This window comes from Tursiops truncatus, chromosome 1, assembly GCF_011762595.2.
Source record: "Tursiops truncatus isolate mTurTru1 chromosome 1, mTurTru1.mat.Y, whole genome shotgun sequence".
Classification (NCBI taxonomy): Eukaryota; Metazoa; Chordata; class Mammalia; order Artiodactyla; family Delphinidae; genus Tursiops; species Tursiops truncatus.
The window spans coordinates 39538086-39681854 of NC_047034.1; the positions used below are offsets into that span (position 1 = coordinate 39538086).

The 143769-nt window shown below is 45.6% G+C and overlaps 2 protein-coding genes and 2 long non-coding RNA genes across 10 annotated transcripts; 2 read left to right on the forward strand and 2 right to left on the reverse strand.

Moving 5' to 3' along the window:
• The first annotated feature begins 6743 nt into the window (after nucleotides 1–6743).
• Nucleotides 6744–52888, forward strand: TRAF5 (TNF receptor associated factor 5). 5 transcript variants are annotated; one of them, XM_073802998.1, is made up of 13 exons: nucleotides 6744–6867; nucleotides 21346–21489; nucleotides 31439–31517; nucleotides 34884–35102; nucleotides 36087–36144; nucleotides 37809–37910; nucleotides 40278–40442; nucleotides 41074–41151; nucleotides 41470–41544; nucleotides 44083–44175; nucleotides 47792–47932; nucleotides 49310–49478; nucleotides 50110–52888. In XM_073802998.1, the coding sequence occupies exons 4-13, from the start codon at nucleotides 34885–34887 to the stop codon at nucleotides 50685–50687; spliced, it is 1677 nt and encodes a 558-aa protein (XP_073659099.1). In that variant the 5' UTR covers nucleotides 6744–6867; nucleotides 21346–21489; nucleotides 31439–31517; nucleotide 34884; the 3' UTR covers nucleotides 50688–52888. The 5 variants fall into 5 exon arrangements, with proteins under 5 accessions (XP_073659099.1, XP_073659089.1, XP_073659094.1 ...); XM_073802988.1 differs by having other exon boundaries at nucleotides 6769–7063; nucleotides 21343–21489; XM_073802993.1 differs by having other exon boundaries at nucleotides 6769–7063.
• Nucleotides 52465–59298, reverse strand: LOC109547141 (uncharacterized). The gene is made up of 3 exons (XR_004525839.2): nucleotides 59144–59298; nucleotides 57632–57700; nucleotides 52465–52568 (listed from the first exon to the last, which is right to left on the reverse strand). It is a non-coding gene; the product is annotated as an uncharacterized lncRNA (long non-coding RNA).
• Nucleotides 59299–59360: 62 nt separating this feature from the next.
• On the forward strand, nucleotides 59361–99987 carry LOC109547143 (uncharacterized). Of its 3 annotated transcripts, XR_012331046.1 has the most exons (4): nucleotides 59361–59537; nucleotides 59674–59839; nucleotides 68649–68748; nucleotides 85692–99987. It is a non-coding gene; the product is annotated as an uncharacterized lncRNA (long non-coding RNA). The 3 variants fall into 3 exon arrangements; XR_002172862.3 differs by lacking the exon at nucleotides 59674–59839 and having other exon boundaries at nucleotides 59385–59537; XR_012331045.1 differs by lacking the exon at nucleotides 59361–59537 and having other exon boundaries at nucleotides 59556–59839.
• Nucleotides 98524–111742, reverse strand: RD3 (RD3 regulator of GUCY2D). Its single transcript, XM_004329829.4, has 3 exons — nucleotides 111617–111742; nucleotides 100946–101255; nucleotides 98524–98815 (listed from the first exon to the last, which is right to left on the reverse strand). Exons 2-3 carry the CDS (start codon nucleotides 101239–101241, stop codon nucleotides 98524–98526), a joined length of 588 nt encoding a protein of 195 aa, XP_004329877.2. The 5' UTR covers nucleotides 101242–101255; nucleotides 111617–111742.
• Nucleotides 111743–143769: the final 32027 nt, after the last annotated feature.

Below are 143769 nucleotides of genomic sequence, written 5' to 3' on the forward strand. Positions count from 1 at the left end.
GGAAAAGGAAAATGATCATAACAATAGACACAGAAAAGACATTTGACAAAATCCAACACCTATTCCTGATAAAAACTCTCAAAAAACTAGAAATATAAGGGAACTTTCTCAACCTGATAAAAAAACATCCACAAGAAGCCTATAAGTAATATTACACTTAACTGAGTGCTTTCCCCTAGGATTGGAACCAAGCTAAGGATACCTGTTCTCATCACTTCTAGTCAACATTTTACTGGTGGTTCTAGCCAATTCAATACGGCAAGAAAAATAAAGGCTTACAGATGTGAAAGGCAGAACAAAAATTGTCTTTATTTGTAGATGACATGATCTTGCATGTAAAAAATACTAATAAACCTGCACACACTTATAGAATAATGAGTTCAAGAAGGTCACAGGATACAAGATCAATATAAAATCAGTTGTATTTTTATATACTAGCAATGAATGGTCTGAAAATAGAATCCAGAAAACAATTTTACTCACAGTAGTATCAAAAAGAATAAAATATTTAACAATATATTTTAACAAAAATGTGAAATAGCTGTTCACTGAAATACATAAAATACTGCTGAGACAAATTAAAGAAGACCTAAATAAATGGGGGGACATACCATATTCATGAATTGGAAAACAATATTGTTAAGATGGTAATTCCCCTCAAATTGCTTTATATATTAAACCCAATCCCTATCAAAATCTTAGCTTTGTTTTGTACAAATTGACAAGCTAATTCCAAAATTTATATGGTATTGCAAGGACCTAGGCCAGGAGCCAGGAAATTTTTTCTCTAAATGGCCAAGACAGTAAGTATTTTAGGCTTTTCAGTCTCCACAGTCCCTGTTGCAACTATTCATCTCTACCAATGTGGTTCAAAAACAGTCATAGAAAATACATAATGAACAGGCATGGCTATATGTCAATAAAACTTTATTTACAAAAACAAGTGGCAACCCGGAACTTAGATTAACCAAAACAATTTTGAAAAAGAACAAAATTGAGTGACTTACACTAAGTGATTTCCATACTTGTTATAAAGTTGCAGTAATGAAGACAGTGTGATATCGGTGTAAAGATAGACACATAGATCCATGGAAGAGAATAGAGTCCAGAAATACCCTCACAAATATATGGTCAATTGATTTTCCATGACAGTGCCAGGGTAATTCAATGGCAGAAAGGATAGAATATCTGTATGGGAAAAAAAAAAAAAAAGGATGATCTTTAATTCACACCCCCCACATGGACATATATACACTACCAAATGTAAAATAGATAGCTAGTGGGAAGCAGACACATAGCACAGGGAGATCAGCTCAGTGTTTTGTGACCACCTAGAGGTGTGGGATAGGGAAGGTGGGAGGGAGACGCAAGAGGGAGGAGATATGGGGATATATGTATATGTATAGCTGATTCACTTTGTTATAAAGCAGAAACCAATACACCATTGTAAAGCAATTATACTCCAATAAAGATGTCAAAAAAAAAATTCACACCGCCCACAAAAATTAACTTGTAATGGATTATAGGCCAAGATGTATGATCTAAAACTATAAAGTTTTAGAAGAAAATATAGGAGAAACAATGTAACCAATAGCATGATCTATAATAGAAACAAATTAATAAATTGGATTTCATCAAGACTTTAAAAGATCTTTTCAAAGCCAGAATGTATGTGAACTCTTAGAACTAAATAATAATAACTCTTACAAGTCAATAAAAAGAGAACAAAAAAAAATAAGCAGAAGATTTGAAGACATTTGTCAAAGAAGATATGCAAATGGAAAATGAGCACATGGAAAGATGTCACATCATTAATCATAAGGGAAATGCAAAGTAAAGCCACAACAAGGTGTGTATAACACCCACTAGAATGGCTAATATTAAAAAGACTGACGATATCAACCGTTGTCAAGGATGTGAAGAAACTGGAACCTTCTCATACAGCCGGTAGAAATGTAATATGCTACAGTGATAAGCCACTTTGCAAAGCTGTTTGGCAATCTCCAGCAGATTAAATGTACATGTACAACACAACCCAGTAATTTATTCCTAGGTCTACCTAAAGAGAAAGAAAATGTAGGTCCACACAAAAACTTGTATTCAAATATTCACAGCAGCATTCTTTCTTTTCCTTTTATTCATAGCAGCATTATTTATAATAGCCCAAAGCTGGAAATAATCCAAATATCTATCAGCTGGTGAATGGATAAACAAAATGTAGTGTATCTATACAACGGCATACTATGCAGCAATTAAAAGGAAGAAACTACTGATATGTGCAACAAAATGGTTGAACCTCAGAAACATTATGCCAATTGACACAAAGTGGTACATGATTATTTACATAAATTTTCCAGAAAATGCAAAACTATAGAAACAGGAAGCAGATCCGCTCTTGCCTGAGTCCAGGGCTGGGAGTGGGGATTGACCACAAAAGGACAAGAGGTGATGGATTTGTTCTAAAATTTCATTATGGCTATGGTTGAAAAACTGTATACATTTACTAAAATTCATTGATTGGATGAATGGTATTGAAAGTATAACAGTAAAGTTGTTTAAAAAAGGAAAAAGTATGAAACAAAAGTATGTGCAATAGGGACTCCAGTGTTTCCATAATTAGAGGCCCCCATTGTGCCCACAGAAGATCACATGGGATTTCTCAGGACAGAGGGGCAAGCTCATGGAATACTGAGGTGTGGTTGGAATCAAAGACATTTGAACTTTATTTGTCAATTTTTCCCAGGTTAACCCCTTCCTGAGCTTCTGCCTTTCCTTCTTAGTTCTTCTGTCTTGTTTTCTGTGAAACAGAAGATGTGGTTAACCAAGGTATAAGAGCGTTGTTTAAAATCTCTTCATACAGCGTAGCCACCATTCTCAAAAAGAAGAAATACCAAAAGAAAAAAAAGAAAGGTCTTCCTTGTTATCAACTTATTACAAAGTCTAACAAAGCCAAATCATGCCAATCAAACCATTGATCTTACTTCATGGTTCCTAAGGTTAAATAACAACCTTAAAATCTATAGTTTAATGTATTACAGTGAATTAATGTTACGCAGAATTAATGTTAAAATGTCTTTCCAAACACTGATGGGAATTTGCATGTGTGAATCTTATTAAAGGTACTGTCAAAATGGACAGAATCCACATTCAGCCAAGCATACAATGAAGACAGCAGGCCTCATTTTAAAATAATAAAAATCTCGTTTCTCCTACGAAAAGAGTGACTATCAGATAATCAGACCATGAACAGAGAACAGGATGGGTGAGTTGTGTGTACTGAGTGGGGGGCCCCCTGGAACAAATTACAGCATAAGTCTGTTTTCTTCAAATAGGCACTAAACCTAGATGAGAATAGAGTGAATCAAGTAGAACAAAAGAAACATGGGTTTTTTTGAGCTACTAAGCTAAAAGTGCAGCTGCTGGATGCATGTACATATGAGATGTGTGTTCATGCCAAAACCTGCACACAAATGTTTATAGTAGTTTTATTCATAATTGCCAAAACCTGGAAAAAACCAAGATGTCCTTCTGTAAGTGGATGAATAAACAAACTGTGATACATCCAGACAATGGATGTACCTTTTGAAAAAGTCTTTGGAAAAGTTTTTTTTTTAGTAAATCTATTTATTTACTTTTGGCTGCATTGGGTCTTCTTTGCTGTGTGCAGGCTTTCTCTAGTTGTGGCTAGCAGGGGCTACTCTTTGTTGCGGTGTGCGGGCTTCTCATTGCGGTGGCTTCTCTTGTGGAGCACAGGCTCTAGGCACACAGGCTTCAGTAGTTGCGGCACGCAGGCTCAGTAATTGTGGCTTGCGGGCTCTAGAGCTCAGGCACAGTAGTTTTGGCGCACGGGGCATGTGACGCATGCTCCGGGGTATGTGGGATCTTCCCACACTAGGGACCAGGGCTCGAATCCGTGTCCCCTGCATTGGCAGGTGGATTCTTAACCACTGCGCCCCCAGGGAAGTCCAGAAAAGGAGTTTTTTAAAAAAAATTACATCGGTCCTCGGAGAAGCCCCCTTTCCCCCAGCACTCCCTGCCTCTCTTCTGTGGTCGTCAGCATACTGACAAGCAGAGCTGAATAAAGGTTATTTGATGAAAGCAAAGGAGCCTCACATCACTGGATTAAGAAGTTAAATACAGAAAATCCACAGGCATTCATTCATTTATTGTCTCAAGGCAGGACCTACTTAATGAGAAAGTGCGCATTCTATGTGCTCAGTACCCTGAGGTTTCGCTTTTTGCCTGGGAGGGGTATGCTGCTGTTATCACACTTTCCATGTGTCGTTCCATTACAGGCAAGGACTTTCCATTTTAACTTGCAGCTGAAGTTAGAGGTGCAATGTAAGGCCCAAGGAGAGGATTTTTCCCCCTTATATGATCTCACTGATCTTTCCGTGATAGAAGATATGACCTTTTATCCTGCTCTAACTAACCCACAATATTGATCAGTCTTTGCACAAAAGGTCAGCCCAACGAAGATAATGCATCCATCTATTACTCCAGTAGGTGGCGCCCTCCCCACTCCATCAACACCATCATTCCATTGACAGCCAAGGCTGCCATCTTTTATTCTTATCAATTTATCCAGCAAATTAAACAGCTGAAAGCCATGTCTGAAGTCTGGGGGTAGTCTTAGGATGTTTAGAATAAACAGATTCAAAGTTTATCCCTTTTCTTCTGTGCAAAAATTTAGTGAATAGTCCAACCTGCCCTTACTTTTCTAGAGGAATTTAGCTTGAAAACTGGATTGTTTATAACATTGCAAGTATTTCGAGAACACTAAAACTGCTAAAATTCATCTCCTTCTCAAAGTTGTTTTGTCTGAAGTCACACCAACCATTTCTTTGAGGGGCAAGGTGGCGTAGTGACTAAGAGCCTGCAAGAACAAGACTCCCCAGGTTCGAATCCCACCTCTCCCAAACTAAGAATTTTGCAATTTGGGGCAAAGTGTTCAAGAGATGAATTTTCCAAACTATAAAATAGGGCTGATGATCAAATGGGTAAATATGGGTAAAGCACTGAGCACAGTACCTGGTGTATAATAAAACTTAATGTTAGCTATCATCTGCAAGTATTTTAACGTTTGTTTACATTATTTAATGTATATTTATGTTCTGTCCTTCCCATCCGTCTTCAAGTCCTTGAGGAAAGAGATAATGTCTCCTTCATCAGACTGGGCTAGGTCCCAGGGTTTGTTTTCTCTATTCTCCCAGACACCCTGCAGAGGATTCTGTGACCAACAAGGGGAACTAGCAACATGTCCTTGATTTCCAACTATCACCCATCTAAAATTCCTCTACCTTCCCACTTAGGCTCCTAGCCCTGGAGTTGTGCAGCCTCCCCTTCCCACTACTAAAAGATTCACTATCTATCCCAGCATGAGATTTCATCATATTTAAAGTTTGGATATCACTTTTGGGATAAACTGGCTGCTTTATTCAGTTGACGGGGAAGAGGTATCTGAAGAGACAATTGAAGCATAGTCAATGACAGTACCAGGGCCCCGAGCATACCCGCATATATGCATACAAGACATTGTGTTTCTAGCCAGTGAGAGGAAATATAACTCTACAAAACATGCTGTTTAGTGTTGGGCTGTATTTGCAGCATGCTGGGCAGCGTGGGGATGGAGGGGTAGATAATGAGAAAGGAGGTGAGTGCAGGCAACCATGCGAGAAGCTGCAGGCAACCATGCGAGAAGTTGCCCACGGGCCCCAAACCACCATGGGGTGGTTTGAATCTGGATTTGTGGCTGTCGCTGAAAAATAAGAGACCAGATAAGGACAGGCTGGCACGGAGCCTGGCTGCTACTCTAGACCCCCACACATGGTCTTTAGTGTGCCAGTGTCCCTCCCCGTCCCCGGGACGACAACTTTCACCTCTCTCCTGTGTGTTTCCTGCCTGGCTCCTGTGCCTATCTGAGTGGTGCCTGTTATTATTCTTCCCTTTTACGGATGAGTAATCGAAGCCCGGGCGGTTAAGTAACTTTCCCACGGTTGCCTAGCTGAAAGTGAAGGAGCTAGAATTGGAATTCTGGTCCCTTTCATTCTAAAGTCCATGATCCTTATAATCCATCAGTCTTCACAGAGGAGATTTATGTAGAGTACAAATATCATTTAGAACATATGCGCATGGAGAGCAGCAGTGTAAGAAAGAGCCCCGTATTGGGGAGCAGGGAGACCGGGACTCAAGGCGAAGCTATGGCACTTGCTGGGTGTCATCACTTCACGTCATTTCTCTGGACCTCAGATGGCTCATCTGTAGAATGGGGATGACCAGGCCTACTTCACAAGGTTTGGAAGCTCTAAGGAGATGTCTGGGGAGTCCTTGGAACGGCAAGTTCTACAACTCTAAGGGATTGCTGGGCCAGCAGCAAGGAGGAGGGCTGGCAAATTTGTGCTGCTGTGAAGGAAGGTCGGGAGGGACCGACCTGAGCCAGATCTCAGACCTTGGCTAATGGGTCAAAATATGAAAGGATTGGCTGAGCCTGGTTATCCCTGACTGAAGGGTAAGATGTGTACACTTCAAACGCCCCTGAGGGAAACCAGAGATGATTTTTATTTGTAGGTACTCACGATTCTAGCGAGGGTAGGTTAGGTCTCTTACGGGCTGGGTAACTGCCTCTCACCGTCCTGCCCGACACTTTCCTGCGCTTCCTCCCGACCCGGGAGCCTGCGCCCCTCACCGCCCCCGCTCCCGTGGCCCCGCCCCTTCAGGGCCCCAGGCCCGACCTCCTTCCGCGGGGGTGGGGCTCCGAGCGCCGGGCTCCGGGGCTGAGAGCCGAGCCCCCGCCTCGCCGCCGCAGCCCTGGAGTCCTCGCGCGCCTGCAGCCGGGAGCCGGCCGAACCCCCGCCCGCCGGCCCACACGTGAGTCCAGCCCGGTCGCCGCCCGGGGCGGCTGCGCCGCGGGGATTGAGCCCCAAGCTGTAGGACTGGAGTGAGGGGACCGAGGAGCGCTTTTCGGCTCATCCCATTTACTTTGAAACCGAAAGCGCCGCGGCGGCAGGAGCCCCCCGCCGGGCTGCGGGGACCCGGGCCTGGCTGCCCGTCCCACTCGAGCCCGGTGAGTCCCCGACGGCCGCCGGGAGGGCGCGGGGGGTGGGCGGAAGGAGGCGACGGGGCCCGGACCGGGGGTCGCGGGAAGCCGGAGGAGCAGGTGGTCCTTGATGCGCGCGAGTGGGTGCGGCGTGGGGGGCACCTGGGTTGCGGGAACCCGGAGCGGGTTTTCTTAGCAGAGGAGGGATGTGGCGAGGACGGAAACTGGGGGTCCCGAGCCGGGGAGCGGCTCCAGGGCGTGAGTGTGAACTGGAGGGGCCAGGTTCAGGTCGGGGTGCGCAGGTGGGGGAGGACCTTAAGGCGTGCCCCGCATACCCGCACTGCAAACCCCTGGTTCCCCCTCCATGCCCTTAGGTCCCCCCTCTTTCCACGTTTGCATGACTTTCCAGCCAAAGTATTCTAGAGTGAAACTTTAATGTTGGCATGAATGGAAACCTCCAAGAACTGTTCGATTGAGCGTGCTCATTTAGAACCACCCTCACCCCCAGCCAAGGGGAGCTCAGAGGGGTCTTGCAGGAAACCAAGACTCACAGAGGTTGAAATGAGTTACCCAGGGACACACAGAGAATTGGTGGAAACCAGATTGCCTCCCCTCGTTACTGCTCTGCAGGGTTTTGGCAGTTCTGAGAATTTTCAGTGAATACTGGGGCCACGCTGTTGCCACTAACCCCTCTGGCCGTCTCCTCCGACTCTTTCGGCTGGTTCTGCCTCCTCCTGCAGCGTTTCCATATTTGGCTATTTCAGATTTACTTTCATCAGAACTCAGTTACCTCGCTGTGGCAGGCAGGGTTGCTCAGGGCTCGCGGTGGGGTTGGTGAAATGAGGCGTGGCTCCCGCCCGGACTGCCCCCTGCGCACCCCACCTTCCACAGCGCCGGGCTCTGACCCGAGTCCCTTGAGGACAGGCCTCTAGTAAGCAATGGGATTAAGTAAATATTTATTGGACACAGGTGCTGGGTGAGAACTGTGGTCGGGTCAGTGGAATGCATTCCTCCTTTCAGAGATATTTGCATTTTAAAAGGAAGACACAAAATACAAAGAAATTGGTTGAAGTGCTTCTGGAAGTAGAGCCGTTCTGGGGGTGTGTGAGATAATTTTAGGCAGGGAAAGGCTGAGCTAGAACCTCTCAAATCCGGAGTGCTTTACACACAGACAGCTGAAGACGGGGCGTTAGCACAGTTGATGGTTTGGGTGAAAACCTTATCATCTAAACATTCCCACCTCCAACTCTAATTTGGACTGGAGAGACAGAAATTGCTGTAGAAAAGATGAATGTGAGGTGGAAGCAGAAAATGTCTAGCTTTACCAAGGTGCTTTTGTTTTGTTTTTGTTCTTGCTTTGAACTCAGTGGAATGGGTTGGTGCTCAGATGCTGGAACCTCTCTCGCTGGGTCCTGGACATAGGCAGGAGAAAGCCTCCCATCTGAGCCAAACTCTGGAAGTTCTGCCAGAGGGGCGGTGATGGAGGTAGTGACTTTTTCAGGTCCTCGGGGCAGAGGTCTGTGGCTGGCGTAAGGAGAAAGACGGGCAGTGTTTCCATCAGTCCGCAAGCATCACCTGAGTACCCGCTGGCTGTGGGTGGCAGAGTAGCGGAAACAATATGGAAAGGAGATGGAGTCGAGTCCGCTGGAAGTACCAACTGTAGGGACTGAGATATTTCAGTGGAGATGACTGCAGAGTGAGGGAGCTGGATGCCTCTGAGTCAGTGCCATTAGGCTAGCCATGGGAAAGGCTCGTCAGCATTTAGACAAACAGACCTCCTGTGATTATCTCAGCTTTACTGGAGAGGACCCTGAGGAAAAACTAATAGTGCCTTGTTTATAAAGCTCTTTCCTTTTCAAAGCATTTTGTCATTGCTCTTGTCATTTTGTTCTCATTTTGTTCTCCACGATACCCTTGAGATTCAAGCCAAAGCAGGATTATTCTCCACATGGCCCAGTTGGTGCGGGTGAAGCACTGAGAAGTGAAATAACCCTTTGGGCTCCACTGCTGGGCCAGGCCTGGGTCTCCAAGGACTCCGGTTCCTCTGCTCCAGGCCCTTCACCCTGGTTTCACAGAGAGCTACATCTGCCCAGCTCCCCCTCAAGAAGGGTTAACAAGGGGACCCAGACTCTAATAATGCGTGTGTGGTCTGTTCCCGGCAACACAGAGCAAGTTCTCCTCCAGACTCTGACCTGGCCACGGCATGAACAGACACCCGCTCTGTTAGTTCTACTTCGGTTAGTGAACTCAGGGCGAGACCTGTGTCTGGTCTTGTTTGTATTCTGGCATCTGGCACAGAGGAGGCCTAAACAAATGTTGGCCTTGAATTCATTTGAGCTGTGTCTCCCTTGGGCTCTGAGCTGCCAGGGCCTGATGGCTGGGGAACGTGTGCTGGGTGAGGCCCTGGAGAGACAGGTTGAGCTGCCAGCAGGACTGGCTTAAACCCCCGAAGTCAGAGTAGCACCATCCAGTTGAGAGATAGCCTGTCTCACCTGATGAACTTCTCACTGCCTCCCTGAGAGCAGGGAGAGATAGGTGCTGTTCCTTCCACTTTACCTGGCTGCAAGCCGGACCTCAGAAGTGACTTGAAAGATCTCACAGCACGTAGGGACCGGCCAGGACTCCAGCCCAAGTCTTCAGACTCCAATCCATGTGCTCTTCTCCTAGTTTTTTAGCTAGAGGAAGCCAGGATTCTGGGCAGGAGGGCGAGGAAACCAGAAAGGCATGCATCAAAGGCTGCCTGACACCTCTGTCACTGATCCGGGGTCTTTAATAAGAGCTGACAGACCAGGGGAAGGGGATCAGTGGCCGACTCTGCCTCTGAACAGCTCTTCCTGTCCAGGTGATGGCTTTTTCTGACGTTCCTCTGGGGCAGGAGCTATCACCCCAGCAGAGTGTAGTAGGTGGATGGGTGTGTGTGTGTGTGTGTGTGTGTGTGTGTGTGTGTGTGTGTGTGTGTGTGTGTGTGTGTGTGTGTGTGTGTGTGTGAGGGTTAGAGGGGAGCAAGCTGCAGGGCACAAGTCATCCCCAGGGCTGCTGAGGCCATGGTCGGGCCCCAGTGAGTTTGTTGCTTTGCGCAGAGCAAAGCTTTTTGGAGGGTTACACAGCGGTTTTTTCCCCCTAGAGTCCCCGGCAGGCCCTGTCTTGTGAGGAAGTGGGCTGGAGGGCCAGGGGAAAATAAAAGTGAAAATACTCAGTGGTCCTCATAGAAAAATTCGAAGTCCATTTGCAGTGACAGTGATGAGCACTCTCTGCATTTTGTTACCTGGAGGCAAGCGGTGGTACAGGCTTAGACGGCGCTGTAGCAAGAGCAGTGTGCACCCAAGTGTCCGTGCAGGTTCTGTGGCCCTGGGGTTACTGATGGAGCCCAGTGAGCGCCCCTCCCTGGGGGTGGGGAGATAGGTTCTTGTGGGAGGAGGTACCCATCTCACTTCCAGCAGATCCTCATGCCTCGTTTCTTGACACACACTCCATCAGCTTCCCTCCTTGCCAGTTCAGAACATCCCTGGAATTTCCCCTATAGCTTTTTTTTTCTCTCAAGGAAAAGGTGCTCTCCTGGCCAGCGGGAGGGCACCTTCTCCACCTACACCCCTGATACAGCTCTCTCCTCCCTCGGAGATGGAGATGGAGACGGAGACGATTCCCTTCATAACTCTCTGGTCACTGATTCCTTCCCCTCCACCACATGCTCAGTCTCTTAAACAAGAAGACCCCACGTTTCCTCTCCCTTTCACTGACCAGCTCCTAGAAAGAGCAGCCAGCACTTGCCCTTGCACTTGGTGCTCTCCTCCTCACTCGGCACCGTGCACCTGCCCTGCTGCTTACATTGCCCTTTGCAAGGCTTCCAGGGCTTGGTAATCCTCAGTCGCCAGCCTGCTCTGCAGCTGTTGCTCAGCTCCTTGGAGGGGGCCACACCGTCCCCACTGTCGTTTCCTTCCTTGACCTCGAGCTTCTCGTCCTCCTCCTGCCCTGTAAGTGTCAGAATGGGGCCAACACTGTGTCCTCGGGCTGGCTTGCCGTTCCTACGCTCCTCTCCCTGGAACCCTCCTGTGCACCCGAGGTTGACCAGCGCTCTTAAGGAAAGGCTGATCAAGTCTCCACCTCTCACCCAGCTCTCTTCTTGGCCAGTTTGATTTGTGATGGATACACAAAATCCTCACCGTGATGTTTCAGGGGCCCCTTAGATACCGTCCCAAGCTGCCTCTTCCTCCACGTTCTCCCTAACCCTTGCAGAGATCATTGCTGTCCCTTAGCCACCTCTGTCCTGTCTCTCCCCAGCCGGTCCTGATCTACTGTCTATTCCCAGGGCTGCAACCTGAGTTCCCGTCCGCCCCCCACTTTTTCCTGTACTAGCTGAACTGTCCATTCACTCGCTTTCCTTCCCTTCTGTTTTCTCTTCCACACTGTTGCAGAGGGGACTCCTTAATGCATAGTCTAATCAAGACCTACTGCTTCCACCAATGGCGTAGTGGGAATAGGATGGATTTCAGAATCTGGCAAGCTTGGGTTCCAGTCTGGATTTATGGCTTGCTGGTTGTAGTTGTATGATGTGGGCAAGTCGCCCAACTTCCATGAGCTTCTGTTTTCCCACCAGTAAACAGAGATAGTAATGTCACCCACTTGGGGTTGCTGGAAGGATTAAATAAGGCAAAATATACACAGAGCCTAGGGTATGGCGGGTTCAATAAAGCTGGTTTTCGTCTCCCGCATGTTTGACAGCATAGGGAGTTGTGGGGTCTCCGGGGAGGTGGAGAATATGCGTCTAGCCTAAAGGCATTCAGATTTAAATTAAAAACAGACAAGCACAAGAACTGCCACATACCAGGCTAGACCATCATTTAAACTAGCCTATTGCTGTCGCTTTGCAATCTCTAGACCAGGCCAACCTCAGGGACCAGAGTCGGTGAACTGGAATGGGGCAGGGCATGGTGGGGATAAGTTGGACCGAGCCCTTGGCAGGCAGAGGGCAGAGGAGGGGACTGGCAGCGTGAGATAGAGGAGGCTCAGCCCCAGGGGGTGGGTTTCAGGGGCAGGTTTCCAGTCCTTTAGAAGGACGTGTGGGCAGAGCAGTGCAGCCTTGGAGGAATCATAGTGCTGGGCAGGGAGGCAACACAGGGACCCCACAGAAGAAATAAAACGGATTTAGGAAGCAAAATACAGGTGCTGGCTTGTGTGGCTCACCAGGAGCAGAGCCATTACTTCAGTGGGATCCAGCTGTGAAGTGAGAGCAGGATGAGGAGTGAGGTTGACTTGGGACAAAGCTGCCAGCCAGAGCCCTCTCTGTGCTCCCTTCCTAAAGGGGATGGCTTGGAACAGCCAGGCTATGTTCTGAGCCTCTGTTAGAGGAGTCCTTGATGCTGGAGGATGGAGGCAGGGGGTGGGGTTAAGCTGAGCAGGTCACAGAGGTCCCTCATCTACCTTCAGGATGTTGGGATTCTGAGGAAGAGGCTGGGCAGATATCTGTGGTACAACCTAGGAGAATTTCCCATGCTTCCCTGGGTTCAAGGCAAACTAATGTACTATGAAGTGAAAGCTTGAGTGTTAAGTAGATGCAGAATAAATAAAAGAAGTGATTCAGCAACTGGATGGGATCATTCCAGGAAGCCCTCCTGAGGCGTGAGGAAGGTGGACAGACGGGAGGGAGAGGAGGGAATGTTGAACCACGGGCAGAGGCATTTCTGAGGGATAAAGGAAGGAAGGAATAGTTGTTCTTAATGTATGGGAAGTAGATTATTCTAGAGCAGATTGATGTTGAGGTGGTTTATATGAAAAAAACCTAATAATTTGGGATGTTGCTTGAACCTCTCCATAGCACTCCCATAGACTTCCTCAAAAATGCCCAGTGCCATGTATTTGCTTTGGACGGGCAGATGCTAAATTCTTTCAATCTTTCTGTGATGCTAATTCACTGACACTAGGTCTTTCTAACGAGTGTGACTGACTGCTGTAACCCCTGTCTCTTCCACCTCATAACTGTAATGCGGAATTTTCTCAGTGTCAGCTCTCTTTAGACCATGTGGAACAGCGGCAGGGCCTTCTACACCTGACTTATCTATTCCTAACTTTCTTCACATCGTTTCTCCTTCCTGGAATGCCTCCTGTTTTAATCTACTAATCCGTGCCCCTCTCACTCTTTTCAAAGAAAACTCAAAATTCGTTTCTCGTTAGGAAGGCTGGTCTCCAAGAACACGCCCAGGTTCAGTGATTTGCTAGGAGGACTCACGGGATTCAGCCTATAGTCATAGAGCTAAGATTTATCACGGTGAAAGGATACAAAGCAAAATCAGCAAAGGGAAAAGGCACATGGGACAAAGTCCAGAGGAAACCAGGCACCAGCTTCCAAGTGTCCTGCCCCAGTGAATTCACATAGGACGTGCTTAATTCGTCCAGCACTGAACTGTGACGACACATGTGAAATGTTGTCTATCGGGGAAGCTCATTAGAGACTCAGTGCCGAGTATTTTTATTGAGGATCGGGGAAGCTCATTAGAGACTCAGTGCCGAGTATTTTTATTGAGTATTTTTATTGAAGCTCATTAGAGACTCAGTGCCGAGTATTTTTATTGAGGACCGGTCATGTAGGCACCCTCTGCCTAGCATACAACCAAAATCTCAGACTTCCAGAAACAAAACAAAACAAAACAAAACAGATGTTCAGCCTAAATCCCATTGTTTGCACAGTTCAGGCACAATGAGCAACTCAGGGTGGTGAGAGCCCACCCCGAATCCACCTTTCCGGACATCAGCCGAGGCCCATCCTTGGAAGCAGACCTTTCTAGGGGTAGCAGGTGCAGGCCTGCTCTGTTAACGCTTTTCTGCACAGCTTCCCTGCATAATCCCACCTCAGTGCCTAACTATAGTTATGCTCTAGAGAGAACCACCCTAGATAAGGGGCCAGATTACCTGGGTTCTAGCCCGACACGGCCGCCTACCGCTGGGTGACACTTTGGATCCCTCAAACTCTATTTTCCTCATTTGGAAAAGGAGGGTTGTAATTCTCGTGTGTAGAGTTCAAGGGTGACTGCGATGATCAAGTGAGATGGCAGAGTGGGTGTCCATCCCCCTAGATTGATCACCCACTGTGTCTAGGGCCATGTGTGAGCACGGGGAGTACGGAGGGAAGCGTGGTGAAGTGGCTTTGATAGGAGACAAGCCCGAGGTTGAATCCCAACCAGGCAGTTGCCAGCTACGTCACCTTGAACACGCTCTTCAATCTCCCTGAGCTTCAGGACCCGACCTGTAAACTATGAACGTGAGTAATGAAACTAGTACCCATCCCTCATTGGGCTGCTGTGCAGAGTGAGTGCAACAGCCCATAGAAAGCATCTGGCCACGGTATCTAGCACACTGTAGGCACCCAGAGTGGCAGCTATTCATTTACTCAGGTATTTGAGCAGTTGCTCTGTGCCAGCACCTTGAAAAAGACACAGTCCCAGCCCAGCCTTCTATTTGCTCATGTAGACTAATACTGAACAGATAGTTACATTAGAAATGAATGTAATCATACGTGTTATGAAGGAGAAGTACAGAGTGATAATAGGGCGTGTACTGAGGAAGAAGGGGCTGATTAGCTGAATAATGATGCTTAAGCTGGGCTTGGGGAGACCAGCCTTAGGGCGAAGGCTGGAAGGAAGGAAGGTTCTCCTCTCCTGTGAGGAATGGCAAAAAGGCCAGAGAGGCTGGAGAGTAAGGGGTGGGGAGGGAGATAACCTGGAGAAGTGGGTGGGACCTCGGTAGCTCAGTTAAGGGTTTGGAACTGTGAGAGTAACGGGAGGCTGTGGAAAATCTGTGTGAGTGAGAACACCTTGGCTTTTTCAGAGGCTAATCAGGCTGCTGTGTGAGGGATGCTTTGGGGGAGTGAGTGGGTGAGGGGAGGCCAGCCACAGTAGGGGATGTGAGGGGAGACCAGCCACAGGAGGGGAGGGGAGGGGAGACCAGCCACAGGAGGGGAGGGGAGGGGAGACCAGCCACAGGAGGGGAGGGGAGACAAGTAATAGGAGGCTGGTGCAGAGGCCCAGGGGAGAGGGATGTGGCTTGAATCGGGGGTTGGTTGTGAGGGAGGAGAGAGGGCACTACCAGCAATGATACCAGTTGTCTGGTGACAACAGCAAGATAAAAAGCGGCCCTTCACCGAGAGGGACCACTGGAGAGAGGAAGCCACCACATTTTGGATGTGGTGGCTTTGGAGTGCCTGTGAGACATTGAAAAGGAAACACTAGGAAGGCAGTAACATGTGGGTCTAGATGCAGTGGAGAGAGACATTGGGGGTCGTTAGTTCGTATGTGGTCTTTGATGCCAGGACAGTGTGGTTTCAGGGAAGCTAAAGGGGAAAAAATATTTTAAAGTGTGTGTTTGGGTTTGGGATGGGGGTCGGGGTCCCTAACATCAGATGTTTCTGGGAAGCCACTTAAGATGAAGATGGAAAATTGACCATTGGCTTAAGTGACCCAGGAGTCCCTGGGTCCTGGGTGAGAGCAGTTTGGGGGGCTTGGTGGGGTGTGAGCCAGGCCGGAGTGGGCTGAGCGTTGAAGAGAGGCCGGTGGAGATAGTCACTCCGCTGTGAGAGGGGGAGGATGAGTCAGGAGGTTTGGCTGTGAGAGGAAGCAGAGCTCGAACCTTAGAGAAATATGAGAGTGAGAATTTGGGGGGTTGCTTGCATCTCGGGAGAGATTTGTGATTGTGTGAGCGCTGATAGAAGAAGCCAGCTGAAAGGGGGAGGCTGACGGAGAAGCAGCCTCTTCCCATCAGAAAACCCCTGAGGAGGCAGGAGGCTGGGACAGGTGGAGAGCTTGTCCTGGTGCAGAGGCCACCTCTGCGGGGGCCCTGGGGGGGGCAGAGGAAGGGCAGAGCAGGGTCCCCCTGCACAGAGGGCCGGATGTACAGTCCTGGTGGCAGGAAGTGGAGGTACCTCTGCTCTGAAAACTTCTATTTTCTGTGCAATAGGAAATGAGGTTTCCTGGGGAGACGGGGAGTGTGGTCAAGGTCTGTGCAGAAGAGAACGGTGTGAAACAGATGTTGAAAACAAGAGAGTGAGCTGAAAGGGAAACTGGCCCAGAACTCTGTTACCTGATGAAGTCTCTGGAAAAGGAATCCAGCAAATGTGATTTTAGATCTCTAGCACCTTGTGAGGCACCTCGCTGAGGGCCCCGTACCTGTTTTTTTTGTTGTTGTTGTTTGTTTGTTTTTTGCGGTACGCGGGCCTCTCATTGTTGTGGCCGCTCCCGTTGCGGAGCACAGGTTCCGGATGCGCAGGCCCAGTGGCCATGGCTCACGGGCCCAGCCGCTCCGCGGCATGTGGGATCTTCCCGGACTGGGGCACGAACCCGTGTCCCCTGCATCGGCAGGCGGACTCTCAACCACTGCGCCACCAGGGAAGACCCCCGTACCTGTTTTTTGAATAAAAAGTCCTTCTCAAGAATGAGGGGCTCAAGATCTCTATTTTCTTTCTAATCAGACAAATATTTTGCACTGCTCTGTCCCTTTGGTCTTTCCCCACATCTCGCCATGTTGATATTGTCTAGGATTTTAGTTCTATGATAATTATAGATTCAGTTCTATGATATTCTTTTTTATTGTCCTTAGTCCTTTAGACAATTGTTTCATGATTTTCATTTTCCATACCTCTTATCACATCTTCTTAGATTGAATTATTTGAACACTTCTTCCATGATTGTTTTCTAAGTAGAAGTTTTTGTGGCAAAAGAAGAAAGAAGTCCTTCTCAGCATTTTCTCTCTTTCGCAGGTACCTGGCTGCCCACTGGGACACCTCACCCAGGGGCTAGTTCACATTGGTGGGAGTAAGGAGCACTGTTCAGGCTCCACTCTTCCAGCCCCGGATAGCTAGACCCTCCCCCTCCTTACACTGACTACACCCCCCCCACCCAAGTCAGCCATCATTAGCCAGCTTTGCCTTCTCTAGCTGTGACTGGTAGAATTTCAGGACTCAGAATGGGTTGAGATGAAGTGTTAGGCCCTGGGGAGCATGTTCCGTGGGAGAGAGCCTGTCCTGCTTTCTGCAGAAACTGTAAGGCTGCTGTTCAGTCTTCCCATGAGTACTTACTGAGTGCCTATCATATGCCCAGTTGTAAGTACTGCTACCTCAGGAAGCAGAAGAAACATTCTTGCCCTCATGGAGCTTATATTCTGGCAGGAAGATAGTAAAGAAGCAAGCGTATACCAAGCTACATGGTAATAAGCGCTTTGGAGAAAAATGCAGCAGGTGATGACGGGGCTGCCGGGGATGTTGCTACTCTACGTGGGTCGGTGAAGCCCTCACTTGTGAAGTAACACCTGAGCAGGTACCAGAAGTGAGGAATAAGCTATTCAGGTGTCAGGCAGAAGAGCATTCCAGGCAGGGCGGCAGCACGCAGAAGGCTCTCCTACTAGTCAAGAAGAAGCGAGGCTGGTGTCACTGGAGTGTGTGAACAGAGGAAAGCGCTGGGAAATGGGGACAGAGAATGGAGGCCAGATCACAGGACTCTGAGGACACTGGCTTTTACCCTGAGTGAGATGGGGCCTTTGGAGCAGAGGAGTGACATATCTGACTTCTGTTTTTAAAAGGATCACTCTGACTGCTGGGTTGTGAATAGACTGTAAAGGGACAGGGGCAGAGGAAGAGACCAGCTAGGAGACGAGGGCTTTATCCAGTGGGGAGGTGACGGTGGCTTAGACTGGGATGGTTATGCTGACAGTAGAGAGAAGTAGGTAGATATGCTTGGAGGAAGAGCCAATAGGATTTGGTGTTGTGGGATGGAGAGTGAGAGGTGCCAAGGATGATTCCAGAATTCTTGGTCCAAGCAACAGGGTGACTGGCGGTACTGGTTTACTGAGGTGGGGGAAGGCGGTATAGGAGGAGCAGGCTGGGTGGGGCTGGATGTCTTACGTTTGAGGTGCTCAGTGAACAAACATGGAGCTATGGACTAGGCAGTCGGGATGACTCGAGTTCAGGATGGGGGTCCAGGCTGCAAATAGGAACCAGGGCATTGTCAGCCTTAGATGGCATCCAAGGCAGGAGCCGAGATGGGCTCACCAAGAGCACAAGTGTAGATGGAAGAGAGCAGAGGTCCAGCACCAGCCTAGGTGCCCGAGAGGTGGGGCAGTGAGGAGTGGCCAGCAAGGAGAAAGTGACCCGGAAGCCGGTACGGTGGTCTAGCTCGGCTTGTCTCACACTGTAACGGGCTGCAAAATCGAACCTGAGAACTCATTAAAAAAGCAGACTTCTAGCTACCACTGAGAGATCCTGATTCTGAAACATATTAATTAGGCCATGCTAAACTATTGTAACAAATAGTACCCCAAAGCAGAGGTCTGTTTCTCTGGGGTATGGTGTCCAAGCCAGCATTTTTATCATGTTCCAGGGCACATTCTTAGCAGAGCATCCAGGGACCCAACCACTTCGGAAACTGGTGCTGTGCTTTGTGCCTAGACATGCTCCCCACTGGACTGAAAACATCTTGGGAACAGGAACTTGGGGTCCTGTCCCACTTGCACCCCTTCCCACAATAGAATGAGGTTCAGACCTCTGCATGCAGCAGGCACTGAATAAATGCTGGCCAGGAGTGAAGAATGGACAAGCATGAGTATTAAGCACTTATTTTTGTGCCAGACACTGTGTGCTGGTAATTTATGTAGATTAATACGTTTAATATTAACTGAGCCTTAGAGGCAGGTGCTATTGTCCTATTTTGCAGATGAAGAGAGGTGACACAGGTAAGTGAATGGCAGAAAAGATTGAACCCCAGTGGTGAGGTTCCAGAGCTGGTCTCTAACCAGCAGGCTCTACTGCCTCTCATCAAGACCTCCCTTTCGGTACCAGTTGGGTTGTGGTACCTTTACTTCTGGACATGACATGGAGTAAAGAGTACTGGATTTGTAGTCAAAAAGCCTAGATTCAAGTTCCTGCTCCATCACATGTTAGCTGTGTAATTTGGGGCATAGGTGCTTCACAACTTGGGGCCTCAAGTACTTCATCAGAAATATGACCATGATATTCCTATGGGGTTAGTGTGAGGACTGGGTGTGACATTGTATGTGAAAGTACAAATTGCAAAGCACTAGTACATATTATTATTAACTTGAAAAAACCAAACTGTAGAACCCCTACAATTACCCAGAAGAGCTGCCAGAGGGGTGTAGATTGTAGGCAACCCAACAGGCCTTGCTTAACCAGACAGGTTCTCTGTACAAATCCTTTATTTATGGATTTGGTTTTTCTTGAGATTTGGTTTGATAAGTTTCACTGTTTTTAAAAACAACTGTGAAACTTCTGGCTAGCTGATCCCTTAAGTCCTTCCACAGCTGACTGGCTCAGTTGTTGGGGGAAGCCACTCCTCAGATTCTGTCTGCTTTTCTTGGGTCCCCTTCCTGGACTCCCCACCTGCTTTCCCTCTTCTGTCGTCCTGATCAAGCCCATCAGTCCCAATAGCCCAACATCAACCGTTGAACTGAGGGGACTCTAGGCTGCCTGCCCATGTGTGGGCTGGCCGTCTGGGGTGTGCCTGGGGTAACGGACCTCGGGAAGCTTCTCCCCCCAGGGCTGGGGGGAGAGGGCCGCCTTCGGTCCCGTGTGCTTCCTCCCCAGACCTGGGCCAGAGCTGGCCTCACAGCTGGTCAGGAGGGGATTGCCCATCTGCCTTTCCCAGGACATCGACTCATGCCCCAGCCACAGAGTCTTCCAGGGCTCTGGGGGCTGTTGGCAGTCGACAGTACTTCACACATCTGTGGTCAGCTTTGGAGGTACGAACCTAACGCAGTGGGAGGTGTGTGTGAGCCTTGTGGGAAGATGAGGCACAGCTCCAATGATGTTGGCCTTTGGTAGCTAAAAGTCACCAAAAGGTCAAGCCAAGGTTTCTGGATCCTCCTTAGCCCGTCTGTTCTGTAGCCTGCCTAGGGTGGTCTCCGGTCTCTCCCCTTTCCTTAGAGCACCCTTAGGCCATGGAGGGTGGGGCCTGGCTCAGTCCCTGCTTAAAAATGCTTCTGAGTGCCAAGCTAAATCTGAACTGTTGTCCGTTGGCTGTGTATTCCAGCTTCCATGTCACTCCACTTGCAGGGTCTGTGGAATCTCCATCACTTTCTGAGAGCCTCTTTGTGGGAGCAAAAGGCCCATCAGGAAGGGAGACGGGAGGGAGAACGGAGTCTGAGATGGTAGCCCCGTGCCTCGATGAAGCAGGGATGCTCACTCACACTGGGAAATGCAGTCTGGCTGAGGGTGAGGGAGCCTTTCAAATGAGGCGGGTGGGAGCTGTGGCAAGAGAGCTGACCCAGCCTCAGGGGAGCCCTGTGGGGGGAGCCGCCTGGAGGTGTGGTCTGGGCCTCAGGAGAACCAAAAGGTACGTGTCCCCCCCCACCCCCGGGGAGTTTTGAGAAGGACGTGTCAAATGCCACGTAAATGGCCAGAGGGCAACAGTTTAGGAGAGACTAATTGTCAAATCTGATTATGTGGTTACAGTTTAGATCATCAAATGAATATAACTGTGCTTTTCCAAACTACCTTCATGGGGCCTCACCTCCTACCCCAGCACCCAGATGATTTGGGCCTCCGGCTTGTTCAAGGGCAGAGTACAGGTGAACTTGGGAGATGTTTCATTCAGAAACTGGGGATGATAATAATAATGTGTACATCATAGGGTTGCTGTCAGGATGAAAATGAGACAATGTATATAAACTCGCTGGCTCTGAGCCTGCACGTCGCCTCAGTAAGTGTAATCGCGACCCATGTCCAGTTCCAGCCCTTAGGTTCCATTCACATCTTTTCATATCGCCCCCTTGCCGTCCGTCTGCTTCATTCCGATTTGTCCTAGGTTGTCTTCATGGCCCTCCTTCCAATAGCCCTTTTCCACTGAGGCCTTACATTGATCCCGAATTTCCCTTCTTCTGTACCAAATGTTGATGGAGTGATCTGTGCCGGGCCTCGGCTGGCTCTGAAGGTCTGAAGACTAATGAGGACAGCCCCACCCTCGAGCAGCTTGCTGAGCCAAACCCGGACAGCAGTGGGGACTGTGATGGGCGTGGAGCTGAGGCAGAGGGTCAAAGCTTTGACTTGAGTCAGAGCTTCTTATAGAGGAAGCTCTTGCATGGGAAGGTCAGCAGTCTTTATTATTTCCCTCTTGCTCTAACTTCCGAGAGCAAATCTCGGAGGTCTTCTGCAGCATCACCTGGAGCCAGGCGGACTCTGGTTGGTTCTAAGCAGGAGAGAGTTCCCTTCAAGGCTTCCCTGAGTGAGACTGATGTCAAAGCAGCAGCGGCCACAGAGTCAGGAGGGCCTCAGGAATGCCCTTCAGCCCCTGACCCCCCCTTCTCTCCACCAGCAGTGCTTTGCTGCACTCCCAGAGGAAATGAGGAACCAGAGGTCTCCTGACAACTTGGAGAGACATCACACTTCTCTTCAAAGGAATTAAAACCATACCCACATCATTCTCCATCCCGTGTCCAAGAAAACCCTCTTCTGCAAAAGTGTAAGGAAAAGAAAAGACACCCTCCTCTGCCTCTGCGACACCAAAGCCAGCCATCGTGTGGATGGGACAGTTGGGTTTGGGGGGCTGTTGTCACATGTCATCTGGCTGTGGTGGGATCACCTGCTCCCTGCATGGTCTCCCTGTCACGTTAGACCTGATGGGAAATGACCTCTTTACACCTGAGTTTCTCCAAGGCCCTTCCTCTTTGTCTAACCTGCATGGTTAAAGGTTGATGAAAATAAAACCAGTCTGTCCTGGAGGTCACACAGTGGTTGTGTTGTTGTGTTAGGCTGTAGGAACAGCGGAGAGGAAGAGAAGCATGAGCGGGGGCAGAGGCCAGCAGTTGTCTTGAGGGGTTTCACCTTCAGGAGCTTTCTGGGCCGTTGCAGACAGAGGCTTTGGTAACAACTTTGGGCCCATCTCCATTCTCTGTGCCAGTGGAGGCAACGTGCTAGATAAAGGGCTTTTCTTTTTCTTCTTCCTCTTTTGCTGCCTCCTCCTCCTCTTCTTCTTTCTTTTCTTTTCTTTTTTTTTTTTTTGTTGTTGTTGTTTTGTTTTTCATTTTTCTGGTAGTAACCATTCTTCCTGGAAGAGCAGCATCTCAGAATTCAAGGACCAGGTGTGACTTTGATAAAGGGAACTTCCTGTCCTTCAACAGGTGGGCATCTGGCCATACCAGCCAAGGCTGTTCTCTATTAGATCACTGCCCAGGGCACAGGTTCGGGCATCTCCCTGAGTCACAGCATCTTGGGATTTCACATTTTAACTTTTCCTCATCAATAACCAACATCTCCCCTCCTTTAATTTAAGCCCAGGACCTGTCACTGGGTCTCGGGTGGGTTTGGGGAATAACATATTTGCACCTGCCCCCTGTTAACGTGAACCTCGGGGAGTCGGCTTCTTAAGGTCCTGGCGAGGCCTGAGCAGAACTGAGAAATGGGTTGTTTGGCTCCTGGCAGCCCACCCTATAACTGGCAGCTTCATGGGCTGGTGTGTTGTTACCCATCTGTTGCCCTTGGCTCAAGGACCATCCTGGGGCACCTGGCCAGCCTTTGTGCCCCCATCTTATCACCCGGGTCTCACCTCCCAAAGGAAGCAATCTCTCTTGACTGTCAGTACCCTTTCTTACAAAGGGGCCTCTGGAAGGGCTACAGGCCTCTCCCACAGTCCTCAGACTCCCCCATCCAGGCACCGAGGTACATTTAACAACACCCCCTGGACCCTAAGAACTGCTGTCAAATCCAGTCATTAGCAGTAGGGATCTCAGACCTAGTAGTGGGTGCAAGGTCACACAGGCTGAATGGGAGTTAACTTTGGGAGAAGCAGCACTGATTAAATCCCAAATAGGGAGAAACACGGGGCTGTGCTGTAGCAGTGGGTGTGATGGGGAAGGACCAGACAGCAGACCCCAGTACTAGCTTCCAGGAGTTCATGCACTGCTGGCTCTCTGGGATGTCTTATCTCGCCAGACCTTACGTTCCTGACATAGATCTAAGCCTGTTATGTCAAATGTCATCACTAAAATGACAACCAAATTACTTGCAAAGTAAAAAATAAATAAATAAATAAAAATTAGCACCTTGGGCAGTGTTAAAACAATTATTGAGACCACAAAGAAAATGTGGCCATTCCTCAGAATCATATAATTTATTCTGGAAGAGATGTTAGATGTCGGCTGGTCTGAGTCACCCCCATTACTCTAAGATTGTCCCTAAGGCACCCCAACCTGGATATGTCTCCTCCCGGCATCCTTCACTTTCTTCTCTCCTTCATCCTCTCCCATTGGTGCCATGATTTACTCAGCCCTCCAAACTGGAACCTGGGGTCATCCTCCATGTCCTCTCACTTGGCCCTTCCATCAAACCCATTTCTGAATCTATGCATTTTCTCTCAAGAATGCCTCACGAACATAGCTTCTTTTTGCCCCTGCCTTAGATCAGGCTGTCGTCATCCTCTTTGGTCTGTTTTAGTAGCTTCTTCCCCTCAACTCCCCGCCTGGGCCTGTCCTTTATGTCTGTCGTCCCTAAAGAGATGAAAACCATGGAGTGAAAACTGGACTTCCTGACCAGCATACACTCAGGGCTCTTCACAACGTGCTCTTCCCCCCCTTCCACACACACATCTCACGGAGACCTTTCTAGGTGTTCCCAGCTGGGAATTTAGTGGCACAGGGGATAGCAAAACGGGGAAGCCAAACAGGACACTCGGAGTGAGGCAACTCCAAGATGACTCGTAGTGGGAAGCTGCCCACCCCCTCTAGAGCAGAAGGGACCAAGAGAGGAGATGGTGTTTCCAGAGCTTGGGAGCCAGGGACCTGCCTGGTGGAGCTAGTTCACAGAGAGAGGGGCCATTGGTGGGGATTAAAGCCGTGGAGGAGCCCAGTCACTGTTGAGATGCTGCCTGACACTGAGGGATGCAGGAGAAATGGTCTACTACTCCCTTCCTCTTACCCTGCAGTCTCCTGCCCGTGTCTCTCATTGGCTGAATGGAGCCAGAAGCCAGGGGACTATGGAAACACAGTTTTTGGGGGACCAGCCCCCTTGACGATGCAGACCAGGGCAGAGGCAGGGCAGAGGATGGATCTGAGAGCAAACAGGTGGATGACTGGCGTGTTCCCCTAATTTCACTTCAGCTACAGTTAATCATTAACTGTTCCTGAACTTTGTGATACCCTCTGGGAAATTGTTTTATCTCCTTCATTTAGAAAATGCCTCCTCCTTCTTCAAGACCAGCGGAGATGTTTTCTTCTCTCTGGAATCAGCACAGACACCTCAGAAAGCATTAGCTACCCCTCATCTGGGCTCCAGCAGCTTGTTTAAATCTCTCTTGGGGGGACTAGCCACGAGGGTATTGCCATATATCATTCCTGGGTCTGATTTCCTCTGCTCCCCTTGGAGACCCTCAGGGACAGATGTGTTGTCACAGGTCTCCGCATTCTCAGGACCCAACCCAGGACAAGTACATGCTGAGTGTGTGCAGGGATGTACAAACAAGGGATCTGTGGGAGTGTCTTCCCACGGGTCACAGCTGGTGAGTGGCAGAGCAGGAGCTGAGCCCAGGTCTCTGGCCCTGTACCCTGTTCACTCTGGGATTTGATCTTGAACTTTCAAGAATCAGAACTTGAAAACCCTGAAGACAGTTCCTGAGCTTATGTGCTATGAAGTAAAATATAATACATAAAAGCATTCCTGAGTTTTCCAAACCTTCATTAATCTATACAAGATGCTGGGGGACTGTGGACGTAGTGTGGACAGACAGACCTTCCTTTTTTGTGTGTTAAACCTGAGAGTGAATTCTGCTAGACATGTGTCCTTTTTATTGTAACGAAAAGCCAAACTCATGCTGCTTCAGAATGTTAGATTATGTATTATGTGTTCCCCAAAAATGAGTCAGAAGAAATATCTAAGTAAAGAGGGACAGTGGGGTCGGGTTGAGGGCCTAGATATACCAGATATTAAAGTACATGTCAAAGCTTCTCAAAAAAAGGAAGAAAGGAGGGAAGGAAGGAAGGAAGGAGGAAAGGAAGGAAGGAGGGAGGGAGGGAATATTTTAAATCGTGACATCCTAGCCTTTCTTTGGAATTTCTAGAAAATTCTCAGGGAAAAGGTGCATCAATTTATGAAGCTTAAAAATGGCATTTAAAATAAACTCAAAAAGAGTTCTTAGGTAGCAGATGGGATATGATTTTCTCTTGTCTTTCTTGGTTTGAGTTAATAACTCTTCAGCAGGAGGACCATTATAATTCCATCAATGGCAGGAATGGACACTGTTTACTGCAGTAAGGAGATATACACGCTCTAATAGTAATTTTGATGATTTTTTTTTCTTATTTATAAGAACCGAAATCTTTTGCTGTTCCTGTTACATAAGCTATTATACCCAGAGGGGAAAGATTTTAATAAAATGGAGCTCTTATTTCCACTAAATAGCAACCTGGGAATGACAGAGTACCAGCTGGAAATGTTGAATTGCTTAGAGAAATATATTTGTTAGACAAAGAAACGTCAACCTTTATAGTTCTATTATTGGGGCTGTCTAATGTCAGCCAGCGCAGTGCATTGATTCCATTTTTGGAGCTGAGTCACAGGCCTGAAGGAGCTTCAGAGGATGGAGACAGACCCTGCCCTGGGAAACTTCACTGCTCGGTTTCCGTATAAGAACATCCCCCTGACACTTCTCAAGTCCATATTGTAGAGCAAAACACAAGTGCTTATTTTTTTTTATCTAATGAGATAAAAACTCGATTGCATAGAAAACAAGTATTGGACAAGACGACACTGGAGAGTGAACAAGGTCAGCGGATGACTTAGGCCTGCTGACCAGGGCCGGGTAAGACACACAGTGGTAGGGAGAGTGTGGCCGGGCTGTCCTGTCCTCCACTGGCCATCCAGCAGGAGCAAGGAGACTGTCTGTGAGGGTCACATGCTGGGCCTGCCAGTACAAAGACTGACAAGGAGCAGGCCACCGGGCAGCCTGATAGACCAATGGTCCCAAAAGCGGGCTTCAGGGGCCCCGGGGTGCTGGAGTAGGTCTTACTGGGACATGGGTTTCCTATAGCTAATCGGCTCTTGCATCATTCAGGTATGTTCAGGCACAGAATTGACAACTTTGACTTGGAATTTTTCCCCAAGGAGAGCAGACTGTTAAGCATTTACCACCACACCACTGCCTGGGGCTCCCTGAGACCCTTTCAGGGGATCTGCATGGGCAAAACTATCTGCATAATAATACTAAGATGTCGCTTTCCATCTTTACTCTCCTTTAATGAGTATACAGTGGTGTTTTCCAGAAGCTACATGACATGTGTTAATGCAACAGACTGAATGCAGAGTAGATAAGAGAATCCAGCTATCTTCTCTTAAGCCCAAACTGATATGTGCAAAAACGTAAAAAAAAAAAAAAAAAAAGCCACTCTTCTCACTAATCTTTTTTCTTTCGGAAAATGATTATTTTTCATAAAAATATTATTTATGTTAACATATAATTGGCTCATTATTATCTTAAAGTGAATTAATAAAGAAATATTTTCTTTAATTCCTCAATTTTACTCTCAGGTATGGTAAATGTTAATAAATATAACTGACATAAGCAAAAACTCTTTGGGAGTCCTCAAATTATTTTTTAACATTTTTATTGGAGTATAATTGCTTTACAATGTTGTGTTAGTTTCTGTTGTATAATAAAGTGAATCAGCCATATGCACATGTATATCCCCATATCCCCTCCCTCTTGCATCTCCCTCCCACCCTCCTTATCCCACCCCTCTAAGTGGTCGCAAAGCACCGAGCTGATCTCCCTGTGCTATGCAGCTGCTTCCCACTAGCTATCTATTTTACACTTGGTAGTGTATATATGTCAATGTTACTCTCTCACTACGTCCCAGCTTACCCGTCCCCATCCCCGTGTCTTCAAGTCCATTGTCTATGTCTGCCTCTTTTTTCCTGTCCTGTCCCTAGGTTCTCCAGAACCGTTTTTTGTTGTTATTTGTTTGTTTGTTTTTAGACTCCATATATATGTGTTAGCATATGGTATTTGTTTTTCTCTTTCTGACTTACTACATTCTGTATGACAGACTCTAGGTCCATCCACCTCACTACAAATAACTCAATTTCGTTTCTTTTTATGGCTGAGTAATATTCCATTGTATATATGTGCCACATCTTCTTTATCCATTCATCTGTCGATGGATACTTAGGTTGCTTCCACGTCCTGGCTATTGTAAATAGTGCTGCAATGAACATTGGGGTGCATGTGTCTTTTGAATTATGGTTTTCTCCGGGCATATGCCCAGTAGTGAGATTGCTGGGTCATATGGTCGTTCTGATTTTAGATTTTTAAGGAACCTCCATACTATTCTCCATAGTGGCTGTATCAATTTACATTCCACCCTTTTTTCCACACCCTCTCCAGCATTTATTGTTTGTAGATTTTTTGATGATGGCCATTCTGACCGGTGTGAGGTGATACCTCATTGTAGTTTTGACTTGCGTTTCTCTAATGATTCGTGATGTTGAGCATCCTTTCATGTGTTTGTTGGAAATCTGTACATCTTCTTTGGAGAAATGTCTATTTAGATCTCTGCCCATTTTTGGATTGGGTTGTTTTGATATTGAGCTGCTTGTACATTTTGGAAATTAATCCTTTGTCAGTTGCTTAGTTTGCAAATATTTTTTCCCATTCTGAGGGTTGTCTTTTCGTCTTGTTTATGGTTTCCTTTGCTGTGCAAAAGCTTTTAAGTTTCATTAGCTCCCATTTGTTTATTTTTGTTTTTATTTCCATTTCTCTAGGAGGTGGGTCAAAAAGGATCTTGCTGTGATTTATGTCATAGAGTGTTCTGCCTATGTTTTCCTCTAAGAGTTTTATAGTGTCTGGCCTTACATTTAAGTCTTTAATCCATTTTGAGTTTATTTTTGTGTATGGTGTTAGGGAGTGTTCTAATTTCATTGTTTTACATATAGCTGTCCAATTTTCCCAGCACCACTTATTGAAGAGGCTGTCTTTTCTCCATTGTATATTCCTGCCTCCTTTATCAAAAATAAGGTGACCATATGTGTATGGGTTTATCTCTGGGCTCTCTATCCTGTTCCATTGATTTATATTTCTGTTTTTGTGCCAGTACCATACTGTCTGGATTACTGTAGCTTTGTAGTGTAGTCCAAAGTCAGGGAGCCTGATTCCTCCAGCTCCATTGTTCTTTCTCAAGATTGCTTTGGCTATTTGGAGTCTTTTGTGTTTCCATACATATTTTGAAATTTTTTGTTCTAGTTCTGTGAAAAATGCCATTGGTAGTTTGAGAGAGATTGCACTGAATCTGTAGATTGCTTTGGGTAGTATAGTCATTTTCACAATGTTGATTCTTCCAATCCAAGAACATGGTATATCTCTCCCTCTGTCTGTATCATCTTTGATTTCTTTCATCAGTGTCTTATAGTTTTCTGCATACAGGCATTTTGTCTCCTTAGGTAGGTTTATTACTAGCTATTTTATTCTTTTTGTTGCAGTGGTAAACGGGAGTGTTTCTTTAATTTCTCTTTCTGATTTTTCAACATTAGTGTATAGGATTGCAACAGATTTCTGTGCATTAATTTTGTATCCTGCTACCTTACCCAATTCATTGATTAGCTCTAGTAGTTTTCTGGTAGCATCTTTAGGATACTCTATGTATAGTATCATGTCATCTGCAAACAGTGACAGCTTTATTTCTTCTTTTCTGATTTGGATTCGTTTTATTTATTTTTCTTCTCTGATTGCTGTGGCTAAAACTTCCAAGACTATGTTGAATAATAGTGGTGAGTGGGCAACCTTGTCTTGTTCCTGATCTTAGAGCAAATGGTTTCAGTTTTCCACCATTGAGAATGATGCTGGCTGTGGGTTTGTCATATATGGCCTTTATTATGTTGACTTAGGTTCCCTCTGTGCCTACTTTCTGCAGAGTTTTTATCATAAGTGGGTGTTGAATTTTGTCAAAAGCTTTTTCTGCATCTATTGAGATTATCATATGGTTTTTATCCTTCAGTTTGTTAATACGGTGTATCACATTGATTGATTTGTGTATATTGAAGAATCCTTGCATTCCTGGGATAAAGCCCACTTGATCATGCTGTATGATCCTTTTGATGTGCTGTTGGATTCTGTTTGCTAGTATTTTGTTGAGGATTTTTGCAGCTATATTCATCAGTGATACTGGCCTGTAGCTTTCTTTTTTTGTGACATCTTTGTCTGGTTTTGGTATCCGGGTGATGGTGGCCTTGTAAAATGATTTTGGGAGTGTTCCTTCCTCTGCTATATTTTGGAAGAGTTTGAGAAGGATAGGTGTTAGCTCTTCTCTAAATGTTTGATAGAATTTGCCTGTGAAGCCATCTGGTCCTGGACTTTTGTTTGTTGGAAGATTTTTAATCACAGTTTCAATTTCAGTGCTTTTGATTGGTCTGTTTATATTTTCTGTTTCTTCCTGGCTCAGCCTTGGACGGTTGTGCTTTTCTAAGAATTTGTCCATTTCTTCCAGGTTGTCCATTTTTTTGGCCTATAGTTGCTTGTAGTAATCTCTCTTGATCCTTTGTATTTCTCCAGTGTCAGTTGTTACTTCTCCTTTTTCATTTCTACTTCTGTTGGTTTGAGTCTTCTCCCTTTTTCTCTTGATGAGTCTGCCTAATGGTTTATCAATTTTGTTTATCTTCTCAAAGAACCAGCTTTTAGTTTTATTGTTCCTTGCTATTGTTTCCTTCATTTCTTTTTCATTTATTTCTGATCTGATCTTTATGATTTCTTTCCTTCTGCTAACATTGGGGTTTTTTGTTCTTCTTTCTTTAATTGCTTTATGTGTAAGTTTAGGTTGTTTACTTGAGATTTTTCTTGTTTCTTGAGGTAGGATTGTATTGCTATAAACTTCCCTCTTAGAACTGCTTTTGCTGCCTTCCATAGGTTTTGCACCATTGTGTTTTCATTGTCATTTGTCTCTAGGTATTTTTTGATTTCCTCTTTGATTTCTTCAGCAATGTCTTGGTTATTTAGTAGTGTATTGTTTAGCCTCCATGTGTTTCTATTTTTTACAGTTTTTTTTCCTATAATTGATGCCTAGTCTCATAGCATTCTGGTTGGAAATGATACTTGATACGATTTCAATTTTTAAAAATTTACCAAGGTTTGATTTGTGACCCAAGATATGGTCTATCCTGGAGAATGTTCCATGCACACTTGAGAAGAAGGTGTATTCTGTTGTTTTTGGATGGAATAGCCTATAAATATCAATTAAGTTCACCTTGTTTAATGTGTCATTTAAACCTTGTGTTTCCTTATTTATTTTCATTTTGGATGATCTGTCCATTGGTGAAAGTGGGGTGTTAAAGTCCCCTACTATGATTGTGTTACTGTCTATTTCCCTTTTATGGCTGTTAGCATTTGCCTTATGTATTGAGATGCTCCTATGTTGGGTGAATAAATATTTACAATTGTTATATCTTCTACTTGGATTGATCCCTTGATCATTATGCATTGTCCTTCTTTATCTCTTTTAATAGTCTTTATTTTAGTCTATTTTGTCTGATATCAGAAATGCTACTCCAGCTTTCTTTTGATTTTCTTTTGCATGGAATATCTTTTTCCATCCCCTCACTTTCAGTCTGTATGTGTCCCTAGGTCTGAAGTGCGTTTCTTGTAGACAGCATATATAAGGGTCTTGTTTTTGTATCCATTCAGCCAGTCTGTGTCTTTTGGTTGGAGTGTTTAATCCATTTACATTTAAGGTAATTATCAATATGTATGTTCCTACTACCATTTTATTAATTGTTTTGGGTTTGTTTTTGTAGGTCTTTTCCTTCTCTTGTGTTTCCTGCCTAGAGAACTTCCTTTAGCATTTGTTGTAAAGCTGGTTTGGTGGTGCTGAATTCTCTTAACTTTTGCTTGTCTGTAAAGATTTTAATTTCTCCATCGAATCTGAATGAGGTCCTTGCTAGGTAGCGTAATCTTGGTTGTAGGTTTTTCCCTTTCATCACTTCAAATGTGTCCTGCCACCCACTTCTGGCTTTCAGAGTCTGAACGATTAGCTGTTAACCTTATGGGGATTCCCTTGTATGTTATTTGTTGCTTTTCCCTTGCTGCTTTTAATATTTTTCTTTGTATTTAATTTTTGAAAGTTTGGTTAATATGTCTCGGCCATGTTTCTCTTTGGGTGTATCCTTTATGGTACCCTCTGTGCTTCCTGGACTTGATTATTTCCTTTTTCATCTTAGGGAAGTTTTCAACTATAATCTCTTCAAATATTTCCTCAAACCCTTTCTTTCTCTCTTCTTCTTCTGGGACCCCTATAATTCGAACGTTGGTGTATTTAATGTTGTTCCAGAGGTCTCTGAGACTGTAGTCAATTCTTTTCATTCTTTTTTCTTTATTCTGCTCCCTGGCAGTATTTCCACCATTTTATCTTCCAGCTCACTTATCCGTTTTTCTGTTTCAGTTATGCTGCTACTGATTCCTTCTAGAGTATTTTAAATTTTGGATCATCTTTACGATCATTACCCTGAATTCGTTTTCAGGTAAGTTGCCTATTTCATCTTCATTTATTTGGTCTTGTAGGTTTTTACCTTTCTCCTTCGTCTGTAACATAGTTTTTGTCATTTCTTTTTTTTTTTTTTTGATGGGTGGTGCTGTATTCCTGTCTTACTAGTTGTTTGACCTGAGATGTCCAGCACTGGAGTTTGCAGGCAGTTGGATAGAGTCAGGTCTTGGTGCTGAGATGAGGACCTCTGGGAGGCCTCACTCTGATTAATATTCCCTGGGGTCTGAGGTTCTCTGTTAGTCCAGCGATTTGGACTTGGAGCTCCCACCACAGGAGCTCAGGCCTGACCTCCGGCCTGGGAACCAAGATCCCACAGCCTTTGTGGTGTGGTAAAAAAAAAAAAAAAAAGAAACAAAGAAACAAAGAAACAAAAGGAGCAGTAAAATATCAAAGAATAAAGAACAAAGTAAAATAAGAAATATAGGGCTTCCCTGGTGGCGCAGTGGTTGAGAGTCCGCCTGCCGATGCAGGGGACACGGGTTCGTGCCTCGGTCCGGGAAGATCCCACATGCCGCAGAGCGGCTGGGCCCGTGAGCCACAGCCGCTGAGCCTGCGCGTCCAGAGCCTGTGCTCCGCAACGGGAGAGGCCACAACAGTGAGAGCCCCTTGTACCGCAAAAAAATATAATAAAAATAAGAAAGATAAAAAAATATTAGGAAAAATAAAAGTATAATTGAAACAACTGGTTGCTGGGGGTTCCTCCTGTGCACTTAGGTGTCTGTGGTCCCTCACCAGTGCCTAGTAGGTGCCCTAGTTGTCCTCACATTTTTTAAGAGATTTTATTTTGTAGAGTGATTTTTGGTTCACAGCAAAATTGACTGGAAGGTAGAGAAAGACAGAGACACAGATGAGCACATTAAATTCTTGTGCTAGGAAATAGGATAGAATGTAGTGGAGGGGAACCCAAACTGAGTTTTGTACATCCTACTCCCTTGTTCTGGGGGCTCAACAGACCTGCTGCTTTAGAGTATATGTCTGAGGGTCCAAATTTAGATGCTCTGTGACATAGACACGAGTGTGATCTTGAGAGAGAATCCTACAGGGGCATAGGACGTGAATTGTTCTCCTCCCTTGGGACTAGAGGACACAGGACGGATTAGGGCAGTTTGGAATAGGTTCTCCCCCTTCTCTGAGAGAAAGGTGAGTCTTGGTTATTAGGTTGTTTGTGTACATCAAGTGCTGTGCCTCTTCATCATCATAATTAAAACTTTTTTGTTAAATCTCAAGAGTAAACAACGTCAAAGGGGGAACAATCACATCTTGTTCTGCTCACCTCCCACCCTTGAAATTCTGCAGGAAACATGCAGGGAGGAAAACGTGGGGCTTTGGTCTCAAACCCCAGGACAAAGAAGACAATCCCCTGGTCTGCTGGGCTTCTCCAGAGAGCAAGCTTTATTCGCTGAAAGAGGCCAGTTGCTTCCTCTGCTCCATTCATCCAGGCCACAGCCCGGACTCAGCAGCTGACCTGGGCAGAGCTTAGGGTTGAATGGGGCTGCCCATCTCTTGCCTACGTGGTCAGGCCACACAGCTGCTCCCAGGCCCAGCTGAACTGGTCAGCTCCAGGAGAATCATGAGGGATCCCAAGAACAAGCCATCCTGAAGGCCAAGCCTTCCTGTACCACAGCCACATGGAGGGATGTCACCCCCAAGGACCACCCATCCTTTCACTGTTTGCAGACACTGAAACCACGACTCCTGGCACTGTGCCAAAAGTAGCAGCATGCCTGCAGGGCAGACAGACTGTTGTTAACCTGGGGACCCCGGTGGGGGTCCCAAGGGTCCTTAAGGGTACACATGTAAGACGTGTGTGCTATTTTATAGGGAGAAGGTCTAGAGTTTTCATCAAATTTTCAAAGCCAGGGGAAGTCCTTGCTCAGAAAAGGTTAAGAATCACTATGTTATGACTCATTTATTTTGTAACTGGAAGCTTGCACCTCTTAATTTCCCTCACCTATTAGAAAAAAAAAAAGAATCACTATGTTAGAGGCCAGTACTACTTAGAGCTGCCCTGCTGAGGGTCTCACAAAAAGTCCATTGAATAACTTTAACTCAACAAATAGCTGAGTTGTTCTCCACACCTGGCTTAGTGCCAAGGGCTGGAAATACAACAGTGAGCAAGACCAGATGCTATCTGTGTATCACTGAGGAGCATAGATATAAATAAAATAATCACACAAGTGCGTGTCCAATCTCAAATCAAGCGTTGCTCTGAAGGAGTGGAACCTGGTTCTATGACAGATGTAACAGTGGATGAATGGGTTTTTGGTTTTGTATATTTTTAAAATATTTGGATGGATAATATATCCATATTCAAAAATTCAAAAGGATTATAAGCAAAAAATCCACCCCCCCCCCACACACACTTACCTTTATCCCCTAGCCACCCCCTGGAAGCCTTGCATGTTTTACAGACTGATGAGTAGACCTCCTGCTGTCAGACCAGGGGGAGAAGAAAAGGCTTACCTGAGAATATGAAGCTTGCAATGAAATTTGAAGCATGAATATGAGTTAACTAAATGAGGAGGCCTGGAAGGGGATAGTGGAAGCACGGAGGCAACAGCTCGTGCAAAGGCCCTGTGGCAGAAGACAGCATGATATATTGGAAGAACTAAAAGAAGGCCTGTGTAGTTGGAGTGCAGGAAGCAAGGGGAGGAGAGGTCCAGGATGCTACTGGTTGGGGAGGATGCATTCTTGTAGCCTGCTTAGCACCACGGGCTTTAACCTAAGAGCACTGGGAAGCCACTGAATGATGAGGGGAGATAATCTTCCATCATACTTGTATTTTGAAAATATCACCCTGGCTGTATGGAGAATGGATTGGAGGGGAAAGCAGTTAATGGGCTTTTATTTAGCTCAGGTGAGAAATGGTGTGGCTTAGTGGTGGTGGTGTATTTATATATTTTGCAAGGAATGTACTGGTATACAAAGTTCTTGCTTCTAAAAAATGTTAACAAAACGTTTGTTTCAATTTTCTCAAATGAGTGGAAGAAAAATCCATAACCAGAGTTTACTCAGAATGTAGTTAACACCTGGCTATATTTTGCCCAAGCATGTAGCCACACTGAAGGATAATAGCATCCTTTTGATGGACAGTGGGCTGAAATCTCACTGAATCGCGCTAGAAGTTATCTGGTCCAGCCTCCCGCTGAGCGCCCCAAAGCCACCTCCCCTCTGCAGGAGCCCTCCAGTGGCAGGAGATTGTTACTATGGTTACAAAGTCATAACAGAATGACCCTGTGGGTGATGTTCACTAATCAGGGAACAGATGATTCAAACACCTGATGGCTGTAGTTGCTGTGGTGTTCGCACACTGAATTTTCCTTCTTTTCTCCTGATCCCCCAGAATGGCTTGTTCTGAGGAGCAAGGAGGTGTCCCCTGTGGCTTCATCCGCCAGAATTCTGGTAACTCCACGTCTTTGGACTTTGAGCCAGATGCAGAGTACCAGTTTGTGGAGCAGCTGGAAGAGCGCTACAGATGTGCCTTCTGCCGCTCAGTGCTTCACAACCCCCACCAGACGGGCTGTGGGCACCGCTTCTGCCAGCACTGCATCCTGTCCCTGAGGTGAGCGCTCAGGGCCTGCGCTCCGGCCAGAAGTGGACAGGGCTGTTCCTGGGATCTACGTGTCATCTGTGGCCGCTCAACTGTAATCGTGGTTTCGGGAATTGCTGCGGTTGGCCACAGAACCACGACTATGAGGACGGGCCCTCCCAGCACCCTTCTCTGAGAGCCTGAGGAATAATCTTCATTTTTTTCCGTCTTATTGATAGTCACCTTTTCTGAAAATTCAGACCACACCTGTTTTGCACACGAAGGCAGACCTCAGTGCACAGTCCATGTGAGGAAGGACCTGTATCTCACGGGGGTCTTTCCTGTAGGCGCCCTGACCTTTCCTTGCCTTGAGGCAGAGGTGGTGTCGCATCTGGAAGGTTCCTTGCCGCCGTGGATACTCTGTCGACTCCCCGGCAGCTGTAAAACGTGGGTCGTGCCATTTTGAGGTGGAGACCAGGAGAGACATGGAAGCAGGCCTTGGGGGTTTATACAGGGATGCCACGGGAGTTGTACCCTCCCAAGCTTGCAAAGGGGGTTATTACAGCACCTTCTCATTCATTCCTGGGTTCGTTCATTCAGCACCTGTGTGTTCCAGACACCCTGCTAAACCAAGCTCTAGTGCACAGAGGTGAAGAGCTGGAGGTCCAGTGTGACAGAGGACCCTCTATGTTCTAGTGAAGGTGCAAGTTGGGGTGCAGTGTGGTAGCACAAGACTGCCGAGGGAATGTTGGCAGAGGACATTTGACCCTGTCTGCAGGACTCCCTCTTTGACTCACATCCTGGAGGATGAATGGGAGTTTCTCAGGCAGACTGAGGAGGTGCTGAAGTTGGGGTACTGGGGGGCCCCTTCTGGGAGGATGGAACAGCATGAATAAAGGCAGGGCCTGGCCTGCTCAGGGGGAACTGCAAGGGGGTGGCTGAAGCGCTGCGGCTGCTCTTGGATGGGCTGTTGAGGTCAGCCCTTAATTCTGGCTTCATTTTGATTTTTCTTTCCAGAGAATTAAACGCAGTCCCACTCTGCCCTGTAGATAAGGAGGTGATCAAATCTCAGGAGGTAAGACAGTTGTGCTTTGGGTTAGCAGTTCTCTGGGTGACGGAGCAGCCAGTGTCCTGGGTTGAATTGGACAGAGAAGTTGGAGCAGAAGAGTGGGAGGGGGACCTTCCTTGGAATCCATATTCCTCTACTGTGGGGTAAGGTGGGACCCCACTCCCACCCCTCTTTGAGAGAAGCTAGTTTGAGTCCTTACTGACCCCCCCCAGGATTCTTCTCCCACTTCTTCTTTACCCTCTTCCTGTACTAGCTCCAGTTACCATGAGTCACTTGCAGAAATGAAACACCCTGCTTCCTGGAATCACTTTCTCATCTGTTTAGTCTCTAAAACTTTCTTTTATTATTATTATGTCTAACAATAGCTTTATTGAGATACAATGCATTTACCATAAAATTTGCCTTTAAAGTGTACATGTTTCTGGGGTGTGTGCCTAGGAGTGGAATGACTGGGTCTCATGGTAACTCTGTGTTTAACGTTCTGAGGCACTGCCAGGCTATTTTCCAAAGCAGCTGCACCATTTTACATTCTTACCAGGAAGGTATGAGAGTCCTAACTTCTTCACATCCTTACCAAAATACGTTGTGGTCCATCTTTCTTATTATAGTCTTCCTAGTTGGTATGAAGAGGTATCTCGTGGTTTTGATTCTCTAATGATTAATGACGCTGAGCATTTTTTCATGTGCTTGGCCATTTGGATATCTTCTTTGTAGAGATTCCTATTCAAATCCTTTGCCCATTTTTTAAGTGAATTGTTTGTCTTTTTAGTACAATGTTCATGCTCCTTCTCTCTGCTCTTATGATGCCTTTTCCAAATGCTTAGTTGTACTTGTGTCTGCCTCACGCACTAGGCCAGGGGTTGGCATACTACAACATGGGATTTGTTGGGATAAATCCAGCCTACCACCTGTTTCTGTGTGGCCTGTGAGCTAAGAATGGTTTTATATTTTTAAATCATTGAAAAAAATCAAAAGAAGGCTACACAGGAACTTTGTACTATTTTTTACAACTTCTTGTGAGTCTTTATTTCAAAACAAAAATTTATTTTATGAATCAAAAGAAGGATAATGTTTTGTGACATGTGAAAATTATATGAAATTCACATTTCAGTGTCCATAAATGACGTTTTATTGGAACACAGGCATGCCCATTCATTTAAGTATCGGGTACAGTAGGGTTGAATAGTTGCAACAGAGAACATTGCAACGTGGTTGGCAAAGCTGAAAATATTTACTCTCTGATCCTTTAGGGAGAAAGTTTGCCAACCCCTGGCTTGTGCTGAAAAATAAGTCAGCACAGCTTCAGTGACACCACCTGAAGACTAATGCAAATGTTCACCCTGGGACAGGAAGCTGAAAGCATCACCCTCATCCACAGCCCCACCTCTTGACCTTTGAGCATGTGGGGTCAAGTTCACCACGAGATTCTCCTAGCTTCAGCCTACTGCACTAAGCATTAAATTACCTGGCTTGTATGTTTGGTGGCCTGTCAGATGTATCTGAGACAGCCTTTTCTTTTATGGTGGTGAATCTGGTATTTCCATTCCAACCACTGACTGGAAGTTTCCACCCAACTTTTGAGATGTACTTGAAGACCAAATTAATAATAGCTTCCTTCACGTTGCTCTAAAGCTTTGGAGTGTGTGAGACCTACTTTGTTTATCTTTTAGGTGTTTAAAGACAATTGCTGCAGAAGAGAAGTCCTCAATTTATATGTATTTTGCAAAAATGCTCCTGCATGTAATGCCAAGGTTATTCTGGGACGATACCAGGTTGGTATTACTGGTGAACAGTATTTGCCTTTGCTATTTTTCCAGTGACATGTACTGAACATTTTTATGTGACAGTTAGTGGGCTAAGCATGGTACGGAGATTCATTGGGTTGCCCTCAGAGAATTCTTGTCTAGAGGTACACTTGGCTACAGTGCAGCACACCGAGGGCTAAGATGTGACATTAATCTCACATGAAGAGATTCATTTTGTATGGAACACATGGAGGACATACCATGTGTGCTAGACCTTAACTTGTGGGTTAGGGTTATTGATCCAAAAGAGAAGATGTGAGACATGCTGGGCAAAAGAAATGGTCGAGCAAGGACACGCCATTTTCGGAAAACTGTGAAGGATTGGGGATTCCTAGGATGGGAGCCAGGGCATGACTGCAGAAAGACACAATTGTAAGGGTCCCTGCCTGGAAGCATTTGCAGGTGCTGGGGCGGGTGTCTCCTAGCCGCTGTGGGCCCTGCTGTCTTAGAGGTTGTGATCTAAGGCAGATGACACAGACCAGAACAGAGCTAGAATGTAGTGTAAAGGCGAAGCATTGGTATGAGATGCAAGCAAACGAGGTGTAGGGGAGGTGAAGGGTTGTCGAGTTCCTTTCAGATGAAGCTGTCCTACCTTGCTCTTGCATCCAGCGGTGGAAGGTTGTTAAATGGAAAGCAGGAAACGTGGCTCCGCCACAGCAAGCCCATGTCAGGTTCAATCACACTATGAATGAATACAAGGCAAGCATCTCTAGCTTCCAGGGAATTGCTAGGAGGATGCTACAAGTTTCCCTTCCCAGCCACACGTTTTGGAATGTATTTCAGGTGATTCAGTCTTTTCCCCATCGTGCCTCTACACCCCTAGGCACTGAGCTCATAAATGTGTAAATGATTCCCTTGTTAACCCAAGAATTTCTTTGGAAGTTCACAGAAGGTTTTTGTGTTTTCCTAAGACAGTCCCTCGCCACTTGTGTTGATAGTCAGGTCCTAGAGCAAGCAGGGCCTCTTTACCAACTTTGTTGTCACTAAGCCTGTACAGGAAATGAGGCTCATTGATCAGCTCTAGTGACCAGATCCTCAGCTTCTGGAGAACAGTGGCTGGTTTATTTTCACCTGTTTCTTTTGTATTTCCTCTCATTCCCTGTTCTCCTTCACCTTGCGAGTTAGGTGTAGGATCTCACAGGTAGCAGAGTCTTGATGAATGTTGATGGTTTTGGTGAGAGCTGAGGGGTAGCATCCATGGATTTTGGAGAAGATGTAGATGTCAGTTGTCACTGTCTCTCATTACTAGAGGCAAAGGAGAACAGCTATAATATTTATTTACATCCTATAGTAAAACTGTGTGTTCTCTTAAGGGGTCAGCAAACTGTTTCTGTCAGGAGCCAGACAGTAAATATTTTAAGCTTTGCCAGCCATACAGTGTCTGTCGCAGCTACTCAGAGGGAAAGCAGCCATAGCCATTATGTGAGACATAGGTGTGGCTGCTCTCCATAAAACTTTATTTACAGAAACAAGTAGCAGGCCAGATTTGGCCCAAGGGCCATAGCTTGCCAACCCTGTTTTAAAGGATCTTGTGGTGGGGAACAAACTCCTTAGGATTTTGATACCTTGTCAGCACCACAGTAACTTGCAGTGTTATCCACAGGTTCTGTTAAGACATGCCTGCTTTTAAAAATCTGTAACATGAAGAACACTGTCTGAGTCACCATTCTCTAATATTCTGGTCAAGAACATTTCCTGACTTGACAAGGATGACCCATCCCAGCTTCTCCTGGGCCTGTGATCCTGTATTCCTCTATCGTTTTCTTTACCGCTTCTGGAAGAGCTTCCTCTCCCTCCCTTTCTTTCCTTTAGTCCTTCCCCTTCCTTCACTTACTTAGGAGGTAGCCTTCTCTTCTTCCCTCTTTGCCCTCTGTTCCGGCTTTTACCATCTGCTGTGCAGAGATTAGTACTTGGTGCTGGAGGTGGGGATGGAGGGTGCACAAAAGAAATGTCCTTGAGGAGCTGGTAAATTAATTGGCGTGTCTAAGGAAAATATTCAAGAGCTAACCTGAGAATATGAGCAGGTTAATAGGTAATCAAAGATAAACCCGGCATGCTTTCTTCCTCACGCATCTTCCCCTGTCCTCCAAACAAGGCTGGCTGTCACAGCCTCCGTGCAAGCAGCCTTCTCCATGCCCTGTGCTCAGCAGAGGCAGCGGGTGGCCTCTGCAGAGAGCCTGTGACAGAGGTTGTGCCCCCTGCCCCCCACCCCCGCAGTCCTTTCTCCTGCTGCCCCAGGGTCCTCCCTCCCTCCCTCACTAGGCCTTGCACCAGGCTTCCCCTCCCACTGCCCTGCTCAGTGGGTCCCCACTGGCTTGTTGTTATCTGTCGCAGGACCACCTTCAGCACTGCTTATTCCAAGCTGTGCAGTGCTCTAATGAGAGCTGTCGGGAGCCAGTCCTTCGCAAAGATCTGAAAGAGCATTTGAGCGCAGACTGTCCGTTTCGAGAGGAAAAATGCCTTTATTGCAAAAAGGATGTGGCAGTCATCAATCTACAGGTAAAAAAAAAAAAGAATCATCTTTATGGGACTAAATTCTGCCTCAGTGGTCACAGTGAATCAGGTGGGATACCAGAAGCACTTTTCTGGATTTATTTTTATGCAGAAAGAGGTCTAAAGAATAACTTCATCTGAGGGTTCTATAAAAAGCTAAAAACCTTCTTGGTGGGACTCTATTCATGTATCATTGGCAAAAATGTTGTTTGAGCACCTGCTGAGTGTGAGTGGTCCAGGAGTGATGCTAGGCGCTGGGTCCCAAGGAGGTGACCACACTGTCTGTCCTCAGGATGCTCTGACCTAAGAGGCAGGATGCCGGCATAAGACAAGAGCATGGGGTACCCTTTACATGTACCAAAGGAGCCAAGCCAGTGACTCCCATAGTCTGTCCTCTGTCAGTCCCATGTCCTCTGACCTTCTTTAAAAGAATTGGAAAATTGAACTGAATTGAATTCACTTATACCAAGAAGGCAGCCATCTAGAACGCTTTTTGGAACTAGGCCATACCTTCCTACAGAGGGTAAGCCACATAGCATAGATCCCCAAAGGGACATATGTATACACACTCTGAGGCCATACAGGGAGCCTTTGGAAGCAAGGCTGGCTTTATTTCAGCACACTTTTTCTGTTTCAGAATCATGAGGAAAACTTGTGTCCTGAGTACCCAGTATCTTGTCCCAACAAGTGTTTGCAGATTATTCCAAGAACTGAGGTAACTGTAAATAATTCTCTTAGTAGATTTTATGTAAGATAGAGTTTCAGTAATCACTGTGGTGTGTGTTTGATCAAACTCCATAAGCAGGGGCCCAAGGCTTAAATTATCCTCACGATAACCATGGTTCTGTCTTCCCTCCCCTTCTCCCTGAGAATTCTTCTCTGTTTTCATCTTAGCTCTCCTTCCCCCAGGCTTCAGCATGGTGCTTCCTCCCTTCTTCCCAAGCCACCCTTGGCTCCCTGCTTGCTGCAGTTATACCAGGTAGCTGGAGAGTCGGGGATGCATTTCCCTAGCGTGAGGCTGTCTGTTTTGTAGGTGGATGAACACCTTGCTGTGTGTCCTGAAGCTGAACAAGACTGTCCTTTCAAGCACTATGGCTGTACTGTAAAGGTATGGAATAATTGTTTCTGTCTACCTTCTACTGTATAATTCATTTGTTGAGTTCATTTTATTCTTGATTCCATTCAAGATGCAGAAGGACATTCACTTCTGAGAAACTTTAAGACTGGTGCTTGTAACTAGTGGCTACCAGTAGGGTGAGGCAAGATGGTGGTAGGGAATTAACAGGTACAAACTACTATGTATAAAATAAATAAGCTATAAGTATATATAATACAACACAGGGAATATAGCCAATATTTTATAATAACTATAAACAGAATAGAAAAAAGAAAAAAAGACTTGTATACAATACATAATACTAATACTAATACTTGTATTAGGGTTCTCCAGAGAAACAGAACAAATAATTTATATATACATAAAATTTATAATACCTAATACCAACTATTTTGAGGTTTGGTTATATCTATGAAAATAAAATGTGACCCTCACATTGACCTTGCAATCCTACTGCTAGAAATTTATTTCACAGATATCCTTTCATAAGTATGCAATGATTACACACATATACAAACACACATGCAAACAAAGATATTTACAGTACTCCCCCCTTGTCCATGGGGGTAGATTCCAAGATCCTCCACGGATGCCTGAAACCATGGTTACTACCAAACCCTATATATACTATGTTTTTCTTTCCTATACATACATACCTGTGATAAAGTTCAATTTACAAATTAGGCACAGTAGGAGCATATCTGAATTGCCAGCATCATTTGGGGCCGTTATCGACTAAATAAGGGTTACTTGATGACAGCACTGCGATACTGCAACAGTTTATCTGATAACCAAGATGGCTAAGTGACTAATGGGTGGGTAGTATGTACGGCCTGGATACCTGGACTATGGGTTGACTCACCTCTGGGGCAGGATGGAGCAGGAAGGCACAAGATTTCACTACGCTACTCAGAACAGTTCACAATTTAAAGTATGAATTGTTTATTTCCGAAATTTTCTATTTAATATTTTTGGACCATGGTTGACCATGGGTAACTGAAACCACAGAAATTGAAACAGTGGCTAAATGGGGACTACTGTATATAGCCAAAAAAAAAAAAAAATCCAAAAACCCACAAAAAATGAAAAACAACCTATAAGTCCATCTCTGAAGTACTGAGTATATAAGTATATATATATATTTTTTCATATTTTGGAATACTATGCATCTGATAAAAAGAATGAGGTATATATTTTAAAAATTACATACAGTATGATCTCACTGTGTATGTATCTTCACTGACTCTGGTAGTGAGATTAGGGAATTGGGTGTGGAGACAGAGAGAAGGGGGCTTTTATTTTTCTTCTACATCTTGCTGTATTGTTTGAGATAAGCATATATTTCTCTTATTTTAAAAAACTCTTATGAGAAACCTTTTTTAAAAAATCAGTGAAGAGTCCATAAATGTGTCACATAGCAAACCAGTGATTATCCTGGCTGAAGAAAGGATAGGGTTTACTTTCCTTGTGCACAAAATACAGAATTGTTTTCCAGCTCTAAAAGGAATCTCCGTTTTTAAAAAATTTTATTTAAAATATTTATTTATTTATTGACTGCTTTGGGTCTTCGTTTCTGCATGTGCGCTTTCTCTAGTTGCGGTGAGCGGGGCTTCCTTGCAGTGCGCGGGCTTCTCATTGCGGTGGCTTCTCTTGTTGCGGAGCACGGGCTCTAGGCGTGCGGGCTTCAGTAGTTGTGGCTCACGAGCCTAGTTGCTCCACGGCATGTGGGATCTTCCTGGACCAGGGATCGAACCTGTGTCCCCTGCATTGGCAGGTGGATTCTTAACCATTGCGCCACCAGGGAAGTCCCTAAAAGGAATCTTCTTTACAGTTAGGCCCAAACTTCCATTTGGATTGTATTCTAGGACTTGCTGGGGATGGCTGGGGGAGTTCTCTGGAGGAGGGGCCAACCCTAAACTGAAGGGAAATTGATGATGAGTGTTTGCTTAGAGTCTATGGGCCACCCATACCATTTGCTTTTACTAGTAATGCAGGCAGTCTGCAATGGAATTTTAATAAGGGAAGAAGTTTGCATTTCTTCTTGCAAACATATAATTTGACTTTGAAGGCAACAAATTTGCATGGGCTGAAATTACAATTAGGTTGCATACCTTCTGCCCGATAAAAGGACAGTGATAGAAGGCGGTAGAGAAGTGTGCTTGGTAGGAGGGAGAACTAACGGAGGCTTAAAACTGATCTGGGAGATAACCCACCAAGGAGGTAAGTTTTACATGGGAATAGTTGAGAGGTGGTAATAACTACACTTAACCCTCAGTCATATACTCCCAGGGCAAGGAACGAAATTAGTGCTGAGAACTTTGATAGTGGCCTGACTCTCTGTAAGCGTGTCATGGGTACTGTAGAATCCTAAAGCTGGAAAAGGGACCTGGGAGGGGTTATTCTCTCTGCAACCCACCATGAGACAAGTAAGCAAAGTTGTTAAAGTTCTGCTTTAGCAGAATATCCCACCACCACCCTCATTTTGGGAGCCTTTCAACAACCTGACTTATTTTTCTCTTCATATTAAAGGATAAACGAGGAAACCTGCAGGAGCATGAGCATTCAGCCTTACGGGACCACATGCTTCTGGTTTTAGAAAAGAACTTCCAGTTAGAAGAACAGGTAAATATTCAAGGGTTCAAGTATAAAGGGAGGCAACAGAATCGCTAGGATTTGTACTTGTTGGTATTTTTATATTCCTCTCTGTTTCAGTATAAGTCAACTGGAGGTAGATGTTTTTCTACTAAGTGGCCAGACTCACAGGCTTGTAGTACATTAAACTGGAAAGTGCCTTTGAGATCTTAGGTGAAGTAACTAAGCTCAAAGAAATTTTGATGTGTTTGTGATATTAAGGGACAGAATTCAATCTCAAACCCATGTCCCTGATTCTCAGTCCAGTGCTCCCCGTGTTACACCACACTGCCTCTCTGCAGCCTATCCACACACCTTGTGGTTATTACCTGGCACCTAGCAGGAACCTAGTAGATGTCTGGCGTTTTTAAATGAAATCAGTATTACCATGAAACAACATTTGACTATCTGTTCTAGGCACCGTGGGTTTTATATATTTTGTAATAAGTCTTAACTTATTAACTTTGCAACCTACTCATACGTGCATATTTATTTCACTGGGTTGTGATTATCAAGTGAAATGATGTGTGCAAATGCCAGCCGTAGTCCCTGGAATATTCATAGTGGACCTCAATAAATGCTGATTCTATTGAGTAATTATTCTAAAAGTTCATTATTTTGTTAGGGCATCTCAGAGGATCAGACTTTTCAAGCCCAGGTAGGGAAGAAAACCATCCAGCTGCAGAGAGGGAGCTGAATTTTACGGCTGCAGATTATTTTATGGTGTCTGATTCCATATTAAAGTAGGTGTGTGAGTTTCAGGGTCAGATCGTGGAGAAAATTAGAAAGACTGATTAAACTGTAACTGGTGGAAGGCATGCTGCCTAGGAGCCATTCCCAAGTTCTTTCTGTAGGTGTTGCCTCATTCGTCTATCCACTGATCCAACAAACACATGCCATGTCAGGTACAATGCTAGTTGCTAGGGACACTGAGTCAAGGAAGACACAGCACGTACCCTTGAAGAGCTCACAAAAATGTAAACAGATAAGATGCTGTGCCTTGTGGGACGTGCAATGGGGGTGCCCTGTGTTGGGGTACAGAGGCTGCAGCAGTTTGCCCTGTGGGCGTTGCAGAAGGCTTTTCAAGGTAACACATCCGAGCTGCATCATCTTGAAGGAAGAGAAGGTCCGTCAGTTAAAATGTTGTGGAAAGAGGATATTCCAGAAAGGGAAAGTTTATGCTAAGGCAGAGAGGCACGAGAGAGACTGATGGTCCAAGAAAATGGGGTTTAGGGGTAGAGAGACATCCAGGTGTGAGACAGGGAAAGGCTGAAGACTGGTGTGTTGGGTCCAGACTGCATTGGCCTTCCATGTAAGCTAAGAAGTTTCAAACATTTTACATTCAGTGATTTTTTTTAATTTATTCATATTCTGCTCTATTTCAGAAAGGATTTAAGGGCGAAAGTTTGGACTAATGTTTGCCAGTAATAAGGATCTAAAAGACGTTTTTAAATAGGAAGATACTTGGTCAGCTAATTGTTTGGCTTTAAAAATATGACAGCTGGTGGTAGCATGGAAGATGGATAGAAGGAGAGAAGAGAATGAGGTCAGAGGGACCAGGCAGAAGGATGCTGCAGTAAACTAGCCAGTGTGGCAGTAGAGCCTGCCAATTGTTGGGTGAGGGTCCTGGAGCCAGAAAGGCCTGAGTTCAAGACCTGGCTCCGCACATCGGAGTTCGGGCAAGCTACTTAACCTCTGTCTTCCACAATTTTCTCATTTGTAAAATGGGGTCGTAGTGAGGGTCAAATTATATATGTGCGCTCTTAGCACAGTGCCTGGCTAACAATAAGCAGTTCAGTATTAGGGGAAGTGATACTGGAGGTGGTAGTGGCTGGTGGTGATGCCGAAGGTGAAGGCTTGACCAAGGCTGTGTCAGTGGGGATGGAGGGAGGGCATTGAGAGACTTTTGCAGGTTGGAGTCACATGCCGTAGTTAAGGCAGGGAACTTGGTAACGTTATTAACTGAGATGGGCACTGCACACAGGAACAGGTTAGACGTGAGGGGAGCGGGGCAAGAGGAGACACTGAGTTTGCTTTTGGTCAAGGATGTCTGGTGCACACACACATGGGAGTCAGCTCTTGGGGTATAAGTAGATTTGGGGGCCAGAGATCAGATGGTTATTGCAGCCACTTATGCATTCATTTATAAAACGTGTGTCAAATGCCCTCTGTGTGCCAGGCGCTGTGCTGGGCTTTGGGGATTGGGAAATAAGTGAAATGTAGCCTCAGCAATTTAGTGGAGAAAAAAATGACCAAATTAACCCCCCAAAAAGCAATGAGTCATGAAGGTAAGTTATGCTTCTAGAGTATGGTCAGAATGTCATGGAACTTAAGAGGTGGCCTAGGTAGGTGGTACTAGTGTGGAAGTATTTCTGGGAGGATATGCCCTTGAGTGAGGCTTAAAAAGTGGTTGCTTCTAGGTGAAGGAGGAAGTGACTGAGAGCAGGGCCTGAAACAGCAGGTGTGTAGTGTGCAAATGGGCATGAGGCTGAAAAGGTGGCCAGGGGCAGATTTTGTAGGGCCCTGTACAGCCTGTAAAAGAAGGCCACTAGAGATGGTTAAGTAGGAGAGGTGACCAGCCCAGATTTGTCACTTATTATTCTTCTGGTCACAGTATGGAGTATGATTTGGAGGAAAACAAGGCTAAAGACAGGGGGAGCATTCATTCATTCATCTATTTAACAAACATTTATCAAGCACCTACTGGTGCCAGGCACCAGCCCAGTTGTTGACGTTCCAGTGGACGGTGGGACTCATGCCAGTCCAGCTCCCATAGAGCTTCTTTTCGGGTATGTGTTTGTTAGGGACAGTGTACGATCTGTTAGGAAGCTATCGTAGCAGCCCAGGTGAGAAATAACGCAGGCTGAAACAAGATGAGATGCAATGAGAAATGGATGTAAGAGTTGTTTTGTTGTGTGTCAGGAGCTAAAGTTGGCAGGTATTGCTGATTAAGTGGGTGTAGGGATAAGAGAAGAGTTGTCGAGGATCACGCGAAGGTTTTTGGTTATTTTCCTCAAATTGATTATAAATTCTGAGAGGTGGTGTGTTTTGCCTACCACTTGCTAGCGGTATGCTGGGCAGGTTACTTAAACGCTCTGCCTCTGTTTCCTTATCTGTAAAGTGAAACTGATAGTCATACCCAACACATAGGATTCTTTGAGAATTAAAAGAGCTAAGGAATATAAGGGTTTGACAGACTCAGTAAATTGCAGCTATTACTATCGATGCTGTGCATACAGCATCTAATGTGGTATGGCGATCAGGACTCTGCGGTTGTTTAATAAGTGCACGCTGAATGAAAGAGGAGAACCAGTTCGGCAAATTTAGTCAAGTGGTGTCACTAGCATTAGATGAGCCATCAAAGTGGGTTACATATAGAAGAGGCTGATGAGGAATCTATGGATCTTTCTTTTCTTTATTTTTTTCGGAAGCACCTGCGAACATTTCTTAGAATTATATAGTAATCTACCTGTAAATATTTTCTATAAATATATGTGTGTATATCTTTCCTAGAAATACTTAACCTGCAATATTTTCCTAGAACTATATTTAAATTTTAACTTGTGTGCATACAGTTCAATGACCTCATTCATATTCCTGTTATTAGATTTCTGACTTATATAAGAGCCTAGAACAAAAAGAAAGTAAAATCCAGCAGCTAGCAGAAACCGTAAAGAAATTCGAAAAGGAGTTCAAGCAGTTTGCACAGTTGTTTGGCAAAAATGGAACTTTCCTCTCAAATATACAGGTGAGAAATGGCCTTTCTATTCATCATCAAGATTTAGCCTTCAACTAGCCGTGAGGGTTTTTCTTTTAATTTTTAAATGGAAATAATTTCAAATGTGCAAGAATAAGATAGTGCAAAGAACACCTGTATATTCTGCATCCAGATTCACTCATTGTCAGTATTTTGTCCCATTTGCTTCATTCATCCCCCCCTCCTCCTTCTTGTCCCAAACTCCCCCACCCTGTCCCTGTCACCCCCCCCGCCCCCCTTGGGTATTCTTTCTGAACCTTTGAGAGTAAGTTGTCTATCTTATGGCCCTTTCCCCCTACATACTTCAGTATGTGTTTCCTAAGAATAAAGGTCCTCTTTTACATAACCCAGTACATTTAGCAATGTTAGTACATGTTTACACTGGTACAGTACTTTTCTATAATTTATGGCAATTAGGGCTGTAATCAAGGTTGGGCTGATGTTAGTCACTTGATTTCAGATTCCCTGAGAGCGTCTGTAGTCCTGCATTTTGTAGTCAACAAAGTGAAACTATTAATTCCCCTGGGAAGAAAATGTTTTAAACATCACTAAAACATAGCAAAAATTACTTTGTGAATCATGAATGTTAAATAACCATAAACAAATTCCTAAAGAATAATGACTTTATTGTGATGATAAAATTTACAGTGGAAAATATTTCAAGATGTGATATGGGCAATCTTTTTGAAATCTGGATTATTCCAGAAAATGTAGGCCATATCATTTCCATATTTGTCAGCAACCATATGGATGTGTGTGTGAGTGTGTGTAGAAAAAAGGAAATCCACCATATGTTATTATCTCAATTCTGACCTCTTTCTAACACAAAAACCAGTCAAGAACGAAGGCACTAAGGGTAAGAGTGGAGGAGAAATATAGTTATAGTTTTATTTAGTCCCTTCCATCTAAGGAGAGCAACCAAATGTTCAGGCTTTAGCTCAGGCACTTCTGTACCACCTGTAGTGCTCAGGCCAGAACAGGTGGGCCTTCTTCCAGCGCATTCTCTGCCTTCTAGCAGAGTAGGAGTGAATCAGAAGAGTAGCATCTAAGAGAAGGAAGTGATAAGGCAAGGAGAGAACAGAAATATAAAGATAGGGTAGAGAACCAAGAGGAGAGACACCAAGGGAGGAGTAAAACTCAGATGAAGAACAGTTCAAAGATTTGAAACAGGAGCAGAGACGCTGTAGAGGGGGAGGAAGCTATTAGGTGATTCATCTCTCTGAGATCCTCATTGAATTTTCTCTTCTGGACTGTGCATTTTTCATTTCATTAATTGATTAATTAAAGGTGAAATGTTTGAGTTGAAAGATATAACCTTAACGAACTACTCAAATTTTTTTGACATGATGATCCACTTTGTACTGAAAGGTTCTTGCCAGTCACATTGACAAGTCTGCTTGGCTAGAAGTTCAGGTGCGTCAGTTATTACAAATGGCTAACCAGCAACAAAGTAAATTTGATCTGAGGCCTTTGGTGGAAGCGATTGATACAGTGAAACAGAAAATCACCCTGCTAGAAACCCATGATCAAAGATTAGGTATGTCGAATGTTTTATACTTATCTGTTGGTGATTCATTATTTCTACATGCATTCATGAAACAAGCAGCTGTCCAGGATCAATAATGGCTGAATCTGGTATTTGTGAAACAGAACAGCATGAGGTTCTGGCCACTCAGGCAAAAATGATGAAGGGCCATGAGCGGGAGCTGGAACAAGCAAGGGGTGGAAATGGGCCAGGAAATTCCAAGAACAGGGAGTGATGGTTTTTTAAGGAGAGTAGACAAAAATGAGAAGGGGAAAGATGTGGTGGGAACATTGTTTTAAGTATAGAAAAAGAGACAGGCTTGGCTGTTTCAAAGCCTTCCCATTAGAAAGCTGTGGGGCTTACCATGCAGATGCCCGCTAGCTCAGTACAGAGTGCATCTTCTCAACACTTTGGTGAGCCTCAGATCAAGAGGACGCATTTGGGTTTTCTTGGTGCCAATCTTGCCAAGACACAAGAATCACGGAGTTGATATTATTAATAGGAATTGTCCATTGGTGGACATTGAATTCAGTTCATCTTTGGGATGTCAGAATTTTCTTGGTTCTCTTCGGATAACAAAATTCCTCTTTGGGCAAATTTTAAAGACAACTTTAAGGCCTTCAGAGTCTTTTTTTCCTTGCAGTTGTTTTGGAAGGGGAGACTAACAAACATGATGCCCACATTAATATTCATAAAGCACAGCTGAATAAAAACGAAGAGCGATTTAAGCTGCTAGAAAGTGCCTGCTATAACGGAAAGCTCATCTGGAAGGTCACAGACTACAAGCTGAAGAAGAAGGAGGCGCTGGACGGACACACAGTATCCATCTTCAGCCAGCCCTTCTACACCAGCCGGTGTGGCTACAGGCTCTGCGCTAGAGCGTACCTGAATGGGGACGGGTCCGGGAAGGGGACGCATCTGTCGTTGTACTTTGTGGTGATGCGAGGGGAGTTTGACTCACTGTTGCAGTGGCCATTCAGGCAGAGGGTGACCCTGATGCTTTTGGACCAAAGTGGCAAAAGGAACCACATTATGGAGACCTTCAAGGCTGACCCCAATAGCAGCAGCTTTAAAAGACCCGATGGGGAAATGAACATTGCCTCTGGCTGTCCACGCTTCGTGGCTCATTCCACTTTGGAGAATGCCAAGAACACCTACATTAAAGATGACACCCTGTTCTTGAAAGTGGCTGTGGATCTAACTGACCTGGAGGATCTCTAATCACTGCTTCTGGGGTGATAAAAGGACTCCTTGAATCCAGAACCTTTGGTTAATGTAGTGACTGAATGTAGGCTCGACACACACTTGTATTTGGCTCTTTGCCCTTAATGTTTGAAGTCATTTTGAGATTTCTCAAGTGCTGTCTTCTTTTTACATTTTATTCTGTCCCAGTTTGAAACTGACAATGCTTAGAATATCTTCTCATTATTTATATTTTTATATCTCTTGAAAGATGTTAATTTTCTTAAAGGTAAGGTCTGGGGCATACCTCTTTTACTGGTGCTTAGTGTGGGGTCTCAGGGTGGGCCCTCTATAATATTAAATGTCATTGAGGACACAGAAGTAGAATTTCCAGTTGAAAATGCTTTGGGTTTTTTTTTTTTTTTTTTTTTTTTTTTTGGTATGTGGGCCTCTCACTGTTGTGGCCTCTCCCGTTGCAGAGCACAGGCTCCGGACACGCAGGCTCAGCAGCCATGGCTCACGGGCCCAGCCGCTCCGCAGCATGTGGGATCTTCCCGGACTGGGGCACAAACCCATGTCCCCTGCATCAGCAGGCGGACTCTCAACCACTGCGCCACCAGGGAAGCCCCATGCTTTGGTATTTTATATTTGACCTTTTGATTCTAGACCTGACCGTAAGCCTGCAAAAACTATCTTTTAGGATAGGCTATTCCAGTTAGGTAGATGGGTAATGTACTTCAATCTGCCCAGTTTGGACCAGACTTTTTCTGGTTATATACTGTATTTGTGGAAATTACTACACCTTTAATATTTTCATGAAGTTTACCAGGAGTCAGCAAGCACAGTTTTGCAAGGATGCATAAGAAGTGGTGAATAGAGTAAGCATTTTCATTCCCCCTGTTGAAGTAAAGCAGAAAGCACGGCATAGTTTATACATAAGGAGGTACAGCCATCCAGCTAAAGTTCAGATTTTATTAGGTTCAAGCACATGAAAAAAACATTTTCAAACAAAATGATCAAATGTTATGAGTTTCGTAAGATTCAACTTAATAAATATATGTACATGTATACAAATAGTTTAAAGGTATTTGGTAAGAATAGTAAATTAATATGAGGATGGGCAGAATTTAGTATATGATGGAGAAGAAAATGTCAAAAATGGATAAGAGGAATTTAAAACGAGAACACCATTACAATTTCCTATGGGTGTTCGTATTCCCATCCGAAATTGATGGCTAAAAGCAGTATCTCCTATTCTTTTTGAGAGGAATTTTGAATTCATAAATTGATATGAAAATGGGCATTTATGTAAACTTGTGATGTTTCTTGTCGAAGTCCTGAGTACTTTGTGAAGAACAGAAATGATCGTGTTCTTCTACATCTATCTGTATGGGTCTGGGAGTGTAAATACAAGTCTACCTGAGTCCTTCTGACTCTTGATAAGCCTGAGCTTAACAAGAAACTACCCAGTTTTCCTGAGCCCTAACTCTTGTTATGCCACCGAGCATGGCCGACACTCAGCTGGCTCCCTTGAGCGTGCAAGGGCAAGCTGCTCACTCGGGTGATGACCACACACCTTAAAACTCTTGATCAGTTGACCTCACAGAAGCATATGATTTACACCAGTGGCTTCTGGAATAAATGGAACTTTCTTCATCTCTCCTGTGAAATTTCCAAGATACCAAAGACTCATACTGCACAAATCTTCCCAAAGGGTTAAATTCAAAGACCTAGGTTCACAATAGAAATCTGCTAAAGAACTACCCTGAATCTGCTGGTGAACTGGGGTACAGCTGACGGTCAGCACATTCCCTCAGACAAACTCAGGAAGTGTTTCTCTAGACCCCAGAGCTGGACGCAGGTGGCGCTGTGTGCTTGTTTTCAATGTTTCTCATCAAGTCCAAAGTCATCCTTGTGTTCCTGAGGAACAGATCACACTGTTGTAACTAGTTTTAAGTCTTTGATGTGAAAAACAGTTTAAAAAGCAAATTTATCAAAATACTGATTTTGTGCTTTAACCAACTTCTCTACATAAAAAATGTAAGTCATGGCATGGTTTGCCTTATGAGTTCAGAGTCCCTTCATCATTGAAACAGTGAACACAAAACAAGGTATTCTGAAATAAAAAGCACTTCTTTCTCACAAAATAAGAGTTGTGAATTTTGTTTTAAGGAAGTCGAGCCATGGAAACTTATTTTTCCTTTTTAATGATCTGAACGGTTATTTTTATTCTGTATCTGTAAGATTTAAATTTGTATTTCCATTTTCGTCTGATTTCAGTTCCTGATGAAAAGAAAACAATACACTAGGCATAAAAGGGGAGTCAACAACCTTGAGAAAGGTATGTGCAGGATTCAAATAGGGTGGGGAGGTGGGGTACATACTAATGCACCTTAACAGATCTGAATTCTAACCTCTGGTCTCCAGATGTGATGATTTCAGAGAAACAAGAAATAGTCACAGGGTCAATTCCAAGTGCCAGTCTTGAGTGCACAGAAATGGGACACAGAGCCACGAACCCTTTGTGATGGCCCTTGGACAATCGGTCCACACTGCAACTACCTCTTTTCTCTTGAAAGTGGTTGCAGACATCGGTCTTAATCTTACATAAGAATTCTGGGCTGGAGATAAAGCTTTGATGGATGCACAATAGAGGACCTGGTGGTGGAATCCCCTGGGAACACCACACTTTAGGGAGGAGGAAGAGGAATCTGCAAAGCATTTGGAGAAGAGGTCAGAGGTTAAAGAAGTACCAAGGGAGGTGGGAAGGGAACTGAATGTCAGCAGGGCCAAATGCCACCCTGAGAATAGCAGTCGCTCCCAGGGCACCACCCCCAGCACTCCTGAACTCATTATCTCCCCCAGGCTGCTCCCTCCTCCGTCTGTATCTTTGACCCTGGCCTTTGCCTTAAGCTGCAGACCCCTATATCCAAGTACCTGCTGAACATCTAAGCATGGAAGTCCCACAGGTACTTTCAAGTACACTTCACCAAAACTGAACTGAAGATCTTCCCAGTCTCCCCACCACTCTCAGCCTGTGACTCCTCCCGTTTCTACCACCCCAGTTAGTGACGTCAGCATCCAAGCCAGAGTCCGGACACTATGAATCCCCCCTCACTTTCCCCATCCAGTCACCCACCCAGTATGCCAACGGGACCTCCAAATAATTTCTTAAAACTATTCCTACTACTCTTATCCCTACTGCCTACTACTGCCCTATTTGCTGGCCTACAGTTTTTGCTTCACAACTATTCTCCCTGTTTTCTTCTTTTGCCTCTTTCAGATCCAACCTCACACTGACACCCAGTAATGTCTACAAAGAAAATCTGAGGGTGACTCTCCACCTCACCCCACCCACTGTGGCTCCATCACCCACAGGACAAAGCCCAGCCTCCTTGGTGTGGTGGGCAAGGCCCTGCATGCCTGCTTCTGCCTCTCCAGCCTCACCTCCTGACAGTCCTACTTGGCTTTTAGCAATAGCATTCTAAGCCGTTCTGACATTAGTGCTTGTGGTACATTTTTACCTAGAATACTCTTCTCTATCCTCACCTCCTCCTTTGCCTGGTGAATTCTTGCCCTTTAAGATTCTTCTTTGGCCTCACCTCCTCCAGGATGCCTTCTCAAACTAGCCCCTGCACTCAACCCCTACCCTCCACTAGGCCAAGAGCCCCTGCTCGGGGCTGTATACTTGCTTGTCTATAACTCAGTTCCTGCACTGTTCTTTTTTCCAGAAAACAAATGTTAATTGACTATATTTGTATCAGATTTTACGTTAGGTACAAATAGAACAGATACTGTCCTTGTCCTCATAAAACATAATCTGGCGGTCACTACAGCGGTGAACCAAAACGCTCACTGTGCGCATGTTCCCAGCTGCCTCTGATAGACTTTGCCTCCTAACTTCTTTCTCCTGAGAAACATGTATGTCTCAGACCATTCTGAGTGTCTGTGATGCAAAGTAGAAGAATAGGCAAAAAACATTTGAAGGGAGAGCCCTAGGGGCAAAATTTATGAAGACAAGCTAAACCAATCCACATAAGGATTGGGGAGAATCAAAGAGAGAAAAGAGCAGTTCCTATGGGAACTGTTGGCAATTGTGACCTGGAGCCTGTTTGATGCTTTTATTCTTCCAAGAGACCCACGTTAAAGACTAAAATACATGTTTGTATTATTTTTGGCTGTTTGAGTTACACTTGCTAGAATACAGCTCCACGTGGACATTAGACTCTGGCTCCAGGATTACAAATAAGTATATAACAATATAAGTTGTGATCAATGCCTTGAAGAAAATGACAGACTCCAGTGAAAGAGTAATGGTGCCAGGTGGGGAGAACATGTACATACTTTGGGTTGTTGGGGAAGTCTTTATGCTGAGGTCACATGATATTCGGTGCTCATGTGACATGCTTCCTGGACGCTTGGCACTTTTGAACACCCTTATAAAATCTGAGCCATTTCCTGTGAGGAAACTTGCCTCCTTGCCCTCCTTTGCAGCACAGGAATGTGGCCCAGTCCCCACCAATCAGGCACAGTCATGCAGAACTTCAACTTGAAAGATGAAGTTGCAAAGATTCAACTTTTTGTTGGAAGAAGATTTGCAAGATGAAGAAAGAAATGTGCCAGACTCTGACTTCCCAGTGGTGAGTAGACCAGAGGCAGAGCTCCTGGAACCCAGTCCTTATTTCTGTAGGTTGTGTTTATAGAAGCTGCGGGTTTGGTGTCAAGTGGCCGCAGCGGTGGATTTTCACTAGTGCCTCTAGTGTGTTTGGGTATCATACCTGGCTTTGCTGTACCTGCATCTGGCCTCTGGTCTTCCTGGAGCTTCTGTGGGCGACATTATATTAATAAAGCCCCTGTAGCAGCTAGAGTGCACTGTGTTGTTTGTAACTAAGCCTGACTAAACCAAGCTGAGACCTGAAAGACGAGTGAGCCGTGGGAGGAGCAGGTGGGATGAGAATTCGGGGCAGAGTGCACTGAGGAATAAAAGAATTGGTTTAAGGAACTGAAGATAGGCCAGTGTGGTGGGAGTCCATTAGAAGAGGGGACAGTGGCACTAGATAAGGTTAGAAGAGGAGGCAGGGCCCAGAATCTAGTGCTGAAGTCATGCTGAGGAGTTTGTGATTTATGTGAAGTGCAATGAAAGTTGACCTGACGTGGGCAGGGGATCGCATGACCTGACTGACGTGTTCTAAAAAACTGCTCTATGTAGCGCATAGATAAGAAGGGGACAAGAGAGGACATGGGGAGAGTATTAAGTTTACACCATCCTGCAGTTGTTCACAGGTCTGTGTCCTTACTAGATCACAAACTCCTCGAAGCCAAAAAGCATGTCTAATTTAAAAGATGCTCAGTGTATTAAACTGAATTGTATATGAACACTAATGCACTGAATCTTTGTAACAAATCTGCTAGGCAGGTGTGATGCCCATTTCACAGATGGAAAAAAAACTGGTGATTGGAGAGAGCTGTGTGTTATGTGCTAGGCACTGTCCTAAGAATTCTACACACCCAATGTATATTAACACGCGAGGGCTTCCCTGGTGGCGCAGTGGTTAAGAATCCGCCTGCCAAGGCAGGGGATATGGGTTCGAGCCCTAGTCCAGGAAGATCCCACATGCCGCAGAGCAACTAAGCCCGTGCGCCACAACTACTGAGCCTGAGCTCTAGAGCCCGCGAGCCACAACTACTGAGCCCGTGTGCCACAACTACTGAAGCCTGTGTACCTAGAGCCTGTGCTCCACAACAAGAGAAGCCACCTCAGTGAGAAGCCTATGCACCACAACAAAGAGTAGCGCCTGCTCACCGCGACTAGAGAAAGCCCACATGCAGCAACGAAGACCCAACGCAGCCAAAAATAAAAATTAATTAATTTAAAAACAAACAAACATGCGAATCCTTGCAGCAATCTTCTGGGGTATATGCTGTTTTATCCATGTTTACAGAGAGGCAATGGACACAGAGAGGTTATGTAATAAGCTCTAGGTTACGCAGCTAATAAGTGGTAAAGCCAGGATCTGAATCCAGGTAGGCTCGCTTCAGAGGCTCCACTCTTACTATGCAAGACTGCCTCATAGGGGTACTGATTAACTCTACATGCTTCTATAAAAATATAATTTAAATGAGTTACTATATAATAAGAGTAACCACTTGAATAAAGACCGAATGTATAACTTCCAAACCACTCTAGAGAAAAAAAATTGGAAAAAGAAACTTTATCAAACCAAAGACAGAAAAGAGAAGACAACAACAGGAAGCATGATACATAGATAAAACAAGTTAGAATTAAACCCAAACCCAACTTTATTAAACATAAATAAGAATGACTGAAATTTTACTATTAAAAGAGGAAATGCCTCAAATATGGGGGACACATGTATATGCTTTTAAATATTAATCTAAAACAAAGCAGAGCTAACAACTCCTTTACTAGGTATATATTCAGAGACACTCTTGCACACTCGTACCAGAAAACACATACAAGAGAGTTTACCACCAGCACTGTCTGTAATAGTGAAAAACTTGGCGGGGGGAACCCCAAAGAAACAAGGCACAGCATGGATGTGGAGCAACGGAAACTCTCCCACCTTGCTGGTGGAAGGGTAAATTGGTACCAGCTCCGGAGAACAATTTGGCAATATCAAATAAAGCTGAGCTGTGCAAACCCTTCCACCTTGCAATTCCATTTCCAGACATATAACCGAAAATTCTTGCCATGTGCCCAATAAGATGTGTACAAGAATTAACTTGTACCATAATGGCAAAAATCAGTAATCATTAAATTACTAGCAAAAGGAGAATGGATAAATTGCTTTATAGTCATACAATGGAATACTATTCAGCACTTAAGATGAAAAAACTAGAACTACATGAATCAACATGGATAACTTTCACAAATATAATTTTGGTGACAAAACAAAGTTACACAATGCTATCATTTATGTTAGGTTTAAAAAGCACATGAGACAATACTATATGTTACTTACATAGCTATATATAGCATGTATAAAAGCTTTCATGAGAATGGCAGATACCACATCCAGGGAAGGAGTTACCTTTGGGGAAGAAGAAAGGGAGAATGAGATTGCAGAAGGGTTCACAGGGGGCTCTAACTGAATAGGTAATACTAAAATCTGAAGCAAATATGGGAAAAATGCTAAAACGCAATAGTTAGGTGGCTGGTATATAAGTGTTCTTTATATTATTCCCTGTAACTTTATACATGTTTGTTAATATTTCATATTAAACATTTTAAAGAAAATAAGCTTTCAACTCAAGATTCTACAGAAAGAACAGAATAAACCAGAGAAATAAGAAGGAAGAACTTAATGAAGGCATATATTAATGAAAGAGAAAAAACTTCTAAGACAGAAGTTATTAATAAAATCAAAAATTGGTTCAATAAATCTGAAGGAAAAAAAGACTCCAATAAAATATGTAGGAATGAATTAACAATATGAGATCAAAAAAATGTTAATAATACCACGGACAATTTTATACTAAATTTGAAAATGTAGATGTAACAGATACTTTTCCAGGAAAAAAAAAATTTATCCCTTAAAAGGCACCACTTCCAGATGGCTTTAAAGATGAGTTCTTCAAAATGTAAGTAACAAATCATTCACATGCTACGTCTATTCCAGGTCATATAAAAACTTAACCTGACTGATTCATTTTGAGACCTAGCAGAAACTGATATCAAAACTAGACAACTAAAGAAAACCAGAGGCCAATCTCACTTATGAATATAGAAAAAAAATCCTAAATTAAATACACAGCAAATTGCATCCAGCAATGTAATGGAAGAACTAGGATTGTAAGGATGGCTCAACATTAGAAAATCTATTACTGTAGTTCTGTTGTTGTAGAGTAATGGAGAAAAGCTGTATGATCATCTCTAAAACTAATACTGAAAGTACTTGGTAATTCTCAATACCCATTTCTGATTTTAAGAAACAAACAACTTGACAATCTAGGAAAAGAACCAAATGCCGTAATTTTTTAAAGAGGTATCTACCACAAACCTTTAGAAAACATTATGAACAAAACGTAGGATGCAATCCAAATAATTTCTGATAACAATAAAGTACACTTGAGGCTACTACAGCGCTGTACTGGATTCCAGGAAAAAGCCCAAATTGTTATTTACACATAAATGCTCACCTACAAAATCCAAGAGAATTCTTAAAAATACAAAGGTTCAGCGAGGTGAACACATAGATCAATATACCAAAAAAACAAATTATCCTGGGGTATAATAATAGTCCACTAGGAAGAGCAAACAAACTAGAACAGCATCCAAACCGCTAGGGAAAAACCTAAAAGGAAATGTTGCAAAACACCAAGAAAACTGCAAGCCTTCACCTGAATAACAAAGGAACACTTGAATCGACGGAGAAATAACCACCTTGCTCAATGGTAAGTCTCCATATTGCACAAGTATCAAATCTGGGCAAATTAGTCTACCGAAAACTTTGCCATTTGGCGACATCTATTACCGAATTTGAAATGGAATCTCAAACAAGTTGCGGGAAAACGCTGCCATTTGGTGACAATCTGTTACAGAATCTGGCCCTGCTTTGAGGTTCGTGACGTGTGTGAAAGCGCTCAGCGAAGAGTCAAACCGTGACTGAAAGCCACCCGGCTACCCGCATCCCCCGCGGAAAACCGCGCGGCCGGAAGAACCACGTCGGCTCCGCCCACCTCGTGTCGCGGCCCGGGCGTTTCCGGTCGGCTGACGCATCCGCGACCCGAGGCGTCGCAGGTCCCACCTGGCGTACCAGAGCGGGGACGGGCGTCTGGCTCCGAGGCGCTGGCTGACCTGGTTCCTCAGCACCTGCGGGCCGGGGCTGCTGAGGCAGCCCAGAAAGGTCGTTTCCCTCGCAGTTTCCAGTAAGTGACGGTCCCAGTCGGAGCTGCGGCTAGAAAGAGGCCGCGCCGGCATTTTCTTACCCTCCTCCCTTAACCCCCCTATGAAGTCCCTCCCTGGCGTCCGGGTGACTCCAGTTCTGTCCGCTACCACTCCCAGCGCTCGAGGTTTCCCGAGAAGATGTGTCCTTTCTCATGAACGCTTCGTTGATCTTAAACGGGCGCCGACCTCTCACCTGTACACTGGAGGGTGTGTTCTTGGTCTGACATTCGTCTCAGCCCTTCCTCGTCCTGCCATAGTGACGGCCCCGCAGTTACACACCATGGTAATGCGCCCACCATCACTTCTTCCCCACCTGCCTCGGGGATATACACTTACTTTCTGCTTCAAAATCTTTCATCTTCTAACGAAAATCGGTTACCAAGGACCAGCCCTCTCAGCGCGGCGCCCCTATTCCCCTCTAAAAACCCTTTTCTCATTAAATAATTGCAGCAGTTAAGGAAAGAATGCGTTAAGAGTAGGATCCTGACGTAAATGACACGCATTCTTTTATTTAATCATCGCAACAATCCTTAAGTAGATACAAATGAGGAAACTGAGGCACAGAAAAGTTAATTTGCTGGAGGTGACGTAGTTTGCGTGGGATGGAGTTGAAATTTGAATCCATTTTGTAGCTCGCTCCAAAGCTGGTGCAGTCACCCCTTCATCCTTCCCCAATCCTTTGCATCCCCCTTTTCGTTGCTTCTCCTGAGGAATTTTTTTTCTGAATGCTGTCTAGAACAGTGGTCCCCAACCTTTTTGGCACCAGGGACCGGTTTTGTGGAAGACAGTTTTTCCAAGGACGGGGGATGGGGTGGGGGATGGTTTCGGGATGATTCAAGTGCATTACATTTACTGTGCACTTTATTTTTATTATTATTATATTGTAATATATAATGAAATAATTGTACAACTCACCATAATGCAGAATCAGTGGGAGCCCTGAGCTTGTTTTCCTGCAACTAGAGGTCCCATCTGGGGGTGATGGGATGGCCTCAGCTCCACCTCAGCTCTTCAGGCATTAGATTCTCATAAAGAGCGTGCAACCTAGATTCCTCGCGTGCGCAGTTCACAGTAGGGTTCGCTCTCCTATGAGAATCTAACACCCTGCTGATCTGACAGGAGGCGGAGCTCAGGCGGTAATGCGAGCGATCGGGAGCGGCTGTAAATACAGATTAAGCTTCTTTGCCCTCTGCTGCTCACTTCCTGCTCTGCGGCCTGGTTCCTAACAGGCCAGGGACCAGTACTGGTTTGGGGACCCCTGGTCTAGAAGATCCCAATTTATGGAAATTTGACCTCTTAAGAACTTTTTCAGAGCTTCTCACTCAGACCCTTGAGTGTTCCATTTTATCAGGCATGTAAGCTCTGAGTTTACACATCCCCAGTGTGTGCTTATGCCTCCTTACTTAAAAATGTACTCTTAACCCAGTATGTACTCATTAATCAGCCTTTCTCCCCTGCCTCAGTGTGACTGTCATTATCATGACCACTGTTCTCAGCAAACATTTGAGCAGCTAGTTTTTGTAAGATAATAAAGATAATTGCAGTTTCAAAGAACTTTAGTTCCTGACCTCAAGGAGACATATGACATTTATTCATAAAAAGTCCAAGAAAATAGCAGATAAACACTAAATCATTTGCACAGAAAGCAAATTCTACAGAAGTAACTTTGGACAAAAGAGTTTAAGTGCTATACTTGTTTCCTTATCTGTAAAATGTTATTGTTAGGGGAGATTATTAAAAGTGTGTGAATCTAAATTCAGAAATGATTGTTCACTTTGTACTGAAGTGGGAACTGTTGGAGAGGCTGTATAGTGTGTTCTTGATACATTATAGTAGAGATGGAGATTAGTTTGAAGATTTCTCTTAGCACTCTGAACATCTGATAAGGGCTGTAGACCTTGCTCTGGAAATAAATTTCACATTTATACATCGTTTTATACTCAATTTTTAGGAGATTCATGACCCACCTCTTCCCTCCAAAGCCTATGGGTTAAAAAACCCTGATTTAGGGAGATAAAATGAACTGCAGTTCAAAAGGCAAGGCTAAGCCAGCTGTGGAGGGCGTTTATCTTATAGGCAGTGGGGAACCATTGGAGGTTTAAGAAGATAAGTCTGGCAGCAGTATGAAGGGTGAATTAAAGTGGAGAAAGGCAGTAAGACTAGTTAGGTGGCAGGTAGAATAATGTAGGTAATTCAGAAGTATTTAAGGACAGTGCCAAGCAGTAAGGGAATGGGGGAAATTGGCAAAGACAAATCAAGAGGAGTTGGTATCTGACTGGATATGGAATTGGGTAAAGACAGGAAAGAGTCAATGATAACAAGGTTTGAGGTCTGTACAGCTGCAGATACATCCATTCTCTACTTTGTCTTCAGTTTTTTATTAGGTCATTCCTATAACATACGTGCTCTAAGAGGAGATATCACTACTGATGATGGACACCAAAAAGCATAATAAGGGAATTCTACACACAACACTATACTCACAAATTCAACAACTCAGATGAAATGGACCACTATCAAAACTACCAAAACTCACTCAAGAAGAAATAGACAGGCTGAATAGCTTTATAACTATTAAAGAAACTGAATTGGTATTTAAAAACCTTAAAAAAAAAAAAAGGAAGCTCCAGATCCATATAGTTTCACTGGCAAGTTTTACCAAACATTTAAGAACAAAATAATAGCCATTTTACACAAGCATTTCCAGAAGATAGAAGAGGAAGGAAAACTTCCCCACTCATTTTATGAAGCCAGCATTACCTGATACCAAAACCAGATAAAAACAGCACAAAAAGAAAACCAAATCAATATCCCTCATGAGCAAAGATGCAAAAATCCTCAAAAAAAAATTAGCAAATTGAATTCAGCTACATATAAAAAGAAAAATACTTTTGACTGAGTGTCATTTATCCCAGGAGTTCAAGGCTTGCTCAACATTTGAAATCAATTAGTGTAATACACCATATTAACAGACTAAACAAGAAAAACTACTTGATCCTATTAATAGATGCAAGACAAAACAAAACAAAAAACCAACTGACAAAATTCGCCATGAACCTGACAGGTTCACCTGTATTCCTTAAGAAAAAAAAAAAACACATTTTTTTCTGTTCAACCAAGATGAGAAAAATCATACTTTGAGCCCCAGAGTCTTATCCAGATAGAGGTCATTGGTTCTTTAATAGCTGTAGAAACGTCCTCCATCTGTGACCCAGAGGACCAGCTGGTGTGACTTGCTTCATAAGAGGACTCAGTGACTGGAGCTTCTGACTAGTCGAGCTTTGCCTGGCCTGATTTGGACTTGGTGAGCAAGCAGTCTTGCTTGCTCCCCATCAGAGAAACTACATTGCTGAAATGGCAGAGAGATGGTGAAGCGTGAGGATGGACAGTACCATTTGATGTGGTCTTGGTAGTCTCTCCAAGAGATGGCACTATTTATCTATGCTTTTCTATCTTAAAAAATGTTGTACTTTTACAGACAGCGAACAAATGGAATGTGTACATTAAGTTTCAGAAAGGATGTAACTGTCTTCACATCAATGTTTAATACAAAACAAAACAACTCAGTGAACTAGGAGTAACAGGGAATCTGATAAAAGGCATCTACAAGACCTAGAACTAACATCATACTAAATGGTAAAAGACTGAATGTCTCCAACCCCCAAGATTAGGAACCACACAAAGATTATGTTTTCACTACTCCTATTTCATATTTCACTAGAAATCCTAGCAATTGCAGTAAGGAAGAAAAAGAAAGAAAAGGCATTTTGATTGGAAAGGAAGGAATAAAATTGTCCCTATTTTCAGGTGACATAATTGTCTAGTAAAACTCTTAGTGCTAATAAGTGAATTTAGGAGGTTGCAGGATAAAAGGTTAACATACAAAAATAAATCATATTTCTACACTAGCAGCGAACAACTGGAAACTGACCTGCTCCCGTCCCCCACAAGTGTAATACTTAGGTAATGTCTAAACCTAAAAAAACATGTGCAGGATCTATATGCTGAAAACTATGAAACACTGTTGAAAGAAATCAAAGAACGTTCATACTGTGTTCATGGATTAAAAGAATCAGTATAATTAAGATGTCAATTCTCCTTAAATTCATATATGCATTTAATGCAATTGTAATAATAAAACCCAGCAGAATTTTTGTAGATATAGTTGATTCTAAAGATATAAGGAGGGGACTTCCCTCGTGGTGCAGTGGTTAAGAATCTGCCTGCCAATGCAGGGAGCACCGGCTCGATCCCTGGTCTGGGAAAATCCCACATGCTGCAGAGCAGCTAAGCCTGTGTGTCACAACTACTGAGCCATGTGCCACAACTCCGAGCATCTGAAGCCCACGCTCCGCAACAAGAGAAGCCACTGCAATGAGAAGCCCATGCACTGCAACGCAGAGTAGACCCCGCTCTCTGCAACTAGAGAAAGCCGCTCACAGCAACGAAGACCCACCACAACCAAAAAATAAATAAAATTTTTTTAAATTAAAAAAAATAATGAAGTTATAAGGAAAGGTAAAAGAACCAGAATAGCAAAAATATTTTGCAAATGAATAGCAAAGTTGAAGAATTCAAACAATCTGATTTTAAGACTACTATAAAGCTACAGTAATGAAGACAGTGTGGTATTGGTGAAAGCATAGACACATAGACCAATGGAACAGAATAGAATCCAGAAATAGACCCACACAAATATGACCAGTTGATATTTTTCTTAAATAATAAACATTTATTTCTGACAGTGTAGGGGCTAGAAGTCTGAGAGCAGGGTGCCGTCATGGATGGATTATGGTAAGACCCTCTTCCTGGTTGCACATGACTGACAACTGATTTCTCACTGTGTTCCTTACTGGTGGAAGGGGCTAGGGAGATTTATGGGGTCTCTCTCTTTTTTTCTTCCAGTTGTACCGAGATATAATTGATATACAGCACTGTGTAAATTTAAGGTATACAGCATAATGATTTGGCTTACATACATCATGAAATGATTATCACAATAAGTTTAGTGAACATCCATCATTTCACATAGACACAAAATTTTAAAATATAGAAAAAAGTTTTTCTGTGATGAGAGTTTAGGATTTACTCTGGTAACAACTTTCGTGTATAACATACAGTGGTGTTAATTATATTTATCATGTTGTATATTATACCCTAGTACTTATTTATCTTATAATTGGAAGTTTGTACCTTCTGACCACCTTTATCAAATTCCCCCTCCCCCCACTCCCACCTCCGGTAACCAGAAATCAGATCTCTTTTTCTAAGAGTTTATTTGGTTTTGAAGAATAATTGACCTATAACACTACATTAGTTCCTGTTACACAACATAGTGATTTGGTATTTCTGTACATTTAAAAATGATCACCACAATAAGTCTAGTTATAATATGTCACCATACAGAAATATTGCATAGTTATTGACTATATTCCCCACAATTTACATAGCAATCGATCTCTGTCTACCCTATCTACCTACCTGTCATCTATCTGTCTATCATCTATGATTGTTTTAGATGGCTGACCTCCTAAGTTCAAATGAATTTTAACAACCCTACAATTTTACTCCCCCCACCCATGTGTACTGTTTTTGACATCATATTTTACATATTTTTGTTTTGTGTATCCCTTAACTACTTACTGCAAATGATTTTACTACTTTGTCTTTTAACCTTCCTATTAGTTTTATACATGGCTGATTTACTACCTTTACTAATGAGATCTTTACTTTTGTAATTGTCATGTTTCTAGGCCTTTTCTTTTTCACTTAAAAGAAGTCTCTTTAACGTTTCTTGTAAACCTGGTTTGGTGGTGCTGAACTCTTAGTTTTTGCATGTCTGTAAAGCTTTTGATCTCTCCATCAAATGTGAATGAAAGCCTACTGGTCAGAGTGTTCTTGGTTGTAGGCTTTTCCTTTCCATCAGTTTAAATGTATTGTGCCACTCCCTTCTGGCCTGCAGAGTTTCTGCTGAAAAGTCAACTGGTATCCTTATGGGATTTCCTTGTGTATAAGTTGTTACTTTTCCCATGCTGCTTTTATTCTCTCTTTGTATTTAGTTTTTGCCATTTTAATTACAGTGTGTCTTAGTGTGGTCCTGTTTGGGTTGATCGTCTTTGAGACTCTCTGTGCTTCCTGGACCTGGATGTCTGTTTCTTTTCTCAGATTAGGGGAGTTTTCAGCTATTATGTCTTCAAATATGTTCTCTGCCCCTTTCTCTCATCTTCTGGGATACTTATAATGCAAATGTTAGTACTCTTGATGTTGTCCCAGAGGTTTCTTAAACTGTCCTCACTTTTTTTTTTTTTCTTCTGTACGCAGGCCTCTCACTGTTGTGGCCTCTCCCGTTGCGGAGCACAAGCTCCGGACGCGCAGGCTCAGCGGCCATGGCTCACGGGCCCAGCCACTCTGCGGCATGTGGGATCTTCCCGGACCAGGGCACGAACCCATGTCCCCTGCATTGGCAGGCGGACTCTCAACCACTGCACCACCAGGGAAGCTGGCCACACTCTTTTTATTCCACTTTCCTGGGGTTATCCTTCTTAAACATTTGTTACATATCCTTAGGTTCTTTCTCGCAATTGCAGAGAATGAAATAAATGAAATCGATATGTATATATGAATGTATAAGACTACAGTTTTTTTTTTTGCGTTACGTGGGCCTCTCACTGTTGTGGCCTCTCCTGTTGTGGAGCACAGGCTCTGGACGTGCAGGCTCAGCGGCCATGGCTCACGGGCCCAGCCGCTCTGCGGCATGTGGGATCCTCCCGGACCGAGGCACGAATCCATGTCCCCTGCATCGGCAGGCGGACTCTCAACCACTGCGCCACCAGGGAAGCCCGAGACTACAGTCTTATGTTACAGAAATAGATCACCAACTTGCTTCTCTAAAGTTAATGCATTTAATATAATAACATGCATACAAAAGAATATGTATAGGGCTTCCCTAAACTTTGTCACCTCTTCCCGTACATTTTGATAGTAGCTTTTTTAAAAAAATATTTATTTATGTATTTGTTTACTTGGTTGCACCAGGTCTTAGTTGTAGCAGGCAGGCTCCTTAGTTGTGGCATGTGAGCCCCTAGCCGCAGCATGCATGTGGGATCTAGTTCCCTGCCCAGGGATCTAACCCGGGCCCCCTGCATTGAGAGTGTGGAGTTCCAACAACTGCGCCACCAGGAAAGTCCCTTGATAGTAGTTTTATTACAGATGTATGTATCTATAAACATTATTATGTTTAGTTTGCCTAGTTTTGAGCTTTATAAAAATAGTATTATATCATATATAGTTTTCTGTGTCTAGATTTTTCACAAAATATTTTGTTTCTATGATTTATCTTTTCATATAGCTGTATTTCATAAATTTATACTGCTGTATAATATTTCATTGTTTGAATAAAGCACAATTTATCCATTGTCCCATGAATGGACATTTAGGATGTCTCTGATTTTTTTTTATTACAAACAAATATGTTATACATTTTTCCTGGTGCTTATGTGTAAATTTCTTTAGATTACATATCTAAGAATGAAATTGCTAAATTGAAAGGTATGCACAATGTGATACGCACAGTGTTGTTTGTGAATACAATGTGTGTTCAAACTGCTGAGATTCTAGGGTTGTTGTTATTATACTTTAATATAACGTATCCTTGTCTAACACATTTAATTTGGTTGTTCAAATCATTTACTGTCTTACTGGTATTTCATCTGCTTTTTCTACCAATTACAAAAGGTGTTTTAAAATCTTTCATTATGATTGTGCATTTGTCTATTTCTTGTACTTTTTTTGCAATGTTTGCTTCTTATATTTTGAAGCTGTGTTATTAGGTATATTTAAATTTTGAATTACTAACTCTTCTGGTGAATTTTACCTTTTATTATTATGGATTTACTTTCTTTATCTCAAGTAATATTTGTTACCTTAAAGTCAGTTTTATCTGCTAATAATATAGCTACACCAGCTTTTGGGGGGGATTAGGGGTTCATGTTTGTTTGGTATTTTTTTTCATTCTTTTACTTTCAGCTTTTCTGTATTTTTAATTTTAGATGTCTCTTTTAAACAGCATATAGTTGGGTTTTATTTTCTCATCCAGTCTGACACTCTTCATTTTTAAAAAATCTGGCCATTAAGAATTAATATAATTACTGATATATTTCTGTTACACCTACCATTATACTATGTACTTTCTATTTCTCCCACTTTGTATTTTTTTCCTTTTTGCCTTCTTTTTAATATATTTTATATTTCATTTTTTCCTTTAATTTGGGTTTCTTTTAATATTGGTTATCCTATAAATGATAACATACATCCTTGATTTATCAAAGACTCATGTTAGTTGGCACTTTTAACTTCTACTTAGATGAGGGAAGGATCTTAGAACACTTTGACTCCTTTACTCTCCTCCTGACTTTCACACCATTGTATCATATATTTTAATTCTACATAACTTTCAAATTCCAGAAAACAGTATCCCCCTAAGTCAGAAGCTAATTCATTAGAGTAAATATTTTTATTTTAAAAATGAAAGAAATGAACTTTCAAGTCAAGAAATTAGAAAAAGAACAACTAAAACACAACTGAAAGGAATATAGGAGAAAAAAGTAAAGATAAAACCTTTAGCGACTTTTAAGAGACAGGAAAAATAGACTGTAGGTTAATCCAAGAGCTGAATTTTTGAAAAATGCCAATAAAATGGTCAAACCTTGACAAACCTACTAAAAAAAAAGAAAATAAAGAAAATACAAACAAAAGTAAAACAGGGATATATAGATCAATAGATACATAGCTCTAAATACTTAAAGAGAATAATATGAACAACACTATGCTAAGGTATGAGTATTGATCTGTCCACAACACAGTTACACAGGAAATGTAAGTTTATTTTTCTATAATTCATCTCATTTTCTTCTTGAAGCCCTAGCTTATTGGAGAGGATGGAAACCTGATCTCAGCCAGTTTGGAATTTCTTCCTTTGAGTCAAGGAAGGGGACAGGTAGAGGGGTGAGGAGGTGGGAGGTGGTCTTTGTGTTTCCGAGGAATGGGTGAGGGGAAGATACTCACCTGGTCCTCAATGTTATCTGTTCACACAGGTATCTTCTGAGATGTCCATCATTCAGTCTGGTCCTCAGTCATTGATCCATACTATCTGCGACTGAGATGTCTTCATTCCTGTCTGCCTAGTCCTTTCAGGTATGGTGGCTCTCTCCCTGTTACATCCACGTCACATGTAGGAGCATGGGCATAATTCTGCTCCTCACTGCCATGCAGGGGTACTAAATGCAAGCCTCTTTAAAGCTTGGTCAGCATAATCTCCCCTCCCAGTCATTTCTTCTCTGATATCATGTGACTACTGCAAGGCTCAGAGTACAGCTTCTCTTTTCCCCTGCCTTAGGTTACTCATATTTGTGTGGATTTTTACTACTTCCCTGGTACTCTGTGAATCAGGATACAGGGCCTGTCTTTTGGGGATTTATCAATGTCTATATTCTTATTACTTCCCCACAATATCCTCTTCTTCCTTAGTCTGGGGGAATTTCTTTCTAGTCTTGGTGTAGCTCAGGGTGGGGTTCTAGGGAGGTGAGATTGAGTCTAGTTCTTTCCAGTTATATTTCTCCCAAATATTTTATCTATATATGGAACCTTCTCTATTTCCATAATGGCTTACATTTTTAGAAATCAAGTTCAAGAAGACTTCTTTTTTTCTGTTTACTACCCCGGTTTATCCCTTCCCTAAAACAACAAGCTCGCAACTGCCTAGCTGCTTAAAAGGAGTATGGGAGGAGGGATAAGGAAAAAAATGAACTAACAGGTGAAAAAAACTTAATATTTCAAAAATACCCTGTCACATAAAAACTTGTTGAGATGACAAATTTGTGGAATAATACTTGCTAATATCAAACACTTACTATGTACCATTGTTTTAAGAACTTTACATCTGTCAATCTAATCATCACAATAATAATTAAATAGGTATCATTACTATTCTGATTTTACAGATAAAGAAACTGAGATACAGAGATGTCAAGTAACTTAATTAAGTTTTGTTCAGTAGTGTCAGAGCTTGTACTCAAACCCAAGAAGTCTGGCTCTGTAGTCCACTTTCTAAACTACTATGTCTTTGGTTCTCAAATGACTCCCCAAGGAACATACGGAAATGCATAGGGGGTGTGATTTAGTGTTTATAAAGACTGAGGAAAGTTACTGGCATTTAGTGAATAAAGACCCAAAATGTTAAATGTCCTGTAGTGTGAGGATGGTCCTGAACAATAAAGAATTGACCCATCCAAAATGTAGATAGAACTTCTATTGAGAAACACTACACTGTACTGTACTACCTCTAAATTGCCAAGATTGACTCAAGAAGTTAAGAAAAAACTCATATAGATGACTATTCATGATAGAAGTTATAAATGTTATTAAAAAGTTAATAGGCAGATTTTCTACTTAGTTTTTATTTAAGGTTTTCAGGGAATAAGTGAGTTTCATAATATATATAATAATCTCTTCTAGAATATGAAAGGATATAGAATGCCTCTTTTTAAAAAATTTTTTATTTCTTTTAACATCTTTTTTGGAGCATAATTGCTTTACAATGTTATGTTAGTTTCTGCTGTATAACAAAGTGAATCAGCTATATGTATACATATATCCCCATATCCCCTCCCTCTTGCGTCTCCCTCCCACGCTCCTTTATCCCATCCCTCTAGGTGGTCACAAAGCACCAAGCTGATCTCCTTGTGCTATGCGGCTGCTTCCCACTAGCTCTTTACATTTGGTAGTGTATATATGTCAATGTCACTTTCTCACTTCATCCCAGGTTACCCTTCGCCCACCCCGTGTCCTCAAGTCTATTCTCTGCGTTTGCATCTTTATTCCTGTCCTGCCCCTAAGTTCTTCAGAACCATTTTTTTTTTTAGATTCCATATATATGTGTTAGCATACAGTATTTGTTTTTCTCTTTCTGAATTACTTCACTCTGTATGACAGACTCTAGGTCCATCCACTTCACTACAAATAACTCAATTTCATTTCTTTTTATGGCTGAGTAATATTCCATTGTATATATGTGCCACATCTTCTTTATCCCTTCATCTGTCGATGGACACTTAGGTTGCTTCCATGTCCTGGCTATTGTAAATAGTGCTACAATATAATGCCTTTTAATTGATTTTATGAAGCTTATAAAACACAAATTAGATTTTTAGAAATATTGCTAGAGACAAAGGGGGACATTTCATTATGATAAAAGCATCAATATATATCTGAAAGATACAACAATTATAAATGTATTCATACTGAAGTGGGTTGAATAGTATCCTCCCCAAAATTCAGGTCCACCCAGAACCTCAGAATGTGACCTTACTTGGAAACAGAGTCTTTGCAGATGTAATTATTTAAGATCATACTGGAATGGGGTAGGGGGAGGGACCTAAATCCAATGACTGGTGGTGTTAGAAGAAGAGGAGAAGGAATACATAAATGAATAAGGAAGAAGGCCATGTGACTGCCAAGGCAGTGATACGAGTTATGCTGTGCCCAAGCTAAGAAACATGTGGGGGCACTAGAGGCTTGAAGAGGCAAGGTAGGGTTCATCCCTAGAGTCTGCAGTGGGAATATTGGCTCTGTCAAGTCTGATTTTGGACTTCTGGCTTCCAGAACTGTGAGAGAATAAATTTCTGTTGTTTTAAGCCACTTAGTTTTTGATAATTTGTTATGACAGCCCAGGAAACTAATACACCTAATAACAGAGCCCCAAGATACATGAAACAACAAGTTACAGAATTGAAAGGAGAAATAGACCATTCAAATTGTTGGGAAATATCAGTATCCTACTTTTAATAATTGATGGAAAAAATAGACAGAAAATCAGTAAGGATATAGAAGGCTTGAACAACACTATCAACCAGCTTGACATAAAAATATATCTATATAACACTTCACCCACAGCAACAGAATACAACAAGCTCATAAATTATTCTTCATAAATGTAAAAGGATTGAAACCACTCAAAGTATGTTTCTCTGATCACAATAGAATTAAATTAGAAAAATCAACAATAGAATTTAGGGGATCTCCAAATATTTGGAAATTTTAAAACACACTATAAAATAACCCATGGGTCAAAAATGAAATCACAAGGGAAATTAGAAATTATTTTAAGCTTAAAAGAATATAAAAATTTATGGACTGCAGCTAAAGCAATGCTAAGAGGGAAACTTATAGCTTTAAATGCCTATATTAGAAAAGCAACAGGTGTCAAGTCAACAATCTAAGCTTTTAACTAAGGAAACTAAAACAAAAAGCAAATAACCCTAGGCAAGCAGAAAGAAGAAAATGATAAGGATCAAAGCCAAACATTAATGAAATAAAAACCAAAAAAAGTATAGAAAATCAGTGAAACCAAAGGTCATTTCTTTGAAACAACAAACTGATTTCAAAAATCAGCAACAAAATTCATAAACCTTTAGCTATTCTGATCAAGAAAGAAAGGAGAGAAAAAACACAAAATAAGGAATGAAAGATAGGGCATGATTACTGACCATATAGAAACTAAAAGTATTATGAGAATATTATGAATGACTTTGTGCCAACAAATTAGACAGTTTAAATGGAGAAATTTTTATCAAGATGCAAATAACAAAACTAAGTCAAGAGAAAATAGAAAATCTGACTAGAACAATAGCAAGTAAAGAAAATGAATTGGTAATTAAAAATCTTCTCACAAGGAAAAGTGCAGGCCCAGATGGCTTCCCTGGTGAATTCTACCTAACATTTAATGAAGAAAGATTACCAGCCCTACGTTTTCAGAAAATAAAAGAGAAACAGTTCCCAATGCACTTATGAGACCACTATTACCCAGATATCAAAATCAGTCAAACACATCACAAGAAAATTGCAGAGCAATTATTCCTCATGAATGTATACACAAAATTTCTTAATGAAATACTAGGAAACTGAATCCAGCAGTATTTAAAAAGGATTATACACTGTGTTCCGGGAATGTAGGTTTAGTACCCTCAAATCAATTAATGCAATATACCATATTAATCAAATAAACAACAAAAACCAGATTATCATGCCAGTAGACACAGAAAAAGAATTTGATGAAATCCAACACCCATTATTGATAAACACTTTCAACACACTAGGGATAGAAGGGAACTGCCTCAACCTGATAAAAGGTATCTACATGCTTAATCATACTTTTTGAGGAAAGACAATGTTTCCCCCGCAAAAATGCTTTCTCCCCTAAGGTTGAGAAAAAAGCAAAGATATCTCACATTTCAATATGTGCTTGTGGTTCTAACTAGTGCAGTGAAGCAAGAAAATTAAGTCATGCATATTGGAAAGAAAGACCTAAAACTTTATTTGTGTACATGTTCCTGAATATAGACAATCCTAAGTAATCTAAAGAAATAAGTAAACTACTGGAATAAACAAGTTTAGCAAGATCAATATAAAAAAATCAATTGTATTTCTATATGTTAGCAGTGAATTGTACAACAATAAAATTTAAAAAACAATTCCATTCCCATTAGCATCAGAAAGAATAAAATATATAGGAATAAACTTAACAAAAGAAGTGTAAGACATGCATTTCTGAAAGAAATGAAAGAAGATCTAAATAAATTGAGATATTCTATGTTCATAGATTAGAAGGCTCAATATTGTTAAAATGGCCATTCTTCCCAATTTGATCTATAGATTCAATGCAATCCTTACTAAGGTTCCAGTAAGATTTTTTTGTATAAATTGACAAGCTGATCCTAAAATTTGTATGGAATTTCAAAGGACCTAGAATAGTTAAGATGACCTTGAAAAAGAACAAAGATTGAGGACTATTTGATTTTAAAACTTATGAAGCAACAGTAACCAAGATAGTGTGGTACTGGCATAAGGATAGACATATAGATCAATGAAACAGAATTGAGTCCAAGAATAAACCCTTACATTTATGGTCAGTTGATTTTTGACAAGCATGCCAAGGTAATTCAATGGGAGAAATGACATGTTTTCAACAGATGGTTCTGGGACAATATCCATGTGCAAACAAAACAAAACAAAGCTTAAATCCTTACCTCATGCCATATGCAAAATTTAACTGAAAATGGATTATAAGTTTAAATATAAGACCTAAAACTGTAAAACTTCTAGAAGATGACAAGGAATAAACTTTTGTGACTTTGAATTGGATAAATATTTGTTGGATATGACAAGAAAAACATGATACATAAAAGAAAAATGAATAAATTTGACTTCATAAAAATTAAAAACAACTGCTCTTTAAAAGACACCATTAAGGAAATGAAAAGACAAGCCACAGACTGGGAGAAAATATTTGTAAATCATATATCTGATAGAGGACTTATATCTGAATATATAAAGAACTCTTACAATTTGTTTTTTACAAATTTTATAATAAGAAAACAAATAATCCAGTTTTTTAAATGAATGAAATATTTGAATAGACCTTTAACCAAAGAAAACATACAGTGGCTAATATGTACATAAAAGATGCTTCACAACATTAGCTTTTAGTGAAATGCAAATGAAAACAACAATGAGATGTCACTACACAGCCACTAGAATGACTATCATAAAAAGGATTGATGATACCAAGGGTTGGCTGGTGAGGAAAGGGAGAAACTAGAACCCTCATATTTTACTGGTGGGAATATGAAATTGTGCAGCCACTTTAGAAAACAGTTCGGCATTTTCTTAAAAAATTAAACATAAACTTACCATTGGGCCCAGCAATTCTATTCCTATATACCCATCCAAGAAAAACATAAATATATGTATACACAAAGACTTATATGTGAATGTTCACAGCAGTGTTACTTATAATAGGCAGAGATTGGAAACAATCCAATTTCCCATCAGGGGACAATGAGGGAAAAACATTGTCCTTCCACATGCAAAAGACATTTTACCCCTCTCAGCTTTTGTTGTTTTCTTTTTTTTTTTACTCCTCTAAGTTTTAGTTTCTTCATCTGAAAAGTAATATTAGAAACTTCTGCCTGAGATCTAAAATATCTGAGTAGAATTTCTAATATTCCTGGATCCAAATACCCAGTTTTGGTGAAAGTAGAAACAAAACTCAAGTTCATAATATTTCCTTGTTAGCATAGGTACAAGTATGATGGTGACATTGATTAAAATACAAAATTAAGCTACTGTATTTTCCAACTAATGGGGCACAATATTCTTGTAAAAATGAAGCAAGCTTTGGGCAGTTCTGTTGTCCTAGGCTTTCTTACTTTTCTTTTTTAGCAATTGCTGACTAGGAAAGTAGAAACCAACATAGAGAGGGGAGAAAGAATATCTATAGAGTGTGAGTGTAAAGTATGATTGGGATTGTAGAGATACAGGGATAGAGAACAACGCATATGTCCAGCCCCTCTGTATTCCAGGGTGTTCACATACATGCCGTGAACTGGGAAACTGGCATATTCCATAAATTGAGGGGTTTATATTTTTATTCTCATTTTCTAAATTGAGTATGTTATAAATACGTTATAGAGGTGGTCATTTAAAAAAGCCATCCCATGGATTAGATTTTTAAATGCCTTGTATAGAATTAGCAGACCACTGTTTATGTCATTGATAACATTTGTTGATACCGTCATCTCCATTTTTCAGCTGAAGAAACAAATTCAAAATGGTTGTGAGTTCAGGACTGAGTGATTCACTCAGAGCTGGCAACGCTAGAAATAAAAACCCAGAGCACCTTTACTACTATCTGATTCTCTGCTGACACGCTTCTTAAATGAAATTCACAATTTCTAATAGGGAAAGCAGAGGCTGTAGGAGGAAGAAGGTGGACCAGATGGAGTCTTCTCTCTCTCTCTCTCGTTCTGTGATCTGGGCATTCTGTTCTGTTCCAGGATCATAATGACTCCTACAACAGTCCAGCCCCTCTGGGATTTGAGGGGACTACAGCTTTTAGGTCCCGATTTCTTGATCAGTGCTTGACTGAACATTAGAATCACCTGGGGAATATTTTAAAAATCATCCCCAACAGGCCACACCTGAAACCAATGAATTAAGCTAGGTTCTTCTGTAGTGGGACCCAGCCATCAATATATTTTAGAGCTCTCACGTGATTTCAATGTGCAGCCAAAGTTGAGAACCACTTCCTCTAAGTCAGTGCTTCTCAAACTTAAAATATTACTCATCTAGGGATCTTAAATGCAGGTCTCAAGATGGGGCTCAAGATTCTGCATATCTAGCAAGCTCTCAGATGATGTCTCTGATGGTGGTCTGACTACTGCACTTTAGGTAGCAAGAATCGAGACTACAGGGCTTCCCTGGTGGCACACTGGTTGAGAATCTGCCTGCCAATGCAGGGGACACGGGTTCAAGCCCTGGTATGGGAAGATCCCACATGCCGTGGAGCAGCTGGGCCCCTGAGTCACAATTACTGAGCCTGCGCGTCTGGAGCCTGTGCTCCGCAACAAGAGAGGCCACGATAGTGAGAGGCCCGCGCACCGCGATGAAGAGTGGCCCCTGCTTGCCACAACTAGAGAAAGCCCTCGCACAGAAACGAAGACCCAACACAGCCATAAATAAATTAATTAATTAATTTAAAAAAAAGAATCGAGACTACAGCAGTGATTCACAAGCCATCAAACCACTAGGAAAACTTGGAATAAACAGAGACATCAGTGCCTCACTCCAACCCATTAAAAACAACTTCCTCTGTTGGGTATAATTTTTGTTGTTTATGGACCTCTTGAGATGAACAAATGACCACCAACAAGTTCCAAGTAATCCAGGCAACCTGAGGATGGATGATACATGTGGCCCTACTGCCTCCTAAGATGTTTCAAGCCTGTTTACCCTGTGTGGTCATGACATCTAAGAAAGAGCACATACTTCCTTAGCTGAGGGTGATCCATAACCTGACCCACATAGGATGAAGACATCTCCTTCTGGACTTGGGAGACCTGAACTATGTAATTTTGGCCAGTACTCTTGAACTCTCCATGCTTTAGTTACCTTCTCTTTCTACCTCCCCCCAGCCCCTGTGTCTCATGGAGGTACTATGAGAGTAAATGACACAGGACAAGGAGATGGGGTGGGGGTGGAGGGCAGAAAGAGGAGAATCACATGACAAATGGTGTGATGAGAGTTCGTTGCCTGGACTGTCTGGCTGTGGTTTGGCAGTTCCATGCCAGCACAACTTCTGCACTGGATCCACTTTCCCGCCATCTGACCGTGCTCCTGGGAGAGGCCCCACCTCACTATGACTCTGAGTTTTTTGGGGGCCAGGTGTCCAAGAGGATTGAGGTTTGCTTGATATGTGGCCTGTGAGAGACTCCTGAGGATGACTGCAGAACCGTGGGCCTCTGGCATCCAGGTCATTGAGGGACTGGAAGACTGCAGACTACATTCCAAAATCCATTGCCAGCTGGTCTAAGTATGGGATTTATTAAGATATCTACCCAGGAGTGGAATTGCTGGATCAAACGTCCCCTCCACCAGGAAACCTACATAAGCCCCAGAACTAACCTTACCCACTGGGGGCAGACACCAAAAACAATGGGAACTATGAACCTGCACCCTGTGAAAAGGAGACCCCAAACACAGTAAGATAAGCAAAATGAGAAGACAGAGAAATAAGCAGCAGATGAAGGAGCAAGGTAAAAACCCACCAGACCAAAAAAATGAAGAAGAAATAGGCAGCCTACCTGAAAAAGAATTAAGAGTAATGATAGTAAAGATGATCCAAAATCTTGGAAATGGAATGGAGAAATTAAAAGAAATGTTTAACAAGGACCTACAAGAACTAAAGAGCAAACAAACAATGATGAACAATGCGATAAATGAAATTATAAATCCTCTAGAAGGAATCAATAGCAGAATAAATGAGGCAGAAGAACAGATAAGTGACCTGGAAGATAAAATAGTGGAAATAACTACCACAGAGCAGAATAAAGAAAAAAGAATGAAAAGAATTGAGGACAGTCTCAGAGACCTCCGGGACAACATTAAACATATCAACATTCGAATTATAGGGGTCCCAGAAGAAGAAGAGAAAAAGAAAGGGTCTGAGAAAATATTTTAAGAGATTATAGTTGAAAACTTCCCTAACATGGGAAAGGAAATAGTCAATCAAGTTCAGGAAGCGCAGAGAGTTACATACAGGATAAATCTAAGGAAAAACATGCCAAGACACACATTAATCAAACTATCAAAAATTAAATACAAAGAAAAAGATATTAAAAACACCATGGGGAAAGCAACAAATAACATACAAGGGCATCTCCATAAGGTTAACAGCTGATCTTTCAGCAGAAACTCTACAAGCCAGAAGGGAGTGGCAGGACATATTTAAAGTGATGAAAGGGAAAAACCTACAACCAAGATTACTCTACCCAGCAAGGATCTCATTCAGATTCAATGGAGAAATTGAAACCTTTATGGACAAGCAAGAGCTAAGAGAATTCAGCACCAACAAACCAGCTTTACAACAAATGCTAAAGGAACTTCTCTAGGCAAGAAACAAGAGAAGGAAAAGACCTACAATAACAAACCCAAAACAATTAAGAAAATGGTAATAGGAACATATATATTGATAATTATCTTAAATGTAAATGGATTAAATGCTCCAACCAAAAGACATAGACTGGCTAAATGGATACAAAAACAAGACCCATATATATGCTGTCTACAAGAGACCCACTTCAGACCTAGGCACACATGCAGACTGAAAGTGAGGGGATAGAAAAAGATATTCCATGCAAATGGAAATCAAAAGAAAGCTGGAGTAGCAATTCTCATATCAGACAAAATGGACTTTAAAATAAAGACTATTACAAGAGACAGAGAAGGACAGTACATAATGATCAAGGGATCAATCCAAGAAGAAGATATAACAATTATAAATATTTATGCACCCAACATAGGAGCACCTGAATACATAAGGCAAATGTTAACAGCCATAAAAGGGAAATCGACAGTAACACAATCACAGTAGGGGACTTTAACACCCCACTTTCACCAATGGACAGATCATCCAAAATGAAAATAAGTAAGGAAACATAAGCTTTAAATGACACATTAAGCAAGATGGACTTAATTGATATTTATAGGACATTCCATCGAAAAACAACAGAATACACTTTCTTCTCAAGTGCTCATGGAACATTCTCCAGGATAGATCATACCTTGGGACACAAATCAAGCCTTGGTAAATTTAAGAAAATTGAAGTCATATCAGGTATCTTTTCCGACCACAGCACCATGAGACTAGATATCAATTACAGGAAAAAAAAACTGTAAAAAATACACACACACAGAGGCTAAACAATACGCTACTAAATAACCAAGACATCGCTAAAGAAATCAAAGAGGAAATCAAAAAATACGTAGAAACAAATGACAGTGATTTGACCCAAAACCTATGGGATGCAGCAAAAGCAGTTCTAGGAGGGAAGTTTATAGCAATACAATCTTACCTCAAGAAACAAGAAAAATCTAAAGTAAACAACCTAACCTTACACATAAAGCAATTAGAAAAAGAAGAAGAAGAACAACAACAAAAAAAACCCCCAAAGTTAGCAGAAGGAAAGAAATCATAAAGATCAGATCAGAAATAAACGAAAATGAAATGAAGGAAACAATAGCAAACATCAATAAAACTAAAAGCTGGTTCTTTGAGAAGATAAACAAAATTGATAAACCATTAGCCAGACTCATCAAGAAAAAAAAAGGGAGAAGACTCAAATCAACAGAAGTAGAATGAAAAAGGAGAAGTAACAACTGACACTGCAGAAATACAAAGAATCTTGAGAGATTACTACAAGCAACTATATGCCAATAAAATGGGCAACCTGGAAGAAATGGACAAATTCTTAGAAAAGCACAACCTTCAGAGACTGAACTGGAAGAAATAGAAAATATAAACAGACCGATCACAAGCACTGAAATTGAAACTGTGATTAAAAATCTTCCAACAGGGCTTCCCTGGTGGCGCAGTGGTTGAGAGTCCGCCTGCCGATGCAGGGGACACGGGTTCATGCCCCGGTCCAGGAAGATCCCACATGCTACGGAGCGGCTGGGCCCGTGAGCCATGGCCGCTGAGCCTGCGCGTCCAGAGCCTGTGCTCCACAACGGGAGAAGCCACAACAGTGAGAGGCCCGCATACCGCAAAAAAAAAAAAAAAAAAAACTTCCAACAAACAAAAGCCCAGGATCAGATGGCTTCACAGGCGAATTCTATCAAATATTTAGAGAAGAGAAAACACCTATCCTTCTCAAACTCTTCCAAAATATAGCAGAGGGAGGAACAGTCCCAAACTCATTCTATGAGGCCACCATCACCCTGATACTAAAACCAAACAAAGATGTCACAAAAAAAGAAAACTACAGGACAATATCACTGATGAACATTGATGCAAAAATCCTCAACAACATACTAGCAAAAGGAACACAACAGCACATTAAAAGGCTCATACACCATGATCAAGTGGGGTTTATCCCAGGAACGCAAGGATTCTTCAATATACACAAGTCAGTCAATCAATGTGATACACCATATTAACAAACTGAAGGAGAAAAACCATATGATAATCTCAATAGATGCAGAAAAAGCTTTCGACACAATTCAACACCCATTTATGATAAAAATTCTCCAGAAAGTAGGCATAGAGGGAACTTACCTCAACATAATAAAGGCCATATATGACAGACCCACAGCCAACATCATTCTCAATGGTGAAAAGCTGAAACCATTTACACTAAGATCAAGAACAAGACAAGGTTGCCCACTCTCACCACTATTATTCAAAATAGTTTTGGAAGTTCTAGCCACAGCAGTCAGAGAAGAAAAAGAAATAAAAGGAATACAAATTGGAAAATAAGAAGTAAAACTGTCACTGTTTGCAAATGACATGATACTATACATAGAGAATCCTCAAGATGCCACCAGAAAACTACTAGAGCTAATCAATGAATTTGGTAGAGTAGCAGGATACAATATTAATGTACAGAAATCTCTTGCATTGCTATACACTAATGATGAAAAATCTGAAAGGGAAATTAAGGAAACACTCTCATTTACCATTGCAACAAAAAGAATAAAATACCTAGTAATAAACCTACCTAAGGAGACAAAACTATAAGACACTGATGAAAGAAACTAAGATGATACAAACAGATGGAGAGATATACCATGTTCTTGGATTGGAAGAATCAACATTGTGAAAACGATTATACTACCCAAAGCAATCTACAGATTCAATGCAATACCTATCAAACTACCAATGGCATTTTTCACAGAAATAGAACAAAAAATTGCACAATTTGTAAGGAAACACAAAAGACCCCAAATAGCCAAAGCAATCTTGAGAAAGAAAAACTGAGCTGGAGGAATCAGGCTCCTGGACTTCAGACTATACTACAAAGCTACAGTAATCAAGAAAATATGGTACTAGCACAGAAACAGAAATATAAATCAATGGAACAGGTTAGAAAGCCCAGAGAAAAACTCATGCATATAGGATCACCTTATCTTTAATAAAGGAGGCAAGAATATACAATGGAGAAAAAACAGCCTCTTCAATAAGTGATGCTGGGAAAACTGGACAGCTACATGTAAAAGAATGAAATTAGAATACTTCCTAACACCATACACAAAAATAAGCTCAAAATGGATTAAAGACCTAAATGTAAGGCCAGACACAATAAAACTCTTAGAGGAAAAATAGGAAGAACACTCTTTGACATAAGTCACAGTAAGATCCTTTTTGACCCACTTCCTAGAGAAATGGAAATAAAAACAAAAATAGACTAATGGGACCTAATGAAACTTAAAAGTTTTAGTACAGCAAAGGACACCATAAACAAGACAACCATCAGAATGGGAGAAAATATTTGCAAATGAATCAACAGACAAAGGATTAATCTCCAAAATATACAAGCAACTTATGCAGCTTAGTATCAGAAAGCAAAAACCCATTCCAAAAATGGGCAGAAGACCTAAATAGACATTTCTCCGAAGAAGATGTACAGATTGCTAAGAAACACATGAAAGGATGCTCAACATCACAAATCATTAGAGAAATGCAAATCAAAACTACAATGAGGTATCACCTCACACTGGGCAGAACGGCCATCATCAAAAAATCTGCAAACAATAAATGCTGGAGCGGGTGTGGAGAAAAGGGAAACCTCTTGCACTGTTGGTAGGAATATAAACTGATACAGCCACTATGTAGAACAGTATGGAGGTTCCTTAAAAAACTAAAAATAGAACTACCATAGGACTCAGCAATCCCACTACTGGGCATATACTCTGAGAAAACCATAATTCAAAAAGAGTCATGTACCACAATGTTCATTGCAGCACTATTTACAATAGTGAGGACATGGAAGCAACCTAAATGTCCATTGACAGGTGAATGGATAAAGAAGATGTGGCACATATATACAGTGGAATATTACTCAGCCATAAAAAGAAACGAAATTGAGTTATTTGTAGTGAGGTGGATGGACCTAGAGTCTGTCATACAGAGTGAAGTAAGTCAGAAAGAGAAAAACAAATACTGTATGCTAACACATATATATGGAATCTAAAAAAAAAAATTGGTTCTGAGGAACCCAGGGGCAGGACAGGAATAAAGACACAGACGTGGGGAATGGACTTGAGGACACGGGGAGAGGGAAGGGTAAGCTGGGACGAAGTGAGAGAGTGGCATGGACATATATACACTACCAAATGTAAAATAGATAGCTAGTGGGAAGCAGCTGCATAGCACAGGGAGATCAGCTCGGTGCTTTGTGACCACCTAGAGGGGTGGGATAGGGAGGGTGGGAGGGATACACAAGAGGGAGGAGATATGGGGATATATGTATATGTATAGATGGTTCACTTTGTTGTACAACAGAAACTAACACACCACTGTAAAGCAATCAGACTCCAACAAAGATGTAAAAAAAAAAAAAAAAATTGCTGTGATGAGCTCTGTGCTAGTACCAAGAATGGGAGCTCCAAAGTGCCAGGAAGTCCAGACACTGCTGGGGGGGCAAAGGACGAACAGTTGCCCAGGACAAAGCCGAGGAGTCTCTTTGTCTTTGAGCTCTGATGCCTCCCCTTATACTCAGTGCCCCTCATGCTCAGGCGCTTCTCCCCCATGATTCCCCAAGGACCAAAGTGACCTCTCTCATAGTCCTTCCAGAATCCCTTCACTTGATTTACTTTATGGAGGTGGATGCCTCCCAGCCTGTGCCAGCCATTTTACATTTGACAGACGTATATTAGTGGTACAGGATCGAGCTATGAAATGGGGCAGGTCTTTTATGTGGCTGCAGTCAGATTTCAGTTGGGGCTGTAGTCGTCTGAAAGCATGATTGGGCTGGACCACGAAGATGGCTCCCTCACATGGCTGACTGTTGAGGCTGGCTGTCATCTGGGAGCTCATCTGGGGCTGTCAACCAACATGTGGCCTGTCCATGAGACTTGAGATTTTCACAGCATAGTGGCTTATTTCTGGGGGAGAGAGAGTGTTCCAAGGTCAAGCATTCCAGGCAGAAGCTACAAGGCTTGTAATGACTACCTTCGGAAGTTCCAGGATGTCACTTTTGCTTTATTCTATTGATCGTCACTATAGTCAGCCTACTTCAAAGGGAGGGGAATTAGACGCTATTTCTTGATGGTGTGTGACGAGACCACTTTGTAATACAGCATGCTGGATGGGTGATGTGGTTGTGACCATCTTTGGAAAATGGATAAAACTCTATAGAACCCTACCTAAAAATGGCAGCTCCCTGTCCTGATGCTTCCCATGTCCCTTTCCTGCTTTATTTTTAAAATGTCTAAGAATACATAGCAAATAGTAGGCACTCAATATGACAACTAATTCCAAAATATGTTGAATGAATCATCAATCAAATAATATCTCAGGTGCTGTAGTCGGCACAGGGACTGTACACCTAGTACAGTGCTTTGCCCTTTTAGAGCCTCAATACATGTGTGATGGGTTACCAAACTTGAAAATGCATAGAAAATAAAAACATCTCACTGCCTAATAAAAACCAGTCACCGTCAAGAGCTTAGACTGTAGCAGCATTCAATTTTCCTACAGTCCAACATTTCATACATTATGCAGCCCTAAACCACTGTTTGTTTGAAGAACTTGGTCTTTCATACTTTAGCTGAGAGCCAGTGACTTCGATCTGTCATACAGCAGCAGAGCCACTGGGAAAAATGGCCTGCGCCCAGCCAAGGCCACAAAGCAGAGTGTTTGCGGACCAAGGTCTATGGCATCAAAGAAAGCTAGGTGGTCAGGTTGGGGTGCCCCCTCTTAGCTCAGTCCTCTTGGCCCTGAGGGATTTGGGATGGGTATTGGGAGGTAAAGCACCTCTTTGTGCCTCCCATTTCCTCACCGTTTTCTCAATGGACTTTGGTATGGCCTTTGGAAGCTAGGTCTTCCCATTGGATTCTGCTTTTGTATGTTTAAGTAGAAAAACTTTTCACATGTTGTGTTCAAAAACATATTATCTTTATTCTTAGTTTATGGTTTAATTTTTAATATTTAGATCAGTAATCAGTTTGGACTTATTTTGATATATACTGGACGAGAATTTAAAAAATCTTTCCGAAATGTTTACCCAAATGTCCTGACACCATTTATTTAATAATCTATCCTTTCCCATTGATTCATGATGCCATTTTTATCTTATACTTTTTAGTGGTTTTGAAGCAAGAGAACAACAAATCTATGTTTTAGAAAGAATACTGATTGCAAGAGATAGGAGCAGAATACTTGCTGCTAGAGCCACGTCAGATGTTAATTTGAGAAACACAAGGTGTTGGTCGGTTTGGAGCATTTCCTCTGGGGACGGGCACTGGTTCTAGGGTGGAGAAGCAGGGGAGGTTCAAGCAGAAAAGCTGAGCTCAAAGTGTGGACTGTGGACTTACAGAGTCCAAGGCGCTTTCAGGGGCTCTGAGAGATCAAACATTTTCATAAAAGTACTAAGAGGTTATTTTACATTTTCACTGTGTTAACATTTGCACCGATAGTACAAAAGCAGCGGTGGGTTTTTACTTACCAGCAGTTTTCTGCTGATAACTTAGCATGAATCAAGGCAGTGGTACCAAACTGTGCTAATAATAGTCATTGTGTTCTTCGCTGTCATGCGCTCACAGTAAAAGAAAGAAAAAGAAAGAAAGGAAGGAAGAAAGAAAGCCAGTTTCAAGAAGAATGCTCTTGATGAGGCAGTAAAAAGCATTAATTTTATTAAATCTCCATCCTTGTGTATTCATCTTTTTAATATTCTGTGTGACAAAATGGGAACTGCACATAAAGCACTTCTGTGGGCTGAAGGACAACGTTTTCTCAGGGAAAAGCACCGTGTGTTTGTTTGAGTTTCAAGCTGAAATAGCTGCTTTTTCACGGAACACCACACTTACTTCAGGGAAGGACTGACAAACATGGTTACCCAGCCTTGAGTATTTGGCAGATGTTTTCTCTTAAATGAATGAAGCGAGCTTGTCACTTCAAGGAAATAATCTGACTGTATTTGTTGCCACTGACAAAATATGAGTGCTCAAGAAAAAAATCAGAATTTTAGAAAACCTGTATCCACTACTCATTTTCCTCCTTTTTCTTACATCATGGGTTTGACAGTTTCCCCAAACTTAATAACTTTTCTGATGAGATTAATAGTGATATTAATGAATATGGATTTTTAAACATTGTATAATTAAGTGAGTTAACTTTTTGAAGATCTGTGTAATTCAGTAGACCAGTATTTTTCAGATAATTGGTGCATGATGTTACAAAGTCATGCATGGGTAAAAGAGCCATTTAAAGTGCAAGATAGGCTAATGGATTTTAGCATAACAGAGTATGAAAATTGATATTATTTCAGGTTCCACATTGCAGCTAACATTTTTGTTATCTGAATTGTGGGCAATTTATTTGTTTTTAACTGTAAAATATGCATAACAAAATATGCATAACATAAAATTTATTAACCATTATTAAATGTATAGTTGAGTGGCATTAAATACATTTACATTGTTATGCAATTATCACCACCCTCCATGTCCAGAACTTTTTCATCATCTCATACTGAAACTCCATTCCCATGAAACAATAACTCCCCATTCCCCTCTCCCACCAGGACCTGAAAAAGCTATTAAAATATTGTCCCCCTTTTCTGGGACTTCCCTGGTGGCGCAGCGGTTAAGAATCCGCCTGCCGATGCAGGGGACATGGGTTCGATCCCTGGTCCAGGAAGATCCCACATGCTGTGGAGCAACTAAGCCCGTGCGCCACAACTACAGAGCCTGTGCTGTAGAGCCCGCGAGCCACAACTACTGAGCCCGTGCGCCACAACTACTGAAGCCCGTGCGCCTAGAGCCCGTGCTCCGCAATGAGAAGCCATCACAATGAGAAGCCCACGCACTGCAATGAAGAGTAGCCCCCGCTTGCTGCAACTAGAGAAAGCCCTCGTGCAGCAATGAAGACCAGACACAGCCAAAAAAAAAGAAAAAAAAAGTTTCCCTTTTCTAATTATATGTCTGTGTGAGGTTGGGTTTTCTTCGTATACTTCAATTTAGACAACTTATCACAACAGATTGAATGCAGAAGCTGATATAAGGAGTGATCTGCATTAGTTTCCCATTACTGTGTAACAGATATCCACAACCATAGAAACTTAAAACAACACGCATTTATCAGTTTCCAGGAGTCAGGAGTCTGGGTTCAGGTGAGCTTCTCAGGGTCTTTGCTCAGGGTCTCACAAGGCTAAAATCAAGACATTACCCAGAGGTGCAATCTTACCTGAGGCTCAGGGATCCTCAGTCAAGTGCGTTGGTTACTGGCCGAATGCAGTTGGCAAAATTTGTAGCACCAAAGTCCCTGGCTCACTGTTGGCCAGGGACTGCTCTCAGCAACCAGAGGCTACCCACAAGTCCTTGGCACGTGACAGCATTGGTCCTTGCCTCTCACAACACTGCAGCTCACTTCTCCAAAGCCAGCAGGAAAATCTTACTCCAGGGATTTCCCTGGACGTCCAGTGGTTAAGAGTCTGCACTCCCAACGCAGGGGGCCCGGGGTCTAACCCTGGTCAGGGAACTAGATCCCGCATTCTGCAACTGCAGATCCCGCATGCCACAACTAAGACCTGGCACAGCCAAATAAATAAATAAATATTAAAAAAAAAAACCTTCAGTCTGCTATGATGGAGTCTTGTATAACAATGTAATCACGGGAGTGACTATATCCTCACCTTTGCCAGATTCTTTTGGCAAGAAGCAAGTAACAATAAATGGAGTATAACCTTTAAAACTTGTGAATCACTAGGTTGTACCCCTGAAACTTATGTCATATTGTACATCGACTATATACCTCAATAAAAAAGGAAGCAAGTAACAGTTTCTCCCTCATTCGCTTGACTCATTGGGGTCACCTTAGGGTGTGTCCATCATTCCAGACATTAAAGATACGTGCAAAAACGTAAAACAGTGTTACTCTTCTTCCTATTTAAAAAATGTGTAATTAAAAATATGTTATTCATGCTAATATGTAATGAGTTTCTAGTTGTTATTTTAAATCAATTAGTAAAGCATTATACTTCTCAATTTAGTGTCTAATAAAGTACATATTGATAGATATAATCCACGTAAACACAGCTGTTTGGGCTCTTTAATAGATTTTAAGAGTATAAAGTGTCCTGGGAGAACTGTTAATATAATTAATCCTAATGGCAAACAGATTATGAACACCAAATAGCTGGAGTTTTCCAAATGCTTTTGCTGAGCCACAGAAATACATGTTACGTTGTGACCCAGTATACATGTACGTATGCATATACATATATACACAGATGCATAACCAAGGCAAAAGTTTCATGAAGTAATACTTATTCTTACATGTAGTGCACATTTCTACTGATTGTTTGTCTTCTAAAAATTCCTGGTCACAGTCCAACACATTGATTTCATAAAACACTCAATAGGTCAGGACCTGAAGTCTGAAAATTCTGACTGATCATTAGAACCACTTGAAAAGCATTTAAAAATATAGATTTCCAGGGCTAATAACTATTTATATGAACAGGCAAGGTCAAGGAAAGAGTGAATCTATGTTTCTCCTCCCTTGAAACACTGCTGTGAGAACAAGTCTGGGTTGTTATTTTTCTGATGATTAACTGATTTTGACCACCAAAGGACTGAGTCATGAGAGTACATTCTATGTTATTCAGCATCAGACAATAAATTCTAAGCAGAAGTGTCTCCAGGCAAAGAGAAGAGGTTACTGAAGTGTCCAGGGCTGTGCTTCTGGCAGCTCTGAGCTTGCTGCATTGTTCCTGGTGGGTAGGATCCTGCTGGGAAAGAATCAGTTTTCCAGGAATCCAGAGAAGTAGATTAAAGTCACTGCCACAGAGGCGGGAGGCCTCTGCAGCCGATGAGAAAGGGGTTCACGTTCTGGTATGACCTTGGAAAAGTCATGAACGAATCTAAAACTCTGCCTCCTAATCCATAAAGTGGGAAGAAAGGTGCCTGTCTGGCTGTGTCATTTGTGAGGGTCAGTGAGGTGCTGGTGCCTGGCACACACTGTAAGTGTCCCAAGACGGCAGGCAGGTGGTTTCCTTGCTGCCCTTGGCGGTGGTTTGCCATTTGAAGTTGGCCAAGTCACTGAGGTCCCGGGGATACTGGAAACAGTGCTGCTGGCTTGTCTACCTCCCAGGGTTGGTGTCTGAAGGTCAAATGAGAAAGTGGACGGAAGGAAGAAAATGTGATGTGCTGTTAAGAGGAGGCTCCCAGAACAGAGCTGGAGAACAGAACCTATGCTGTGGCGACAGGCCCTGGGGACCCAGAGGTTAGGTGAGCAGGTGCAGAGCAAGAGCACACACGTGCCACATGTCCCAGCAAGGAGCCTCTGAACACGTGGGGTGGGATGCAGGGAATAACCCCCTTCTGGTTGCAGGCGCTTCGTGTGCCTTAATCTCAACTCATCCCACCACAACAACGTCATGGAAATATTACTACTCAAATGAGAAAACTGAGACTCAACCAGGGTGAATAACCGGCCAAGGTCACGCAGCTTGTAGATGACACGGTAGATGCCCCACTTGTGCAGCTGGGAGAGGATGGGATGCTGCAGCAGCTGCCCAAACTTGCCAATGGGGGTGCCCTGGCTGCTTGGGGCTGGGAGGACCAGTGCACTGCTCACCCGTGGGGACCCGGCAGCCAGCTGGATGGGCCTTCTAGCTGAGCCTCCCATGACCACCAGGGGGCATTCATGGGACCTTCTGCAGATGAGGAGCTCGGTTCCCAGGACTGGCTTGTGTCTGAAGACTGCCCAGTGGATCAGAGTGTGACACCAGTGACAGCAGCTCCACCCTCCCATTCACCTTTGCCAGCTGCCTCATGGTCATGACACTAGCCACAAGAAGAGAAGAAAGGGTCAGTAGCTCCCCTCCCCAGCCACTCCCTCCCGCCTACGAGATTCCAACTCTCTCTCTCTCTCTCTCTCTCTCTCTCTCTCATACAGCCACATGAATAGTTTCTACAACAGACACCAGATAATTGTCATCCTACACAATTGTATTCTTTCAGGTTTATAAGAAACAGTGCTGATTCCATCATCATCTCCATCTTTCCAGCTGCTATAAAATGGTATTTGCAGCACTCTTTACAAGATACATCTCATCTCATCTCCAAGCATCTCCTGATGCTGCTAAGCAAAGATGATAAACATCTATGGATAAGCAACCTTGCAACCATCTGTCTCTAACATAAGATAACATAGGTCATGGTAATTTCTCCAAAGTGCATCCATCTTCTATTGAGATGAAACCATTCAGGCATGTGGTAAATTCAGATAGATTCAAGATGTGACAACAGAGAATTTCCTGAGTCCCCCAGAAAGAGTAACCTAAAACAGTGGTTCTCAGCCTTGGCTGCACAATGGACTCACCCGGAGAGCTTTAGAAAAACTGATGCCTGGGTCCCATCCCGAGTTTCTGATTTACTTGCTCTCGAGTGCAGCTGGGTGCCAGAGTATTTAAAAGCTTCCTGGGTGATCTGATGTGCAGCCAAGCTTGAGAACCACAGATCTAAAAGAGTAGGGAAATTGGGCTCAAGAACAATGATTAAAGGACCGGATCTGGTTATTCCAGAGGCAGGAAGGTGACAACTGCTCTTCGGTGTCTCCCATCGACTTTCTGGTATTTGTGCTAATTGAAGGGAAGACTGTCATGAACACCTGTCAGATCTTACATTTGAAAGTTCTTTTATAGTTTGCAAAGCATTTGATCTTATTTTAACCTCTCCACAATCCTGGGAGGTAGGCAGGGTAACCATGCTTACAGGAGAAACAGGAGCCTCAGAGAGCTGAGTGATTTGCAAAGACATAAGTGGGAGAACCATTTTGGGAGAACCATTATCCAGAATTTCTGGCAGCCCAAAAGTCCAAACAGTTTTATTTGCACTATTAAACTCCTTTGTCCTCCCTGAGGCAGAACAAAATCTGTTCATGGGTAAAAGATAGGAAACCTTTTAAGAGAAGATGAAGTGACAGAGAAAAAAACCAACCAAAATGAAAAGTTCCTCAGAAAGCAGATAACAGGGAGCTGTCTTCATATGAGTGACAAAGAGCAGTGGTTATTGCTTTATTTTTTCCTGTGTACATAGGGCAGAAGATTACTATGTCAACAGAAGGTTAGATAAGCGAAGGAACTTTCTAGCTTTCTCATCCATGAGCCCTTCAGCTGGAACCTTATATGTGGCCCTTGAAACAAGAATAAAGTGGGAGGGGGGACTCTGAATTGCCTCAGTATGGGATTGAAGGTAATATTAAGTTCTTTGAAAGAACTAAAATGATTTTACAAGAGTCAGTAACAAGGAAAACCGTTTTAATATTAAGCTATTCAAATTTGCAAAGAAAGGTCTCTGAGATATTAGGTTGCTGTCATTCACAGCTAGAGTAAGCTTTGGAAGCTTTTTTTTTTTTTTTTTTTGCAGTACGCGGGCCTCTCACTGTTGTGGATTCTCCCGTTGCGGAGCACAGGCTCTGGACGCGCAGGCTCAGCGGCCATGGCTCACAGGCCAGCCGCCCCGCGGCATGTGGGATCTTCCCGGACCGGGGCACGAACCCGTGTCCCCTGCATTGGCAGGCGGACTCTCAACCACTGCACCACCAGGGAAGCCCTGGAAGCTGTTTTTTTTGCAAGAACATCTTATGTGTTTTCCCATCCACTTTCTTTTAGCAACAGCAGCCCCCCTTTTCACTTCATGTGATCCTAGTGGAGCTGCATTCTTGTGCTCCAGGCCCTCAGGTGGGCTCATGAATCACCAGCAATGGTAACTGGTCCAGGGGTGGCATGCATCCCAAGCAGGTGCTATCACAGTGTGTGTTGGTCACAGATCAGTAACCCTAGCGTCCGCAAAGAAAACCCCCAAATCTCAGTGGTTTAACAAATAAATGTGTATTTGTAATTCACATAAGTCCAATGTGGCCTTCCATGTGGTCATTCAGGGACCCAGGCTCCTTTCGTCCTGTGGCTCTCCTCTCTTTGGGAGCCTCAGAACCCTCTCTGTTCAGCTAGAAAATGGGAAAAGAGGACAGAGAATCACTTTGCGGAGGTTTTTATGGACCAAATGAGAAGTGGAGCCTTCCACATCTGCTCACATTCCATTGGCCAGACTCACTCACATGGCGGGGGAGGCTGAATGCCATCTAGTTGTGATCCCAAGAGAAGGAAGAAGCAGGCTTGGTGACCAGTTAGCCAGGCTCTGCCACAGGGCCTTTCTCTGGGATTGGTATGTGGAGGTTGAGGTGCTAAACTGGGGTCATGTCAGCCTGGAGCACCAGCAGCCATCTTTCCTGGATGCAGAGGGGAAGTGTGACCTCCTAGAAGAAAAGTAAACCACCACACAGAGGGAGGCAGAGCCAGGAGAGGGAGAGCAAGAAAGGAAGCAGAAAGGGGTCAGGCAGGAGGAGGGGAGGGGAGGAGAGAGAATACATTCTGCTGCATGAACTCCTCTGGTCACTAACAACCCTGGAATTCTCAATTATGGATGCCATCAGGACCAGCTACACAATTTGCAGCTACATAAGTGCAAAATTAACCTAGTAGGAGCCCCTATTAAAAAATTATGAATTTCAAGACAGTGACAGCAACGCATTAAACCAAATAAGGGGCCTTTCTGCGTGCAGGGACCTGTATGACTGCACAGGTCACACACCCACAGTGCTGGCCCTGGGGGTTACAGATGCCCTTTGGTGCTTCTGCCAGTTTGATCTGGGTTTCTCTCACCATCAACTAAAACTCCTGATCGCTAGACTCTGTTGCCAAGAGGCTGTAAGCTCTCCAGTTTTGTAAATGATAAGAACTCTGCAGTGTGTTCATGAGCCCTAGGGTGGAGCTCTGTATACAGTGGATGTCGCTAGATGCTGATTGCCTGGAGGCAGTCAGTAGGCAGGGCCCGGCTGAGCTCTGGAGCTTTCTCTGGGTTCTAGGATTCTGTGAATCTACCTAGAGATGTATATGTCTTTTGGCAAGAGATATGTTTCCCAAGTTTGTGTATACTTTAGTTCTTTGTAAATTAGATCCTATTTTCAGTACTTACTCTTTAAGGAACTCCATGGGGAATCGTTTTGTCAGGCCAAGAACCATTCCTTTCAAAAGCACAGATTCTCCTAAATCGAGTTTGCCTAAAGTGGGGCACACGCATGCTGTCACCTAACCCCCTCCTCTCAGTTCCACAACCAATGCCTGCTCCAGAGCCGTCTCCAAAGGCTCCAGCCCTGCCCCAATATCTCTGCATACGATCCAGCCCTCACCTCCAGACAAAATCAAGGTTTCACCAAAGAGGTTGAATCACACATGTACGCCTCTCTCCCACCCCTAATGGAGGTGACTGGATTACATGGCACTCTGTGGCTTCCCTTAGGGAAATGTTCCTGGTCATTTCTGTGTCATCTTCTGGCTCCCAGAAAGAATTAATGTAAGCATTTATCTGGTCAACCTGACTAGAGCTGATCTAGGCCTGAGCACAGGGAAAGGACAGTATTTCTAGAGTCCTTCCCTGATCCTCTCTCTCCACAGAGAATCTCTTTCTAGGAAGGTCCAAATGTTTAGTAGAAGTGTCTCTCTCAAGACCCACATTGAGCAAGGAAGGGCATTGGCAAAATAAGGGATTACAGTCGTCCCTCAGTTTCCCCAGGGGTTGGTTCCAGGACCCCCAGGGATACCCAAATCTGTGGATGCTGAAGTCTCTCATACAAAATGGCATAGTATTCGCATAAAATGTAACACACTTTAAATCATCTCTGGATTACTTATAATACCTAATACATTGTAAGTGCTATGTAACTGCTATGTAAATAGTTGTAAATGAAAGGTAAATGCTGCATAAATAGTTACCAGTGCGTGGCAAATTCAAGTTTCGCTTTTTGGAAATTTCTGGAATTTTTTTCCCCCAGATCCATGGTTGGTTGAACCAGGGGATGTGAAGCCCATGGATCCAGAGGGCCGTCTTTATAGCACTCTGGATTCATTTCAAGACCACACACACCTAGGTCATTTTGATCAAAAGTGCCCTTGGGAAATCTCACCTCCTCTAGGAAGCCTTCCAGAGTAATTCAGAGAAGAGTCAAAAGCTGTTTTGTCTTGTCTGTCTGGAACACCTACAGGTAACCACACCCCTGCCCCATCTCCTTTATGGTGACTACACACAGAGGCTCTCAGTAAATATTTGATGAATGAATGAATGGATTCTTAAGAAGTGTATTGACCACTTTCTATGTGCCTGGCATATCTTGGGAGATACAAACTCAAGTCAGACATGGACCCTGGCCTCACAGAACAAACAATCTAATGAATGATGTCGATACATCATAAACCCCTCAATTCTCACTCACAGCTTCACTCAGCCCCTGTCCTGTGTGAGCTCCAAGTTGGTGTTCACATGCACCCATGCATTAAGGCACATTTTAAAGTACGTACTCTGTGCCCAGAAGGTGGTAGAGACCCAGAGATGAAAGACCTGGTTCCTGCACTTAAGGATTTCACAAACTACTGGAGGCAGTGGCCTGGCAGGGAAGGGGAGGAATGAACCACATACACTTCCATCACTGTGTGGTAAGTACAGTGATGAGGATTTTGGGGGCTGTTCTGAGTGCACGTAGGATCTATAACGCTGAGAAGCAGTGAGGCATGTGGAAGGAAGCCTGGTTTCCAGTCCACGTGGGCCACTTGCTTGTAACCTAAGATAAAACATAATGCACCTCACCACAGGGTCACGAACAAATGAGATAAGGTGGGTAAACTGTAAAGGACCATTCAAATGTTAATTATTAAAGGAATTTTCTTGCTGACAAAGCCATTTCTGTCCATAGCAATATTGTTGGACTGGCTCACTTGAATAAAAGATGTATTTCTCCCATCCCTGAAGCTGCACTTTGGAGCAGCTTAATTTCCTACTGGCTTGATTTTTTTTCTACTAAAGGAGAGGCTAACCTCAATCCACTCTGCCCTGTGTTCCAGAGCCTGGATACTTAGTGAGAGCCTCGAAGAGGCCCACAGCCCCAAGCAAGGGCCAGAAGTAGTTCTAAGCAGTTAGCTTCAGGACTTGGCTACACGGAGAGGAATGACTTGTTCCTGGAACGGAATTCTCCCCACACACCAAATGCTAGCTGGGAGGGGAGACCAGGCTAGAGAACTTCCAAGCTTGACTGCAGGGCTTTGGAAATGTTTCATTTGTTCCAGCAAGGGATTTGTAACTGGAACGCAACACAATCAAGTGTGCTAGAAAACACTCCAACTTCTCTTAGCTTTTGAATGCCTTTCTCTGTAATACAAACACTCTTGGACATCTTTAGAAACTTTAAAAAATCATTTTGCTGTTTTTGCCTTGATTATGATAAAGTCATGATTTGTAGTCAGTGTTTTTATTTTTAGATTAGCATCTTACGAAATACAATAATGCTAATTTAATACAATAGGTAGTAATATTCATAAGGAAACAGATGCCAATCTCTCTAACAAATGAAGCAACATGTTAAACTGATTTAAAATAACTGTCTAAAAATGATTTGTTGTTGAATAAATTTTCAAATAACCTATTGTGTTTCGTTGGGGAACCACATGAATATTAAGACAGACTGAAATTTCACTACGTGTTGAATGATGGCATCAAAAACAGATAAAGTTTTTTCACTACCTACTATATAGAATTCTTGAGATTTCCCTCGAGTTATTTTGATAAATTTTAGTGTTTTGTTTCTAAATGGCAAGAAAAGAGGAGAAGGTTTTCAGTTGCTGTTTGCATGCGTGTCTCAAAAAATAAGACACATAGGGCTTCCCTGGTGGTGCAGTGGTTAAGAATCTGCCTGCCAATGCAGGGGACATGGGTTCGAGCCCTGGGCCAGGAAGATCCCACATGTCACGGAGCAACTAAGCCCATGCGCCACAACTACTGAGCCTGCGCTCTAGAACCCGTGAGCCACAACTACTGAGCCCGTGTGCTACAACTACTGAAGCCCACATGCCTAGAGCCCGTGCTCTGCAACAAGAGAAGCCACCGTGATGAGAAGACCACGCACCGCAACGAAGAGTAGCCTCGACTCGCCGCAACTAGAGAAAGCCTGCACACAGCAACGAAGACCCAACACAGCCAAAAATAAATAAATAAATTAAAAAAAAAATAAGATACATAGATGTGAAGAGTATTTTCACCAAATGAAAAGTCAAATTAGATATACTGTCTATATTGATTTTTTTTTTTTTGCGGTACACGGGACTCTCACTGTTGTGGCCTCTCCCATTGCAGAGCACAGGCTCCGGACACGCAGGTTCAGCGGCCATGGCTCACGGGCCTAGCCGCTCCGCGGCACGTGGGATCTTCCCGGACCGGGGCACGAACCCGTGTCCCCTGCATCAGCAGGCAGACTCTCAACCACTGCGCCACCAGGGAAGCCCTATATTGATTTTTGATGTTACTTTTCAGGGTATTAGAGAATTTTGCTTGCTCTGGAAGAAGTTTAATCAAATGAAAAAACCAAGGGTCTGAGTAAAGAGCATCCTTAGGCTAATTTGCAGAATTGTTATCATTTATGTGCAGCCATTAACTTATTGCATACTAACACTCATGTTTCATAAGCCCTCTTTTAAAACAACATTTCATTGTGGAATTAAACACTATATGACCAAGAATAAAACAAACTACAACTTTCTTGTCAATATGTGGGGCTTGATTAGCTCCTCATTCAAAGAAATAAACTGCAAAGATCATTGGTTGGGAATAGGGAAATTTGAATATGGTTTGAGTATTAGATGATACTAAGGAATTACTGTTAATTTTGGGGGGAGTGATAGTATTGTATTGTAGTTACACAGGAAATTTTTCTTATTCTTTTGCAGTGTATCCTGAAGTATTCAGGGGTAAAGTATTATGATGTCTAGGATTTATTTTAAAATACTTCACCAAAAAATAGAAAAGCAAATACGGCAACATGTTAATAACTTTTAAACCTTGGTGATGGGCATATGGAAACTCCCTACACTTTCCCCTCTACTTTTCTGTGTCTGAAAATGTTCATAAGGTGAAACAAGTGAATAAAAAAGAAACCACAAAGCAAAAGAAAATGTAATCATAGAGTGGTCCCACACCCACTGGCTCCCTCTAGTGGCCAGTGGTGTTGAGCTGAGAGCAAACAGACTACCCAGTTTGGCGCGCTCAACACATCCCCTCCAACTGCCACCAGCCACTCTCACACTGACAAGGAGGCTCTCAAACTGTTTTGTTCTTTCATTTGTTGTTATTGGGCTTGTAAGACTAGAAATTGAGGCCTCATTACTCCCTTTAATGACCTGAATCCAGAGGAGTAACCTCATGGGTTTGAGTGCCACCAGCTGGGATTCCCTGCAGTAGGATGACTGGAGTCTGAAGCTGGTGGGGGTCTGTCTGAGTTGACTGAGGTGGGCAGGAAAGGCTTTCATGGGAGGCCAAAATTTGTTTATACCAGTTGTTCTTGTTGTTACAGTTAAAGTACACACCAGCCAATAAAACTTAAGTGCAGAGCTCCTGTCAGACAACCCACACATGTCACCAAAAAAGTGAACACAGCTTGCACCTACATTAAAAGTTTGGCAGTTGAATGAACTTATTTGTGTCTTAGAATATATGAGATGTTTAAGGTGTGTATGTTTATTTAAGTGATTCTCGACTTTCACCAATCATGTTAATGAGCCAATCAACTCCTTCATCATGATGGCGTTGGATGAGAGGTTGTCCACCATCCTATGATTCTCTGTCCAGATATGAGTGAAAATATCCAAAACAAGATCATTAAAAAAAATTTTTTTCCTACTAAGCTTTGTCAGGGAATATATAGATTTTCCCCCTGTTGATTTGTCTCCTCCTGGCATTTTATTTAGACTAACATTAAGACTCACTTGCATTTTCTGAGCATGCACTGAGAGTTGGGGGCAGACATGCCTGCACCCATCCCCCCACACCCAGCTTCAGCCCAGAGTGTGTGGGGATGCCGCCTGGTCTTCTAGATTTGCCATTGTTGATCCACACATTGGATAATCCACATGCCCATCATCAAGATCTAACTTGTTAGGGGTTCCCTGGTGGCTCAGTGGTTAAGAATCCATCTGCCAATGCAGGGGACACGGGTTCGAGCCCTGGTCCAGGAAGATCCCACATGCCATCAAGCAACTAAGCCCGTGTGCCACAACTACTGAGTCTGCACTCTAGAGCCCACGAGCCACAACTACTGAGCCCATGTGCCACAACTACTGAAACCCACGTGCCTAGAGCCCATGATCTGCAACAGGAGAAGCCACCACAAAGAGAAGCCACCGCAGTGAGAAGCCTGCTCACCGCAACGAAGTGTAGCCCCCACTCGCTGCGAAAAAAGATCTAACCAGTTAGAAATGGAAGGACAGTGAAGCCTGTAAGGAGGTTCCAGACATTTCACTTCTGTGCCTTGAGGTCATTAGAGCTTTGGGCATCACTTTCTCTGAAGAAAGTCAAAGAGCAGGCACAACCAGATAGAGAAGGGACCCTGGAGTCAAAGACCTGGCTCTCTGGAGGAGTGAGTCAGAAGGCCTTGAAGCTTAGCTTCTGGAAGCAGCTGCTGGGGACTGGCCACCTCCCATGTGATGACACTGTGGAGTGGGGTAATGGCAACCCCCTCTGTCCCCAGCTACTGCAGACCTCCACACCAGTGCCAAGGAGAGAGACGGGTCAGACCACAGGCAGGTGGAGATTAGCCACTGGACCTGTCCCATCACAGCCCAGGACTCAAGGACTCAGGAGCAGAGACTTACATGTATGGGAACAGTCTCACCACCCGTGGGATCTGGCTGCAGTTAATGGTGGCAGAAGCCTGACCCTCTCTGAGCCTCAGTTTCCTCATTCACGAGTTGAGGAGAGTGGACCTGTGATCCCTTTCAGCTCTGCCCATCCACCAGGCTGTGACCCACCTGCGGCGGTGAGACAGACCAGTCACCAGCAGAGAATGGACACCAGCCAACAGGTCCCCTCATCGTTACCCAGGGAGAGGGGGTGAATGGGACATCCCTAAGTTGGGGTAAGAGCTCATGACTTGGCAAAAGGCAGGGCAACTCTTCCCATTCCAGACAGAAGCTGAAGATGGGGAGCAGGTGGTGGTCTGTCTGCCCAGACCCTGAATCTCTGTGGGGCGGGGAAGGGTCCGCTCCAGCCGACTGGTGCAGGGGAGCAGGAGATTGTTGCTGCAGCTCCAAGCCCTGACTCTAGGCCTCGTGGTCCGTGGGAGAGGGCGGGCGGGGAGGGGTTGCTCCATCTTGAGGGAGTGTCCGGGGACGGGGCGGTCTCTTTGGCCCCGCGTCAGGGGCAGGGCGATGGGGAGGTTGCAGGACCCGGGATGACCCCGGCTTATCATGCCCCGCCCGCCCCCCCCCCGCCCCCCCCCAGAGGTGGCTCTGCTCCCGGGCAGGAGAGGCGGGGTCAGTCCTCTTTTTGTGCCCGGAACTCGGGCATGCTCCAGGTCCGGTGCAGCGGCGGCGCGTCTCGCTCCACGTCCTGGGAGATGGTGCGGATGTCGCTGGCGAAGGGGGTGATGCGCGCGCGGCTCCTGAAGGTGGCCAGGCTGCTGCGGGGCCGCAGGCTCCACTGACGGGTCAGCTTGTGCGCCTCCTCCTCCTGCTTCATCCTCTCCAGGACTTCCTGCAGCACCGAGCGGAAGAGCCGGGACACCTCCTGCACCTCAGGCTCCTGCTCTGCCATCAGCTGCCGAAACCTGGGTGCGGAGGCGGGGAGAAGAAGAGGGGAAGCGGCGGGGCTATCGCCCAGGCGTGGTACGTGGCCGGTGTCTCACCCCACGGGCGTCCCTGGACACCCCCGTGGACAATTCCTGTTCCCTCCGCTTCCCCACTTCCTGTGAAGTGGATCAGAACCCACCCCACCTCCGTCGTGCTCCAGCCCATCCTGAGTTCCAGCTCTTCCACTTCTGGCCTCCATGAGACTCCTTGAGACTCAGCTTCCTCATTTGTAAACTGGGGTCATCATAGCCACCTTTCTGTGAGGTTTAATGCGCTAACGTCTGTAAAGATCCTGGCACTCACCTCGGGTTATCGATGCAGTAGTAGCGACTGACGCCCACTGCTCTCTGGGACTTTTCTGGCTAACACTCTCCCACCCTTCTGCCCTCACTGGCCAGCATGATCTCTCTGAAATGTATGTCCGATTATGTGATATTCCTTCTATAGCTTCCCGCCACCTCCTGGGTGAGGGTGAGCTGTTTGGCCAAGCACACCGGGCTCCCTGCTACTTCCCTTGTCTGTGTTGCAGCCAGGAGTGTGGCCCCAGGTTCTCCTGGATGCCAAGCTGTTTCCTTTGCCAAAAATGTCTCTGGCTTGGAGCTCCAGAATGAAGGATAGCTAGCAAGTCCGTGTGATACCTAATTTCCTCCACCATATTAAGAGTCAGGACTTCTCAGACCTCTCAGCAGTGAGACAGGAAATGTGATGGGACAATCATCATATGAGCTTCCCCAGCCTCCCCCTCATGTATGAGGTTTGGTTGCTTTGCCAGCCTAGATTCTCGCAGCACCACTCCCATGACCATCCCCACCTCTGTCCCCAGGGTGCTTCTGGAACTGTATACATTTGGGGGGCTTCCATGGTGCAGAATAAGAAAAATGGGGGAGGGTAAGATTCCCAGCCTGGAGGAAGAAGCGGGGGGTGGTATAAGACTACAAAACCCAAAGGAGTATGAATAGGACTGAAGAAGGAGGAGATTTTAGGGAAATTTTGAAGAAGAAGGTGTACAATAGATGCATCTGTTGGTTAAAGAGATGAGTGAGGGAAGATTTGGGGATACTAAGGGGGACTTTAAGATGTTTTACTGTGGATCTGTATTCCTTTACTAGTGTTCGAGAAATGCAGGTAAAGAACTTTAGTTTTGAAATTACTTTTGGCTCTTGGACTCTGCTTCCTTGATTTCAACACGCATCCAACTGAGACTGGACCGTGTAGGTCACAGCTTTACTAAGGTTACACTGATATGCAGCAACATGATTGTACTCAAGCTCTAAATGTCCAGTGCCCTAGGGCTCTGAAACCTTCACACACAAGCGCACGCACACAGGCACACACACACACACACATCCCTTAGACGAGCTAGTGTGAAGTAAGATAATTGAGAAACCAATTTTGGAGAGCTTATATGGGGAAACCTCTCTCAGAAGGTAACATGGAAGATGAACTGTTGAAAGAGGGGGAGCCAGCCACATTACAACCAGGATGATAACAGTCCAGGGAGGGAGAACAGAAAGCTAGAAGGCCTGGGGTTCTCTCCTATCAAAACTCACGTGTTGTTTTTGTTTGGGAAACATATTGGTTTGGTTATTTTTTGCACTGCTGGAAGCGGGAGGGGAGGCGGGCTGGGCGCAGGCTGGGATGTGGGTGTTTTGGCAGGAGATGGGACACCGTCTAGCAAGGCTTCGGACCTGGGGCCTGAGATTAGCTGTGAACGCTTGGGGGCCCGACTCATGTAGGTCAGGGATCTGGGGGTTCTGCAGCTAGTGGTGACCCCAAACAGAACACAGACTGTACATTTACCAGTAGGTTTGTTTTTTAGACCACGGTCTCTACTGCAAATAAACCTGAGTTCTTTTCTGCAAAAACAAAAACAAAAACCTCACGTGCCTCCGGGAGCTGCCTCCCACCTCCCTCTGAGCCCTGAGTCCTGGCCTGGCCTTCCATGGCCTCTTTCAGATTCTTCCCCCTGTCTTGCTCCTTTTAACAGATACCTGTCCCATCCAGGCCCCAGGCTCCAGTCCTGGTAGCCTCAGGCCCCTGTCACTGCTGCCACCCTCCCTGGAGCCTGCAGCCCAACCGCTGGTCCCTGTCCCAGTGCCAGGAGTTACCTGAGGATGGCAGGCCCACAGTAGGATGGGTGGATCTTGGCGCAGACGTCCTCTAGTTGCAGCCTCTCCCCGGGGCTGAGGTCGTAGGTGGGCCGGGGCGCGCTGGCCAGCCAGCTGTAGTCCACTCCGGTGCAGATCTTCCTGACGGCATTGCTGCGCTCCCACTGCTGCCTCTCAGCCTCTCGCATCTGCCCCTCCAGCTCCACCATGAGTGTCTCCAGCACCATCTGAGCTGGACTCCGAGATGACAGCCGTGGCGGAGACTCGTTCCACCGGAGCCATGGGATGAGGGACATGGCCCCCCCAGGCCCTGCCGAGACAGGGCAGGAGTGTGTCTTCCTTGGGCCCCTCTGTCACTTAGGGTGGCGAGAACAAGGGGGAGGGAGCTGAGACCCGAGTGAGAAGACTGCTGCCCCCTCACAGCTGGGTGGCCTCAAGTAAGTCATTTAACCTCTCTGAGCAGTCATTTCTAATTCTGTAAGACAAGGTAATCTTGCTGTGAGAAGCAGTTGTGAATAAACTTGGGAAGTTCCAAGCACCACATAAAAGTAAGATAATTTCATGGTTATAAAAATCCATAAAGCATCCAGATGATTGAGACTCCTGAATCCTCGCTAACTCCAAACAAAGACGGAAACAAACTGTTAAAAACAACAGGTCCAAAATGGAGTCACTTATGCTAAGCCCCACATCACCAAACCAAGACTTAGTTACAGTTGCAGCTCTTCCAGAAATGGAATCTTAAACCAGTCAAGTAATCTGCCTGATAGACCTCTGCCATCCCCTAAAGGAAAGCAAAAACCAACCTGCAATTTTTTTTTTTTTTTTTGCGGTACGCGGGTTTCTCACTGTTGTGGCCTCTTCCGCTGCGGAGCACAGGCTCCAGACGCGCAGGCTCAGTGGCCATGGCTCACGGGCCCAGCCTCTCTGCGGCATGTGGGATCTTCGTGGACCGGGGCACGAACCCGTGTCCCCTGCATCGGCAGGCAGACTCTCAACCACTGCACCGCCAGGGAAGCCCCAACCTGCTTTTTTTGCCTAGTATAATGTCCTTGTTCTCACTGCCTTCTGCCTATACAACTCTCATTTTGTACAGCTCCTCAGAGCTCCTTGATATATGCTAGATTGGATGCTGCCCAATTCAAATCGATTTTTTGCTCAAATAAACTCTTAAGAAAATTTTAATATGCCTCAGTTTACCTTTTAACAATAGTGTATGGCTGAGCATAATCTTATCTCTATGATTTAAGGGGAAATACATACGCGCACGCGCGCGCACACACACACACACACACACGCACACACACACTCAGAACATATGCCTACATCCTGTATCAACGTAACAGGAAAACACCCTAAGTTTCTAAATGTCCCCAACCTGTTGCTGAAGGAAGCTTAGGATATTATCCTGTAAATGATACAACTTAGCCACCATTCGTTCATTCATTTATTCATCATACATCAATCAGAAGCATGAATTAAGCACAGTGTACATATCTGTGGAGGAACACAAACGTGAAATCATGTCTGGACCCTGCTCTACAGCAGACACGAGACTTGATGTGTAGAAACCAAAACATCAGTGGAAAGAAATAAATGTGACTGGCGAGGCATAGAGTCAGTATTGCTGGGGTGGGGGAGGGGAAGGAGTGACTCTGGATGATGAAAGGGTCCTAGAAGGCTTTGTGGTTGAGAGAAGGCTGATGGGTAAGTGCAGGCTTCAGATGCACACACTGATGGAGATGTCCCAGGTGGAGGATCCAGCCGTGGTGCAAGGTGAGACGTGCGCAAGAAGCATCAGGTGTGACTGCGGGGACCCTAACTCATCATAGTATTCCCACAGGGTCTTGCTCAGTACAGGTTTGGTGAATGACTGATTGACTAGATGCATGAATGAGTGAATGAATGGATGGATGGATGGATGGACAGGTGAGCGAGTGAATGGACTGCCATCTCAGGCATGCCCTGCTGCCTGCCGGAAGTGGGTTTGTGCCTCTGACAACAGTGAAGGCAAGCTCCATTCCTGGGCTAAAACCTGAAGTGGGTCTTTGAGGTGATCGCCCTCCCCCTCCTATACCCTTCCCCCCTTCAAGCAGCTCCCCCTTCCATGAGCCAATGGTCCTCTTCCTGCCTAGACCCTCCAGTTGCAGAGAATAGAGATTCAATGAACTCAGTCTCAACAACATGGCCATGAGGCATGTGTCACCTCCTAGGGACATATGCATTTTTAGGCAGCTCTCCCACCACCCTGCACCCATGATGCTTAGCCCAGAGAAATGAACTGTTAATGCTGGAGAATCAGACACAAATGGGAAAATTATTATGAGGTAGCAGTAGCTTTCTGGAGTGGCACAAATCAAGCTTCTGACTTACACATGGAGACTTGAAAACAACCAGTTTCCTTAGCAACCATGGTACTTAGAAAATCTAATAAGGTTCATCCTCCACTTAGTCTGAGCATATCACCAATGGAGGCCTCAGATTATACCCCGACTCCTTTCTGCGAGGTTGGGAGGGAAGGACAGACCATCAGACCCTGCTATTGGGGTCAGGGGCAATTAGGACCTTTTCTTCTCAGCCTTCACTGCTTCATGTGTCCAGAATAATGTATTTGGGCAATAGTGTGGGGAAGGGGCTGGGAGATGGAGGTGGGCTCTGTCTCGTCCTGAGAGCCGTGAACCCCAGGAACCTCTGCCTAAGACCAAGGGATCCGATCAATCAGGCAGAGAGATGTTGTAACTGAATATGTTGTTTTTCCCGGACCGTTTGTGTTTTTAAAAGAATACAGGTCAAGTGGATGCTTGACACCAAAAGAGTGAATGGTGTCATTTCAGGTGTTCATTCAGCTCCACCGACGGCATCTCAAAATATGGCTCATGGTCTCAGCAGGGGCTCCTGACTATGCTGGGCCATTTCATAGCTCCATGCCTTGGTCAGTGCCCCTCCTTAGCATAGACATTCAGTTTTAGGGTCAACTCCCCTCTGAAGCCTTTGCTGATACTCCCACCTCACAGGTAGACGTGACTACTCTCTACCTTGCGCCCTGACTGAGCTCGGCATAGACATTTTTCATAGCCCCAGGAACACTTTATGGAGTGTGACTATCTACCTCCCCTGACACTGTGTGTCCTATGTAGGCAGGGACTGTGCTCCATTCACCCTTCCATCCCTGGTGCTGGGTACATAGGGCAGTAGGTTCTTAATAAATGCCAAATGAATGAGTGAATGAATGCATGATCAAAGAGCAAGCCCCATGGCTCTGACCTACCCCAAATAAGAGAGCATTTGTCAGGGGTCAAGGGAAAGACGATCTCTCCTCTGGCCCTCATGGCTCCACATTCTCCCCGACACCTGGAGATTCCACCAAGATCTTGTGAATACCTGATGGGGGCCTTGGGCAGCCCTGTGACTTAGCTATGGGGTCACACTCCTTGGTCTACCGGCCACCTGTCTCACTTCCTGGAGACACCGTCTCGGAACTCGTGTGGGTGCCCTACCCTAGCCTTCCTTGAGTTGTGGCTGTTCGCTGGGGCTCTGTCAGAGGTGGTCTCCTCATTTTAATGACCCTCATCCTTTCACATGTTTCCGATTACTACCTGAATGTTGAGAGTCCCCAAATCAAAATCCATAACCCAGTTGTCCTCCAAGCTCCAGGTCAGGGTCTCCACATGCCTCCTGGACACCTCCCCTTGTAGCTTCCACTTGCATTTCAACTCAAGCTCCCCATCTCCCTCCCCACTGACTGCTGCTTCTCCCAGGTTGCCAGCTTGGTGGGGGGTATAGCTTCGTTGCCCAACCTGATGCACCATCCCTGTCATGTCCCTTTGCCTCATCTGTCAAGTCCTCTATGCAATTCCTATTGATTCTCCCAAATCTGTTCACTCTTTCTCCCTTCATTATTTCAAGCCTTGACCATCTGCCAGATATATTACAGCTGCCTCCTAGCTGGAAACCCAGGGCTGATCCTCCTAATCCAATCTCCACTCTATTTTCTTTCCACTATGGTGAAAAAAAAAAACCACCATAAAATTTAGCAGCAGAAGCATTTTTAAGTGTGCAGTACAGTCGTGTTAACAATGTGTTAGTTGTTGTGCAGTAGAACTTTGGAACTTTGTCACCTTGCAAAACTGAAATCCTATACCCATTAAACAGCAATTTCCACTCTATTTTCTGAAGTGTGATCTTTCTAATTCATAAAACTGATCATGTCACTATCTTGTTTTCATTTGATACCATAACACAGTGCACGGGATCTGTGAGCTGTATAAGGGCCCCCTATACAGCTGCCCCCTACCCCCCAAAAGTGTCATTGGCTTCAAAATAGAAATAGAAATCTACTTGAAATTAATAAATTAATAGTAATTCCAAATCCGAGTTATAAAACTCCTTTCAACATTTTTGTTAAAAAATAACTGTAATGTGGGTTCATTTGATGATGTTTGATGCGATGTGAAGCAAGGCCTTCAATAGTAAAGGCGTCTATGGCCTGTGAACATCTTCACATCATCCTATATTTAAGCCCTGGGCTGCTTAAAGGCTTTCAATGATTCCCGATTATCCTCAAGATTAGACTCAGACCCCTTAAGTGGCTTCAAGGCCCTTTACCATGTGGCTCCTGTTTACGTCTTCAGTTTCACCTCTCAGCAAACTTCCCCTCCCCCAGTCCTCCCCCAACACGCTCTCGCACCCCACCCTCCATTCCCCTAATGCATCCGGCTCTCCCTCGCTTTCAGGCCTTTGCACATTGCTAGAACACTTTCGGTCTCCTCAATTAGTGAATAAATCCTAGCTCAGCTCTTAGCTCCTACTCTGCTTCCTTTAGGAGACTTCCCAATCCTCCCTGACCAAGCTCCCAGGTTGCTCTGTGCTCACCCCGTCACGGCACAGTCACAGTGAACCATGATTGCCTGTGTGTCCATCTCCCTCTCCAGCCGGAGCAAGGAACCAGGTCTTGAGCAGCATCCTACCCAGGCCCCAGCACCAGGCACAGGGTCTGGCCTATAGCAGGTGCTCAATGGACATCCATAAATAAACAGAGTGATACTATTTTCTAACTTGTTTGGATAAATACCAGAGTGATGGATAACGTTGCCATGTGGTGCTTTAGTCCTTGCTCTGTGTGTGTGTGTGTGTGTGTGTGTGTGTGTGTGTGTGTGTGCACAGCTGGGCCAGAAATCTACCTAGGCAATCCCTTCCCATTCCAAAATTTCTCACCCTTTCTTAGCCCATTTTGAGGGATTCATCTTTGGGTCAAGTGCTGCCCTCCTTAAGGACCTTTATTTCTTCTTAGTCTGGAATTGTATTTAAGCTGAAAGGAGGCAGCAAGAGAATGGTTTGGTGTTGGAGGGTCTTCCTGCAGCTGGGAGAAATATAGAAGAAAGAGGAAGTGGGAGGCCTGAAGACAACTTTTGTCTCTAGGGAACCCGGCGTCCTAACATCCACTCCAGGCCTGGTGGGGGGCACTGGGCTTGAGTAGCTGGCCCACGGCTCACATGTGCAAGGGACCTGGAACAGTGCTGTAGATGGAGGCTCACGTACCATATATTTAAATATTCACAAGTTACAAATTAAGCTAACAAACTATTCAATAAAATACCTTCTGCTTCCTTCCTTGTTAAATACACCTTTGTAACAACTGGGAGGGTCTGATTCAAGCTGAGAATTCTTGGATGCCAAAGGGTTCTCCACACCTCATACATGGAGGTGTGTGTTGAGCCGGCTGCTGGCCCTCAGCCTGTCCCCTCTCTCTAGTCACACCATGAGGGGCCTTGCAAATACGCAGAGGGTGCCCCAGCTTCACGTCCAGGGCCCACCCACACCCCTACCAATGGTGTCTCTTTGGCCCCCTAGCCCTAGCGTTGCTCGCACGGTGATGTCATCCACCCTCAGAAGACTGGGCCCAGGGAGGTGGCCTGCTCTGGCTCTGGAAGTGGACGGGCGACCGTCTGGGCGAGGAGTTCTGGATCTCAGCACCTAAGACCTGACCTGGAGGGCAAGTGACCTCAGGGTGGGCACCTCTCTGTAATACCCCAGACTCCTCATCCCTGCAGGTGGGGGAAGCCAGAGCGCAGCCGGGGGTCGGAGGCGGCCTCTTCCCAGGTGGAAGGCTGTGCTCTTCACCCGAGCCAGACTCTGAGATGGGTGCCCAGCCCACGACAGATGGCAGAGCCTGGGGCGGTGATCCCACCTGAATCCTGGGCTCTGTAGGCTCTGAGCTTCTCTGGCCCGGGGAGGAGGGCTCTCATAGGGGCCGGACGGGGGTGTGGTGTTTGAAATGTCTCCTTCCCCCAATCCCTGCCTCCCAGCCCGGGCTGGAGGCTTTGACAGAGATGAGGTTTCTGCCCGAGCTATTTCTGTCTCTGGTGCCAGCTGTTCTCACGGAGGCTCTTCAGCAGGTCTGATTAAGTTCTTAAGGGCCAAGGAGGGAGGGAGAGATGAAGGGAGGGAGAGAAGGAGGGAGGGAGAGGTGGAGGGAGGGACACAGGGACAGAGAGGCAGGTGGGCCAGAGGATGCCAGAGGTGGTTGGCTTATCCCAGGGCCTCCTCAGGACCTAAGTGAGGCCGTGTGAGTCTGTGTTGGGAAGCACCTGATGTGGGGGGGAGGGGGGGGTCTGATTAAGACTCAAGACGCCCAGAAGGCTCATCAAAACTGCTGTTGGTTGGTCTCCTCTGGGTGCTTCGCACAGTTGGATTCTGCCTTTCCCTTGCATTGGATTAACCCTTGCGGCAGAGCCAAGCTCCTCAGTTTAGCTAAGGCCCCTCACTCCTGCTCACCTCCTGGCCATGGTGACTCCAGGACCTTCCCATTCGGGCAACAGCACCTACAATCTGCCTCCAATACATGAACATTGATTGAATCCTTATTTTTAAAAAAGTAGGACATTTGGGGAAATATGAATATGAGCTGTATGTTAGGGAATGAGTGTTGATTTTCTTGGGTATAAAAATGGTATTATGGTGATAGGGGAATCTTGACAAATAGCCCAATCTTGGGAGGCGATGCTGACGTCTTCCTGGCTAAAGTATCACGATGTCTTCAAAGTCTTACATCTGAATCATTCAGAAAATGTTGTGTGGGGCTTCCCTGGTGGCACAGTGGTTGAGAGTCCACCTGCCGATGCAGGGGACACGGGTTCGTGCCCCGGTCTGGGAGGATCCCACGTGCCACGGAGCGGCTGGGCCCATGGGCCGTGGCTGCTGGGTCTGCGCATCCGGGGCCTGTGCTCTGCAGCGGGAGAGGCCACAGCAGTGGGAGGCCCACGTACCGCAAAAAAAAAAAAAAAAAGAAAATGTTGTGTGTATATACATACACATGCATCTAGATGGGGCAAAAATGGCAAAATATTAACAATCATTTTGTCCGGGGGTATTTATGGCTGTTTATTGCACATTTCTTCCAACTTTATTGCATGTTTGAGCAATTCGTAATTTAAAAGTTGGAACAAAGCTAGCTCAGAACTCATTTTCTGCAGGAAGCCTTCACGATTCACTCTACCTGGTAGGCTTGACTTGCCCCTCAGCACCTCTGCACATGGTTTATATTGTACTCGTGGGTAGTGCCGTGGCATTTCTCCACAGGTGGGTTTGGTGTTGAGGTAGCAAACAGTGGCGTGTGCTGGGTGGGTCTGGGGTGGAGAGGCTGAAGCCCAGGCCCAGTTCTGACACATTCACAACTCAGCAAACACAGTGGGGAGTGTGTGCAGTTTACCTGTCACTCTGCAGGTCTGGGGCTCCCTCTAGGAGCATGCACTCGAGACAGGGATGGACACAATGAGATAAGCGATCTCAGGGCTGCAGTGGTGCCGTTCCACTGTCTGGAAGGGCGCTGACACCCAGTACAGCAAACAGCAGGCCACTGCTCTTTGGTTCCTCGTCAGTTCAGAGGAGGAAGGCCCATGTCGGTTGGGCGGGTGGGGTAGTGGAGAGCCAAGGTTTTAGCAGAGAAAACCTAAGTTCAACTCCTATGCCCTTCCCTTCCTGCCCAATGCTGCCTGTCCAAGTCACCTTCATTACTCCAAGCCTCAGTTTCCCTATCTGTAAGATGGGGTAATAAGGTACCTACTACAAGTTACTGTGAAGATTGAATAAGGTAACGTCCCTGTACGTGCTTTATAAACTAACAAGAAGTGGGTTCATCTAGGTCTGTGACTCTCTGTCCCTTAGGGCAGGGATTTGTACCCTGGGACCCATAGGGAGAATTCAGAGGTTTATAAACTCGGATAGGAAAAAAAAATCTTTATTTCCACTACCTTTAACTGAAATGAAGTATTTCTGTCAGTTATGAATGCAGGCCCCCGACCACGACAGTATCAGTGCACCTGTGGCTTTATCTCCCACAGAGGTCCCGGATCTTTTCATAACACTCTGAAATTGTTATTCTTGAAATATCGTTTGTGCTCGTCACTACTACGAAATCATGGTAGTTATTAGCCCCGCCACAGATTTTATTATTTTACATGTGAATACAGAGGCACGTATATTACTATATCTGAAATTGTTTTTTGATAGGGGTCTGGTTTCAGAAAAAACAAATTGATAGCTGCATTTCAATATAGTGATTTCTTCTGTAATCATATGAACTTAATTGTATGCGTTTAGAAACATTTTGCCGAGAATGTGTCCACAGGCTTTACACACGTCTAAAGGGTCAAGGACCCCTTGGCTTGGTGTAAGCCTGACCCCAGCCCTGCTCCTGGCCTTGCTGGGCCCTCGGGTCCCAGCGACCTTAGGAAAGCCTTCACATGTTCTATTGCTGCCCTGTGGCGGCCCTCATCAAGTCCTTTCTCCTCCATCCTTTGCTTTTCTTTCTCCTTCCTTTCCCCTTCATTACCCTCCCACCCGCACATGCTCTGAGCCTTCCCTGCAGCCTATTTTTGAACATCTCTGGATGTCTTTTCCTGGCTCCCTGGGTGACACTGTCACCAGCTGTGGCTCGTTAGATGCGCTAAAGAGAAACCAACCCCATCCCTCAAGGGCAGGAGGAGTCTGGTTCAGGCAGTTAGCACTGGAGGGGACCAGGGGCATCTCAGCAGTGAGAACAATGCGGGGGTGGGGTGGGGGGCGGGTGCCTGCGGAGTAGGTAGCAGGGCTCTGAACCCCGCCGGAGGCATGAGAGGTTCATCTGCCTCTGGTGGGTACCGAGGCCACCAGTCTCCCGCCATCGAGGGAAGGACGGTGCAGTCCCTGCGAGGAGGCTGTTTTCTCTGTACAAAGCAGCCCCACCCAGGATCCACCTCTGAAGCTGGGCCTTAGCAGCTGAGCTGGGCGTCTGCAGGTCAGGGCAGGGGCTGCCCTGTGTGCCCGCCAAAACCCAGGTGCCCAGAGCAGCACCTCCATGGGGCTGTCCCAGAGTGCAGGCAGTGTGGCTCTGCAGAAGCCAGACCCTGGGTGGGGGTCGGGGCCAGGGGGCCGGGGCCGGGCCGGGGGAGGGGCTGGGGCGGGGCAGAGGCCTCGAAGCAGGTGCAGAGAGTCAGTGCTCCCCACCCCACCCCCACCCCCACCCCACCTCCCGCCACCTACTGACCTTCCTCCCAGCCCTGTTTTTGCCAAGACCAGCTTTACAGATTACAAACTGACCTATTCCTCTTTGGCATCATAGAAAAATAACCTGTCATCCACGAAGCCAAGCGGGACTCAGCCTGACTTGTGGGCCTCCGCCCACCTGAAAACATCTACTCATCTTTTAAGACCCACCTCAAGGGTCAGCTCCCCCTGCAGCCTGCCCCTCACTGCCCTGCTGAGGTAGAAGGGCTCTCATCACAGTATCTGTAACACACACGTTTCTCCCTTTAGGGGTTATATTTCTCTTTCTCCGACTCGGCTCTGAGCTCTGTGAGGGGAGATGCCCTGGTCCTTGTCTGAAGGGAGACACCCTGGTCTTCTTCTGAGAGAAGCCACAGTGGTCCTTGTCTGAAGGGAGACACCCTTGTCTCTGTCTCAGGGGACGCTCCCAGGACTCTGTCAGAGGGGAGAGCCCTGGCCTTCAGATGATAGAAATCCCCCTCCAGCTGACCAGTAGGAGGGGGCTGATCCCACGGTGGCCACCAGACGCTCCTTCCCAAGCCTGATCCTCTCCCTGAAGCCCCTCCCCGCTCCATCTAGACCTGCTTTTCCGGGCGTGTTATGGGGACTCACAGACGGCTCTGTGGCCAGAGGGACTGAGGCCCACACATCACCCACGTGTCCTGGTCACTGTTGTGACCCGCGAGCCTGCTCTGAGCCTCGCACTTCATGGTGCTCGAGTCACAGTGCTCAGATCAATGAGAAAATCTCCGATTTGCGTTTGCCCTTGCTTTCCCCTGCTTGGGTCCTCCCCGTAAAAGCAGAGGGGAAAAGGCGCAGGCTGGGTCCTCCCAGACGGGCTTGCTGCCTCCAGAGCCGACAGAAGCTGTGGCTTCCCGTGAGTTTATAAAGCAGGGACCAGGCCACGGCCCCGAGGACGCTGGAGAGTCCGCCGCCTCTTGGGGGACCAATGGGGACAGGTGGGGCCTCCCTGTGGCCATCTGGGCCCTGTACTTGGCCGGCTCAGTGAGCCGTCCCCATCTGCCCCAGCCCCGAGGCCGCCGGGCCCAGCGCAGTCTCTCCCGGCCTCTGCTCTAACCTCTAAGGGCGCGACTGCTCTTGGGATGCCGGTGGGGTAGCTGCTGTCCCCTGGGGAGGCGACCCTCTTACCTGGTTTTCTGAGGTCCGGCTCTGTGCAGGTGAAAGGTCCCACGGGGGTCCTGCTTTCTGCTTCCCGGTCTGGGAGGAAAGAGTGTCTGGATCTCCAGGGAAACGCAGAAATTTCGGCAGCCACAGGAGGACAGGGTAGAGGGAAGACTGAATCTAAACGCCTCCTTCCTTTTTCTCTTGTGTTGCCGGTTGCTGCCTCATGCTTTTTCCTCTTTCTATCTCTCAGAAGTTGTGCTGAGAGAAAAAACACGGGCCAGAGAAGGGATGCACCCTGGACTGGTGTTTGTGGTGTGTCGTGTGCGTGTGCGTGTGCGTGTGCGTGTGCGTGCGTGTGTGTGTGTGTGTGTGTGTGTGTGTGTGTGTGTGTGTGTGTGTGTGTGTCCCTAGAGGCTGGAACCACACAGTTCCTCTGATAACCCTGGAGGCGGCCTAGGTCCTGATTGGCGGTTGCCATGGAGACCCACCTAAGCCTCTTTCACCTGAGCTGTATTATCTGAAGAGGGAGCCTCTCTGACCTGACAGTCACCTGAGAAGACCCAGGGGGTGAGAGCAGGCCTGTGTCCAGACAGCATTCTCCACCCCATCCTCCCCCAGTGGGCAGCTGGGGTGGCACAAACTGGGGGAGCCAAACCTCGCTCGCTGCACCCTCTGTAGAGCCCTAGGTGGACCTGCTCGGGGCAGATGTTTCCAGCTACTTGGTGAACGGTTCCTGGCCGGAACCCACTCTTTCCACCCACTCCCTCCACCAGGAGAGGAGTGATTCAGGAACCGAGGGGAGGGGCCTTCACCTTTAATCACCGCATCCTCACCTGTCTTCCTCTTTGCTAATCGAAACTCTCTCCTTCCCTCAAGTCAAGCTCAAGTGCAGAAAGTTCTCCTGACGTTCTGGAGGAGGGGCGAGGCTGAGGAAATAATCCAGGGACAGGAGGAAAGATGGACTGTGAGTATTGAGTCTGAGGTATTTGAGCTAACACGAGGGGCTGGCGGGAGCCCTCCCGTTCCTGTTCTCCCGAATCCCACATTCACCTCTGGGCCTCCTGCCTGCCTGTGCCCTGGACACTCTCACTTGCAGGCTATTCTGGCTACGGGCCCACGTGGGCCAGACTGCCCCCAACAGACATCAGAAACCCATGCATGCTGCCCTGTAGGGGGCCTCGGGGGTGCTCGAGTGGGTGCTAAGCTGCATGGCAATAGACGCAAGTGATGCTGTACCAGGTACCAGGTGGGAGGGTGACTGCTGGATACATCTTGTCCTGATTGTATTGAAAGTAGAGCAGAAGACATCGCCAAGAAGAAATTAAACCACGCCTGATGAGCTGCCTCACACTGCGCACCCGCCCACCTGCAGCTCTGACTGTGTTCCTGGGTGAAACGCCACTTCGCGCTTCCTCTGTGGCTGGTTCCATTAGGCTTATCTGCCCTCCCTCCTCATCCAGCCACTCACGCAGGGGTCTTGAGTCAGGAGCTGGGCCATATACCTCTCTTGACCAGTTCACAGCCCAACTGTCCCAAAGACTGGGAAGGTCTCTTGGGGACGGGAGACTCCCATGTTTTGAGGAGCTGAAGTTGACCTCTTTGCACTCACAGTTCCCTGGTGGCCTCCACCCCAGGACCAGCTAAGGCCAGAGCAGCCTGGGTCAGGTAGCCAGGAGTCCCCACCTCTGAGCATCCCGCCGCTATCCTGACATCCTGACGCAAGGGCAGCAATTCCAAGGCATTTCCATGCTGGGGAGAAGGGAAGAGCGGGATTTTGGGAAAGTTGCTAAAAAGTGGTGAGAAGAGGTCAGTGACTAAGTCACCAATTCATTCATGAAGGACATATGTCTAGAGCACTGTTGTGTGCAGTCATACCAGTTGCTGGCTGAGGGCGTGTGATCCCATTCCCCTCCCCCTCGCTCCACGCTTCCCAGCCAAGCCCCCATGAGGCTGGGTCGGATGAGTAGAAGGTGGAATTCTTGCAGGAGAGTGGGGAGCAGAGACAGTATTAGGGTTAAGAGCTAAATGCCTTTATCTTCCTGCTCTATAATCTTGGGTCCACCACAGACCATTCTATTTGCATGAAAAAATTTATCCCGTGGATTAGTCTTAAAACCTCACCCTCGGATTGGGAGGGAGACGCAAGAGGGAGGAGATATGGGGATATATGTATATGTATAGCTGATTCACTTTGTTATAAAGCAGAAACTAACACACCACTGTAAAGCAATTATACGCCAATAAAGATGTTAAAAAAAAAAACCTCACCCTCAAATACACACACACACACACACACACAATTAATGTAAAAGAGATCATGCCGGTTCTGAGCCATCAAAGGAAGCTCCCTTCGCAGCAGTGTGCGAAGGACTCCTGACCTGTGACTCTGGGGAACATGCACGTAGATGACCAGGTTCTTAGCATCCTCCCTCTCGACACAGCTGGCCCCTTCCCTGTACTTTTTTTTTTTTTCCTTCCCTGTACTTTTCAGTGACGCCTTCAACCAGGAGAGGGGGGGTCCTCGCCTCCCTCCTCCCTCCCCCACCTGCTGCCTCGACACCACAAAGAGGGCTCAGTGTTTGTGTTGACTGCTCATTTCTTTTCATCTGTTAGCCTGTGGAGGCTCTGTGATTATCCACGCTGAGTGTGAGTTTGTACTGGGGAGAGAAGGCGGTTGTAGTTTTTTTTCTCTCATTTGGCATCAGTGGAGGTTGTCAAAGCATAGGTAAATATTCAGCAACCATTCCATTCAAATGGAGAAACACCAGTGGGGCCCGTGACATGGCCTCACAGGTGGCGTTGGATGAATAAATTGGAGATGTGGAGCTACTAAGCCATGGGGTGCAGGGCTGGATTAAAAACTGTGAGGAAATTGGAGGAGAGCCCTGATGCCAGATGTCAGGCTGCTCTTGTCGGGTGCTTTTCCTGTTCCCTCCTCCTTGGCTTCCTTCCAGGCTGTGGGAACCAGTCCAAACCATTCCTAAGCACTCGGTCATTCATTGGGTTTTCAGAGCCCTGTGGAAGATTTGTGTAGCCTGACTGAGAGTGAATGAAACTGACACAGTAGTCATAGGTACAGACCAGACTTGCATTTACCCATGCTCTTCTCTCCAGGCAGCCCTCCTTCCACTCCTGTGGCCACATTTCCTTCTCCAGCCAGAGGAAGCATTGCAGCTGACTACAGGAAAATGAGAACCTCACCATCTCCCAGCTGGCTTGCTTAAGCCCCTGCTGCTTCTCTCTCTCTTTCTTTTCCCTTTCCCCTCTCTTCCATTTAGCCTCATTCTGTTTTATATATATATATACTCTGTTATATATATATAATTCATTTATTCACTAGGTGTTTATTGACCATCTATTCTGTGCTAGACGGCACCTTCATGCCCCATTTCTGTAGAATTCACTCACCACTGACTTCTTTTAAGTTCTGCCCTATGGTTTGACTGATCTGAGAGCCTGGGCAAAACCGGCCAGCTGTCCATCAGAGAGTCCTGACATGTCTTCCGGACATGTCCCCTCTGGTTTTTCCATCTTCATCCCAAGGAAATAATTACTCCACCCCATCTTGTTTGATGCCTTTGTGCACGATGCATGCTTTGCCCCAAATGCCCTCTACCTGGGTGGCGGGGGGGCGGGGAGATGGGTCTTACTTATCTCTGGAAATCTACTCTAGCGATAAACCTCAGTGAGCTATCTGCCCAGCTGTTCCCTCCTCTCCACTCTCTGAAGCTTCATTCTTCTCTCTCTATATACAAGCCATCCTCATTACTCACCGTTGCAAAGCTGTCTATTCACTGAAATGTATTTGTAGTCCCCAGACCAATGCTCGTGGCAGTTTTGCGGTCATTCTGGACATGTACAAAGTGTTAAAAAATTCGACATTCCCAGCCGAAGTGGAACGAGGCAGTCCTCTGCCTTCCTGTTTCGACTCTCAGACTGTAAACAAATGTCCTTCTCCTGGTCTATTTAGTGTCCCACTTTTCCCACTTTGTGCTTTTTGCTGGTGATTTCACTGTCTAAAATGGTCCCCAGGTGTAGTGCTGAAGTTCTATCTACTGTTCCTAAGCGCAAGAAGGCTGTGATGTGCCTTATGGAGAAAACATGTGGGTGGGTTAGATGAACTTCATTCAGGCATGAGTTTTACTGCCGTTGGCTGTGAGTTCAATGTTTACGAAACAACAGTACATATGAATAAGGTGTCTTTGAACAGAAACACACATAAAACAAGGTTGTGTATTGACTGGTTGACAAAAATGTCCTGACCAGGGGCTAACCTGGAACCTAACTGTGTATTTCCCCCAGGAACAGTGGTTCAGTTCTGGCAGTGACATTCAGAACATGACAACTGCAGATAATGGGAATCAGTGGAGCTTTGCCCGGTCGGCTGAGTCTCCAGGCAGAATAAGGACGCTTCAAGGGCTAGGAGCCCAAGCCCCGGCACGTGGTGAAAGGTCGCTGCGCTTAGAGAAGGCAACAGCCAGGGCACCCCGAGCCTGCTGTCTGTGCTCAGCGGAGGTCCTGGACCCGCCCCTGCCCTCCTGAGCCTGCAGGAGCCTGAGGTGAGCTGTCACAAGCTCGAGGACCCACAGACCACAGACAAAAGCCAGACAGGAGTGGACTGTGAGGGGCTGAGGTCACCCACGGGCGACGGTGTGCACAGGCCAGCAGGAGCGGGTGACGGGAGGGCTGTGGGAGGGTGGCCCAGGAGCCCGGACACTCTACAGTGTAGGATGCCAGTGTGGGTCCAGGGGGTAGGAAAGCAGGGGAGCCCCTTCTGCTCAACCTGGAAATGCTTCTGGGAGGAGGCCAAGTACCGGCAAATCAACGGGAAGAGGGGGCCGTGATGTGGCCCGACACTAGAAGAACAAAACCTGAAGTGATACAAGCTGCTGCGGGCCCTCTGGCTGGGTACTGACATGGGGCCACAGAGGGGATGCCCTGGGCCTGGGAAAGAGAAGAGGTGGTATTAGTGAAAGACGCAGGAGCAGGTGTGATGTGCCGGATGAAACAAATTGTCACACGTGGACCTGAATGTCCCACGTGAATCTTAATAGATTCTGAAATCAGTTTCCAAAGAAGAATGCTGGTGAGTCCAGGGCAATGGTAGCAGCTTGGTAGTTAGTAGGCTGCCTGGCTCCTGGGGGAGTGCTCGGACTGGGCACGGGGAATGAGGGGGAGGGTGGAATTGTCTGGGATTTCTGACTTGGTGGTGGTGAGACACGACACCCGGGGGGAGGAGCAGACTGGAGGGGAAGCTGGGCTTGGCTTTGACAGTGTGGACGGGGAGGGGCAGACGTCTTTGTGACTCCCAGGAGGACAGGCCCAGTGACCAGCCCCACACTCAGAGGATGGGTTTGGCTAAAGACAAAGATCTGGGGGTCGTCAGGGTCAAGGTAGATGTTCAACCTTGGACACAGGTGAGCAACTCAGATCACACAGGGCCGGAAGAGAAGAGAGCCCGGGACTGACCCACAGGGCCAGCAGGGAAGCAGGCGGAGAAAGGGCGAGGGAACCTCGTACCGTGTGCTTGTTTTAGCTGCATTCCCGCCAAAGTCCGTACTAAGGAACAAAGAAGAGTTAGATAAGCATTGTTTGGTAATGTGCCTCCCTAGTATCCAGACATGATCCTGGGGCCCAGGCAACATTCTAGACTGGATTAAACAGGCATATGTGAACAGTTAGAAAAGGAAGTGCAGGTCATGCAGAGTTAGCCGATGCCTGCTGACAGCAGGTCAGGGGAAAGACCCCAGAGAGACTGAAGTAGGGACGTCAGGGTCAGCGGTGGTGCCTCTGCTGTCCCCATCCCCAGCGCATCCCCGTGGTCCTCATCTGCATCGAGGGCAGCTCTGGCAGGCAGTTCTATTTGAACTCAGAGGCTTCTTTAATTGACAGCGTCCCAGCCCAGGCTCCCAATCCCCTGAGGCCCAGAAAACACACTGGGCCCACCTGCAAGTGTTGTCCCCAAGTGTGAGGCAGTATCACTGGGGACAATCTTCAACCAGTGGGGGCTGGGAGCTGGCAAATCAATGCTCCAGACTCCCACCCATCAGGTGAATGGTTCTTGAAGGCATGCCATCCCAATTCCCCGGGGGTTCCCAGGGGATCTTACCCTGTTGCCCTCAGCAGTGGCCTTGACAACACACCCTTAGGCTGGTTTTCCCTCCTTCCTATCTGACTCTCCTTGTGCCCTCACTCCTGTTTCCCAGATCACCTCCCAAGTCCTGGGATCTGCACCCAAGTCCTCATCTCAGGCTCTGCTTTGGGGATGGCCAGAGAGGAAAAGCCAGGAATGTAGGTGTGGTCTGTGATGTTCAATACTACCAAGATTTCAAGTAGAATGATGTCCAGGAAGAACCGTTAGCAGCAGGGAGGTGGCGCAGGTCACTGGGGGACACTGCCATTGGAGCATGGGGGTGGGACAAGTACCCCGGGGGCTGCCACCCCAGCGTGCAGAGTCTGTTCTTGCTCTGTGTGGGCTTTAACACAGGGCTTAGTGCCTCCGTCCATCTCCAGGAAGAAGCATTCCCTAAACCAGTGTTTACTGAAGACTCTATAGACAAGATGAATAAAGGGGTTTTCACTGCGCCCTGCACTGCAAAGTCTGTCAATTTCCTTTGGACAACTGACTCTGCTCAGCCCCTCTCACCAGCCACCACCAGCTCCCCCCTTTCTGTTGGCTCCTGTCTCCCAGTCCTGGACACCCCTCCTCCACACAGCCCGGCTGCCTCTCTCTGGGCTCATACGTTCAGTGATGCTGGGAGGTGAGCCCAGCGTGAGGCCTGAGGTGCTGAGTGTCCCTGTCCCCCCGGGGTTCCCACAGCAGTAATGTGTCTCCTCCCACAGTGGCCTTTTATAGAGAAGACATGCCAAGGACAAGAGTACGGCTGATCTAACGCAATCTTCCCCACCCTTCAGAGTGGATGCCTTGCTGTTGCTTTCGAAGGGCTGAGAACAATTCTTTCTGGAAGTCCTTCCCCCAGGATGTTCTCTGATAGACTCATAAGTGGCTAGAATTCCCTCTAGGAACTCCAAGTGCTCGGTTTTTCCTTCACCACATCCTCTCTTCCCTTCACATCCCAGCCCTCATCCATTTCCCCAACAAAGAATTACTAAGCATGCGTGTTGTGTCAGCCCCAGGGCTGGGTGCCAAGGCGGGAGGTGCAGAAGGCAGGTTGTCTGTGGTCTGTGTCCTCGGGGGCTCCTGGCCACAGGAGAGGAACCAGGATGCAGAGATCCAGAGAGGCACACCCCACCCAGAGCAGTCCCTGGCTTCCCGCCTCCCACTCCTCTCCCATATCATCCACACCTCTTTCTTGACCCTGGGCTGCTCTATGGAGAATCCCAGAGCAGCAGGGGGCTTGACTGCCCTTTACTCCTGCACCTGCTGAGATGAGTTCAGAAAGGGCAAGCAACTGGCTCATACAGCACAGCAAGTGAATAACAAAGCAAATCCAGGAAAAACCATTCTCTTTTCTTCCAAACCACTGCCCCGCCCACTGTTGCATCCACAAACCAGACAGAAGCCCCTAGACACGTATCTTCTAAGCCTTAGTTATGACCACCGAATACATCTCATTTTTTGTGTGTAACAAGCGTGTTTATCTGGAGGGGCTAAGGAGGTGATGATGGTGGTGGTGGTGGTGGTGGTGGTGGTGGTGATGTGTGTGTGTGTGTGTGTGTGTTGAGCGGAATTCCATGTTACTTACTCTTCTCATAATCCTGGAAGGCTGCTTGGAAGAGGAGGTATTTCAGCCATCTTCAGAGACAGAAGGGTGGGGGATTGGACCTGAAATCTGGGGCTGATGAAGGAGTCAGGATATGTGGTATCACTGCAAGCCGAGGCTGAGCACCTGTCCTGTGTTGGACCCTTTGTTGGCTGCTGGAAATTGCCAGAAGGCAGCAGCAGGCTCTTCAGAGTTTCTTCACCAGTGCCCTTGGTTCTTTTCCCAGAAGATAAACCAAAAGCACTTTAACCTCCTGCTGCTAAACAACCAATCAGGAAAGAAGAAAGACCAGAGCCATCCAAGCAACCTCAAGAGAAGCAAAGCTGGCTGCAACCCAGTGTCAAAGCACCAGCATGTGCCTCGCTGGGCCAAGAGGCCCCTTTCATTTCTCGGGGGAAGCCAAGTGCCTTGTTAGAGCTGCCAGAAGCCTAGAATCTCTGGAAACTTCACGGAGAGGAAACTGGAAACAAGAATTGAAAAAGTTAAGATTTAGAAACGTGCACTGACCCATACCGGAAGCAATCTAGCTGTCCAATAGTTGTGGGGGATGAGGGTGGGGGAGGGGTACTTACAAATTATGGTACCTCGGTGTCCCAGACTTTAACAAGCCATGAGACAATAATGATGACAAAACTTGCTTCTAGCTTCCCACCCTGTGAGAAACGGTAGGCTCCACCATGGTGGTCGGGCCCGGGGATGAAGCAGGGAGGTTAAGAGCATGGGAGAAAACACCTGGGTTGAGGTGGAATTACCTTATTAGCTGAGTGAAGACTATGATTGTACATCTGCTGGGATTCTTTCCAAAATGTTCAAATTGCGGTCTCGTTAGCCTTTTTTTTTTCTTTTTTAATTTATTTTTTGTTGTTGGGTCTTCGTTGCTGTGTGCAGGCTTTCTCTAGTTGTGGCAAGCGGGGGCTACTCTTCATTATGGTGTGCGGGCTTCTCACCACGGTGGCTTCTCTTGTTGTGGAGCACGGGCTCTAGGCGTGCGGGCTTCAGTAGTTGTGACACGGGCTCAGGAGTTGTGGCTCACGGGCTCTAGAGCGCAGGCTCAGTAGCTGTGGCGCATGGGCTTAGTTGCTCCGCGGCATGTGGGATCTTCCCGGACCAGGGCTGGAACCCGTGTCCCCTGCATTGGCAGGCGGATTCTTAACCACTGTGCCACCAGGGAAGTCCCCCACTGCCTTTTAAAAACCAGAGTATAATATAGAAAAAGGACTCTTGAAGGAAAAGAGAAGCTTATCCACTTATTTCCTATCTGGCAGCTTCTCCGATTCCATTAAGTTCACATGTTTTCTTGATATACATGAAGCTCAGAGAAAACTGTAGAGCTTCTTTTGAGCCTGCACATTTCTTCAAAGGGTGGTTGAATTCAGACTCCCTGCCTTTCTTTGTTTTCTCAGCAGGCTAAAAAAGGACATGCACATAATCGTTCAATCCGTAGGAACAAAAGCCTCTTCTTGGATCTGAAGTTGGGAAATATCTCTTGGGGAGCATGTACTGCTAACTCTTTGGCCTACGCTATGCAAGGGTGAAAAGTTGTACAAGACCATGATTCTGGGAATTGACTAATCTGTTTTGTGACTTCACCAAAGAAGGACAAAACATAGAAATCCAACCTCCGAATTCAGTGGTAGAGTCATTATGCCCATGAGGGAAAATAAGTTGCAGTCAACTTGCATTTGCATTGCCCCTGGAAATTTACAAAACATTTTCACATCCCCTGTCTCATTAACAAGTACCGCTCCTCCCCTCACGTGAGCCTGATGAGGAGGGCCCGTAGAGTCCTGTGTGCTGGGGCTGTGAGGAACCCTCAGGGCTCACCCTCTGATTTCTGGAAGTCTCAGTAGCCATTTGCTCCCTGGTGTCTGTGATGAGTTACCCAGATCCATGCTGATCCTCCGGGGAGTGCAGCCTAGAGGCAGAGGGCCTCATGGGTGAGAAGTGGGGGGCTCTTTAAAGTTTCTTCTCTCTAGTTTCAAATCTAGGCTGAGTGCTTGTTTGCTGTGTGACCCTAGCTTTGTGTCCCAAGTTCTCTGAGCCCAGCTATAATTTAGAGCTAATAATACCTTCCTTGTAGGGTTGCTGTGAGGATTAAAGGAGAGATATATGGAAAGCATCTTGTGCAGTGCCCAGCTCAGAACAGCCCTTCAGTAAACACCAGCTAGTCCCAGATTGGCCACCCCCAGGCTCAGTTTCTCTGTATCACTGCACTGGCACATTCAGGGGCAGAGTCCTTGGCCCCAGTCTCCTTAATTCTCTCTAACGAAAGACACCCCAACAGTGCAGACCTTAGTTCTGGGGGAGACAGCAAGGAGGTGAACCAGCTTCCTCATTCCCATGCCCCTCCCCAGATGCTGCTGGAGTCACTCAATGAGGTGCTGCTGGAGGGGAACTCAGCTCTGTCTCCAGGGGCAGCTTCTGGCTATGGTGAAAGACTAAGTCAGGGTCCCACTGCTTCCCACTGACATGCTAGGCCAACCCCTGAGACCCCAGACGGTGTATCTGGAGAGAAGCTTTGCTCCCTGGGCTGCTTTCAGGGCCAGACCTAGGGGCTCTGTGAGACTCGGGGCAGGGAGGCTCGGACGACCCTCAGAGTCCTCCCTGAATCTTGGGGAGACCCTCACTCTGGCCCTTGTTTGTCTGTGCAAACCCAGCTATGACAGGGTGAGGCTGGCAGCCACGTCTTGAATGCCCTTAGGCCCACTCCCTCTGCTTTGTCCCCTCCTATCTTCTTATAGCTGCTGCTTCACACACATCCAGTATTTGCCTGGCTTCCGGAGGTGTCTGACTTTACAATTCCTGCACAGAGCCCCACGGCCGCTTACCTAGGTGCTCAGTCTCTCTAATATGATAACAGGAGGAAGAGCCTGGCCCTTTTTGAAACCCATCTCACTCTCACAGTAGCCCCCTAACGAACACTAAGTAACGGTGTTCTTACTACCCCCATTTTGCCAATGAAAAAACTGAGGCTCAGGGAGTAATTGTTGAAAGTTTCAGAGCTGAAATTGGCAAACTCTAAAGGCCAGGCCCTTTGTGTTACACCAGGGACCCGAGCTATCACCCGTGGTTCTAGTGGTGGCTGCAGTGAGTCAGAGGCCCCCTCAGGCTGATGGAACAGGGAAGGAGCCTGGTTCTTATGGAGCCTGGACCTGTGGCCAGGGCCTTATTCCCATGGCTTTCGAGAAGTGGAGCCAACCCTAGGCACGCACTGCCACCCCATGCACCCTGACCCAGAGCCCTGTTGTCCACAGAACTGCCCAGAGAGCTGCCCTCAGGCACCCTGTTAGGGCTTCACCTCCTACCTCTATGCCTCTTCTTCAATCCTTATTCACTGGGGCAAACTCAACCATCCCCAGCTCCCTTGTCTGAGGGACGGGAGCAGAGCAGGGTCAACTGCAGCGCTCAGAATTCTCTGTCGGCCCCTGAGGCGCCTACCTGTTTATGCAGAAGTCGGGCGCCACACCTGAGAGGCTGCTCAGAGAGCTCAGCTGGGCTCCCCCTGCCCGCCTCAGTCCCCGGGGCACCTGAGCCGGCAAACATGGCAGCGAGAATCACCCGCCCTCGTTACCTGGCACCATCCTGCACTCAAACTTCCCTTCCTCACAGCCAAGTAGACACGGAGACACTCAAGCCTGGGCTCCAGCCAGGAGACCAGGCTGTTCTACTAACATGCAGAGTCATTCTGTCCCCGAGAGTTCATTGAAGCCTCACTTCCCAAATGTTCTAGCATGGCTTCCTCCACCTTGGGGTCCTGAAATTTGGTGCTATCAAATGATGCTTTTTTTTTTTATTGGAATATAGTTGCTTTAAAATGTGTTAATTTCTGCTGTACAGCACAGTGAATCAGCCATGCATATAAATATATCCACTCTCTTCTAGACTCCATTCCCATATAGGTCATTACAGAGCACCGAATAGAGTTCCCTGTGCTCTACAGTAGGTTCTTGTTAGCTATCTTTTATATATAGTAGTGTGTATATGTCAATCACAATCTCCCAGTTTACCCCCCCCAATCCCCCGTGGTAACCATAAGTTTGTTTTCTACATCCATGAATCAATTTCTGTTTTGTAAATAGGTTCATTTGTACCATTTTTTAGATTCCACGTATAAAATGATGCTTGTTTATAATCCACCTTCTTCCAGAGACTGCGTTATACATAGTAGGCACTATAATACATTGGTTAATGGAGAAAAAATATATTTATATTTAATTATATGCAATACAAGATCAAATTAAAATTTTTTAAATAGATACTAAGACCCAGGCTGTGGTCTTGAAATTCCATTTATCCCTGAAACTAATGACAGTTTCTTAGAGAAGAGGCTGATTCCAGGTCCAGGCAGGAAACGTACAGATGAACATGGAACTTTGTATAGTATTGGCTTAGCCAAAAATTTCGTTCGGGTTTTTCTGAAACATCCTATAAAATGAACTTTTTGGCCAACCCCATACATAGCAAGGAAACGATCAAAGATGGCTAGGGTCTACAGACTGGATGGTAGTTGGACCAAAGCTGGTTTTATGAAGTACCCAGCCATGTTGGGGAGATGCACATAGCAAGGAGCTGTGGGCAGCCTCTCAAAAATGTGGGCCACCCCTCAGAGCTGATGGGAGCTTCCAGCCAGCAAGAAGCCAGGGCCCTCAGTTCTAGAACCTCAGAGAAATCTGTCAGCACCTTGACTGAGCCTGGAATCAGAGTCTTCCCCAGTCAAGTTTCCAGATGAGAACACATCCTAGCTGACACCTGGATGGCAGCCTGGAGATTCTAAGCAGGGGACTCAGCTAAGCTGTGTCCAGACTCCAGGCCTGCAGAAACTATGAGATAATGTTATAAATATGTATTGGTGTTTTGAAAATTTTATTTATTTATTTATGGCTGTGTTGGGTCTTCGTTGCTGCGTGTGGGCTTCCTCTAGTTGCGGTGAGTGGGGGTTACTCTTCGTTGTGGTGCGCGGGCTTCTCATCGCGGTGGCTTCTCTTGTTGCGGAGTACGGGCTCTAGGCACGTGGGCTTCAGTAGTTGTGGCTCGCGGGCTCTAGAGAGCAGGCTCAGTAGTTGTGGCGCACGGGCTTAGTTGCTCCGCGGCATGTGGGACCTTCCCGAACCAGGGATCAAACCCATGTCCCCTACATTGGCAGGCAGATTCTTAACCACTGCACCACCAGGGAAGTCCTAACTGTGTATTGTTTTAAGTTGCTAAGTTTGTGGTCCTATTTTTACATAGCAAAGGAATACTAGTTGGAGACTTTCATTTCCGTCACAGGCCATGGGTAAGGAAAGCCACACACCCTTTCCCCCATCTACCCTTGTCCCAGGATACGTATTCCCAGCTGAGCAGACACTGAGGACCATGGCGGCTTGGACCCAGCAACTGCGGGAGGAGATGAGAGGGGGCTCCTGTCTCCTCAAGCCCCCTGCCCCCGGGAGGCTGCACCACTTGCCATAGCCTCTCTAGACAAAAAGACAGCAGAATTATTCCTCACTGCACAGGAAGAAGCCAGGGGCTGCCTGGGGATTAGCAGTAGGGCCAGACCAGGGCAGACAGTACATCTGTGACATAGGTCAGCTCATCCCCCTCCTCCAATGCAAAACTGACCAGGCCCCTCACTTGTAACTTTTCCGGACAAACTGGGGCTATGGAGTTGGAATCACAAAATGTAGAGAATCCCGAAATCAGCAGGAGGAGGTGAGGAATGAGGAGGCTGAGGGAGGAGTTTATTTTATTTCTGTAGAGACGAAGGGACCACTGAGATGCCCTTGGATGCTTTCTTGCGCCTGGCTCCTCCCAGCCTCCTCCTGCCCCTGGCATTTGTTAACTGTGATCCCACTCAGGGTCTCCACCCTTGTTGTTCCTGTAGCCTAGATCACAGGCTTGTCCTGTCTGTCTGCTCAAAAAGAAAAAAAAAAGTCACTTCCTCCCTGACAGTCTCTAACACAGGTACCCACCCGCTGCACCCCTCCAAGATATCTCTATTACCATGTTTTTATTTTCTTCACAATACTACCATCTGAAGTTGCTATTTATCCTTTTCTTCATTATTTGTCCCACTAGAATGCAAACTCAAGCCTTGTCTGTCTCATTCATGGTTGTTTCCCTGAGTACCCAGCACAGTGCAAGCCTCCAAGAACTTTTTGTGGAATGAATGAGTTCTTAGTCAACGCAGTCACCATTCTAGGTGGTTCTGTATCACAGTGATGCTTGCAGGGCCGCTTCTCAGCCCTGCCTGCTGGCTTTGGGGTAATTTCACAGGCTCTGAGCCTAACTGTTGAGCTTTGAAGCCCTGGTCTGCCTCTTCCTGTGTGACCTCAGAAAAGTAACTTAACCTCTCTAAACCTTCATTTCTTCATCTGTAAAACACGATCATAATAAAACTACCTACCTTGTAGGTTACTATGAGAATTAAAGGAGATTAGCACAAAGAGCCTGGCACAGAACAAACAATAAATCTGAGCTTTTCTAACCTCAAATCAACAGCACACCAACTTGTAACAACAGATGACAGTTTCTTGTCCTGCTGGCTACCCTCTCTCTTGGCTTTATCTTTTGCTTTATGTTCACCCTACTTTTATTTCTCCTTTGTCCTGCTGTTCTGCCCTATCTATTTAGAAACATTTTTATTGTGATTTAGAATATATAAGACAAGGGCATAAAGCCGAACTATGCCATTTAACAAATAATTAACAGTCTCATGATCTTTCTGTGTTGAGCTTCATCTGTAGGGATGAGCTTTTTCATTCTTGATACTGGCTGTCAGTCTGATGTTGGATTTTTTTTTTTTCTTGATCAGTATCAACAGAGGTTTGTCATTTTTACTGGTCTTTTCAAGGACCAATTTCTAGGTTTGCTTATTCTCTCTCTCATGTATATATTTTCCCTACATCCTTTTTAATCAAAGCATAATTTACACATAATAAAGTGCACAGACTTTAAGGATACTGTTCTCTGACTTTTAATGATTGTATTTACACTGTATAACCACATCCGAGTCAATATATAGAAACATTTATCACCCCAGAAAATTCCCTCTTGCCTCTAGTTAATTCCCCACCCTCCCCAAAGGCAACAACTGTTTTGATTTCTATCTCCATAGATTTGTTTTGCCTGTTCTAAAAATTCATATAAATGAAATTTCTTTTGCTCAATAAATTGGTTTTCAAAAAATAATTTCAAATTTAAAGAAAAGTTCCAAGAATAGTAAAAGAACTCCATATCCTTCCTTCTCACCCAGATTCCCCAACTGCTAACATTTCATCTGCTCACTCCCTTAATCTTTCTAGTTTTGTATATAAAATCCATTATCATTTGTCTCTTTCCTGTGTCATTTGAGAACAAACTTCAGACAAAAATGCCCCATTAAAGTGAGAGAGTAGCATGGACATATACACACTACCAAATGTAAAACTGATAGCTAGTGGGAAGGAGCCACATAACACAGGGAGATCAACTCAGTGCTTTGTGACCACCTAGAGGGGTGGGATAGGGAGGGTGGGAGGGAGATGCAAGAGGGAGGAGATATGGGGACATATGTATATGTATAACTGATTCACTTTGTTATACAGCAGAAACTAACACACCATTGTAAGGCAATTATACTCCAATAAAGATGTTTAAAAAAAAAAAGTCCCTTTACCCCTAAGTACTCCAGTGTGGGCATCCCCCAAAACAAGACCCCTCGCCCCCAGGCTCCAGGTATGAACACGAGGACGTGGGGACAAAGTTGGGGGAGGGGGCCACCTGGCATCTGTCACACCAACCAGAGCTTGGAGTTCATGAATAAATATAATTGCCCTCGCCGTCCATGATGTGCTTTTTTTTTATTACTTGGGATTTATTTTGGGTTGGAGAATGACCTCTTTCCCCTGTGTATACAGTCTTGATTATTGACAATAGTCAGTGAGGTGTCCTGGTCTTCTCCAGCCAAGGCTGTCCTGATACCACAGCTGGACAACTGAACACACACTCTCCAGGGACTTTGAACCTGGACAGAGTGATGCAAGGGATGGAAAACTGCATCGTTGGTACAGGGGTGAGCATACTGACTTTGTCTCTTTGGGGGAGTCAGGGCATGTCAGTAACTCACACACCTCTACAGGGGGTTGCAAGGAAATGCATAGGGGGCTCTCTATGTAAACAGAGGCTTCAGGTCAGAGCTGAATTAGAACCAAAGAAAGAGCCCAAATTGGGCTGGATGGGGGATGGGGGGGGGGGGGGGGGGGGGGGGGGGGGGGGGGGAATGGCAGGCAGAGGGGCAAGACCTTAGGGGCCTGCAGGGCGACCTATATCAACAGTTCTCAAACTTGAGCATGCCTCAGAATCCCCCAGAGGGCTTGTTAAAAACACAGAGGGCTGGGCCCACCCCCAGGGTGTCTGTCATTGGGACCGGGCGTTGGTCCAGCCCAGTGCCCTCTAATTGTGAGCAGCAGCGACATCTTGTGGTGAGGAGGGGAACGAACCTTGCGTTCCCTGAGAACCTCAGCCCCGGCGGTGCCCTTGGGTCCAGGACGGTAAGGGCCAGGGCAGCACGGCCCAGATAGAAGCCAGTAGGCCCAGATAGAAGCCAGTAGGCCCAGTCCTTGCCCCAGAGCGTGCGGGCACCTGAATGCCTCATTTTACTCTAGAGATGGGGAAACCTACTCTTGTTTCCTGGAACTTTCAGCTTCATTTCAGAATACTTCCATCTTGATCTTTGTAAATAACTTCTTTCCCTGGTCTTTTCACCCCCAAAAGGCCAAGGCCTGTGAACCAACACCTTGAAGTCTCAGCCACACATGGGGTGGTTCCCGAGTCAGGAGACTGACTTTCTGAACAAAGTCCCTCACTGAACAATTGTTTTCAGCCCAAAAGAGCATAGGACGACATGAGCTATTATTATCCCTGGTAGCTTGACATCAATCTTTGGCAGAATTTTCTAACTGATTAAGGTTGTAGTAATGATGTGTGAGTGGGTGGAGAAGGGAGCCTGTAGGCCTGGGCAGTGCCAACCTCTGTTTCCTCTGCTCATGTAGGTGGTAACCTGGTAGACTGGGGCGTCAAAATTTCTGGAGTTGGGCAGACGCTGGGGAAGTGAAGCAATGCTGGGCTTGTGTCTGAAAGAGCTGGGTTTGATTCCCGGCTCTGCCTCTGTGCTGTGAATCCTGGAGCACCTGTCCTCTGACCAGCTGAGTTTGTTCATCCGGAAAATGGGGGGCATGACATCAGTCGCTCATGCGAAAGTGCCCTTTGTGGCACTGGATGGACTCTGGGTAAGAGAAGGTCAGCGTGTGTCATCTGGAGGCGGCGTGAGGGGTCCAGGAGGGGAAAGAAGTGAATGGTTCCCTCCTCCACGCCCACCCCCATGCCCCCACCAGGCCCAGGCAGGCATCTCTGACCTCCAGCCTGGCCTGGGCCTCGGCTTCCCAGGCAGAAGGAGCAGTTGGATGAGCCTCGGAGCTGCCTCCCCGTCTGCGTCCTGTGGAACTTTCGCTTTGTGACAGGAGGAGAAATTAATCATTAACCGGCAGGTTAAGCCAGGTTAACAGGGCAGCCGGGGCGTGGAGCTGTGAGGTGCCGCCCCCAGTCCGGGTGGCCCCGGAGGGAAGAGGGGCACGGGCTGCACGCACAGCTCCCCACTCTGCGCTGCGCCGGCCGGGCGCCGGGTGCTGAGTCCCTGTGGCTTCACCAGCTCCCCCCAGTCTGACCTCCCCCTGACTGGCTCACTCATCTCAGTCCGCCAGCATCCTTTGCACCCCTCACGCCCACCTGCCTCCCGTGGGCCTGCCCTGGGGCTCCTTGGCGCCCTGGCTGCAGAGCCTGGGGGGTGTGAGGGGTGAGAGTGAGGGAGGAGGGGTGCCTTCCCCCGAACCATAGCCCTCCCAGCTGAGAGGACTGGGCCACCTCTGCCTCAGCCCCCAACACCCCCGCCGTGCCCTGGACTTGCTATTTCAGAAAGTGAGGGAGCGGAGGTCAGGAGGTGGGGAAAGTCAGCCTCTTGCCCAACCCTGTCCTGTGGAACTTTCTGAGACGCTGGAAATGTCCCATATCTGCAGGTCCAGTACGGTAGCTAGGGAGCACTCCAAATGCTTAACCTGTGCAGCTGAGTTTTTTTATTTCATCTCATTTTTATGAACTTAAATTTATTTAGTTGGCTGAGCCACCTGCTTGCGGGATCTTAGTTCCCTGACGCCTGACAGTGGGAGCGCTGAGTCCTAACCACTGGGCCGCCAGAGAATTCCCTGAACTTACATTTAAATAGCTGCATGTGGCCAGTAGCTCCAGGCATGCCCCATCACTCCTCCATCAGCCCCTCCCCCCAAAAAAATTGTTCTGGAAAAGGTCAGTGAAATTAATGACGACAAGAAGCGTGTAACTGGGACTTCCCTGGTGGCACAGTGGCTAAGAATCCACCTGCCAATGCAGAGACATGGGTTCGAGCCCTGGTCCGGGAAGATCCCACATGCTGCGGAGCAACTAAGCCCATGCACCGCAGCTACTGAACCTGCGTGCTGCAACTACTGAAGCCCACGCGCCTAGAGCCCCTGCTCCGCAACAAGAGAAGACAACGCATAGCCACAACTAGAGAAGAGTAGCCCCTGCTCGCCACAACTAGAGGAAAGCCCGTGCACAGCAATGAAGACCCAACCCAGCCAAAAAAAAAAAAAAAAAGCATGTAACTAACACAATGTAAAACATCATTACCCTTCTTCCACGGAGTCGGGAGCTCATGCCAAAGGAACAGCTGCCCCGGGGCTGGTAGTAGGGTTTGGAGGGGCAGGACGCTCTGCCAGCGCCTCCAGGCTGTCTTCTGTGAAGGCCACTCCTGAGGTTAAAGCCTTCTTGGGTGCCAGGAGATCTGTAAGACCACCAGTGGAGATGCTCCAGAATTCCAGGGCCTCCCACCTCCAAATCCCAGGGAATTCTCCTTTCCTGAATTGCCCAGTCATGAGGTTGAGGAGGTCACTTAACATTTAATCTGGCACCAACCTGCCAGCAGGTTAGGGGTCACTGCTCCAGCCAAGTTTCACTTTAACTGCAGTGGAGGCTCTGAAGCGACTACACTGGGCAGGCTGACCCCAGGTGCTGTCCGCACTGAGTGGAGTGGAGTGAAATGGGAGAGGCCCCGCAGGAGGCTGTGGTCCCGGGGATGAGGCCACAACAGAAACCAGAGAGAGCAGCCCAGATGGACTGTCCCCACAGCCCAGAGCCTGTCGGGTGTAAATCTGCCCACATAATCCCCATACCTTCCTCCAGTCTGACCCTCTGAACCCCAAGGGATAGCTGAGAGCGTGCAAGTGGGTGCAAGGGACAGGCAGTGGGCATTAGTGCAAAACTGGGGTCGTGGGTGCTGAGGGGACAGGGTTCTGACCCTTGCTGGTCACTGCAAACCTATGTGATGACACATAATTTCTCTGTGTCTCAGTTTCCCCAGCTGTAAATGTCACTAATCATAACCATCTGGGTTGCTTCCAAGGGCTGCGCTAGGGTTGAAATCAGATAACAGATGTCATTCATTAATCTATTCATTCACTAAGTGTTTATTAAGGACTTGCCTGGAATATGGCAATCTATCTTCTCAGTGGCAACAGAAAGATCCAGAGCTCCTGCCTACAGCACTGTAAACACCAAAGCCAGGCAATCGTGCACACAGGCTCAGCACAAGCCTTCCTCAACCTGTGCGAGACAAGGCCTGCTTAGCGAAGAGGAGGAGGGATGAAACTGGAGGGAGCAGGGAGGGCTGTCTGCAGGGGTGGAGGGAGGCAGAGGAAGGGGGATGGGAGGACGCTGCGAGCTCACCAATCCCAGCAAAGCAGCCCAGTTGCTCCCGGCAGGTCCCGGGGAATAGTTGAGCTGGGTGTGACCTGAGAGCCCACGTCTGCCCAGCCCGTGCACGGGCCTCTCAGCCCTGTCTTCTCTGGTCCTTGCCTCCATCTCCACTCTCTTCCTCAGCCCCAGCCTCACTGTCACTTTCTCCCCTACCTGCCCCTCCCAGCCTCAGCGAGGTGGGTTTGGAAATGGAGAAGCCTGCGGGCAACCCACCTAAAGGGCCCCAGCAAGAAGCAGCCTTACTCCACATTTCCAGCCCAGGCTTCCTGGGGCCTCTCCCTCTGGCAGAGACTCCACCACGAGCGCCTGGACCAGCCTTGCCTGATGGCCGGTCCTTGCATGAGACGCTGGGCCAGTGGGGTCCTCTCATAAGAGGCAGGTGCTAGGCCGGGACTCCTGGGCGCAGTGGGTGGTGGACCAGGCTATGTGGTCAAAATGGGCTGGGACCAGGAAGAGGTAATGGGATGGTCAGGGGAGGCCAGCCTCATCTCTGGTACTAGGTGGTTAGCAGGTGTCCTCTGACAGAGGCTGGCACACCAGCCTGATGCCCCAGAGCCCAGACTCAACCTGTCTTGTTACATTTCTCCCATCAGGCTGGGAACTTCCCAAACACACAGCCATGTTCCTTCTTCATCTCACACCTCCCACGTGAAAAGTTTATCCCTTAGAGTTCGATCAGCACTCACTGAGCACCTGCCAGCCTGCAGGCCAGGCCTGCTGGGAGGGGAGCAAGGCGTCAGGTGCCCCCTGGCATCCTGAGCAGCTGGCCGAGCCACCCTGGGCCCCAGTCGTACCAGTTATCAAGCACGGCCTTCTGGGCACACAGTGTTGGGAGAACCTCATGGGCAATCTTCCATGCAGTTCTCCAGACATCACTGTCCACCCCGCCATCACCTTCTGGGACATACGTGGACCCAGAGTCCCTCTCTCTGGATGTTCAGATGAGCCTGTTGGCATAGATGGAAACTGATGGTGGTCCTGCAGCTGATGTGGGACCTAGAAAGGTCCTGCTGCCCAAAGCTTCCCTCTGCCTGCTCCCCAGATGGTTCCAGCCAGAGGTCAGCCAGTCAGCTCTGGGGGTTGAACACCTACTGTGTGCAGAGCGACTGTGTGCTCAGTGCGTGGTGGTCACCTTTCGTGTTGCTGCCCATCATCCCTTCCCCCTTATTCTGGCAAAAGCCTTCCAATTCTGAACCACCCCCCTGTAGTCTGTAGGATTCCTGTAAGTCCCATTGCCAGGAGGGAGCATGTAGTCCACGCCTGGCTAGTAAGAGATTTCACCACACCCTCACCTGGCCACAGCAACTGGTGCGGAGATCAGCATCAAAACGTTTGCTGTGGAGCTAGTGGGGGAAAAACTCTCTCTGCTGGTAGAACATGTGAACCGGGGACGGCTGGTGAGGATCTGGCCACCGTGCGAGGAGAGCGAAGGAACAAAAAAGACCAATTCCCAAGGACATCCCCTGAGGTCCTAAAGCGACCTGGAACCGTCAAGCATCTACATTTCCTTTTTAACTTAACTTAACTCAAGTTGGATTTTCTGTCACTTGGAACTAAAAGAGAGGAGGGTGCAGGGAGAAATAGAGGAAGTGAAGTGGTTTCTACCTTCAGAAAGGCCCCAGGCTGAGAGGAAATATGGTTTCCTTTCTAGGGTCTCTGAACACATGATCTTTCATTTTTAAACCTGTGTGTGTGTGTGTGTGTGTGTGTGTGTGTGTGTGTGTGTGTGTGAAATATACATTCAGATAAGTTCTTGTACTTTTAATTTCTCTACCAAGTAATACATATTCATAATGAAACATATACCAAAAAAGAAAAAAAAAAAAAAAGGAAGGAAGGTCAGTTGTAGGCCACTGTTATTTTTTCTAAGTGTTTAAAAATGACAGTAGCTTTGGGTACTGTGGTCCAGCGGTTAAGACTCCCTGCTTCCACTGCAGGGAGCATGGGATCGATCCCCGGTTGGGGAGCTAAGATCCCTCATGCTTCAGTGCAGCCAAAAAAAAAAAAAAAAAAAGACGGTAGGTCATACGGTACATATCACTTTAGTCTATTTTCCTCCCCACCTACCAGGACATGGTGATCTTTAGGAACACGAAAAGGAAAACATTAGAAGATAAGTTTCACAGCGCGACTGAATTCACATGCATCTCACCACCTAGCCTCCCACGTTGTTGCAGGAAGAGACACAGGAGACCCTCTCTGGACAAGAAGTGGTGATTTTTCTCCACTGTGTCACCTTCAGAGGAAGTCTTAAAAACAGAATATTCATTAATTCACTCATTCAAAGAGTAAATATTTCAGTGCCTCCCATGTGCCAGGCACTGAAATATTTACGTGTTCAGGGTATGATGAGCAAAACCAGATATGGTCTCTCCTCTCATGGAGCTTACAAGATGGTGAGGAAAAGTCATTCATCAAATACTAACCAAACAAATGTAACACATGAGCTGGGACAGCTGCTCTAAGAGCATCACAGAGGAGGATTGACCCCCTCAGGAAGGCTTTCCTGAGGAAGTGGGGTTTGGGCTGGGATCAAAGGGATGAAAGGTGTGTCAGCCAGGCCACGGAAGGGAAGTGAGCATCTCGTTCAGAGGAGCAGCACGGGGAGGGTGCTGTAGCTGGAGAGAGTGTGGCGAATGTGTGTGAAGGTCAATGTGGCTGGAGTGGAGGAAGGGAGAGCGTGTGTCATGTGACAACAGAGCCGGTAGCAGAGAGAAGTAGGAGCCAGAGGATGTGGGACCTTGGAACTCACATTAATAAGTTTTGTCTTTATCCTAAGAACCAAGGGAAGCTACTGAAGTCTCCTCTAGCAGGTGTGTGTGACAGGAGTAGGTCTGTGTTCCGTTAATGTCATGTGACTGCATTGTGAGGAATGGATTGGGTAGGTCCAAAATGGGCTCAGGGGTAGCAGGTAGACGGCTGTTGCAGTAGTTGAGATGTGAAAGGTCAGGGTACCTTGCACTAAGGTAATGACACAGAAAGTGAGAAAAGAGGGGAGATTGGAGAAGTATTTAGGAAATAAAATCAGCAGAACTTGGTAACTGGATATGGAGGGTGAGAGAGAGTGTGCGTGTCAAGGGAGAGTCCTGGGTTTCTTCCTGGCTGGCTCAGCTGGGCAGGTGGGGCTACCAGCCAGCAAGCCAGGAGACGCTATAAGAGAACCAGGCTGGGAAGAAGATTAAGTGTTCCGTCTTAGCCACCTTGAGTTGGAGGAACCTTTGACACATCCCAAAAGAGATGTCAAGTAGGCAGCTGGATATCTCAGTCAGGAGCTCGGAGATAATACGTGTGTCATTTGCAAACTGTGTGCACCGACCCATCGAAACAACCAGCTGGGGTGGGTTCTCATCCCACTCACCATGCTTCAGGGATCAAATCACTGACTCCTCTGGGACCCAGTGTCCTCAAGTATTTGGTAACCTGAACCTGTGAGCATATGGGGATGATGCATTGCCCAGATGTCCCGGAATCCCCGCACCAAAACCAGAGAAAGAAGTTTCCCAGTTTGGGGAGTGTTCCTGGCTCTGTTAGATTGGCCATTGGGATGTTCTTGTTGTGACCCTGGCTGTCCCTTCCCTGGTCAGATCATAGACCATCCTAAGCACCTCAGATTCCTATTCTTGGAATAGGAAACCCCTGGCCCCTCATCCTTGTTAGAATGGAAGAGTGAATTGGATGAGCTGCCTTGGCCCATGGTGAGGCAGATTCTCTGAGGAACGTTAAGGTCAAAGGGTGTAAACTGTGAACAAGGATGATTCTTACCACAGAACATCCAGGGCACTTTCCCCAAGATTTTGTTTTCCTTCCTTGCCCCCGGCCTACTCTCGTCTGAACTTTCTTCTCTCTGTACTTTTCCCAAAAATGTGTTTCTGGGTCTCCACGCTGTTTGCTTATTTCACAAACAACCCAGTTCTTGATGACGTCCCAGGGTCTGAGGACCTTGCTTGGCCAGAGTAGCCCATGGAATAATGCCTTCCTGGAAGGGTGTCACTCTTTGACACCCAACCCCCTCCCCTGGGTCCTGGACAAGGGCTAAGAACCAGTCAGGGCTCATTATTAATGTCTATTGTGTGCTTAGGCACTGGAGAGATAAAATGAACAAAACCCAATTCTGGCTCTGGAGAAACCTCCCTCCCAATGGTTTTGAAGTGTGATCTGGGCTATTTTTCCCTAAATTCATTACCAGCCTTTTCACCATATTAAAGTCTCCCTTCCATTCACTCACTTAGCTTTTGAGTTTGTCCCCCCAAATCACTGATACACTGGTTACCATTTATGAAGGCTTATTATGTACCAATCTTCGTGCCAAGCTCTTCACATCCCTTTATTTCATTTAATCTTCAAAACAACCTGTGAAGTAGGTTCTGTGTCTCCTACTTTTCCCTCGATGGCCTGAAAGAGGTGAAGTTGCTTTTCTGAGTTCAAACAGCTGGGGTTCAAACCCAGGTCAAACCCAGGTGTGGTCTGACTTGACAGTGCCCATCTCTCATTACTCGGCCACCTTTGTCTGGATGGCTGAGTGTTTCCCGCCTGAAAACTTGGTGTTAGCCATGAAGTGCTAGTTTAATTAGAATGGAGGCCCCAGGAGTGCAGGAACCTTGTCTAACTCAGCTCTCGTCCCCAAGCACCTAGAACAGTGCCCGGAAAAGATTTGTTGAGTCAATTTGAATGAAGGAAACAGTTTGAAACCCCCTCTCCTCACCCACTATCACCAAACACAGCTTTGACAACTATCAACTGCAGTGTAAGTACATTAATGACATAATGAGAGTGAATCTCTAGTGGGGGGGGGGGGCGGGGCTCGGGTACCCTCCAGGTTAAAGGCCTAAAGCAGAAGCTGATGAAGCCATCAGTAACTGGATAGGTACTTGCACTTCTCAGGTATGTTTGATTGTCCACCTTTAGACCAAGGAGCCTAGCTCTGTGCCAACACTTGCATTTGCCAGTGACCTTTAATAAAAGTAAAAGTTTTCTTAGCAAACAATGAAGCAACACTTTTGAGAAGAAAAGAGTAAACTGAAGCAAAGGTCATTATGTTCTAAATTTGCTTTTCTGCTGAGAACTTTGGGTGTTGGCATGGCTCTATTCAAAGGCTCCCAGCCCTTCAGGTCAAAGCCCACTCTCCTTACTACACACGCATCTCATCCCTGTCTCCCCTCCGGCCCGCGTAATCCCTAGCGACCGTGTCAGACTTTCCCTCACCTCTGGGTCTTTGTCCTTGCTCTTCTCTCAGCTTGAATCTCCTTTCCCTTCCTCTTTGCCTGGCTGAATCTTATTCATCCTTCAAATTCTAGAAAGTCTTCCCGAGTCCCCCACCCATACCCCCCAACCCCACCTCCCTGCACACACCATCTGGGGTCAGTGACTCTCTCTATGTCCCTATGACACCAGACACATAACACAGCAAGATATTCTTGTCCTTATCCCACATTCCACCTCCCCAGAACCACCCCCACTCTGTCCTAGTCTCCCCAGCAACAAGCATAGAGCCTGGCCCATGGTAGGTATTAGGAAATCACACTGTGGTCAATTGCTTAACCACCTTATCAAATAGTTGTATGTTAACCAAAAATTAAGCAGTCAACCTAAAGAAATGGGAAAGAAATGGAAAGAGAAATGGAAAATTTTATTGGAGCCAAATTTGAGGATTATAACCTGGGAAGAGCATCTCAGAAAGCTCTGAGAAGTCTTCTACCTGTTAGAAGTCAAGGCATCGTGATGAAGATTTTTGAAACAGACAGCTGTACATCAAACGTATTATTGACAGTTTACGTAAGCCAGATCTAAGCATCATCGTGGTGGGGCATGTGACCCCTTACAAGATCAAGAAGGAGCGCTCTCTTTTAAGGATTTGTCTTGTTGATGCTGGGAGAATACTGCTGCTGTTTATGGTTGAGCAGGTATTTCTGCTGGTGTGGGAGGTTTGCTCCATGCATTATATAGATACACAATGCTCAGTGGAGGGGGGAGAGGAGGCCAAAGGGCAGAGAAGTTTTTTTGTTTAACTTTTTCTTGTCTTGCCATAAAGTATGAATTTTATTTCACATGTAGAACCACTTATTTAGTACCTATTGTGTGCCAAGCCTCTAATGTGTGTCATTCATTCCTAAGCCTTACAACAACCTTGCAGAGTAGTTTTGATCACTCCTCCTTTTAGAAGATGGAAGCTGGAGCTCAGAGAGGTTCCGTAACTTGTCAAAGGACACCTACTTAGAAAGAGGCAGAGTCTGGATGTGAGTTCAGGCCTTTAGGACAATCTCCCGTTCCTGCTAGCTCCCAGGCTTCAGGTTACCCAAATCTCTGTCATCTCCAAATTTCAAACTCTATAACACAAAAGATAATTTTCTTATCAGCTATGTGAGCTTAGATAAGTCCCTTGACCCCCCCCTTGGTCTCAGTTTTGTCAAGTGCAAGACGGTGGGGGGGGGAGGGGGGCACATGAACTCCAAGGTGCACTATGGCACAGAGGTGGTGTAATTGTGCAAATCAGGAGTGGGTGGAGCTTCACCTAAAGGCAAACAACACTGGGGCATAAACCTTGCTAGAATCTGCCTCTGTTTTCTCATCTGTGGACGTGCACAGGGCCTCAGGGAGTGTGTACAGATCCCATACAGACCTTCCAGCTCCCGGCAGCATGAACACAGCCTGTAAGCATTCCAGACTGCGTGTGCAAAGACCTCCTGAGTCTGCCAGGCCTGTGGGTGTTTGCTTTCTGCCTCTGGGCATTGCCTCCTACTTCTTCTAGGCTGGCGTCCCCTCAGGAGAGATGAACTCCAGCCGTTCCCAAGGAGATGAATCGACAGCCTGTCGTGCGTGGGCTGCTCTCACCAAGCTTGGCCAGGCCATTCCTGCTTTCTGGGCCCTACAGGGGCCTCACCCATGTGCCAAGCCTTCCCCAGCCCAACACGCTTCCTCTTGTTCCCCTCCATCCAGCTGTCCCACTGCCCCATCTGCTTCTCAGGTGGTGGAGCCGTGTCTGCAGGAGCATAAGGCGGACCCACTCCCCACCCAGAACAGAGGGAGTCTGTCAGCAGCACAGTGGAAGACGCTGGGATAGCAGAGGGAAAGTGCCCTGGAAAGGCAGCAGGGCTAAGGGGTCATAATTATATGTTCATGATAAACAAAAATCACATGGATGGCAAGAGAGTGAGCAAAGAAAACTGAAAGACAGAAAGAAGAAGTGCAGAGGGGTAGGACCTCCACAGGCCAGGATGGGGCTGAATTCTCTCCAGGTTACCCAGAGTCCTGTCCTTGACCAATCAGAAGCCAGCTGGGGTTCAGGTACCCCAGAGCCACTCAGGAGCCCTATTCTTGTTTGATCATGAACCCAGCAGCCACTGTGAATGCACGTGGGAGGGATACAGGGCCCTGTCCCTGATGGCCCCCTCCCTCCTGCCCTGAGGCCCCAAGATGAACAGATGAGTTGTGGCTGAAACAGGGCAAGGGGGGTGGGTGGTAGAGTGCAGAGTCTCTGGAAAAGAAAGGCGTTTGATGTCAAAGCCTGCTTTGCAGCAGGAAACACAACTTCACAAGGATTCAGGGGGAGGTACCTCATCTGGCTTCCTTCCTTCCTGCCTTGGTCTAGAAAACAGCCTGAAGCCAGAAAGCTCCTTGTCCCCACACACCCCGCATCCCTCTACCCCCATCGTCCCAGCAGGGGGGCTCCCTTCCCCCACTCACCCTCCCCGACCCTACCACAGGGAGAGGGACGGCTGGGTTCCATCCTCTGTTCAGATTCAGGACACAGGGTCCTCACCCCTGCAGTCCCTGCCCAGCCAGGGCTGTGATGGAGGGGAGCCCAGCCCCCTTCTCACCCACCAGGGCTCCTGGGCCCCAGCACCTTAGAGAAGGAGGGAGGGGAGATGGGCCCGGGGGAATCTCCCTGGGCTGTACTCTAGACAGTACATGAAAAGCATGCAAATACGGTGCAAAAATAGCATGCAAATCAACACACCTTCCACCAATTCTTCCTTTCTGTTCCCCTCTTTCCCCAAGGGTCCCATCATCCTTTAGGCCGCGGAGGAAGAGGTTTTGTTATTCTCCCCACCTAGCAGCCTCAGGCACTTTTATTCTGCTTTCCCTTCCCTACAGCTAACCCCAGTCCTTCCTTATCTTCACCCCACCCCGCCAATGGCCTGCCTTCAGTAGTTTGAGAAACAGGGTGCTTGCCACCTACCTGGGCTGCGGAACCTCCAGGAGGGGCCTCGTTGTGGGTTCAGACCCTAAAACAGGGATGGGGTGGAGCAGAGGAGGAGCCTCGCTGGGGAATCCACTCCTAGCTTCTGACCCCTAGGCACTTTGCCAAAGTCCAAAGACTCCAGAAGGGGTGCGGCAAGGGTGTGCTTTGCCTCTGGCCCTTTACCCAGGCCAGACCCCCTGTTATTATGATTACTGCTACTATTGCTATTTTATCGTTAGGAAAGGGTCCCTGGACCCCAGAGAGTGGGATTCAAGAAGCAGAGAGAAATTTGATTATGGTAATCGTTACACAATGTGTATATAGATTGTACAGAGATTGTATACCTTAACATAGATTGTACACCTTAAATATTTACAATGTTTAGCTGTCGAAAAAGAAAAAAGAAGGAGGAGGGGGAGGGGAAGGGATGGCTCTCATCCCTGAACTGAGATAGTCAGCCAGGTTTAGAACTTACGCATTTGGAGAGTTGAATGTAAAACAGTTGCCTCAGGCTACCTGGAGTAGTTTCACAGACACAGGTTCTTTTAGAGAGCCGCCTGGGGCCCAGGCTGCCTTTAAGGGACAGAAATGGAGCTCTGTCCCCTGATCTCAAACTGCCCCCATACCTGGTCCATCACTGACCCCAGCAGGGCAAGCTCAGCCTGGCCCTGCCTCTTGCTGGCCCTTCCACAGTTCAACTGGAAGGAAGGCCCTCACCCTCCCAAGCTTGGCCCAGACTCAGCCTGGGCCTGGCAACAGCTCTGGGGTAGGGAGGAAGCCCAAGGACCTGTTAGCTTGACCCGGCCCAGGACAGGAAAGGCTTCAGCCAGTTTCAAAGGCTCTGTAGCGAAGGGAAGGAAGCCACTTGGGGTGGGTTCCAAGAGCAGACCAAGGTCCTTCCAGAGTGGGGAATAAACGAGGATGCCAGGCATGGAGCCTTGGGAAAAGGGTCCCAGATCCCGCCTGTGGCTGAGCTATAGAGTCCAGAGGGAGCAGAGAAGAGGACTCAGATCTGCCCTTAAACTCAGCACTCATGAACAATTGAACTCGCAGCTCCTACACTAGCTATACCTTCATGGCCTGGCTTCCAGAGGTGGGAGACAAGTGGCTGTAAGTGAGCCCACCTCGGGATATCATTCCCGTGACACCAAGTAGTACTCTATCCCCAAACCCCAAGGGGTGAAATTCTCTCCTCCATTCAAAGACTCTTATTTATTTATTTATTTAAATCGAAGTACAGTCGATTTACAATATTATATTAGCTTCAGGTGTACAACACAGCCATTCAACATTTTTATAGATTGTACTCCATTTAAAGTTATTAGCAAATATTGGCTATATTCCCTGTGCTGTACAATATATCCTGTAGCTTATTTTATACACAGTAGTTTGTACCTCTTAATCCCCTTCCTCCTCTTGCCCTTCCCCCCATCCCTTTCCCCACTGGTAATCACTAGTTTGTTCCCTGTATCTGTGAGTCTGTTTCTGTTTTGTTATATTCATTCACTTGTTTCATTTTTGAGATTCCACATATGAGTGATAACATATAATATTTGTCTTTCTCTGCCCAACTTATTTCACTAAGCATAATACCCTCTAGGTCCAGTCATGTTGTTGCAGATGGCAAAAATTCATTCTTTTTATGGCTGAGTAGTATTCCATCGTATACATACACCACATCTTCTTTATCCATTCATCTGTTGATGGACACTTAGGTTGCTTCCATATCTTGGCTATTGTAAATAATGCTGCTATGAACATTGGGGTGTATGTGTCTTTTCAAATTAGTGTTTTCATTTTCTTCCGATATATACCCAGGAGTGGAATTGCTGGATCATATGGTAGTTCTATTTTTAATTTTTTGAGGAATTTCTCCCCAGTAAATTCACCAATTTACATTCCCACCAATGGTGTACAAAGGTCCCCTTTTTTCCACATCCATGCCAACACTTGTTATTTGTGGTCATTTTGATGACAGCCATTCTGACAAGTGTAAGGTGACATCTCATTGCGGTTTTGATTTGCATTTCTCTGATGAATAGCAGTGTTAAGCATCTTTTCACGTGTCGAAGACTTTTAGAACAGTGACTCTGCAGCTTACCTTGGTGCACACCCTTCAGTTTATGTCTCACTGTAGTGCTTTCAGCTGCAGCCTAAGTCCCTTTTTCCTCCTTGTTATCAGGAAAGAGAGTACTGAGTCTGAAAGGGATCTTGATAAAGTCAGGCAGGTGGTCTCCCCATCCCACACTGACCGCCTCCTGGGTCAACCCAGACAGGGCATCCCAGGGAAGTCTGCCTGCTCACACCTGAATTCTCACTTCCAGCGCATAAGCAACTCACGAGGCCCCGCCCTGAGCTTTGCTAATGTCATTATGTATTTCACCTGTTTACTCAGCAGAACATCCCTGGGAGGTATGTGCTCTGACAAGTCACATTTTACAGACAAGGGCATTCAGGCTTGGAAAGCTCTGATACCTTGCTCAAGGCCTCGTTGTTAGTAAAGGACGGAGCTGGGACTGGAATCCGGGTTTGACTGGTTCCTTAATGACCACTCGGCTCCCTTTTTCACTCATGCTCCCCACGTGCTCCTAGATCATGGTGGCAGAGGTGAGCTCACCGAGTAAGGACTTACACTGACCTTTTTATTTTTTTGACTGTGGGCACCATCACAGCCTCACAACATCACATCACGTGAATGGCAACAACAGGGCAAGTGTCCCTGGAAGACACATCTTACAGTTAATTGGGGCAAAAGCCCCTCTTCCATCCAGCCTTCCCCATCTTCCGTCTTTGTCTGGATCCTGCTTCCTCTCCCAGGAGTCCAAGATTTTTAGTTCTTCCGCCTCTTCAGTGGGGGCAGCAGACATCATGGAATATCTCACCCATCTCTCCCCTCTCCCTTGGACCAGAGTGCTTGTCTCATCTTCTCGGAGCAGCTATTAATTCTGATAGAAAGGGAGGAAGTAAGCAGCTGAGTGGAGAATCGGGGATGAGGGAACAGGACCAGATTTTACCATGGTAGGTGGGTTTCCAGGCTTAACTTCATTCCAGAATAAATAACACTACCCACCTTTCATTTGTGGGCATCTTGGAGATGTCACCCTGACACTAGCACCACCCACTGGGGTCTCAGAAGCACCTGGACTGTCCCACAGGCCAACCCCACAGACGCCTACCCAGCCCCCTGGCTACCCACAGCTCCCCAGCCCCAGGCCTCCTGGGTCCACGAGGAGCCCTTGATTCCCTGCTGAGAGCTTGACCAAGACATGGGGATTTGGGCTCCAAAACCCAATATTTCCAGTCCTATCTTCTGGGCAATGGCCAGGAAAGTTGAAAGGGGATAAGGTGTCATATTCCTGATGTTAAAAACTCTCCGATCTCCTACACTGCTGGTGGAAGTATAAATTGGTACGACCTGGAAAACTTGTTGACAAATATACTAAAGCTAAACGTAAGCCTACCTTAGCAAGATTATTTCCTGTATATAATCAATAGAAATTAGTGTTTATGGTCACCAAAAGACATGTGCAAGAGCGTTCATTGTAGTTTTATTCATAATACCTCCAAACTGAAAGTAACCCAAATGTCCCTCAATAGGAGAACGGATAAATGAATTGAATATACGCTGTATAGCAATGAAAAAGAAGGAACTGCTACATACAGCAACAAGCAGGAACCTCAGAAGCCAGACATATAAGAGTGCTTATGATGCGATTCCATTTCTGTGAAGGTCAAGAAGAGGCAAAATAAAATATAGCAGCTGCCTCTGCCTAGGGAGAGAGTATTTTCTGGGAGAGTGCATGAGAAAGCTTCTGGGGCGCTGGAAAGGCTCTCCACGTTTATCTGGGTTGGGGTTTCACAAGTATACACGTATGTTACATATGTAAAGGTCCATCTGGCTGCACACTCAAGATCTGTAACTCTTGTTATGTAAGTTATGTCTACCCACCTACCCACCCCACCCCGGCGCCCCCAAAAAAAAGAAGGCAGTAAAAATATTAGATGATTTTGTTTTGATTTAGTTTGGGTTTTTTTGTTTTGTTTTGTATCTGATTCATTTCACTGCTGGGAAAAATCAGCTGGTTGGCTCAAGTCTAACCTAAGTCCATCTTATTATAGATAAACACTATCTCATCATTTATGGCCCAGGTAGAGAATAACTGTTCCCCAATGTCTTGGCTAATCAGAGACTGGCTTCCTGTGAGTGAGTGAGTGAGTGTGCGTGTGTGTGTGTGTGTGTGTGTGTGTGGTGTCTTACGTTATGTTCAATTACACGATGAACCACCATAGGGCAGGGATGGTATGTGTGAAATTCCCTTTACCACTGCACCACCCACAGGGAGATTTATTTCAACAAAATTTATGGGTTCCTACTATGCACTATTCTGGAGACTGGGGTGTAGCAATAGAACTGACAAAAATCCCAGTTCTCGTGGTACCAATTAAGGCTTGTGGGCAGTGATTATGGG

Bases quoted from the DNA above. Each gene is read 5' to 3' on its own strand.
- TRAF5 (XM_073802998.1), top strand. From the start codon at position 34,885: ATGGCTTGTTCTGAGGAGCAAGGAGGTGTCCCCTGTGGCTTCATCCGC. The intron at 36,145-37,808 runs GTAAGACAGTTG...TTTATCTTTTAG, and splicing joins AGGTGATCAAATCTCAGGAG to GTGTTTAAAGACAATTGCTG. The intron at 41,545-44,082 runs GTATGGAATAAT...TTCATATTAAAG, and splicing joins ACTATGGCTGTACTGTAAAG to GATAAACGAGGAAACCTGCA.
- RD3 (XM_004329829.4), bottom strand. From the start codon at position 101,241: ATGTCCCTCATCCCATGGCTCCGGTGGAACGAGTCTCCGCCACGGCTG. The intron at 98,816-100,945 runs GTAACTCCTGGC...CTCCGCACCCAG, and splicing joins TGTGGGCCTGCCATCCTCAG to GTTTCGGCAGCTGATGGCAG.